A 138,140-nucleotide genomic window follows, 5' to 3' on the forward strand; every position below is an offset into this window, starting at 1 on the left:
AAAAGCTGTGAAAGCTTCCATGTTGTTGCACTTTTGTACTCCCCTTGGGATGCCTTGAACAGCTGCAGTGTGCCTGGAGCCCAGGGCTTCCTAGTTTTAAAAATCCTAGCCCTAGGCCTAAGCCTAACAGTAACCCTGGGAAGGTAAATCAGCCTGGTGTTAGGCTTCTTGCCAAGGAAAAAGCCGTGAAAGCAGCCATGTTGTGGCACTTTTGCACTCCCTTTTGGATGCCTTTCACAGCTCCAGTGTGCCTGGAACTCAGGGCTTCCTGATTTTAAAAATCCTAGCCCTAGGCCGAACCCCAACACTAAGACGAGAAAGGCAAATCAGCCAGGAATTAGGCATGTCCCCAAGGAAAAAGCTGTGGAGGCAGGCATGTTGTGGTACTTTTGCGCTCTTTTTGGGTAGTCCTTCGCAGCTGCTGTGTTCTTGGAACTCAGGGCTTTCTGGTTAATAGAACCCTTACCATAGGCGTAACTCAAACCTTAACCCTAGGAAGGAAAATCAGCCTATGGTTCGGGATGGTCTCATGGAAATATCAGTGGTGGCAGCCAAGTTGCGTCACTTTTGCGCTCCCCTTGGGATGCCTTTCGCAGCTGCAGTGTGCCTGGAGCCCAGGGCTTCCTGGTTTTAAAAGTCCTAGGCCTAAGCCTAACAGTAACCCTAGGAAGGTAAATCAGCCGGGTATTAGGGTTCTTCCTAAGGGAAAAGCCGTGAAAGCAGCCATGTTGTGGCACTTCTGCACTCCCTTTGGGATGCCTTTGGCAGATGAAGTAAGCCTGGAACTCAGGGCTTCCTGGTTAAAGAAATCCAAGCCCTAGGCTGAAGCCTAACCCTAACCCTAGGCAGATAAATCAGCCTAGGTATAGGGATGGTGCCAAGGAAAAAGCTGTGAAAGCTTCCATGTTGTTGCACTTTTGTACTCCCCTTGGGATGACTTGAACAGCTGCAGTGTGCCTGGAGCTAAGGGCTTCCTAGTTTTAAACATCCTAGCCCTAGGCCTAAGCCTAACAGTAACCCTGGGAAGGTAAATCAGCCTGGTGTTAGGCTTCTTGCCAAGGAAAAAGCCATGAAAGCAGCCATGTTGTGGCACTTTTGCACTCCCTTTTGGATGCCTTTCACAGCTGCAGTGTGCCTGGAACTCAGGGCTTCCTGATTTTAAAAATCCTAGCCCTAGGCCGAACCCCAACCCTATGACGAGAAAGGCAAATCAGCCAGGAATTAGGCATGTCCCCAAGGAAAAAGCTGTGGAGGCAGGCATGTTGTGGTACTTTTGCGCTCTTCTTGGCTAGTCCTTCGCAGCTGCTGTCTTCTTGGAACTCAGGGCTTTCTGGTTAATAGAACCCTTACCCTAGGCGTAACTCAAACCTTAACCCTAGGAAGGAAAATCAACCTATGGTTCGGGATGGTCTCATGGAAATATCAGTGGTGGCAGCCAAGTTGCGTCACTTTTGCGCTCCCCTTGGGATGCCTTTCGCAGCTGCAGTGTGCCTGGAGCCCAGGGCTTCCTGGTTTTAAAAGTCCTAGGCCTAAGCCTAACAGTAACCCTAGGAAGGTAAATCAGACGGGTATTAGGGTTCTTCCTAAGGGAAAAGCCGTGAAAGCAGCCATGTTGTGGCACTTCTGCACTCCCTTTGGGATGCCTTTGGCAGATGAAGTAAGCCTGGAACTCAGGGCTTCCTGGTTAAAGAAATCCAAGCCCTAGGCTGAACCCTAACCCTAACCCTAGGCAGATAAATCAGCCTAGGTATAGGGATGGTGCCAAGGAAAAAGCTGTGAAAGCTGCCATGTTGTAGCACTTTTGTACTCCCCTTGGGATGCCTTGAACAGCTGCAGTGTGCCTGGAGCCCAGGGCTTCCTAGTTTTAAAAATCCTAGCCCTAGGCCTAAGCCTAACAGTAACCCTGGGAAGGTAAATCAGCCTGGTGTTAGGCTTCTTGCCAAGGAAAAAGCCGTGAAAGCAGCCATGTTGTGGCACTTTTGCACTCCCTTTTGGATGCCTTTCACAGCTCCACTGTGCCTGGAACTCAGGGCTTCCTGATTTTAAAAATCCTAGCCCTAGGCCGAACCCCAACCCTATGACGAGAAAGGCAAATCAGCCAGGAATTAGGCATGTCCCCAAGGAAAAAGCTGTGGAGGCAGGCATGTTGTGGTACTTTTGCGCTCTTCTTGGCTAGTCCTTCGCAGCTGCTGTGTTCTTGGAACTCAGGGCTTTCTGGTTAATAGAACCCTTACCATAGGCGTAACTCAAACCTTAACCCTAGGAAGGAAAATCAGCCTATGGTTCGGGATGGTCTCATGGAAATATCAGTGGTGGCAGCCAAGTTGCGTCACTTTTGCGCTCCCCTTGGGATGCCTTTCGCAGCTGCAGTGTGCCTGGAGCCCAGGGCTTCCTGGTTTTAAAAGTCCTAGGCCTAAGCCTAACAGTAACCCTAGGAAGGTAAATCAGCCGGGTATTAGGGTTCTTCCTAAGGGAAAAGCCGTGAAAGCAGCCATGTTGTGGCACTTCTGCACTCCCTTTGGGATGCCTTTGGCAGATGAAGTAAGCCTGGAACTCAGGGCTTCCTGGTTAAAGAAATCCAAGCCCTAGGCTGAACCCTAACCCTAACCCTAGGCAGATAAATCAGCCTAGGTATAGGGATGGTGCCAAGGAAAAAGCTGTGAAAGCTTCCATGTTGTTGCACTTTTGTACTCCCCTTGGGATGTCTTGAACAGCTGCAGTGTGCCTGGAGCCCAGGGCTTCCTAGTTTTAAAAATCCTAGCCCTAGGCCTAAGCCTAACAGTAACCCTGGGAAGGTAAATCAGCCTGGTGTTAGGCTTCTTGCCAAGGAAAAAGCCGTGAAAGCAGCCATGTTGTGGCACTTTTGCACTCCCTTTTGGATGCCTTTCACAGCTCCAGTGTGCCTGGAACTCAGGGCTTCCTGATTTTAAAAATCCTAGCCCTAGGCCGAACCCCAACCCTAAGACGAGAAAGGCAAATCAGCCAGGAATTAGGCATGTCCCCAAGGAAAAAGCTGTGGAGGCAGGCATGTTGTGGTACTTTTGCGCTCTTCTTGGCTAGTCCTTCGCAGCTGCTGTGTTCTTGGAACTCAGGGCTTTCTGGTTAATAGAACCCTTACCCTAGGCGTAACTCAAACCTTAACCCTAGGAAGGAAAATCAACCTATGGTTCGGGATGGTCTCATGGAAATATCACTGGTGGCAGCCAAGTTGCGTCACTTTTGCGCTCCCCTTGGGATGCCTTTCGCAGCTGCAGTGTGCCTGGAGCCCAGGGCTTCCTGGTTTTAAAAGTCCTAGGCCTAAGCCTAACAGTAACCCTAGGAAGGTAAATCAGCCCGGTATTTGGGTTCTTCCTAAGGGAAAAGCCGTGAAAGCAGCCATGTTGTGGCACTTCTGCACTCCCTTTGGGATGCCTTTGGCAGATGAAGTAAGCCTGGAACTCAGGGCTTCCTGGTTAAAGAAATCCAAGCCCTAGGCTGAACCCTAACCCTAACCCTAGGCAGATAAATCAGCCTAGGTATAGGGATGGTGCCAAGGAAAAAGCTGTGAAAGCTGCCATGTTGTTGCACTTTTGTACTCCCCTTGGGATGCCTTGAACAGCTGCAGTGTGCCTGGAGCTAAGGGCTTCCTAGTTTTAAAAATCCTAGCCCTAGGCCTAAGCCTAACAGTAACCCTGGGAAGGGAAATCAGCCTGGTGTTAGGCTTCTTGCCAAGGAAAAAGCCGTGAAAGCAGCCATGTTGTGGCACTTTTGCACTCCCTTTTCGATGCCTTTCACAGCTCCAGTGTGCCTGGAACTCAGGGCTTCCTGATTTTAAAAATCCTAGCCCTAGGCCGAACCCCAACCCTAAGACGAGAAAGGCAAATCAGCCAGGAATTAGGCATGTCCCCAAGGAAAAAGCTGTGGAGGCAGGCATGTTGTGGTACTTTTGCGCTCTTCTTGGGTAGTCCTTCGCAGCTGCTGTGTTCTTGGAACTCAGGGCTTTCTGGTTAATAGACCCTTACCCTAGGCGTAACTCAAACCTTAACCCTAGGAAGGAAAATCAGCCTATGGTTCGGGATGGTCTCATGGAAATATCAGTGGTGGCAGCCAAGTTGCGTCACTTTTGCGCTCCCCTTGGGATGCCTTTCGCAGCTGCAGTGTGCCTGGAGCCCAGGGCTTCCTGGTTTTAAAAGTCCTAGGCCTAAGCCTAACAGTAACCCTAGGAAGGTAAATCAGCCGGGTATTAGGGTTCTTCCTAAGGGAAAAGCCGTGAAAGCAGCCATGTTGTGGCGCTTCTGCACTCCCTTTGGGATGCCTTTGGCAGATGCAGTAAGCCTGGAACTCAGGGCTTCCTGGTTAAAGAAATCCAAGCCCTAGGCTGAAGCCTAACCCTAACCCTAGGCAGATAAATCAGCCTAGGTATAGGGATGGTGCCAAGGAAAAAGCTGTGAAAGCTGCCATGTTGTTGCACTTTTGTACTCCCCTTGGGATGCCTTGAACAGCTGCAGTGTGCCTGGAGCCCAGGGCTTCCTAGTTTTAAAAATCCTAGCCCTAGGCCTAAGCCTAACAGTAACCCTGGGAAGGGAAATCAGCCTGGTGTTAGGCTTCTTGCCAAGGAAAAAGCCGTGAAAGCAGCCATGTTGTGGCACTTTTGCACTCCCTTTTGGATGCCTTTCACAGCTCCAGTGTGCCTGGAACTCAGGGCTTCCTGATTTTAAAAATCCTAGCCCTAGGCCGAACCCCAACCCTATGACGAGAAAGGCAAATCAGCCAGGAATTAGGCATGTCCCCAAGGAAAAAGCTGTGGAGGCAGGCATGTTGTGGTACTTTTGCGCTCTTCTTGGCTAGTCCTTCGCAGCTGCTGTGTTCTTGGAACTCAGGGCTTTCTGGTTAATAGAACCCTTACCATAGGCGTAACTCAAACCTTAAGCCTAGGAAGGAAAATCAGCCTATGGTTCGGGATGGTCTCATGGAAATATCAGTGGTGGCAGCCAAGTTGCGTCACTTTTGCGCTCCCCTTGGGATGCCTTTCGCAGCTGCAGTGTGCCTGGAGCCCAGGGCTTCCTGGTTTTAAAAGTCCTAGGCCTAAGCCTAACAGTAACCCTAGGAAGGTAAATCAGCCCGGTATTTGGGTTCTTCCTAAGGGAAAAGCCGTGAAAGCAGCCATGTTGTGGCACTTCTGCACTCCCTTTGGGATGCCTTTGGCAGATGAAGTAAGCCTGGAACTCAGGGCTTCCTGATTAAAAAAATCCAAGCCCTAGGCTGAACCCTAACCCTAACCCTAGGCAGATAAATCAGCCTAGGTATAGGGATGGTGCCAAGGAAAAAGCTGTGAAAGCTGCCATGTTGTAGCACTTTTGTACTCCCCTTGGGATGCCTTGAACAGCTGCAGTGTGCCTGGAGCCCAGGGCTTCCTAGTTTTAAAAATCCTAGCCCTAGGCCTAAGCCTAACAGTAACCCTGGGAAGGTAAATCAGCCTGGTGTTAGGCTTCTTGCCAAGGAAAAAGCCGTGAAAGCAGCCATGTTGTGGCACTTTTGCACTCCCTTTTGGATGCCTTTCACAGCTCCAGTGTGCCTGGAACTCAGGGCTTCCTGATTTTAAAAATCCTAGCCCTTGGCCGAACCTCAACCCTATGACGAGAAAGGCAAATCAGCCAGGAATTAGGCATGTCCCCAAGGAAAAAGCTGTGGAGGCAGGCATGTTGTGGTACTTTTGCGCTCTTCTTGGCTAGTCCTTCGCAGCTGCTGTGTTCTTGGAACTCAGGGCTTTCTGGTTAATAGAACCCTTACCATAGGCGTAACTCAAACCTTAACCCTAGGAAGGAAAATCAGCCTATGGTTCGGGATGGTCTCATGGAAATATCAGTGGTGGCAGCCAAGTTGCGTCACTTTTGCGCTCCCCTTGGGATGCCTTTCGCAGCTGCAGTGTGCCTGGAGCCCAGGGCTTCCTGGTTTTAAAAGTCCTAGGCCTAAGCCTAACAGTAACCCTAGGAAGGTAAATCAGCCGGGTATTAGGGTTCTTCCTAAGGGAAAAGCCGTGAAAGCAGCCATGTTGTGGCACTTCTGCACTCCCTTTGGGATGCCTTTGGCAGATGAAGTAGGCCTGGAACTCAGGGCTTCCTGGTTAAAGAAATCCAAGCCCTAGGCTGAAGCCTAACCCTAACCCTAGGCAGATAAATCAGCCTAGGTATAGGGATGGTGCCAAGGAAAAAGCTGTGAAAGCTGCCATGTTGTTGCACTTTTGTACTCCCCTTGGGATGCCTTGAACAGCTGCAGTGTGCCTGGAGCCCAGGGCTTCCTAGTTTTAAAAATCCTAGCCCTAGGCCTAAGCCTAACAGTAACCCTGGGAAGGTAAATCAGCCTGGTGTTAGGCTTCTTGCCAAGGAAAAAGCCGTGAAAGCAGCCATGTTGTGGCACTTTTGCACTCCCTTTTGGATGCCTTTCACAGCTGCAGTGTGCCTGGAACTCAGGGCTTCCTGATTTTAAAAATCCTTGCCCTAGGCCGAACCCCAACCCTATGACGAGAAAGGCAAATCAGCCAGGAATTAGGCATGTCCCCAAGGAAAAAGCTGTGGAGGCAGGCATGTTGTGGTACTTTTGCGCTCTTCTTGGGTAGTCCTTCGCAGCTGCTGTGTTCTTGGAACTCAGGGCTTTCTGGTTAATAGAACCCTTACCATAGGCGTAACTCAAACCTTAACCCTAGGAAGGAAAATCAGCCTATGGTTCGGGATGGTCTCATGGAAATATCAGTGGTGGCAGCCAAGTTGCGTCACTTTTGCGCTCCCCTTGGGATGCCTTTTGCAGCTGCAGTGTGCCTGGAGCCCAGGGCTTCCTGGTTTTAAAAGTCCTAGGCCTAAGCCTAACAGTAACCCTAGGAAGGTAAATCAGCCGGCTATTAGGGTTCTTCCTAAGGGAAAAGCCGTGAAAGCAGCCATGTTGTGGCACTTCTGCACTCCCTTTGGGATGCCTTTGGCAGATGAAGTAAGCCTGGAACTCAGGGCTTCCTGATTAAAAAAATCCAAGCCCTAGGCTGAACCCTAACCCTAACCCTAGGCAGATAAATCAGCCTAGGTATAGGGATGGTGCCAAGGAAAAAGCTGTGAAAGCTGCCATGTTGTAGCACTTTTATACTCCCCTTGGGATGCCTTGAACAGCTGCAGTGTGCCTGGAGCCCAGGGCTTCCTAGTTTTAAAAATCCTAGCCCTAGGCCTAAGCCTAACAGTAACCTTGGGAAGGGAAATCAGCCTGGTGTTAGGCTTCTTGCCAAGGAAAAAGCCGTGAAAGCAGCCATGTTGTGGCACTTTTGCACTCCCTTTTGGATGCCTTTCACAGCTGCAGTGTGCCTGGAACTCAGGGCTTCCTGATTTTAAAAATCCTAGCCCTAGGCCGAACCCCAACCCTAAGACGAGAAAGGCAAATCAGCCAGGAATTAGGCATGTCCCCAAGGAAAAAGCTGTGGAGGCAGGCATGTTGTGCTACTTTTGCGCTCTTCTTGGGTAGTCCTTCGCAGCTGCTGTGTTCTTGGAACTCAGGGCTTTCTGGTTAATAGACCCTTACCCTAGGCGTAACTCAAACCTTAACCCTAGGAAGGAAAATCAGCCTATGGTTCGGGATGGTCTCATGGAAATATCAGTGGTGGCATCCAAGTTGCGTCACTTTTGCGCTCCCCTTGGGATGCCTTTCGCAGCTGCAGTGTGCCTGGAGCCCAGGGCTTCCTGGTTTTAAAAGTCCTAGGCCTAAGCCTAACAGTAACCCTAGGAAGGTAAATCAGCCGGGTATTAGGGTTCTTCCTAAGGGAAAAGCCGTGAAAGCAGCCATGTTGTGGCACTTCTGCACTCCCTTTGGGATGCCTTTGGCAGATGAAGTAGGCCTGGAACTCAGGGCTTCCTGGTTAAAGAAATCCAAGCCCTAGGCTGAAGCCTAACCCTAACCCTAGGCAGATAAATCAGCCTAGGTATAGGGATGGTGCCAAGGAAAAAGCTGTGAAAGCTGCCATGTTGTTGCACTTTTGTACTCCCCTTGGGATGCCTTGAACAGCTGCAGTGTGCCTGGAGCCCAGGGCTTCCTAGTTTTAAAAATCCTAGCCCTAGGCCTAAGCCTAACAGTAACCCTGGGAAGGTAAATCAGCCTGGTGTTAGGCTTCTTGCCAAGGAAAAAGCCGTGAAAGCAGCCATGTTGTGGCACTTTTGCACTCCCTTTTGGATGCCTTTCACAGCTCCAGTGTGCCTGGAACTCAGGGCTTCCTGATTTTAAAAATCCTTGCCCTAGGCCGAACCCCAACCCTATGACGAGAAAGGCAAATCAGCCAGGAATTAGGCATGTCCCCAAGGAAAAAGCTGTGGAGGCAGGCATGTTGTGGTACTTTTGCGCTCTTCTTGGCTAGTCCTTCGCAGCTGCTGTGTTCTTGGAACTCAGGGCTTTCTGGTTAATAGAACCCTTACCATAGGCGTAACTCAAACCTTAACCCTAGGAAGGAAAATCAGCCTATGGTTCGGGATGGTCTCATGGAAATATCAGTGGTGGCAGCCAAGTTGCGTCACTTTTGCGCTCCCCTTGGGATGCCTTTTGCAGCTGCAGTGTGCCTGGAGCCCAGGGCTTCCTGGTTTTAAAAGTCCTAGGCCTAAGCCTAACAGTAACCCTAGGAAGGTAAATCAGCCGGGTATTAGGGTTCTTCCTAAGGGAAAAGCCGTGAAAGCAGCCATGTTGTGGCACTTCTGCACTCCCTTTGGGATGCCTTTGGCAGATGAAGTAGGCCTGGAACTCAGGGCTTCCTGGTTAAAGAAATCCAAGGCCTAGGCTGAAGCCTAACCCTAACCCTAGGCAGATAAATCAGCCTAGGTATAGGGATGGTGCCAAGGAAAAAGCTGTGAAAGCTGCCATGTTGTTGCACTTTTGTACTCCCCTTGGGATGCCTTGAACAGCTGCAGTGTGCCTGGAGCTAAGGGCTTCCTAGTTTTAAAAATCCTAGCCCTAGGCCTAAGCCTAACAGTAACCCTGGGAAGGTAAATCAGCCTGGTGTTAGGCTTCTTGCCAAGGAAAAAGCCGTGAAAGCAGCCATGTTGTGGCACTTTTGCACTCCCTTTTGGATGCCTTTCACAGCTGCAGTGTGCCTGGAACTCAGGGCTTCCTGATTTTAAAAATCCTTGCCCTAGGCCGAACCCCAACCCTATGACGAGAAAGGCAAATCAGCCAGGAATTAGGCATGTCCCCAAGGAAAAAGCTGTGGAGGCAGGCATGTTGTGGTACTTTTGCGCTCTTCTTGGCTAGTCCTTCGCAGCTGCTGTGTTCTTGGAACTCAGGGCTTTCTGGTTAATAGAGCCCTTACCATAGGCGTAACTCAAACCTTAACCCTAGGAAGGAAAATCAGCCTATGGTTCGGGATGGTCTCATGGAAATATCAGTGGTGGCAGCCAAGTTGCGTCACTTTTGCGCTCCCCTTGGGATGCCTTTCGCAGCTGCAGTGTGCCTGGAGCCCAGGGCTTCCTGGTTTTAAAAGTCCTAGGCCTAAGCCTAACAGTAACCCTAGGAAGGTAAATCAGCCGGGTATTAGGGTTCTTCCTAAGGGAAAAGCCGTGAAAGCAGCCATGTTGTGGCACTTCTGCACTCCCTTTGGGATGCCTTTGGCAGATGCAGTAAGCCTGGAACTCAGGGCTTCCTGGGTAAAGAAATCCAAGCCCTAGGCTGAACCCTAACGCTAACCCTAGGCAGATAAATCAGCCTAGGTATAGGGATGGTGCCAAGGAAAAAGCTGTGAAAGCTGCCATGTTGTAGCACTTTTGTACTCCCCTTGGGATGCCTTGAACAGCTGCAGTGTGCCTGGAGCCCAGGGCTTCCTAGTTTTAAAAATCCTAGCCCTAGGCCTAAGCCTAACAGTAACCCTGGGAAGGGAAATCAGCCTGGTGTTAGGCTTCTTGCCAAGGAAAAAGCCGTGAAAGCAGCCATGTTGTGGCACTTTTGCACTCCCTTTTGGATGCCTTTCACAGCTCCAGTGTGCCTGGAACTCAGGGCTTCCTGATTTTAAAAATCCTAGCCCTAGGCCGAACCCCAACACTAAGACGAGAAAGGCAAATCAGCCAGGAATTAGGCATGTCCCCAAGGAAAAAGCTGTGGAGGCAGGCATGTTGTGGTACTTTTGCGCTCTTCTTGGGTAGTCCTTCGCAGCTGCTGTGTTCTTGGAACTCAGGGCTTTCTGGTTAATAGACCCTTACCCTAGGCGTAACTCAAACCTTAACCCTAGGAAGGAAAATCAGCCTATGGTTCGGGATGGTCTCATGGAAATATCAGTGGTGGCAGCCAAGTTGCGTCACTTTTGCGCTCCCCTTGGGATGCCTTTCGCAGCTGCAGTGTGCCTGGAGCCCAGGGCTTCCTGGTTTTAAAAGTCCTAGGCCTAAGCCTAACAGTAACCCTAGGAAGGTAAATCAGCCGGGTATTAGGGTTCTTCCTAAGGGAAAAGCCGTGAAAGCAGCCATGTTGTGGCACTTCTGCACTCCCTTTGGGATGCCTTTGGCAGATGAAGTAAGCCTGGAACTCAGGGCTTCCTGGTTAAAGAAATCCAAGCCCTAGGCTGAAGCCTAACCCTAACCCTAGGCAGATAAATCAGCCTAGGTATAGGGATGGTGCCAAGGAAAAAGCTGTGAAAGCTGCCATGTTGTTGCACTTTTGTACTCCCCTTGGGATGCCTTGAACAGCTGCAGTGTGCCTGGAGCCCAGGGCTTCCTAGTTTTAAAAATCCTAGCCCTAGGCCTAAGCCTAACAGTAACCCTGGGAAGGTAAATCAGCCTGGTGTTAGGCTTCTTGCCAAGGAAAAAGCCGTGAAAGCAGCCATGTTGTGGCACTTTTGCACTCCCTTTTGGATGCCTTTCACAGCTCCACTGTGCCTGGAACTCAGGGCTTCCTGATTTTAAAAATCCTAGCCCTAGGCCGAACCCCAACCCTAAGACGAGAAAGGCAAATCAGCCAGGAATTAGGCATGTCCCCAAGGAAAAAGCTGTGGAGGCAGGCATGTTGTGATACTTTTGCGCTCTTCTTGGCTAGTCCTTCGCAGCTGCTGTGTTCTTGGAACTCAGGGCTTTCTGGTTAATAGAACCCTTACCATAGGCGTAACTCAAACCTTAACCCTAGGAAGGAAAATCAGCCTATGGTTCGGGATGGTCTCATGGAAATATCAGTGGTGGCAGCCAAGTTGCGTCACTTTTGCGCTCCCCTTGGGATGCCTTTCGCAGCTGCAGTGTGCCTGGAGCCCAGGGCTTCCTGGTTTTAAAAGTCCTAGGCCTAAGCCTAACAGTAACCCTAGGAAGGTAAATCAGCCGGGTATTAGGGTTCTTCCTAAGGGAAAAGCCGTGAAAGCAGCCATGTTGTGGCACTTCTGCACTCCCTTTGGGATGCCTTTGGCAGATGAAGTAAGCCTGGAACTCAGGGCTTCCTGGTTAAAGAAATCCAAGCCCTAGGCTGAAGCCTAACCCTAACCCTAGGCAGATAAATCAGCCTAGGTATAGGGATGGTGCCAAGGAAAAAGCTGTGAAAGCTGCCATGTTGTTGCACTTTTGTACTCCCCTTGGGATGCCTTGAACAGCTGCAGTGTGCCTGGAGCCCAGGGCTTCCTAGTTTTAAAAATCCTAGCCCTAGGCCTAAGCCTAACAGTAACCCTGGGAAGGTAAATCAGCCTGGTGTTAGGCTTCTTGCCAAGGAAAAAGCCGTGAAAGCAGCCATGTTGTGGCACTTTTGCACTCCCTTTTGGATGCCTTTCACAGCTGCAGTGTGCCTGGAACTCAGGGCTTCCTGATTTTAAAAATCCTAGCCCTAGGCCGAACCCCAACCCTATGACGAGAAAGGCAAATCAGCCAGGAATTAGGCATGTCCCCAAGGAAAAAGCTGTGGAGGCAGGCATGTTGTGGTACTTTTGCGCTCTTCTTGGGTAGTCCTTCGCAGCTGCTGTGTTCTTGGAACTCAGGGCTTTCTGGTTAATAGAACCCTTACCCTAGGCGTAACTCAAACCTTAAGCCTAGGAAGGAAAATCAGCCTATGGTTCGGGATGGTCTCATGGAAATATCAGTGGTGGCAGCCAAGTTGCGTCACTTTTGCGCTCCCCTTGGGATGCCTTTTGCAGCTGCAGTGTGCCTGGAGCCCAGGGCTTCCTGGTTTTAAAAGTCCTAGGCCTAAGCCTAACAGTAACCCTAGGAAGGTAAATCAGCCGGGTATTAGGGTTCTTCCTAAGGGAAAAGCCGTGAAAGCAGCCATGTTGTGGCACTTCTGCACTCCGTTTGGGATGCCTTTGGCAGATGAAGTAAGCCTGGAACTCAGGGCTTCCTGGGTAAAGAAATCCAAGCCCTAGGCTGAACCCTAACCCTAACCCTAGGCAGATAAATCAGCCTAGGTATAGGGATGGTGCCAAGGAAAAAGCTGTGAAAGCTGCCATGTTGTTGCACTTTTGTACTCCCCTTGGGATGCCTTGAACAGCTGCAGTGTGCCTGGAGCTAAGGGCTTCCTAGTTTTAAAAATCCTAGCCCTAGGCCTAAGCCTAACAGTAACCCTGGGAAGGTAAATCAGCCTGGTGTTAGGCTTCTTGCCAAGGAAAAAGCCGTGAAAGCAGCCATGTTGTGGCACTTTTGCACTCCCTTTTGGATGCCTTTCACAGCTCCAGTGTGCCTGGAACTCAGGGCTTCCTGATTTTAAAAATCCTAGCCCTAGGCCGAACCTCAACCCTATGACGAGAAAGGCAAATCAGCCAGGAATTAGGCATGTCCCCAAGGAAAAAGCTGTGGAGGCAGGCATGTTGTGGTACTTTTGCGCTCTTCTTGGGTAGTCCTTCGCAGCTGCTGTGTTCTTGGAACTCAGGGCTTTCTGGTTAATAGAACCCTTACCATAGGCGTAACTCAAACCTTAACCCTAGGAAGGAAAATCAGCCTATGGTTCGGGATGGTCTCATGGAAATATCAGTGGTGGCAGCCAAGTTGCGTCACTTTTGCGCTCCCCTTGGGATGCCTTTTGCAGCTGCAGTGTGCCTGGAGCCCAGGGCTTCCTGGTTTTAAAAGTCCTAGGCCTAAGCCTAACAGTAACCCTAGGAAGGTAAATCAGCCGGGTATTAGGGTTCTTCCTAAGGGAAAAGCCGTGAAAGCAGCCATGTTGTGGCACTTCTGCACTCCCTTTGGGATGCCTTTGGCAGATGAAGTAAGCCTGGAACTCAGGGCTTCCTGGGTAAAGAAATCCAAGCCCTAGGCTGAACCCTAACCCTAACCCTAGGCAGATAAATCAGCCTAGGTATAGGGATGGTGCCAAGGAAAAAGCTGTGAAAGCTTCCATGTTGTTGCACTTTTGTACTCCCCTTGGGATGTCTTGAACAGCTGCAGTGTGCCTGGAGCCCAGGGCTTCCTAGTTTTAAAAATCCTAGCCCTAGTCCTAAGCCTAACAGTAACCCTGGGAAGGTAAATCAGCCTGGTGTTAGGCTTCTTGCCAAGGAAAAAGCCGTGAAAGCAGCCATGTTGTGGCACTTTTGCACTCCCTTTTGGATGCCTTTCACAGCTCCAGTGTGCCTGGAACTCAGGGCTTCCTGATTTTAAAAATCCTAGCCCTAGGCCGAACCTCAACCCTATGACGAGAAAGGCAAATCAGCCAGGAATTAGGCATGTCCCCAAGGAAAAAGCTGTGGAGGCAGGCATGTTGTGGTACTTTTGCGCTCTTCTTGGCTAGTCCTTCGCAGCTGCTGTGTTCTTGGAACTCAGGGCTTTCTGGTTAATAGAACCCTTACCATAGGCGTAACTCAAACCTTAACCCTAGGAAGGAAAATCAGCCTATGGTTCGGGATGGTCTCATGGAAATATCAGTGGTGGCAGCCAAGTTGCGTCACTTTTGCGCTCCCCTTGGGATGCCTTTCGCAGCTGCAGTGTGCCTGGAGCCCAGGGCTTCCTGGTTTTAAAAGTCCTAGGCCTAAGCCTAACAGTAACCCTAGGAAGGTAAATCAGCCGGGTATTAGGGTTCTTCCTAAGGGAAAAGCCGTGAAAGCAGGCATGTTGTGGCACTTCTGCACTCCCTTTGGGATGCCTTTGGCAGATGAAGTAGGCCTGGAACTCAGGGCTTCCTGGTTCAAGAAATCCAAGCCCTAGGCTGAAGCCTAACCCTAACCCTAGGCAGATAAATCAGCCTAGGAATAGGGATGGTGCCAAGGAAAAAGCTGTGAAAGCTGCCATGTTGTTGCACTTTTGTACTCCCCTTGGGATGCCTTGAACAGCTGCAGTGTGCCTGGAGCTAAGGGCTTCCTAGTTTTAAAAATCCTAGCCCTAGGCCTAAGCCTAACAGTAACCCTGGGAAGGTAAATCAGCCTGGTGTTAGGCTTCTTGCCAAGGAAAAAGCCGTGAAAGCAGCCATGTTGTGGCACTTTTGCACTCCCTTTTGGATGCCTTTCACAGCTGCAGTGTGCCTGGAACTCAGGGCTTCCTGATTTTAAAAATCCTAGCCCTAGGCCGAACCCCAACCCTATGACGAGAAAGGCAAATCAGCCAGGAATTAGGCATGTCCCCAAGGAAAAAGCTGTGGAGGCAGGCATGTTGTGGTACTTTTGCGCTCTTCTTGGGTAGTCCTTCGCAGCTGCTGTGTTCTTGGAACTCAGGGCTTTCTGGTTAATAGAACCCTTACCATAGGCGTAACTCAAACCTTAACCCTAGGAAGGAAAATCAGCCTATGGTTCGGGATGGTCTCATGGAAATATCAGTGGTGGCAGCCAAGTTGCGTCACTTTTGCGCTCCCCTTGGGATGCCTTTTGCAGCTGCAGTGTGCCTGGAGCCCAGGGCTTCCTGGTTTTAAAAGTCCTAGGCCTAAGCCTAACAGTAACCCTAGGAAGGTAAATCAGCCGGGTATTAGGGTTCTTCCTAAGGGAAAAGCCGTGAAAGCAGCCATGTTGTGGCACTTCTGCACTCCCTTTGGGATGCCTTTGGCAGATGAAGTAAGCCTGGAACTCAGGGCTTCCTGGTTAAAGAAATCCAAGCCCTAGGCTGAAGCCTAACCCTAACCCTAGGCAGATAAATCAGCCTAGGTATAGGGATGGTGCCAAGGAAAAAGCTGTGAAAGCTGCCATGTTGTTGCACTTTTGTACTCCCCTTGGGATGCCTTGAACAGCTGCAGTGTGCCTGGAGCTAAGGGCTTCCTAGTTTTAAAAATCCTAGCCCTAGGCCTAAGCCTAACAGTAACCCTGGGAAGGGAAATCAGCCTGGTGTTAGGCTTCTTGCCAAGGAAAAAGCCGTGAAAGCAGCCATGTTGTGGCACTTTTGCACTCCCTTTTGGATGCCTTTCACAGCTGCAGTGTGCCTGGAACTCAGGGCTTCCTGATTTTAAAAATCCTAGCCCTAGGCCGAACCCAGGCCCTATGACGAGAAAGGCAAATCAGCCAGGAATTAGGCATGTCCCCAAGGAAAAAGCTGTGGAGGCAGGCATGTTGTGGTACTTTTGCGCTCTTCTTGGCTAGTCCTTCGCAGCTGCTGTGTTCTTGGAACTCAGGGCTTTCTGGTTAATAGAACCCTTACCATAGGCGTAACTCAAACCTTAAGCCTAGGAAGGAAAATCAGCCTATGGTTCGGGATGGTCTCATGGAAATATCAGTGGTGGCAGCCAAGTTGCGTCACTTTTGCGCTCCCCTTGGGATGCCTTTCGCAGCTGCAGTGTGCCTGGAGCCCAGGGCTTCCTGGTTTTAAAAGTCCTAGGCCTAAGCCTAACAGTAACCCTAGGAAGGTAAATCAGCCGGGTATTAGGGTTCTTCCTAAGGGAAAAGCCGTGAAAGCAGCCATGTTGTGGCACTTCTGCACTCCCTTTGGGATGCCTTTGGCAGATGAAGTAAGCCTGGAACTCAGGGCTTCCTGGTTAAAGAAATCCAAGCCCTAGGCTGAAGCCTAACCCTAACCCTAGGCAGATAAATCAGCCTAGGTATAGGGATGGTGCCAAGGAAAAAGCTGTGAAAGCTGCCATGTTGTTGCACTTTTGTACTCCCCTTGGGATGCCTTGAACAGCTGCAGTGTGCCTGGAGCCCAGGGCTTCCTAGTTTTAAAAATCCTAGCCCTAGGCCTAAGCCTAACAGTAACCCTGGGAAGGGAAATCAGCCTGGTGTTAGGCTTCTTGCCAAGGAAAAAGCCGTGAAAGCAGCCATGTTGTGGCACTTTTGCACTCCCTTTTGGATGCCTTTCACAGCTGCAGTGTGCCTGGAACTCAGGGCTTCCTGATTTTAAAAATCCTTGCCCTAGGCCGAACCCCAACCCTATGACGAGAAAGGCAAATCAGCCAGGAATTAGGCATGTCCCCAAGGAAAAAGCTGTGGAGGCAGGCATGTTGTGGTACTTTTGCGCTCTTCTTGGCTAGTCCTTCGCAGCTGCTGTGTTCTTGGAACTCAGGGCTTTCTGGTTAATAGAACCCTTACCATAGGCGTAACTCAAACCTTAACCCTAGGAAGGAAAATCAGCCTATGGTTCGGGATGGTCTCATGGAAATATCAGTGGTGGCAGCCAAGTTGCGTCACTTTTGCGCTCCCCTTGGGATGCCTTTTGCAGCTGCAGTGTGCCTGGAGCCCAGGGCTTCCTGGTTTTAAAAGTCCTAGGCCTAAGCCTAACAGTAACCCTAGGAAGGTAAATCAGCCGGGTATTAGGGTTCTTCCTAAGGGAAAAGCCGTGAAAGCAGCCATGTTGTGGCACTTCTGCACTCCCTTTGGGATGCCTTTGGCAGATGAAGTAAGCCTGGAACTCAGGGCTTCCTGATTAAAAAAATCCAAGCCCTAGGCTGAACCCTAACGCTAACCCTAGGCAGATAAATCAGCCTAGGTATAGGGATGGTGCCAAGGAAAAAGCTGTGAAAGCTGCCATGTTGTAGCACTTTTGTACTCCCCTTGGGATGCCTTGAACAGCTGCAGTGTGCCTGGAGCCCAGGGCTTCCTAGTTTTAAAAATCCTAGCCCTAGGCCTAAGCCTAACAGTAACCCTGGGAAGGGAAATCAGCCTGGTGTTAGGCTTCTTGCCAAGGAAAAAGCCGTGAAAGCAGCCATGTTGTGGCACTTTTGCACTCCCTTTTCGATGCCTTTCACAGCTCCAGTGTGCCTGCAACTCAGGGCTTCCTGATTTTAAAAATCCTAGCCCTAGGCCGAACCCCAACACTAAGACGAGAAAGGCAAATCAGCCAGGAATTAGGCATGTCCCCAAGGAAAAAGCTGTGGAGGCAGGCATGTTGTGGTACTTTTGCGCTCTTCTTGGCTAGCCCTTCGCAGCTGCTGTGTTCTTGGAACTCAGGGCTTTCTGGTTAATAGACCCTTACCCTAGGCGTAACTCAAACCTTAACCCTAGGAAGGAAAATCAGCCTATGGTTCGGGATGGTCTCATGGAAATATCAGTGGTGGCAGCCAAGTTGCATCACTTTTGCGCTCCCCTTGGGATGCCTTTCGCAGCTGCAGTGTGCCTGGAGCCCAGGGCTTCCTGGTTTTAAAAGTCCTAGGCCTAAGCCTAACAGTAACCCTAGGAAGGTAAATCAGCCGGGTATTAGGGTTCTTCCTAAGGGAAAAGCCGTGAAAGCAGCCATGTTGTGGCACTTCTGCACTCCCTTTGGGATGCCTTTGGCAGATGAAGTAAGCCTGGAACTCAGGGCTTCCTGGTTAAAGAAATCCAAGCCCTAGGCTGAACCCTAACCCTAACCCTAGGCAGATAAATCAGCCTAGGTATAGGGATGGTGCCAAGGAAAAAGCTGTGAAAGCTGCCATGTTGTTGCACTTTTGTACTCCCCTTGGGATGCCTTGAACAGCTGCAGTGTGCCTGGAGCCCAGGGCTTCCTAGTTTTAAAAATCCTAGCCCTAGGCCTAAGCCTAACAGTAACCCTGGGAAGGTAAATCAGCCTGGTGTTAGGCTTCTTGCCAAGGAAAAAGCCGTGAAAGCAGCCATGTTGTGGCACTTTTGCACTCCCTTTTGGATGCCTTTCACAGCTGCAGTGTGCCTGGAACTCAGGGCTTCCTGATTTTAAAAATCTTAGCCCTAGGCCGAACCCAGGCCCTATGACGAGAAAGGCAAATCAGCCAGGAATTAGGCATGTCCCCAAGGAAAAAGCTGTGGAGGCAGGCATGTTGTGGTACTTTTGCGCTCTTCTTGGCTAGTCCTTCGCAGCTGATGTGTTCTTGGAACTCAGGGCTTTCTGGTTAATAGAACCCTTACCATAGGCGTAACTCAAACCTTAAGCCTAGGAAGGAAAATCAGCCTATGGTTCGGGATGGTCTCATGGAAATATCAGTGGTGGCAGCCAAGTTGCGTCACTTTTGCGCTCCCCTTGGGATGCCTTTCGCAGCTGCAGTGTGCCTGGAGCCCAGGGCTTCCTGGTTTTAAAAGTCCTAGGCCTAAGCCTAACAGTAACCCTAGGAAGGTAAATCAGCCGGGTATTAGGGTTCTTCCTAAGGGAAAAGCCGTGAAAGCAGCCATGTTGTGGCACTTCTGCACTCCCTTTGGGATGCCTTTGGCAGATGAAGTAAGCCTGGAACTCAGGGCTTCCTGGTTAAAGAAATCCAAGCCCTAGGCTGAAGCCTAACCCTAACCCTAGGCAGATAAATCAGCCTAGGTATAGGGATGGTGCCAAGGAAAAAGCTGTGAAAGCTGCCATGTTGTTGCACTTTTGTACTCCCCTTGGGATGCCTTGAACAGCTGCAGTGTGCCTGGAGCCCAGGGCTTCCTAGTTTTAAAAATCCTAGCCCTAGGCCTAAGCCTAACAGTAACCCTGGGAAGGGAAATCAGCCTGGTGTTAGGCTTCTTGCCAAGGAAAAAGCCGTGAAAGCAGCCATGTTGTGGCACTTTTGCACTCCCTTTTGGATGCCTTTCACAGCTGCAGTGTGCCTGGAACTCAGGGCTTCCTGATTTTAAAAATCCTAGCCCTAGGCCGAACCCCAACCCTAAGACGAGAAAGGCAAATCAGCCAGGAATTAGGCATGTCCCCAAGGAAAAAGCTGTGGAGGCAGGCATGTTGTGGTACTTTTGCGCTCTTCTTGGCTAGTCCTTCGCAGCTGCTGTGTTCTTGGAACTCAGGGCTTTCTGGTTAATAGAGCCCTTACCCTAGGCGTAACTCAAACCTTAACCCTAGGAAGGAAAATCAGCCTATGGTTCGGGATGGTCTCATGGAAATATCAGTGGTGGCAGCCAAGTTGCGTCACTTTTGCGCTCCCCTTGGGATGCCTTTCGCAGCTGCAGTGTGCCTGGAGCCCAGGGCTTCCTGGTTTTAAAAGTCCTAGGCCTAAGCCTAACAGTAACCCTAGGAAGGTAAATCAGCCGGGTATTAGGGTTCTTCCTAAGGGAAAAGCCGTGAAAGCAGCCATGTTGTGGCACTTCTGCACTCCCTTTGGGATGCCTTTGGCAGATGAAGTAAGCCTGGAACTCAGGGCTTCCTGGTTAAAGAAATCCAAGCCCTAGGCTGAACCCTAACCCTAACCCTAGGCAGATAAATCAGCCTAGGTATAGGGATGGTGCCAAGGAAAAAGCTGTGAAAGCTGCCATGTTGTTGCACTTTTGTACTCCCCTTGGGATGCCTTGAACAGCTGCAGTGTGCCTGGAGCCCAGGGCTTCCTAGTTTTAAAAATCCTAGCCCTAGGCCTAAGCCTAACAGTAACCCTGGGAAGGGAAATCAGCCTGGTGTTAGGCTTCTTGCCAAGGAAAAAGCCGTGAAAGCAGCCATGTTGTGGCACTTTTGCACTCCCTTTTGGATGCCTTTCACAGCTGCAGTGTGCCTGGAACTCAGGGCTTCCTGATTTTAAAAATCCTAGCCCTAGGCCGAACCCCAACCCTAAGACGAGAAAGGCAAATCAGCCAGGAATTAGGCATGTCCCCAAGGAAAAAGCTGTGGAGGCAGGCATGTTGTGGTACTTTTGCACTCTTCTTGGCTAGTCCTTCGCAGCTGCTGTGTTCTTGGAACTCAGGGCTTTCTGGTTAATAGAACCCGTACCATAGGCGTAACTCAAACCTTAACCCTAAGAAGGAAAATCAGCCTATGGTTCGGGATGGTCTCATGGAAATATCAGTGGTGGCAGCCAAGTTGCGTCACTTTTGCGCTCCCCTTGGGATGCCTTTCGCAGCTGCAGTGTGCCTGGAGCCCAGGGCTTCCTGGTTTTAAAAGTCCTAGGCCTAAGCCTAACAGTAACCCTAGGAAGGTAAATCAGCCCGGTATTAGGGTTCTTCCTAAGGGAAAAGCCGTGAAAGCAGCCATGCTGTGGCACTTCTGCACTCCCTTTGGGATGCCTTTGGCAGATGAAGTAAGCCTGGAACTCAGGGCTTCCTGGGTAAAGAAATCCAAGCCCTAGGCTGAACCCTAACCCTAACCCTAGGCAGATAAATCAGCCTAGGTATAGGGATGGTGCCAAGGAAAAAGCTGTGAAAGCTGCCATGTTGTTGCACTTTTGTACTCCCCTTGGGATGCCTTGAACAGCTGCAGTGTGCGTGGAGCTAAGGGCTTCCTAGTTTTAAAAATCCTAGCCCTAGGCCTAAGCCTAACAGTAACCCTGGGAAGGGAAATCAGCCTGGTGTTAGGCTTCTTGCCAAGGAAAAAGCCGTGAAAGCAGCCATGTTGTGGCACTTTTGCACTCCCTTTTGGATGCCTTTCACAGCTCCAGTGTGCCTGAAACTCAGGGCTTCCTGATTTTAAAAATCCTAGCCCTAGGCCGAACCCCAACCCTAAGACGAGAAAGGCAAATCAGCCAGGAATTAGGCATGTCCCCAAGGAAAAAGCTGTGGAGGCAGGCATGTTGTGGTACTTTTGCGCTCTTCTTGGCTAGTCCTTCGCAGCTGCTGTGTTCTTGGAACTCAGGGCTTTCTGGTTAATAGACCCTTACCCTAGGCGTAACTCAAACCTTAACCCTAGGAAGGAAAATCAGCCTATGGTTCGGGATGGTCTCATGGAAATATCAGTGGTGGCAGCCAAGTTGCGTCACTTTTGCGCTCCCCTTGGGATGCCTTTCGCAGCTGCAGTGTGCCTGGAGCCCAGGGCTTCCTGGTTTTAAAAGTCCTAGGCCTAAGCCTAACAGTAACCCTAGGAAGGTAAATCAGCCGGGTATTAGGGTTCTTCCTAAGGGAAAAGCCGTGAAAGCAGCCATGTTGTGGCACTTCTGCACTCCCTTTGGGATGCCTTTGGCAGATGAAGTAAGCCTGGAACTCAGGGCTTCCTGGTTAAAGAAATCCAAGCCCTAGGCTGAAGCCTAACCCTAACCCTAGGCAGATAAATCAGCCTAGGTATAGGGATGGTGCCAAGGAAAAAGCTGTGAAAGCTGCCATGTTGTAGCACTTTTGTACTCCCCTTGGGATGCCTTGAACAGCTGCAGTGTGCCTGGAGCTAAGGGCTTCCTAGTTTTAAAAATCCTAGCCCTAGGCCTAAGCCTAACAGTAACCCTGGGAAGGCAAATCAGCCTGGTGTTAGGCTTCTTGCCAAGGAAAAAGCCATGAAAGCAGCCATGTTGTGGCACTTTTGCACTCCCTTTTGGATGCCTTGAACAGCTGCAGTGTGCCTGGAACTCAGGGCTTCCTGATTTTAAAAATCCTAGCCCTAGGCCGAACCCCAACCCTAAGACGAGAAAGGCAAATCAGCCAGGAATTAGGCATGTCCCCAAGGAAAAAGCTGTGGAGGCAGGCATGTTGTGGTACTTTTGCGCTCTTCTTGGGTAGTCCTTCGCAGCTGCTGTGTTCTTGGAACTCAGGGCTTTCTGGTTAATAGAGCCCTTACCCTAGGCGTAACTGAAACCTTAACCCTAGGAAGGAAAATCAGCCTATGGTTCGGGATGGTCTCATGGAAATATCAGTGGTGGCAGCCAAGTTGCGTCACTTTTGCGCTCCCCTTGGGATGCCTTTCGCAGCTGCAGTGTGCCTGGAGCCCAGGGCTTCCTGGTTTTAAAAGTCCTAGGCCTAAGCCTAACAGTAACCCTAGGAAGGTAAATCAGCCGGGTATTAGGGTTCTTCCTAAGGGAAAAGCCGTGAAAGCAGCCATGTTGTGGCACTTCTGCACTCCCTTTGGGATGCCTTTGGCAGATGAAGTAAGCCTGGAACTCAGGGCTTCCTGGTTAAAGAAATCCAAGCCCTAGGCTGAAGCCTAACCCTAACCCTAGGCAGATAAATCAGCCTAGGTATAGGGATGGTGCCAAGGAAAAAGCTGTGAAAGCTGCCATGTTGTTGCACTTTTGTACTCCCCTTGGGATGCCTTGAACAGCTGCAGTGTGCCTGGAGCTAAGGGCTTCCTAGTTTTAAAAATCCTAGCCCTAGGCCTAAGCCTAACAGTAACCCTGGGAAGGCAAATCAGCCTGGTGTTAGGCTTCTTGCCAAGGAAAAAGCCGTGAAAGCAGCCATGTTGTGGCACTTTTGCACTCCCTTTTGGATGCCTTGAACAGCTGCAGTGTGCCTGGAACTCAGGGCTTCCTGATTTTAAAAATCCTAGCCCTAGGCCGAACCCCAACCCTAAGACGAGAAAGGCAAATCAGCCAGGAATTAGGCATGTCCCCAAGGAAAAAGCTGTGGAGGCAGGCATGTTGTGGTACTTTTGCGCTCTTCTTGGCTAGTCCTTCGCAGCTGCTGTGTTCTTGGAACTCAGGGCTTTCTGGTTAATAGAGCCCTTACCCTAGGCGTAACTCAAACCTTAACCCTAGGAAGGAAAATCAGCCTATGGTTCGGGATGGTCTCATGGAAATATCAGTGGTGGCAGCCAAGTTGCGTCACTTTTGCGCTCCCCTTGGGATGCCTTTCGCAGCTGCAGTGTGCCTGGAGCCCAGGGCTTCCTGGTTTTAAAAGTCCTAGGCCTAAGCCTAACAGTAACCCTAGGAAGGTAAATCAGCCGGGTATTAGGGTTCTTCCTAAGGGAAAAGCCGTGAAAGCAGCCATGTTGTGGCACTTCTGCACTCCCTTTGGGATGCCTTTGGCAGATGAAGTAAGCCTGGAACTCAGGGCTTCCTGGTTAAAGAAATCCAAGCCCTAGGCTGAAGCCTAACCCTAACCCTAGGCAGATAAATCAGCCTAGGTATAGGGATGGTGCCAAGGAAAAAGCTGTGAAAGCTGCCATGTTGTAGCACTTTTGTACTCCCCTTGGGATGCCTTGAACAGCTGCAGTGTGCCTGGAGCTAAGGGCTTCCTAGTTTTAAAAATCCTAGCCCTAGGCCTAAGCCTAACAGTAACCCTGGGAAGGTAAATCAGCCTGGTGTTAGGCTTCTTGCCAAGGAAAAAGCCGTGAAAGCAGCCATGTTGTGGCACTTTTGCACTCCCTTTTGGATGCCTTTCACAGCTCCAGTGTGCCTGCAACTCAGGGCTTCCTGATTTTAAAAATCCTAGCCCTAGGCCAAACCCCAACCCTAAGACGAGAAAGGCAAATCAGCCAGGAATTAGGCATGTCCCCAAGGAAAAAGCTGTGGAGGCAGGCATGTTGTGGTACTTTTGCGCTCTTCTTGGCTAGTCCTTCGCAGCTGCTGTGTTCTTGGAACTCAGGGCTTTCTGGTTAATAGACCCTTACCCTAGGCGTAACTCAAACCTTAACCCTAGGAAGGAAAATCAACCTATGGTTCGGGATGGTCTCATGGAAATATCAGTGGTGGCAGCCAAGTTGCGTCACTTTTGCGCTCCCCTTGGGATGCCTTTCGCAGCTGCAGTGTGCCTGGAGCCCAGGGCTTCCTGGTTTTAAAAGTCCTAGGCCTAAGCCTAACAGTAACCCTAGGAAGGTAAATCAGCCGGGTATTAGGGTTCTTCCTAAGGGAAAAGCCGTGAAAGCAGGCATGTTGTGGCACTTCTGCACTCCCTTTGGGATGCCTTTGGCAGATGAAGTAAGCCTGGAACTCAGGGCTTCCTGGTTAAAGAAATCCAAGCCCTAGGCTGAACCCTAACCCTAACCCTAGGCAGATAAATCAGCCTAGGTATAGGGATGGTGCCAAGGAAAAAGCTGTGAAAGCTGCCATGTTGTTGCACTTTTGTACTCCCCTTGGGATGCCTTGAACAGCTGCAGTGTGCCTGGAGCCCAGGGCTTCCTAGTTTTAAAAATCCTAGCCCTAGGCCTAAGCCTAACAGTAACCTTGGGAAGGTAAATCAGCCTGGTGTTAGGCTTCTTGCCAAGGAAAAAGCCGTGAAAGCAGCCATGTTGTGGCACTTTTGCACTCCCTTTTGGATGCCTTTCACAGCTGCAGTGTGCCTGCAACTCAGGGCTTCCTGATTTTAAAAATCCTAGCCCTAGGCCGAACCCCAACCCTAAGACGAGAAAGGCAAATCAGCCAGGAATTAGGCATGTCCCCAAGGAAAAAGCTGTGGAGGCAGGCATGTTGTGCTACTTTTGCGCTCTTCTTGGGTAGTCCTTCGCAGCTGCTGTGTTCTTGGAACTCAGGGCTTTCTGGTTAATAGAGCCCTTACCCTAGGCGTAACTCAAACCTTAACCCTAGGAAGGAAAATCAACCTATGGTTCGGGATGGTCTCATGGAAATATCAGTGGTGGCAGCCAAGTTGCGTCACTTTTGCGCTCCCCTTGGGATGCCTTTCGCAGCTGCAGTGTGCCTGGAGCCCAGGGCTTCCTGGTTTTAAAAGTCCTAGGCCTAAGCCTAACAGTAACCCTAGGAAGGTAAATCAGCCGGGTATTTGGGTTCTTCCTAAGGGAAAAGCCGTGAAAGCAGCCATGTTGTGGCACTTCTGCACTCCCTTTGGGATGCCTTTGGCAGATGAAGTAAGCCTGGAACTCAGGGCTTCCTGGTTAAAGAAATCCAAGCCCTAGGCTGAACCCTAACCCTAACCCTAGGCAGATAAATCAGCCTAGGTATAGGGATGGTGCCAAGGAAAAAGCTGGGAAAGCTGCCATGTTGTTGCACTTTTGTACTCCCCTTGGGATGCCTTGAACAGCTGCAGTGTGCCTGGAGCCAAGGGCTTCCTAGTTTTAAAAATCCTAGCCCTAGGCCTAAGCCTAACAGTAACCCTGGGAAGGGAAATCAGCCTGGTGTTAGGCTTCTTGCCAAGGAAAAAGCTGTGAAAGCAGCCATGTTGTGGCACTTTTGCACTCCCTTTTGGATGCTTTTCACAGCTCCAGTGTGCCTGGAACTCAGGGCTTCCTGATTTTAAAAATCCTAGCCCTAGGCCGAACCCCAACCCTATGACGAGAAAGGCAAATCAGCCAGGAATTAGGCATGTCCCCAGGGAAAAAGCTGTGGAGGCAGGCATGTTGTGGTACTTTTGCGCTCTTCTTGGCTAGTCCTTCGCAGCTGCTGTGTTCTTGGAACTCAGGGCTTTCTGGTTAATAGACCCTTACCCTAGGCGTAACTCAAAACTTAACCCTAGGAAGGAAAATCAGCCTATGGTTCGTGATGCTCTCATGGAAATATCAGTGGTAGCAGCCAAGTTGCGTCACTTTTGCGCTCCCCTTGGGATGCCTTTCGCAGCTGCAGTGTGCCTGGAGCCCAGGGCTTCCTGGTTTTAAAAGTCCTAGGCCTAAGCCTAACAGTAACCCTAGGAAGGTAAATCAGCCCGGTATTAGGGTTCTTCCTAAGGGAAAAGCCGTGAAAGCAGCCATGTTGTGGCACTTCTGCACTCCCTTAGGGATGCCTTTGGCAGATGAAGTAAGCCTGGAACTCAGGGCTTCCTGGTCAAAGAAATCCAAGCCCTAGGCTGAAGCCTAACCCTAACCCTAGGCAGATAAATCAGCCTAGTTATAGGGATGGTGCCAAGGAAAAAGCTGTGAAAGCTGCCATGTTGTTGCACTTTTGTACTCCCCTTGGGATGCCTTGAACAGCTGCAGTGTGCCTGGAGCCCAGGGCTTCCTAGTTTTAAAAATCCTAGCCCTAGGCCTAAGCCTAACAGTAACCCTGGGAAGGTAAATCAGCCTGGTATTAGGTTTCTTGCCAAGGAAAAAGCCGTGAAAGCAGCCATGTTGTGGCACTTTTGCACTCCCTTTTCGATGCCTTTCACAGCTCCAGTGTGCCTGGAACTCAGGGCTTCCTGATTTTAAAAATCCTAGCCCTAGGCCGAACCCCAACCCTAAGACGAGAAAGGCAAATCAGCCAGGAATTAGGCATGTCCCCAAGGAAAAAGCTGTGGAGGCAGGCATGTTGTGGTACTTTTGCGCTCTTCTTGGGTAGTCCTTCGCAGCTGCTGTGTTCTTGGAACTCAGGGCTTTCTGGTTAATAGACCCTTACCCTAGGCGTAACTCAAACCTTAACCCTAGGAAGGAAAATCAGCCTATGGTTCGGGATGGTCTCATGGAAATATCAGTGGTGGCAGCCAAGTTGCGTCACTTTTGCGCTCCCCTTGGGATGCCTTTCGCAGCTGCAGTGTGCCTGGAGCCCAGGGCTTCCTGGTTTTAAAAGTCCTAGGCCTAAGCCTAACAGTAACCCTAGGAAGGTAAATCAGCCGGGTATTAGGGTTCTTCCTAAGGGAAAAGCCGTGAAAGCAGCCATGTTGTGGCACTTCTGCACTCCCTTTGGGATGCCTTTGGCAGATGAAGTAAGCCTGGAACTCAGGGCTTCCTGGTTAAAGAAATCCAAGCCCTAGGCTGAACCCTAACCCTAACCCTAGGCAGATAAATCAGCCTAGGTATAGGGATGGTGCCAAGGAAAAAGCTGTGAAAGCTGCCATGTTGTTGCACTTTTGTACTCCCCTTGGGATGCCTTGAACAGCTGCAGTGTGCCTGGAGCCCAGGGCTTCCTAGTTTTAAAAATCCTAGCCCTAGGCCTAAGCCTAACAGTAACCCTGGGAAGGTAAATCAGCCTGGTGTTAGGCTTCTTGCCAAGGAAAAAGCCGTGAAAGCAGCCATGTTGTGGCACTTTTGCACTCCCTTTTGGATGCCTTTCACAGCTCCAGTGTGCCTGAAACTCAGGGCTTCCTGATTTTAAAAATCCTAGCCCTAGGCCGAACCCCAACCCTAAGACGAGAAAGGCAAATCAGCCAGGAATTAGGCATGTCCCCAAGGAAAAAGCTGTGGAGGCAGGCATGTTGTGGTACTTTTGCGCTCTTCTTGGGTAGTCCTTCGCAGCTGCTGTGTTCTTGGAACTCAGGGCTTTCTGGTTAATAGAACCCTTACCATAGGCGTAACTCAAACCTTAACCCGAGGAAGGAAAATCAGCCTCTGGTTCGGGATGGTCTCATGGAAATATCAGTGGTGGCAGCCAAGTTGCGTCACTTTTGCGCTCCCCTTGGGATGCCTTTCGCAGCTGCAGTGTGCCTGGAGCCCAGGGCTTCCTGGTTTTAAAAGTCCCAGGCCTAAGCCTAACAGTAACCCTAGGAAGGTAAATCAGCCGGGTATTAGGGTTCTTCCTAAGGGAAAAGCCGTGAAAGCAGCCATGTTGTGGCACTTCTGCACTCCCTTTGGGATGCCTTTGGCAGATGAAGTAAGCCTGGAACTCAGGGCTTCCTGGTTAAAGAAATCCAAGCCCTAGGCTGAAGCCTAACCCTAACCCTAGGCAGATAAATCAGCCTAGGTATAGGGATGGTGCCAAGGAAAAAGCTGTGAAAGCTGCCATGTTGTTGCACTTTTGTACTCCCCTTGGGATGCCTTGAACAGCTGCAGTGTGCGTGGAGCCCAGGGCTTCCTAGTTTTAAAAATCCTAGCCCTAGGCCTAAGCCTAACAGTAACCCTGGGAAGGTAAATCAGCCTGGTGTTAGGCTTCTTGCCAAGGAAAAAGCCGTGAAAGCAGCCATGTTGTGGCACTTTTGCACTCCCTTTTGGATGCCTTTCACAGCTCCAGTGTGCCTGCAACTCAGGGCTTCCTGATTTTAAAAATCCTAGCCCTAGGCCGAACCCCAACACTAAGACGAGAAAGGCAAATCAGCCAGGAATTAGGCATGTCCCCAAGGAAAAAGCTGTGGAGGCAGGCATGTTGTGGTACTTTTGCGCTCTTCTTGGCTAGTCCTTCACAGCTGCTGTGTTCTTGGAACTCAGGGCTTTCTGGTTAATAGAACCCTTACCATAGGCGTAACTCAAACCTTAACCCTAGGAAGGAAAATCAACCTATGGTTCGGGATGGTCTCATGGAAATATCAGTGGTGGCAGCCAAGTTGCGTCACTTTTGCGCTCCCCTTGGGATGCCTTTCGCAGCTGCAGTGTGCCTGGAGCCCAGGGCTTCCTGGTTTTAAAAGTCCTAGGCCTAAGCCTAACAGTAACCCTAGGAAGGTAAATCAGCCGGGTATTAGGGTTCTTCCTAAGGGAAAAGCCGTGAAAGCAGCCATGTTGTGGCACTTCTGCACTCCCTTTGGGATGCCTTTGGCAGATGAAGTAAGCCTGGAACTCAGGGCTTCCTGGTTAAAGAAATCCAAGCCCTAGGCTGAAGCCTAACCCTAACCCTAGGCAGATAAATCAGCCTAGGTATAGGGATGGTGCCAAGGAAAAAGCTGTGAAAGCTGCCATGTTGTTGCACTTTTGTACTCCCCTTGGGATGCCTTGAACAGCTGCAGTGTGCGTGGAGCCCAGGGCTTCCTAGTTTTAAAAATCCTAGCCCTAGGCCTAAGCCTAACAGTAACCCTGGGAAGGTAAATCAGCCTGGTGTTAGGCTTCTTGCCAAGGAAAAAGCCGTGAAAGCAGCCATGTTGTGGCACTTTTGCACTCCCTTTTGGATGCCTTTCACAGCTCCAGTGTGCCTGGAACTCAGGGCTTCCTGATTTTAAAAATCCTAGCCCTAGGCCGAACCCCAACACTAAGACGAGAAAGGCAAATCAGCCAGGAATTAGGCATGTCCCCAAGGAAAAAGCTGTGGAGGCAGGCATGTTGTGGTACTTTTGCGCTCTTCTTGGCTAGTCCTTCGCAGCTGCTGTGTTCTTGGAACTCAGGGCTTTCTGGTTAATAGAACCCTTACCATAGGCGTAACTCAAACCTTAACCCGAGGAAGGAAAATCAGCCTCTGGTTCGGGATGGTCTCATGGAAATATCAGTGGTGGCAGCCAAGTTGCGTCACTTTTGCGCTCCCCTTGGGATGCCTTTCGCAGCTGCAGTGTGCCTGGAGCCCAGGGCTTCCTGGTTTTAAAAGTCCTAGGCCTAAGCCTAACAGTAACCCTAGGAAGGTAAATCAGCCGGGTATTAGGGTTCTTCCTAAGGGAAAAGCCGTGAAAGCAGCCATGTTGTGGCACTTCTGCACTCCCTTTGGGATGCCTTTGGCAGATGAAGTAAGCCTGGAACTCAGGGCTTCCTGGTTAAAGAAATCCAAGCCCTAGGCTGAACCCTAACCCTAACCCTAGGCAGATAAATCAGCCTAGGTATAGGGATGGTGCCAAGGAAAAAGCTGTGAAAGCTGCCATGTTGTTGCACTTTTGTACTCCCCTTGGGATGTCTTGAACAGCTGCAGTGTGCCTGGAGCCCAGGGCTTCCTAGTTTTAAAAATCCTAGCCCTAGGCCTAAGCCTAACAGTAACCCTGGGAAGGTAAATCAGCCTGGTGTTAGGCTTCTTGCCAAGGAAAAAGCCGTGAAAGCAGCCATGTTGTGGCACTTTTGCACTCCCTTTTGGATGCCTTTCACAGCTCCAGTGTGCCTGGAACTCAGGGCTTCCTGATTTTAAAAATCCTAGCCCTAGGCCGAACCCCAACCCTATGACGAGAAAGGCAAATCAGCCAGGAATTAGGCATGTCCCCAAGGAAAAAGCTGTGGAGGCAGGCATGTTGTGGTACTTTTGCGCTCTTCTTGGGTAGTCCTTCGCAGCTGCTGTGTTCTTGGAACTCAGGGCTTTCTGGTTAATAGAGCCCTTACCCTAGGCGTAACTCAAACCTTAAGCCTAGGAAGGAAAATCAGCCTATGGTTCGGGATGGTCTCATGGAAATATCAGTGGTGGCAGCCAAGTTGCGTCACTTTTGCGCTCCCCTTGGGATGCCTTTCGCAGCTGCAGTGTGCCTGGAGCCCAGGGCTTCCTGGTTTTAAAAGTCCTAGGCCTAAGCCTAACAGTAACCCTAGGAAGGTAAATCAGCCGGGTATTAGGGTTCTTCCTAAGGGAAAAGCCGTGAAAGCAGCCATGTTGTGGCACTTCTGCACTCCCTTTGGGATGCCTTTGGCAGATGAAGTAAGCCTGGAACTCAGGGCTTCCTGGTTAAAGAAATCCAAGCCCTAGGCTGAAGCCTAACCCTAACCCTAGGCAGATAAATCAGCCTAGGTATAGGGATGGTGCCAAGGAAAAAGCTGTGAAAGCTGCCATGTTGTTGCACTTTTGTACTCCCCTTGGGATGCCTTGAACAGCTGCAGTGTGCGTGGAGCCCAGGGCTTCCTAGTTTTAAAAATCCTAGCCCTAGGCCTAAGCCTAACAGTAACCCTGGGAAGGCAAATCAGCCTGGTGTTAGGCTTCTTGCCAAGGAAAAAGCCGTGAAAGCAGCCATGTTGTGGCACTTTTGCACTCCCTTTTGGATGCCTTTCACAGCTCCAGTGTGCCTGGAACTCAGGGCTTCCTGATTTTAAAAATCCTAGCCCTAGGCCGAACCCCAACCCTATGACGAGAAAGGCAAATCAGCCAGGAATTAGGCATGTCCCCAAGGAAAAAGCTGTGGAGGCAGGCATGTTGTGGTACTTTTGCGCTCTTCTTGGGTAGTCCTTCGCAGCTGCTGTGTTCTTGGAACTCAGGGCTTTCTGGTTAATAGAACCCTTACCATAGGCGTAACTCAAACCTTAACCCTAGGAAGGAAAATCAACCTATGGTTCGGGATGGTCTCATGGAAATATCAGTGGTGGCAGCCAAGTTGCGTCACTTTTGCGCTCCCCTTGGGATGCCTTTCGCAGCTGCAGTGTGCCTGGAGCCCAGGGCTTCCTGGTTTTAAAAGTCCTAGGCCTAAGCCTAACAGTAACCCTAGGAAGGTAAATCAGCCGGCTATTAGGGTTCTTCCTAAGGGAAAAGCCGTGAAAGCAGCCATGTTGTGGCACTTCTGCACTCCCTTTGGGATGCCTTTGGCAGATGAAGTAAGCCTGGAACTCAGGGCTTCCTGGTTAAAGAAATCCAAGCCCTAGGCTGAACCCTAACCCTAACCCTAGGCAGATAAATCAGCCTAGGTATAGGGATGGTGCCAAGGAAAAAGCTGTGAAAGCTGCCATGTTGTTGCACTTTTGTACTCCCCTTGGGATGCCTTGAACAGCTGCAGTGTGCCTGGAGCCCAGGGCTTCCTAGTTTTAAAAATCCTAGCCCTAGGCCTAAGCCTAACAGTAACCCTGGGAAGGTAAATCAGCCTGGTGTTAGGCTTCTTGCCAAGGAAAAAGCCGTGAAAGCAGCCATGTTGTGGCACTTTTGCACTCCCTTTTGGATGCCTTTCACAGCTCCAGTGTGCCTGCAACTCAGGGCTTCCTGATTTTAAAAATCCTAGCCCTAGGCCGAACCCCAACCCTATGACGAGAAAGGCAAATCAGCCAGGAATTAGGCATGTCCCCAAGGAAAAAGCTGTGGAGGCAGGCATGTTGTGGTACTTTTGCGCTCTTCTTGGGTAGTCCTTCGCAGCTGCTGTGTTCTTGGAACTCAGGGCTTTCTGGTTAATAGAGCCCTTACCCTAGGCGTAACTCAAACCTTAAGCCTAGGAAGGAAAATCAGCCTATGGTTCGGGATGGTCTCATGGAAATATCAGTGGTGGCAGCCAAGTTGCGTCACTTTTGCGCTCCCCTTGGGATGCCTTTCGCAGCTGCAGTGTGCCTGGAGCCCAGGGCTTCCTGGTTTTAAAAGTCCTAGGCCTAAGCCTAACAGTAACCCTAGGAAGGTAAATCAGCCGGGTATTAGGGTTCTTCCTAAGGGAAAAGCCGTGAAAGCAGCCATGTTGTGGCACTTCTGCACTCCCTTTGGGATGCCTTTGGCAGATGAAGTAAGCCTGGAACTCAGGGCTTCCTGGTTAAAGAAATCCAAGCCCTAGGCTGAACCCTAACCCTAACCCTAGGCAGATAAATCAGCCTAGGTATAGGGATGGTGCCAAGGAAAAAGCTGTGAAAGCTGCCATGTTGTTGCACTTTTGTACTCCCCTTGGGATGCCTTGAACAGCTGCAGTGTGCCTGGAGCTAAGGGCTTCCTAGTTTTAAAAATCCTAGCCCTAGGCCTAAGCCTAACAGTAACCCTGGGAAGGCAAATCAGCCTGGTGTTAGGCTTCTTGCCAAGGAAAAAGCCGTGAAAGCAGCCATTTTGTGGCACTTTTGCACTCCCTTTTGGATGCCTTTCACAGCTCCAGTGTGCCTGGAACTCAGGGCTTCCTGATTTTAAAAATCCTAGCCCTAGGCCGAACCCCAACCCTATGACGAGAAAGGCAAATCAGCCAGGAATTAGGCATGTCCCCAAGGAAAAAGCTGTGGAGGCAGGCATGTTGTGGTACTTTTGCGCTCTTCTTGGGTAGTCCTTCGCAGCTGCTGTGTTCTTGGAACTCAGGGCTTTCTGGTTAATAGAACCCTTACCATAGGCGTAACTCAAACCTTAAGCCTAGGAAGGAAAATCAGCCTATGGTTCGGGATGGTCTCATGGAAATATCAGTGGTGGCAGCCAAGTTGCGTCACTTTTGCGCTCCCCTTGGGATGCCTTTTGCAGCTGCAGTGTGCCTGGAGCCCAGGGCTTCCTGGTTTTAAAAGTCCTAGGCCTAAGCCTAACAGTAACCCTAGGAAGGTAAATCAGCCGGGTATTAGGGTTCTTCCTAAGGGAAAAGCCGTGAAAGCAGCCATGTTGTGGCACTTCTGCACTCCCTTTGGGATGCCTTTGGCAGATGAAGTAAGCCTGGAACTCAGGGCTTCCTGGTTAAAGAAATCCAAGCCCTAGGCTGAAGCCTAACCCTAACCCTAGGCAGATAAATCAGCCTAGGTATAGGGATGGTGCCAAGGAAAAAGCTGTGAAAGCTGCCATGTTGTTGCACTTTTGTACTCCCCTTGGGATGCCTTGAACAGCTGCAGTGTGCCTGGAGCTAAGGGCTTCCTAGTTTTAAAAATCCTAGCCCTAGGCCTAAGCCTAACAGTAACCCTGGGAAGGTAAATCAGCCTGGTGTTAGGCTTCTTGCCAAGGAAAAAGCCGTGAAAGCAGCCATGTTGTGGCACTTTTGCACTCCCTTTTGGATGCCTTTCACAGCTCCAGTGTGCCTGGAACTCAGGGCTTCCTGATTTTAAAAATCCTAGCCCTAGGCCGAACCCCAACCCTAAGACGAGAAAGGCAAATCAGCCAGGAATTAGGCATGTCCCCAAGGAAAAAGCTGTGGATGCAGGCATGTTGTGGTACTTTTGCGCTCTTCTTGGGTAGTCCTTCGCAGCTGCTGTGTTCTTGGAACTCAGGGATTTCTGGTTAATAGAGCCCTTACCCTAGGCGTAACTCAAACCTTAAGCCTAGGAAGGAAAATCAGCCTATGGTTCGGGATGGTCTCATGGAAATATCAGTGGTGGCAGCCAAGTTGCGTCACTTTTGCGCTCCCCTTGGGATGCCTTTCGCAGCTGCAGTGTGCCTGGAGCCCAGGGCTTCCTGGTTTTAAAAGTCCTAGGCCTAAGCCTAACAGTAACCCTAGGAAGGTAAATCAGCCGGCTATTAGGGTTCTTCCTAAGGGAAAAGCCGTGAAAGCAGCCATGTTGTGGCACTTCTGCACTCCCTTTGGGATGCCTTTGGCAGATGAAGTAAGCCTGGAACTCAGGGCTTCCTGGTTAAAGAAATCCAAGCCCTAGGCTGAAGCCTAACCCTAACCCTAGGCAGATAAATCAGCCTAGGTATAGGGATGGTGCCAAGGAAAAAGCTGTGAAAGCTGCCATGTTGTTGCACTTTTGTACTCACCTTGGGATGCCTTGAACAGCTGCAGTGTGCCTGGAGCCAAGGGCTTCCTAGTTTTAAAAATCCTAGCCCTAGGCCTAAGTCTAAGAGTAACCCTGGGAAGGTAAATCAGCCTGGTGTTAGGCTTCTTGCCAAGGAAAAAGCCGTGAAAGCAGCCATGTTGTGGCACTTTTGCACTCCCTTTTGGATGCCTTTCACAGCTGCAGTGTGCCTGGAACTCAGGGCTTCCTGATTTTAAAAATCCTAGCCCTAGGCCGAACCCCAACCCTATGACGAGAAAGGCAAATCAGCCAGGAATTAGGCATGTCCCCAAGGAAAAAGCTGTGGAGGCAGGCATGTTGTGGTACTTTTGCGCTCTTCTTGGCTAGTCCTTCGCAGCTGCTGTGTTCTTGGAACTCAGGGCTTTCTGGTTAATAGAACTCTTACCATAGGCGTAACTCAAACCTTAAGCCTAGGAAGGAAAATCAGCCTATGGTTCGGGATGGTCTCATGGAAATATCAGTGGTGGCAGCCAAGTTGCGTCACTTTTGCGCTCCCCTTGGGATGCCTTTCGCAGCTGCAGTGTGCCTGGAGCCCAGGGCTTCCTGGTTTTAAAAGTCCTAGGCCTAAGCCTAACAGTAACCCTAGGAAGGTAAATCAGCCGGGTATTAGGGTTCTTCCTAAGGGAAAAGCCGTGAAAGCAGCCATGTTGTGGCACTTCTGCACTCCCTTTGGGATGCCTTTGGCAGATGAAGTAAGCCTGGAACTCAGGGCTTCCTGGTTAAAGAAATCCAAGCCCTAGGCTGAAGCCTAACCCTAACCCTAGGCAGATAAATCAGCCTAGGTATAGGGATGGTGCCAAGGAAAAAGCTGTGAAAGCTGCCATGTTGTTGCACTTTTGTACTCCCCTTGGGATGCCTTGAACAGCTGCAGTGTGTCTGGAGCCCAGGGCTTCCTAGTTTTAAAAATCCTAGCCCTAGGCCTAAGCCTAACAGTAACCCTGGGAAGGGAAATCAGCCTGGTGTTAGGCTTCTTGCCAAGGAAAAAGCCGTGAAAGCAGCCATTTTGTGGCACTTTTGCACTCCCTTTTGGATGCCTTTCACAGCTCCAGTGTGCCTGGAACTCAGGGCTTCCTGATTTTAAAAATCCTAGCCCTAGGCCGAACCCCAACCCTAAGACGAGAAAGGCAAATCAGCCAGGAATTAGGCATGTCCCCAAGGAAAAAGCTGTGGATGCAGGCATGTTGTGGTACTTTTGCGCTCTTCTTGGCTAGTCCTTCGCAGCTGCTGTGTTCTTGGAACTCAGGGCTTTCTGGTTAATAGACCCTTACCCTAGGCGTAACTCAAACCTTAAGCCTAGGAAGGAAAATCAGCCTATGGTTCGGGATGGTCTCATGGAAATATCAGTGGTGGCAGCCAAGTTGTGTCACTTTTGCGCTTCCCTTGGGATGCCTTTCGCAGCTGCAGTGTGCCTGGAGCCCAGGGCTTCCTGGTTTTAAAAGTCCTAGGCCTAAGCCTAACAGTAACCCTAGGAAGGTAAATCAGCCGGGTATTAGGGTTCTTCCTAAGGGAAAAGCCGTGAAAGCAGCCATGTTGTGGCACTTCTGCACTCCCTTTGGGATGCCTTTGGCAGATGAAGTAAGCCTGGAACTCAGGGCTTCCTGGTTAAAGAAATCCAAGCCCTAGGCTGAACCCTAACCCTAACCCTAGGCAGATAAATCAGCCTAGGTATAGGGATGGTGCCAAGGAAAAAGCTGTGAAAGCTTCCATGTTGTTGCACTTTTGTACTCCCCTTGGGATGCCTTGAACAGCTGCAGTGTGCGTGGAGCCCAGGGCTTCCTAGTTTTAAAAATCCTAGCCCTAGGCCTAAGCCTAACAGTAACCCTGGGAAGGCAAATCAGCCTGGTGTTAGGCTTCTTGCCAAGGAAAAAGCCGTGAAAGCAGCCATGTTGTGGCACTTTTGCACTCCCTTTTGGATGCCTTTCACAGCTGCAGTGTGCCTGGAACTCAGGGCTTCCTGATTTTAAAAATCCTAGCCCTAGGCCCAACCCCAACCCTAAGACGAGAAAGGCAAATCAGCCAGGAATTAGGCATGTCCCCAAGGAAAAAGCTGTGGAGGCAGGCATGTTGTGGTACTTTTGCGCTCTTCTTGGGTAGTCCTTCGCAGCTGCTGTGTTCTTGGAACTCAGGGCTTTCTGGTTAATAGAACCCTTACCATAGGCGTAACTCAAACCTTAAGCCTAGGAAGGAAAATCAGCCTATGGTTCGGGATGGTCTCATGGAAATATCAGTGGTGGCAGCCAAGTTGCGTCACTTTTGCGCTCCCCTTGGGATGCCTTTCGCAGCTGCAGTGTGCCTGGAGCCCAGGGCTTCCTGGTTTTAAAAGTCCTAGGCCTAAGCCTAACAGTAACCCTAGGAAGGTAAATCAGCCGGGTATTAGGGTTCTTCCTAAGGGAAAAGCCGTGAAAGCAGCCATGTTGTGGCACTTCTGCACTCCCTTTGGGATGCCTTTGGCAGATGAAGTAAGCCTGGAACTCAGGGCTTCCTGGTTAAAGAAATCCAAGCCCTAGGCTGAAGCCTAACCCTAACCCTAGGCAGATAAATCAGCCTAGGTATAGGGATGGTGCCAAGGAAAAAGCTGTGAAAGCTGCCATGTTGTTGCACTTTTGTACTCCCCTTGGGATGCCTTGAACAGCTGCAGTGTGCCTGGAGCTAAGGGCTTCCTAGTTTTAAAAATCCTAGCCCTAGGCCTAAGCCTAACAGTAACCCTGGGAAGGTAAATCAGCCTGGTGTTAGGCTTCTTGCCAAGGAAAAAGCCGTGAAAGCAGCCATGTTGTGGCACTTTTGCACTCCCTTTTGGATGCCTTTCACAGCTCCAGTGTGCCTGGAACTCAGGGCTTCCTGATTTTAAAAATCCTAGCCCTAGGCCGAACCCCAACCCTAAGACGAGAAAGGCAAATCAGCCAGGAATTAGGCATGTCCCCAAGGAAAAAGCTGTGGATGCAGGCATGTTGTGGTACTTTTGCGCTCTTCTTGGGTAGTCCTTCGCAGCTGCTGTGTTCTTGGAACTCAGGGATTTCTGGTTAATAGAGCCCTTACCCTAGGCGTAACTCAAACCTTAAGCCTAGGAAGGAAAATCAGCCTATGGTTCGGGATGGTCTCATGGAAATATCAGTGGTGGCAGCCAAGTTGCGTCACTTTTGCGCTCCCCTTGGGATGCCTTTCGCAGCTGCAGTGTGCCTGGAGCCCAGGGCTTCCTGGTTTTAAAAGTCCTAGGCCTAAGCCTAACAGTAACCCTAGGAAGGTAAATCAGCCGGCTATTAGGGTTCTTCCTAAGGGAAAAGCCGTGAAAGCAGCCATGTTGTGGCACTTCTGCACTCCCTTTGGGATGCCTTTGGCAGATGAAGTAAGCCTGGAACTCAGGGCTTCCTGGTTAAAGAAATCCAAGCCCTAGGCTGAACCCTAACCCTAACCCTAGGCAGATAAATCAGCCTAGGTATAGGGATGGTGCCAAGGAAAAAGCTGTGAAAGCTGCCATGTTGTTGCACTTTTGTACTCACCTTGGGATGCCTTGAACAGCTGCAGTGTGCCTGGAGCCAAGGGCTTCCTAGTTTTAAAAATCCTAGCCCTAGGCCTAAGTCTAAGAGTAACCCTGGGAAGGTAAATCAGCCTGGTGTTAGGCTTCTTGCCAAGGAAAAAGCCGTGAAAGCAGCCATGTTGTGGCACTTTTGCACTCCCTTTTGGATGCCTTTCACAGCTGCAGTGTGCCTGGAACTCAGGGCTTCCTGATTTTAAAAATCCTAGCCCTAGGCCGAACCCCAACCCTATGACGAGAAAGGCAAATCAGCCAGGAATTAGGCATGTCCCCAAGGAAAAAGCTGTGGAGGCAGGCATGTTGTGGTACTTTTGCGCTCTTCTTGGCTAGTCCTTCGCAGCTGCTGTGTTCTTGGAACTCAGGGCTTTCTGGTTAATAGAACTCTTACCATAGGCGTAACTCAAACCTTAAGCCTAGGAAGGAAAATCAGCCTATGGTTCGGGATGGTCTCATGGAAATATCAGTGGTGGCAGCCAAGTTGCGTCACTTTTGCGCTCCCCTTGGGATGCCTTTCGCAGCTGCAGTGTGCCTGGAGCCCAGGGCTTCCTGGTTTTAAAAGTCCTAGGCCTAAGCCTAACAGTAACCCTAGGAAGGTAAATCAGCCGGGTATTAGGGTTCTTCCTAAGGGAAAAGCCGTGAAAGCAGCCATGTTGTGGCACTTCTGCACTCCCTTTGGGATGCCTTTGGCAGATGAAGTAAGCCTGGAACTCAGGGCTTCCTGGTTAAAGAAATCCAAGCCCTAGGCTGAAGCCTAACCCTAACCCTAGGCAGATAAATCAGCCTAGGTATAGGGATGGTGCCAAGGAAAAAGCTGTGAAAGCTGCCATGTTGTTGCACTTTTGTACTCCCCTTGGGATGCCTTGAACAGCTGCAGTGTGTCTGGAGCCCAGGGCTTCCTAGTTTTAAAAATCCTAGCCCTAGGCCTAAGCCTAACAGTAACCCTGGGAAGGCAAATCAGCCTGGTGTTAGGCTTCTTGCCAAGGAAAAAGCCGTGAAAGCAGCCATTTTGTGGCACTTTTGCACTCCCTTTTGGATGCCTTTCACAGCTCCAGTGTGCCTGGAACTCAGGGCTTCCTGATTTTAAAAATCCTAGCCCTAGGCCGAACCCCAACCCTAAGACGAGAAAGGCAAATCAGCCAGGAATTAGGCATGTCCCCAAGGAAAAAGCTGTGGATGCAGGCATGTTGTGGTACTTTTGCGCTCTTCTTGGCTAGTCCTTCGCAGCTGCTGTGTTCTTGGAACTCAGGGCTTTCTGGTTAATAGACCCTTACCCTAGGCGTAACTCAAACCTTAAGCCTAGGAAGGAAAATCAGCCTATGGTTCGGGATGGTCTCATGGAAATATCAGTGGTGGCAGCCAAGTTGTGTCACTTTTGCGCTTCCCTTGGGATGCCTTTCGCAGCTGCAGTGTGCCTGGAGCCCAGGGCTTCCTGGTTTTAAAAGTCCTAGGCCTAAGCCTAACAGTAACCCTAGGAAGGTAAATCAGCCGGGTATTAGGGTTCTTCCTAAGGGAAAAGCCGTGAAAGCAGCCATGTTGTGGCACTTCTGCACTCCCTTTGGGATGCCTTTGGCAGATGAAGTAAGCCTGGAACTCAGGGCTTCCTGGTTAAAGAAATCCAAGCCCTAGGCTGAACCCTAACCCTAACCCTAGGCAGATAAATCAGCCTAGGTATAGGGATGGTGCCAAGGAAAAAGCTGTGAAAGCTTCCATGTTGTTGCACTTTTGTACTCCCCTTGGGATGCCTTGAACAGCTGCAGTGTGCGTGGAGCCCAGGGCTTCCTAGTTTTAAAAATCCTAGCCCTAGGCCTAAGCCTAACAGTAACCCTGGGAAGGCAAATCAGCCTGGTGTTAGGCTTCTTGCCAAGGAAAAAGCCGTGAAAGCAGCCATGTTGTGGCACTTTTGCACTCCCTTTTGGATGCCTTTCACAGCTGCAGTGTGCCTGGAACTCAGGGCTTCCTGATTTTAAAAATCCTAGCCCTAGGCCCAACCCCAACCCTAAGACGAGAAAGGCAAATCAGCCAGGAATTAGGCATGTCCCCAAGGAAAAAGCTGTGGAGGCAGGCATGTTGTGGTACTTTTGCGCTCTTCTTGGGTAGTCCTTCGCAGCTGCTGTGTTCTTGGAACTCAGGGCTTTCTGGTTAATAGAACCCTTACCATAGGCGTAACTCAAACCTTAACCCTAGGAAGGAAAATCAGCCTATGGTTCGGGATGGTCTCATGGAAATATCAGTGGTGGCAGCCAAGTTGCGTCACTTTTGCGCTCCCCTTGGGATGCCTTTCGCAGCTGCAGTGTGCCTGGAGCCCAGGGCTTCCTGGTTTTAAAAGTCCTAGGCCTAAGCCTAACAGTAACCCTAGGAAGGTAAATCAGCCGGGTATTAGGGTTCTTCCTAAGGGAAAAGCCGTGAAAGCAGCCATGTTGTGGCACTTCTGCACTCCCTTTGGGATGCCTTTGGCAGATGAAGTAAGCCTGGAACTCAGGGCTTCCTGGTTAAAAAACTCCAAGCCCTAGGCTGAACCCTAACCCTAACCCTAGGCAGATAAATCAGCCTAGGTATAGGGATGGTGCCAAGGAAAAAGCTGTGAAAGCTGCCATGTTGTTGCACTTTTGTACTCCCCTTGGGATGCCTTGAACAGCTGCAGTGTGCCTGGAGCTAAGGGCTTCCTAGTTTTAAAAATCCTAGCCCTAGGCCTAAGCCTAACAGTAACCCTGGGAAGGTAAATCAGCCTGGTGTTAGGCTTCTTGCCAAGGAAAAAGCCGTGAAAGCAGCCATGTTGTGGCACTTTTGCACTCCCTTTTGGATGCCTTTCACAGCTCCAGTGTGCCTGGAACTCAGGGCTTCCTGATTTTAAAAATCCTAGCCCTAGGCCGAACCCCAACCCTAAGACGAGAAAGGCAAATCAGCCAGGAATTAGGCATGTCCCCAAGGAAAAAGCTGTGGATGCAGGCATGTTGTGGTACTTTTGCGCTCTTCTTGGGTAGTCCTTCGCAGCTGCTGTGTTCTTGGAACTCAGGGCTTTCTGGTTAATAGAGCCCTTACCATAGGCGTAACTCAAACCTTAAGCCTAGGAAGGAAAATCAACCTATGGTTCGGGATGGTCTCATGGAAATATCAGTGGTGGCAGCCAAGTTGCGTCACTTTTGCGCTCCCCTTGGGATGCCTTTCGCAGCTGCAGTGTGCCTGGAGCCCAGGGCTTCCTGGTTTTAAAAGTCCTAGGCCTAAGCCTAACAGTAACCCTAGGAAGGTAAATCAGCCGGGTATTAGGGTTCTTCCTAAGGGAAAAGCCGTGAAAGCAGCCATGTTGTGGCACTTCTGCACTCCCTTTGGGATGCCTTTGGCAGATGAAGTAAGCCTGGAACTCAGGGCTTCCTGGTTAAAGAAATCCAAGCCCTAGGCTGAAGCCTAACCCTAACCCTAGGCAGATAAATCAGCCTAGGTATAGGGATGGTGCCAAGGAAAAAGCTGTGAAAGCTGCCATGTTGTTGCACTTTTGTACTCCTCTTGGGATGCCTTGAACAGCTGCAGTGTGTCTGGAGCCCAGGGCTTCCTAGTTTTAAAAATCCTAGCCCTAGGCCTAAGCCTAACAGTAACCCTGGGAAGGTAAATCAGCCTGGTGTTAGGCTTCTTGCCAAGGAAAAAGCCGTGAAAGCAGCCATGTTGTGGCACTTTTGCACTCCCTTTTGGATGCCTTTCACAGCTCCAGTGTGCCTGGAACTCAGGGCTTCCTGATTTTAAAAATCCTAGCCCTAGGCCGAACCCCAACCCTATGACGAGAAAGGCAAATCAGCCAGGAATTAGGCATGTCCCCAAGGAAAAAGCTGTGGAGGCAGGCATGTTGTGGTACTTTTGCGCTCTTCTTGGCTAGTCCTTCGCAGCTGCTGTGTTCTTGGAACTCAGGGCTTTCTGGCTAATAGAACCATTACCATAGGCGTAACTCAAACCTTAAGCCTAGGAAGGAAAATCAGCCTCTGGTTCGGGATGGTCTCATGGAAATATCAGTGGTGGCAGCCAAGTTGCGTCACTTTTGCGCTCCCCTTGGGATGCCTTTCGCAGCTGCAGTGTGCCTGGAGCCCAGGGCTTCCTGGTTTTAAAAGTCCTAGGCCTAAGCCTAACAGTAACCCTAGGAAGGTAAATCAGCCGGGTATTAGGGTTCTTCCTAAGGGAAAAGCCGTGAAAGCAGCCATGTTGTGGCACTTCTGCACTCCCTTTGGGATGCCTTTGGCAGATGAAGTAAGCCTGGAACTCAGGGCTTCCTGGTTAAAGAAATCCAAGCCCTAGGCTGAACCCTAACCTTAACCCTAGGCAGATAAATCAGCCTAGGTATAGGGATGGTGCCAAGGAAAAAGCTGTGAAAGCTGCCATGTTGTTGCACTTTTGTACTCCCCTTGGGATGCCTTGAACAGCTGCAGTGTGCCTGGAGCCCAGGGCTTCCTAGTTTTAAAAATCCTAGCCCTAGGCCTAAGCCTAACAGTAACCCTGGGAAGGTAAATCAGCCTGGTGTTAGGCTTCTTGCCAAGGAAAAAGCCGTGAAAGCAGCCATGTTGTGGCACTTTTGCACTCCCTTTTGGATGCCTTTCACAGCTCCAGTGTGCCTGGAACTCAGGGCTTCCTGATTTTAAAAATCCTAGCCCTAGGCCGAACCCCAACCCTAAGACGAGAAAGGCAAATCAGCCAGGAATTAGGCATGTCCCCAAGGAAAAAGCTGTGGAGGCAGGCATGTTGTGGTACTTTTGCGCTCTTCTTGGCTAGTCCTTCGCAGCTGCTGTGTTCTTGGAACTCAGGGCTTTCTGGTTAATAGAACCATTACCATAGGCGTAACTCAAACCTTAAGCCTAGGAAGGAAAATCAGCCTATGGTTCGGGATGGTCTCATGGAAATATCAGTGGTGGCAGCCAAGTTGCGTCACTTTTGCGCTCCCCTTGGGATGCCTTTCGCAGCTGCAGTGTGCCTGGAGCCCAGGGCTTCCTGGTTTTAAAAGTCCTAGGCCTAAGCCTAACAGTAACCCTAGGAAGGTAAATCAGCCGGGTATTAGGGTTCTTCCTAAGGGAAAAGCCGTGAAAGCAGCCATGTTGTGGCACTTCTGCACTCCCTTTGGGATGCCTTTGGCAGATGAAGTAAGCCTGGAACTCAGGGCTTCCTGGTTAAAGAAATCCAAGCCCTAGGCTGAACCCTAACCCTAACCCTAGGCAGATAAATCAGCCTAGGTATAGGGATGGTGCCAAGGAAAAAGCTGTGAAAGCTGCCATGTTGTTGCACTTTTGTACTCCCCTTGGGATGCCTTGAACAGCTGCAGTGTGTCTGGAGCCCAGGGCTTCCTAGTTTTAAAAATCCTAGCCCTAGGCCTAAGCCTAACAGTAACCCTGGGAAGGGAAATCAGCCTGGTGTTAGGCTTCTTGCCAAGGAAAAAGCCGTGAAAGCAGCCATGTTGTGGCACTTTTGCACTCCCTTTTGGATGCCTTTCACAGCTCCAGTGTGCCTGGAACTCAGGGCTTCCTGATTTTAAAAATCCTAGCCCTAGGCCGAACCCCAACCCTAAGACGAGAAAGGCAAATCAGCCAGGAATTAGGCATGTCCCCAAGGAAAAAGCTGTGGATGCAGGCATGTTGTGGTACTTTTGCGCTCTTCTTGGCTAGTCCTTCGCAGCTGCTGTGTTCTTGGAACTCAGGGCTTTCTGGTTAATAGAGCCCTTACCCTAGGCGTAACTCAAACCTTAACCCTAGGAAGGAAAATCAGCCTATGGTTCGGGATGGTCTCATGGAAATATCAGTGGTGGCAGCCAAGTTGCGTCACTTTTGCGCTCCCCTTGGGATGCCTTTCGCAGCTGCAGTGTGCCTGGAGCCCAGGGCTTCCTGGTTTTAAAAGTCCTAGGCCTAAGCCTAACAGTAACCCTAGGAAGGTAAATCAGCCGGGTATTAGGGTTCTTCCTAAGGGAAAAGCCGTGAAAGCAGCCATGTTGTGGCACTTCTGCACTCCCTTTGGGATGCCTTTGGCAGATGAAGTAAGCCTGGAACTCAGGGCTTCCTGGTTAAAGAAATCCAAGCCCTAGGCTGAACCCTAACCCTAACCCTAGGCAGATAAATCAGCCTAGGTATAGGGATGGTGCCAAGGAAAAAGCTGTGAAAGCTTCCATGTTGTTGCACTTTTGTACTCCCCTTGGGATGTCTTGAACAGCTGCAGTGTGCGTGGAGCCCAGGGCTTCCTAGTTTTAAAAATCCTAGCCCTAGGCCTAAGCCTAACAGTAACCCTGGGAAGGGAAATCAGCCTGGTGTTAGGCTTCTTGCCAAGGAAAAAGCCGTGAAAGCAGCCATGTTGTGGCACTTTTGCACTCCCTTTTGGATGCCTTTCACAGCTGCAGTGTGCCTGGAACTCAGGGCTTCCTGATTTTAAAAATCCTAGCCCTAGGCCGAACCCCAACCCTAAGACGAGAAAGGCAAATCAGCCAGGAATTAGGCATGTCCCCAAGGAAAAAGCTGTGGAGGCAGGCATGTTGTGCTACTTTTGCGCTCTTCTTGGCTAGTCCTTCGCAGCTGCTGTGTTCTTGGAACTCAGGGCTTTCTGGTTAATAGAACCCTTACCATAGGCGTAACTCAAACCTTAACCCTAGGAAGGAAAATCAGCCTATCGTTTGGGATGGTCTCATGGAAATATCAGTGGTGGCAGCCAAGTTGCGTCACTTTTGCGATCCCCTTGGGATGCCTTTTGCAGCTGCAGTGTGCCTGGAGCCCAGGGCTTCCTGGTTTTAAAAGTCCTAGGCCTAAGCCTAACAGTAACCCTAGGAAGGTAAATCAGCCGGCTATTCGGGTTCTTCCTAAGGGAAAAGCCGTGAAAGCAGCCATGTTGTGGCACTTCTGCACTCCCTTTGGGATGCCTTTGGCAGATGAAGTAAGCCTGGAACTCAGGGCTTCCTGGTTAAAGAAATCCAAGCCCTAGGCTGAAGCCTAACCCTAACCCTAGGCAGATAAATCAGCCTAGGTATAGGGATGGTGCCAAGGAAAAAGCTGTGAAAGCTGCCATGTTGTTGCACTTTTGTACTCCCCTTGGGATGCCTTGAACAGCTGCAGTGTGCCTGGAGCCCAGGGCTTCCTAGTTTTAAAAATCCTAGCCCTAGGCCTAAGCCTAACAGTAACCCTGGGAAGGTAAATCAGCCTGGTGTTAGGCTTCTTGCCAAGGAAAAAGCCGTGAAAGCAGCCATGTTGTGGCACTTTTGCACTCCCTTTTGGATGCCTTTCACAGCTGCAGTGTGCCTGGAACTCAGGGCTTCCTGATTTTAAAAATCCTAGCCCTAGGCCGAACCCCAACCCTAAGACGAGAAAGGCAAATCAGCCAGGAATTAGGCATGTCCCCAAGGAAAAAGCTGTGGAGGCAGGCATGTTGTGGTACTTTTGCGCTCTTCTTGGCTAGTCCTTCGCAGCTGCTGTGTTCTTGGAACTCAGGGCTTTCTGGTTAATAGAACCGTTACCATAGGCGTAACTCAAACCTTAACCCTAGGAAGGAAAATCAACCTATGGTTCGGGATGGTCTCATGGAAATATCAGTGGTGGCAGCCAAGTTGCGTCATTTTTGCGCTCCCCTTGGGATGCCTTTCGCAGCTGCAGTGTGCCTGGAGCCCAGGGCTTCCTGGTTTTAAAAGTCCTAGGCCTAAGCCTAACAGTAACCCTAGGAAGGTAAATCAGCCGGGTATTAGGGTTCTTCCTAAGGGAAAAGCCGTGAAAGCAGCCATGTTGTGGCACTTCTGCACTCCCTTTGGGATGCCTTTGGCAGATGAAGTAAGCCTGGAACTCAGGGCTTCCTGGTTAAAGAAATCCAAGCCCTAGGCTGAACCCTAACCCTAACCCTAGGCAGATAAATCAGCCTAGGTATAGGGATGGTGCCAAGGAAAAAGCTGTGAAAGCTGCCATGTTGTAGCACTTTTGTACTCCCCTTGGGATGCCTTGAACAGCTGCAGTGTGCCTGGAGCCCAGGGCTTCCTAGTTTTAAAAATCCTAGCCCTAGGCCTAAGCCTAACAGTAACCCTGGGAAGGTAAATCAGCCTGGTGTTAGGCTTCTTGCCAAGGAAAAAGCCGTGAAAGCAGCCATGTTGTGGCACTTTTGCACTCCCTTTTGGATGCCTTTCACAGCTCCAGTGTGCCTGGAACTCAGGGCTTCCTGATTTTAAAAATCCTAGCCCTAGGCCGAACCCCAACCCTATGACGAGAAAGGCAAATCAGCCAGGAATTAAGCATGTCCCCAAGGAAAAAGCTGTGGAGGCAGGCATGTTGTGGTACTTTTGCGCTCTTCTTGGCTAGTCCTTCGCAGCTGCTGTGTTCTTGGAACTCAGGGCTTTCTGGTTAATAGAACCCTTACCATAGGCGTAACTCAAACCTTAACCCTAGGAAGGAAAATCAACCTATGGTTCGGGATGGTCTCATGGAAATATCAGTGGTGGCAGCCAAGTTGCGTCACTTTTGCGCTCCCCTTGGGATGCCTTTCGCAGCTGCAGTGTGCCTGGAGCCCAGGGCTTCCTGGTTTTAAAAGTCCTAGGCCTAAGCCTAACAGTAACCCTAGGAAGGTAAATCAGCCGGGTATTAGGGTTCTTCCTAAGGGAAAAGCCGTGAAAGCAGCCATGTTGTGGCACTTCTGCACTCCCTTTGGGATGCCTTTGGCAGATGAAGTAAGCCTGGAACTCAGGGCTTCCTGGTTAAAGAAATCCAAGCCCTAGGCTGAAGCCTAACCCTAACCCTAGGCAGATAAATCAGCCTAGGTATAGGGATGGTGCCAAGGAAAAAGCTGTGAAAGCTGCCATGTTGTTGCACTTTTGTACTCCCCTTGGGATGCCTTGAACAGCTGCAGTGTGCCTGGAGCCCAGGGCTTCCTAGTTTTAAAAATCCTAGCCCTAGGCCTAAGCCTAACAGTAACCCTGGGAAGGTAAATCAGCCTGGTGTTAGGCTTCTTGCCAAGGAAAAAGCCGTGAAAGCAGCCATGTTGTGGCACTTTTGCACTCCCTTTTGGATGCCTTTCACAGCTCCAGTGTGCCTGGAACTCAGGGCTTCCTGATTTTAAAAATCCTAGCCCTAGGCCGAACCCCAACCCTAAGACGAGAAAGGCAAATCAGCCAGGAATTAGGCATGTCCCCAAGGAAAAAGCTGTGGATGCAGGCATGTTGTGGTACTTTTGCGCTCTTCTTGGGTAGTCCTTCGCAGCTGCTGTGTTCTTGGAACTCAGGGCTTTCTGGTTAATAGAGCCCTTACCCTAGGCGTAACTCAAACCTTAACCCTAGGAAGGAAAATCAACCTATGGTTCGGGATGGTCTCATGGAAATATCAGTGGTGGCAGCCAAGTTGCGTCACTTTTGCGCTCCCCTTGGGATGCCTTTCGCAGCTGCAGTGTGCCTGGAGCCCAGGGCTTCCTGGTTTTAAAAGTCCTAGGCCTAAGCCTAACAGTAACCCTAGGAAGGTAAATCAGCCGGGTATTAGGGTTCTTCCTAAGGGAAAAGCCGTGAAAGCAGCCATGTTGTGGCACTTCTGCACTCCCTTTGGGATGCCTTTGGCAGATGAAGTAAGCCTGGAACTCAGGGCTTCCTGGTTAAAGAAATCCAAGCCCTAGGCTGAAGCCTAACCCTAACCCTAGGCAGATAAATCAGCCTAGGTATAGGGATGGTGCCAAGGAAAAAGCTGTGAAAGCTGCCATGTTGTTGCACTTTTGTACTCCCCTTGGGATGCCTTGAACAGCTGCAGTGTGCCTGGAGCCCAGGGCTTCCTAGTTTTAAAAATCCTAGCCCTAGGCCTAAGCCTAACAGTAACCCTGGGAAGGTAAATCAGCCTGGTGTTAGGCTTCTTGCCAAGGAAAAAGCCGTGAAAGCAGCCATGTTGTGGCACTTTTGCACTCCCTTTTGGATGCCTTTCACAGCTCCAGTGTGCCTGCAACTCAGGGCTTCCTGATTTTAAAAATCCTAGCCCTAGGCCGAACCCCAACCCTAAGACGAGAAAGGCAAATCAGCCAGGAATTAGGCATGTCCCCAAGGAAAAAGCTGTGGATGCAGGCATGTTGTGGTACTTTTGCGCTCTTCTTGGGTAGTCCTTCGCAGCTGCTGTGTTCTTGGAACTCAGGGCTTTCTGGTTAATAGACCCTTACCCTAGGCGTAACTCAAACCTTAACCCTAGGAAGGAAAATCAACCTATGGTTCGGGATGGTCTCATGGAAATATCAGTGGTGGCAGCCAAGTTGCGTCACTTTTGCGCTCCCCTTGGGATGCCTTTCGCAGCTGCAGTGTGCCTGGAGCCCAGGGCTTCCTGGTTTTAAAAGTCCTAGGCCTAAGCCTAACAGTAACCCTAGGAAGGTAAATCAGCCGGGTATTAGGGTTCTTCCTAAGGGAAAAGCCGTGAAAGCAGCCATGTTGTGGCACTTCTGCACTCCCTTTGGGATGCCTTTGGCAGATGAAGTAAGCCTGGAACTCAGGGCTTCCTGGTTAAAGAAATCCAAGCCCTAGGCTGAACCCTAACCCTAACCCTAGGCAGATAAATCAGCCTAGGTATAGGGATGGTGCCAAGGAAAAAGCTGTGAAAGCTGCCATGTTGTTGCACTTTTGTACTCCCCTTGGGATGCCTTGAACAGCTGCAGTGTGCCTGGAGCCCAGGGCTTCCTAGTTTTAAAAATCCTAGCCCTAGGCCTAAGCCTAACAGTAACCCTGGGAAGGTAAATCAGCCTGGTGTTAGGCTTCTTGCCAAGGAAAAAGCCGTGAAAGCAGCCATGTTGTGGCACTTTTGCACTCCCTTTTGGATGCCTTTCACAGCTCCAGTGTGCCTGGAACTCAGGGCTTCCTGATTTTAAAAATCCTAGCCCTAGGCCGAACCCCAACCCTAAGACGAGAAAGGCAAATCAGCCAGGAATTAGGCATGTCCCCAAGGAAAAAGCTGTGGAGGCAGGCATGTTGTGGTACTTTTGCGCTCTTCTTGGCTAGTCCTTCGCAGCTGCTGTGTTCTTGGAACTCAGGGCTTTCTGGTTAATAGAACCGTTACCATAGGCGTAACTCAAACCTTAACCCTAGGAAGGAAAATCAACCTATGGTTCGGGATGGTCTCATGGAAATATCAGTGGTGGCAGCCAAGTTGCGTCATTTTTGCGCTCCCCTTGGGATGCCTTTCGCAGCTGCAGTGTGCCTGGAGCCCAGGGCTTCCTGGTTTTAAAAGTCCTAGGCCTAAGCCTAACAGTAACCCTAGGAAGGTAAATCAGCCGGGTATTAGGGTTCTTCCTAAGGGAAAAGCCGTGAAAGCAGCCATGTTGTGGCACTTCTGCACTCCCTTTGGGATGCCTTTGGCAGATGAAGTAAGCCTGGAACTCAGGGCTTCCTGGTTAAAGAAATCCAAGCCCTAGGCTGAACCCTAACCCTAACCCTAGGCAGATAAATCAGCCTAGGTATAGGGATGGTGCCAAGGAAAAAGCTGTGAAAGCTGCCATGTTGTAGCACTTTTGTACTCCCCTTGGGATGCCTTGAACAGCTGCAGTGTGCCTGGAGCCCAGGGCTTCCTAGTTTTAAAAATCCTAGCCCTAGGCCTAAGCCTAACAGTAACCCTGGGAAGGTAAATCAGCCTGGTGTTAGGCTTCTTGCCAAGGAAAAAGCCGTGAAAGCAGCCATGTTGTGGCACTTTTGCACTCCCTTTTGGATGCCTTTCACAGCTCCAGTGTGCCTGGAACTCAGGGCTTCCTGATTTTAAAAATCCTAGCCCTAGGCCGAACCCCAACCCTAAGACGAGAAAGGCAAATCAGCCAGGAATTAGGCATGTCCCCAAGGAAAAAGCTGTGGAGGCAGGCATGTTGTGGTACTTTTGCGCTCTTCTTGGCTAGTCCTTCGCAGCTGCTGTGTTCTTGGAACTCAGGGCTTTCTAGTTAATAGAACCCTTACCATAGGCGTAACTCAAACCTTAACCCTAGGAAGGAAAATCAACCTATGGTTCGGGATGGTCTCATGGAAATATCAGTGGTGGCAGCCAAGTTGTGTCACTTTTGCGCTCCCCTTGGGATGCCTTTCGCAGCTGCAGTGTGCCTGGAGCCCAGGGCTTCCTGGTTTTAAAAGTCCTAGGCCTAAGCCTAACAGTAACCCTAGGAAGGTAAATCAGCCGGGTATTAGGGTTCTTCCTAAGGGAAAAGCCGTGAAAGCAGCCATGTTGTGGCACTTCTGCACTCCCTTTGGGATGCCTTTGGCAGATGAATTAGGCCTGGAACTCAGGGCTTCCTGGTTAACGAAATCCAAGCCCTAGGCTGAACCCTAACCCTAACCCTAGGCAGATAAACCAGCCTAGGTATAGGAATGGTGCCAAGGAAAAAGCTGTGAAAGCTGCCATGTTGTTGCACTTTTGTACTCCCCTTGGGATGCCTTGAACAGCTGCAGTGTGCCTGGAGCTAAGGGCTTCCTAGTTTTAAAAATCCTAGCCCTAGGCCTAAGCCTAACAGTAACCCTGGGAAGGCAAATCAGCCTGGTGTTAGGCTTCTTGCCAAGGAAAAAGCCGTGAAAGCAGCCATGTTGTGGCACTTTTGCACTCCATTTTGGATGCCTTTCACAGCTGCAGTGTGCCTGGAACTCAGGGCTTCCTGATTTTAAAAATCCTAGCCCTAGGCCGAACCCCAACCCTAAGACGAGAAAGGCAAATCAGCCAGGAATTAGGCATGTCCCCAAGGAAAAAGCTGTGGAGGAGCGCATGTTGTGGTACTTTTGCGCTCTTCTTGGGTAGTCCTTCGCAGCTGCTGTGTTCTTGGAACTCAGGGCTTTCTGGTTAATAGAACCCTTACCCTAGGCGTAACTCAAACCTTAAGCCTAGGAAGGAAAATCAGCCTATGGTTCGGGATGGTCTCATGGAAATATCAGTGGTGGCAGCCAAGTTGCGTCACTTTTGCGCTCCCCTTGGGATGCCTTTCGCAGCTGCAGTGTGCCTGGAGCCCAGGGCTTCCTGGTTTTAAAAGTCCTAGGCCTAAGCCTAACAGTAACCCTAGGAAGGTAAATCAGCCGGGTATTAGGGTTCTTCCTAAGGGAAAAGCCGTGAAAGCAGCCATGTTGTGGCACTTCTGCACTCCCTTTGGGATGCCTTTGGCAGATGAAGTAGGCCTGGAACTCAGGGCTTCCTGGTTAAAGAAATCCAAGCCCTAGGCTGAACCCTAACCCTAACCCTAGGCAGATAAACCAGCCTAGGTATAGGAATGGTGCCAAGGAAAAAGCTGTGAAAGCTGCCATGTTGTTGCACTTTTGTACTCCCCTTGGGATGCCTTGAACAGCTGCAGTGTGCCTGGAGCTAAGGGCTTCCTAGTTTTAAAAATCCTAGCCCTAGGCCTAAGCCTAACAGTAACCCTGGGAAGGGAAATCAGCCTGGTGTTAGGCTTCTTGCCAAGGAAAAAGCCGTGAAAGCAGCCATGTTGTGGCACTTTTGCACTCCATTTTGGATGCCTTTCACAGCTCCAGTGTGCCTGGAACTCAGGGCTTCCTGATTTTAAAAATCCTAGCCCTAGGCCGAACCCCAACCCTAAGACGAGAAAGGCAAATCAGCCAGGAATTAGGCATGTCCCCAAGGAAAAAGCTGTGGAGGCAGGCATGTTGTGGTACTTTTGCGCTCTTCTTGGCTAGTCCTTCGCAGCTGCTGTGTTCTTGGAACTCAGGGCTTTCTGGTTAATAGAGCCCTTACCCTAGGCGTAACTCAAACCTTAACCCTAGGAAGGAAAATCAGCCTATGGTTCGGGATGGTCTCATGGAAATATCAGTGGTGGCAGCCAAGTTGCGTCACTTTTGCGCTCCCCTTGGGATGCCTTTCGCAGCTGCAGTGTGCCTGGAGCCCAGGGCTTCCTGGTTTTAAAAGTCCTAGGCCTAAGCCTAACAGTAACCCTAGGAAGGTAAATCAGCCGGGTATTAGGGTTCTTCCTAAGGGAAAAGCCGTGAAAGCAGCCATGTTGTGGCACTTTTGCACTCCCTTTTGGATGCCATGAACAACTGCAGTGTGCCTGGAACTCAGGGCTTCCTTATTTTAAAAATCTTAGCTCTAGGCCGAACCCCAGCCCTAAGACGAGAAAGGCAAATCAGCCAGGAATTAGGCATGTCCCCAAGGAAAAAGCTGTGGAGGCAGGCATGTTGTGGTACTTTTGCGCTCTTCTTGGCTAGTCCTTCGCAGCTGCTGTGTTCTTGGAACTCAGGGCTTTCTGGTTAATAGAACCCTTACCCTAGGCGTAACTCAAACCTTAACCCTAGGAAGGAAAATCAGCCTATGGTTCGGGATGGTCTCATGGAAATATCAGTGGTGGCAGCCAAGTTGCGTCACTTTTGCGCTCCCCTTGGGATGCCTTTCGCAGCTGCAGTGTGCCTGGAGCCCAGGGCTTCCTGGTTTTAAAAGTCCTAGGCCTAAGCCTAACAGTAACCCTAGGAAGGTAAATCAGCCGGGTATTAGGGTTCTTCCTAAGGGAAAAGCCGTGAAAGCAGCCATGTTGTGGCACTTCTGCACTCCCTTTGGGATGCCTTTGGCAGATGAAGTAGGCCTGGAACTCAGGGCTTCCTGGTTAAAGAAATCCAAGCCCTAGGCTGAACCCTAACCCTAACCCTAGGCAGATAAACCAGCCTAGGTATAGGAATGGTGCCAAGGAAAAAGCTGTGAAAGCTGCCATGTTGTTGCACTTTTGTACTCCCCTTGGGATGCCTTGAACAGCTGCAGTGTGCCTGGAGCTAAGGGCTTCCTAGTTTTAAAAATCCTAGCCCTAGGCCTAAGCCTAACAGTAACCCTGGGAAGGGAAATCAGCCTGGTGTTAGGCTTCTTGCCAAGGAAAAAGCCGTGAAAGCAGCCATGTTGTGGCACTTTTGCACTCCATTTTGGATGCCTTTCACAGCTCCAGTGTGCCTGGAACTCAGGGCTTCCTGATTTTAAAAATCCTAGCCCTAGGCCGAACCCCAACCCTAAGACGAGAAAGGCAAATCAGCCAGGAATTAGGCATGTCCCCAAGGAAAAAGCTGTGGAGGCAGGCATGTTGTGGTACTTTTGCGCTCTTCTTGGCTAGTCCTTCGCAGCTGCTGTGTTCTTGGAACTCAGGGCTTTCTGGTTAATAGAGCCCTTACCCTAGGCGTAACTCAAACCTTACCCCTAGGAAGGAAAATCAGCCTATGGTTCGGGATGGTCTCATGGAAATATCAGTGGTGGCAGCCAAGTTGCGTCACTTTTGCGCTCCCCTTGGGATGCCTTTCGCAGCTGCAGTGTGCCTGGAGCCCAGGGTTTCCTGGTTTTAAAAGTCCTAGGCCTAAGCCTAACAGTAACCCTAGGAAGGTAAATCAGCCGGGTATTAGGGTTCTTCCTAAGGGAAAAGCCGTGAAAGCAGCCATGTTGTGGCACTTCTGCACTCCCTTTGGGATGCCTTTGGCAGATGAAGTAAGCCTGGAACTCAGGGCTTCCTGGTTAAAGAAATCCAAGCCCTAGGCTGAAGCCTAACCCTAACCCTAGGCAGATAAATCAGCCTAGGTATAGGGATGGTGCCAAGGAAAAAGCTGTGAAAGCTGCCATGTTGTTGCACTTTTGTACTCCCCTTGGGATGCCTTGAACAGCTGCAGTGTGCCTGGAGCTAAGGCCTTCCTAGTTTTAAAAATCCTAGCCCTAGGCCTAAGCCTAACAGTAACCCTGGGAAGGGAAATCAGCCTGGTGTTAGGCTTCTTGCCAAGGAAAAAGCCGTGAAAGCAGCCATGTTGTGGCACTTTTGCACTCCCTTTTGGATGCCTTTCACAGCTGCAGTGTGCCTGGAACTCAGGGCTTCCTGATTTTAAAAATCCTAGCCCTAGGCCAAACCCCAACCCTAAGACGAGAAAGGCAAATCAGCCAGGAATTAGGCATGTCCCCAAGGAAAAAGCTGTGGAGGCAGGCATGTTGTGGTACTTTTGCGCTCTTCTTGGCTAGTCCTTCGCAGCTGCTGTGTTCTTGGAACTCAGGGCTTTCTGGTTAATAGAGCCCTTACCCTAGGCGTAACTCAAACCTTAACCCTAAGAAGGAAAATCAGCCTATGGTTCGGGATGGTCTCATGGAAATATCAGTGGTGGCAGCCAAGTTGCGTCACTTTTGCGCTCCCCTTGGGATGCCTTTTGCAGCTGCAGTGTGCCTGGAGCCCAGGGCTTCCTGGTTTTAAAAGTCCTAGGCCTAAGCCTAACAGTAACCCTAGGAAGGTAAATCAGCCGGGTATTAGGGTTCTTCCTAAGGGAAAAGCCGTGAAAGCAGCCATGTTGTGGCACTTCTGCACTCCCTTTGGGATGCCTTTGGCAGATGAAGTAAGCCTGGAACTCAGGGCTTCCTGGTTAAAGAAATCCAAGCCCTAGGCTGAACCCTAACCCTAACCCTCGGCAGATAAATCAGCCTAGGTATAGGGATGGTGCCAAGGAAAAAGCTGTGAAAGCTGCCATGTTGTTGCACTTTTGTACTCCCCTTGGGATGCCTTGAACAGCTGCAGTGTGCCTGGAGCTAAGGGCTTCCTAGTTTCAAAAATCCTAGCCCTAGGCCTAAGCCTAACAGTAACCCTGGGAAGGTAAATCAGCCTGGTGTTAGGCTTCTTGCCAAGGAAAAAGCCGTGAAAGCAGCCATGTTGTGGCACTTTTGCACTCCCTTTTGGATGCCTTTCACAGCTGCAGTGTGCCTGGAACTCAGGGCTTCCTGATTTTAAAAATCCTAGCCCTAGGCCGAACCCCAACCCTAAGACGAGAAAGGCAAATCAGCCAGGAATTAGGCATGTCCCCAAGGAAAAAGCTGTGGAGGCAGGCATGTTGTGGTACTTTTGCGCTCTTCTTGGCTAGTCCTTCGCAGCTGCTGTGTTCTTGGAACTCAGGGCTTTCTGGTTAATAGAGCCCTTACCCTAGGCGTAACTCAAACCTTAACCCTAGGAAGGAAAATCAACCTATGGTTCGGGATGGTCTCATGGAAATATCAGTGGTGGCAGCCAAGTTGCGTCACTTTTGCGCTCCCCTTGGGATGCCTTTCGCAGCTGCAGTGTGCCTGGAGCCCAGGGCTTCCTGGTTTTAAAAGTCCTAGGCCTAAGCCTAACAGTAACACTAGGAAGGTAAATCAGCCGGGTATTAGGGTTCTTCCTAAGGGAAAAGCCGTGAAAGCAGCCATGTTGTGGCACTTCTGCACTCCCTTTGGGATGCCTTTGGCAGATGAAGTAAGCCTGGAACTCAGGGCTTCCTGGTTAAAGAAATCCAAGCCCTAGGCTGAACCCTAACCCTAACCCTAGGCAGATAAATCAGCCTAGGTATAGGGATGGTGCCAAGGAAAAAGCTGTGAAAGCTGCCATGTTGTTGCACTTTTGTACTCCCCTTGGGATGCCTTGAACAGCTGCAGTGTGCCTGGAGCCCAGGGCTTCCTGATTTCAAAAATCCTAGCCCTAGGCCTAAGCCTAACAGTAACCCTGGGAGAGTAAATCAGCCTGGTGTTAGGCTTCTTGCCAAGGAAAAAGCCGTGAAAGCAGCCATGTTGTGGCACTTTTGCACTCCCTTTTGGATGCCTTTCACAGCTGCAGTGTGCCTGGAACTCAGGGCTTCCTGATTTTAAAAATCCTAGCCCTAGGCCGAACCCCAACCCTAAGACGAGAAAGGCAAATCAGCCAGGAATTAGGCATGTCCCCAAGGAAAAAGCTGTGGAGGCAGGCATGTTGTGGTACTTTTGCGCTCTTCTTGGCTAGTCCTTCGCAGCTGCTGTGTTCTTGGAACTCAGGGCTTTCTGGTTAATAGAGCCCTTACCCTAGGCGTAACTCAAACCTTACCCCTAGGAAGGAAAATCAGCCTATGGTTCGGGATGGTCTCATGGAAATATCAGTGGTGGCAGCCAAGTTGCGTCACTTTTGCGCTCCCCTTGGGATGCCTTTCGCAGCTGCAGTGTGCCTGGAGCACAGGGTTTCCTGGTTTTAAAAGTCCTAGGCCTAAGCCTAACAGTAACCCTAGGAAGGTAAATCAGCCGGGTATTAGGGTTCTTCCTAAGGGAAAAGCCGTGAAAGCAGCCATGTTGTGGCACTTTTGCACTCCCTTTTGGATGCCATGAACAACTGCAGTGTGCCTGGAACTCAGGGCTTCCTGATTTTAAAAATCCTAGCCCTAGGCCGAACCCCAACCCTAAGACGAGAAAGGCAAATCAGCCAGGAATTAGGCATGTCCCCAAGGAAAAAGCTGTGGAGGCAGGCATGTTGTGCTACTTTTGCGCTCTTCTTGGCTAGTCCTTCGCAGCTGCTGTGTTCCTTGAACTCAGGGCTTTCTGGTTAATAGAACCCTTACCCTAGGCGTAACTCAAACCTTAACCCTAGGAAGGAAAATCAGCCTATGGTTCGGGATGGTCTCATGGAAATATCAGTGGTGGCAGCCAAGTTGCGTCACTTTTGCGCTCCCCTTGGGATGCCTTTCGCAGCTGCAGTGTGCCTGGAGCCCAGGGCTTCCTGGTTTTAAAAGTCCTAGGCCTAAGCCTAACAGTAACCCTAGGAAGGTAAATCAGCCGGGTATTAGGGTTCTTCCTAAGGGAAAAGCCATGAAAGCAGCCATGTTGTGGCACTTCTGCACTCCCTTTGGGATGCCTTTGGCAGATGAATTAGGCCTGGAACTCAGGGCTTCCTGGTTAAAGAAATCCAAGCCCTAGGCTGAACCCTAACCCTAACCCTAGGCAGATAAATCAGCCTAGGTATAGGAATGGTGCCAAGGAAAAAGCTGTGAAAGCTGCCATGTTGTTGCACTTTTGTACTCCCCTTGGGATGCCTTGAACAGCTGCAGTGTGCCTGGAGCTAAGGGCTTCCTAGTTTTAAAAATCCTAGCCCTAGGCCTAAGCCTAACAGTAACCCTGGGAAGGGAAATCAGCCTGGTGTTAGGCTTCTTGCCAAGGAAAAAGCCGTGAAAGCAGCCATGTTGTGGCACTTTTGCACTCCATTTTGGATGCCTTTCACAGCTCCAGTGTGCCTGGAACTCAGGGCTTCCTGATTTTAAAAATCCTAGCCCTAGGCCGAACCCCAACCCTAAGACGAGAAAGGCAAATCAGCCAGGAATTAGGCATGTCCCCAAGGAAAAAGCTGTGGAGGCAGGCATGTTGTGGTACTTTTGCGCTCTTCTTGGCTAGTCCTTCGCAGCTGCTGTGTTCTTGGAACTCAGGGCTTTCTGGTTAATAGAACCCTTACCCTAGGCGTAACTCAAACCTTACCCCTAGGAAGGAAAATCAGCCTATGGTTCGGGATGGTCTCATGGAAATATCAGTGGTGGCAGCCAAGTTGCGTCACTTTTGCGCTCCCCTTGGGATGCCTTTCACAGCTGCAGTGTGCCTGGAGCACAGGGTTTCCTGGTTTTAAAAGTCCTAGGCCTAAGCCTAACAGTAACCCTAGGAAGGTAAATCAGCCGGGTATTAGGGTTCTTCCTAAGGGAAAAGCCGTGAAAGCAGCCATGTTGTGGCACTTCTGCACTCCCTTTGGGATGCCTTTGGCAGATGAAGTAAGCCTGGAACTCAGGGCTTCCTGGTTAAAGAAATCCAAGCCCTAGGCTGAACCCTAACCCTAACCCTAGGCAGATAAATCAGCCTAGGTATAGGGATGGTGCCAAGGAAAAAGCTGTGAAAGCTGCCATGTTGTTGCACTTTTGTACTCCCCTTGGGATGCCTTGAACAGCTGCAGTGTGCCTGGAGCCCAGGGCTTCCTAGTTTCAAAAATCCTAGCCCTAGGCCTAAGCCTAACAGTAACCCTGGGAAGGTAAATCAGCCTGGTGTTAGGCTTCTTGCCAAGGAAAAAGCCGTGAAAGCAGCCATGTTGTGGCACTTTTGCACTCCCTTTTGGATGCCTTTCACAGCTCCAGTGTGCCTGGAACTCAGGGCTTCCTGATTTTAAAAATCCTAGCCCTAGGCCGAACCCCAACCCTAAGACGAGAAAGGCAAATCAGCCAGGAATTAGGCATGTCCCCAAGGAAAATGCTTAGGAGGCAGGCATGTTGTGGTACTTTTGCGCTCTTCTTGGCTAGTCCTTCGCAGCTGCTGTGTTCTTGGAACTCAGGGCTTTCTGGTTAATAGACCCTTACCCTAGGCGTAACTCAAACCTTAACCCTAGGAAGGAAAATCAACCTATGGTTCGGGATGGTCTCATGGAAATATCAGTGGTGGCAGCCAAGTTGCGTCACTTTTGCGCTCCCCTTGGGATGCCTTTCGCAGCTGCAGTGTGCCTGGAGCCCAGGGCTTCCTGGTTTTAAAAGTCCTAGGCCTAAGCCTAACAGTAACCCTAGGAAGGTAAATCAGCCGGGTATTAGGGTTCTTCCTAAGGGAAAAGCCGTGAAAGCAGCCATGTTGTGGCACTTCTGCACTCCCTTTGGGATGCCTTTGGCAGATGAAGTAAGCCTGGAACTCAGGGCTTCCTGGTTAAAGAAATCCAAGCCCTAGGCTGAAGCCTAACCCTAACCCTAGGCAGATAAATCAGCCTAGGTATAGGGATGGTGCCAAGGAAAAAGCTGTGAAAGCTGCCATGTTGTTGCACTTTTGTACTCCCCTTGGGATGCCTTGAACTGCTGCAGTGTGCCTGGAGCCCAGGGCTTCCTAGTTTCAAAAATCCTAGCCCTAGGCCTAAGCCTAACAGTAACCCTGGGAAGGTAAATCAGCCTGGTGTTAGGCTTCTTGCCAAGGAAAAAGCCGTGAAAGCAGCCATGTTGTGGCACTTTTGCACTCCCTTTTGGATGCCTTTCACAGCTCCAGTGTGCCTGGAACTCAGGGCTTCCTGATTTTAAAAATCCTAGCCCTAGGCCGAACCCCAACCCTAAGACGAGAAAGGCAAATCAGCCAGGAATTAGGCATGTCCCCAAGGAAAAAGCTGTGGAGGCAGGCATGTTGTGGTACTTTTGCGCTCTTCTTGGCTAGTCCTTCGCAGCTGCTGTGTTCTTGGAACTCAGGGCTTTCTGGTTAATAGAGCCCTTACCCTAGGCGTAACTCAAACCTTAACCCTAGGAAGGAAAATCAGCCTATGGTTCGGGATGGTCTCATGGAAATATCAGTGGTGGCAGCCAAGTTGCGTCACTTTTGCGCTCCCCTTGGGATGCCTTTCGCAGCTGCAGTGTGCCTGGAGCCCAGGGCTTCCTGGTTTTAAAAGTCCTAGGCCTAAGCCTAACAGTAACCCTAGGAAGGTAAATCAGCCGGCTATTAGGGTTCTTCCTAAGGGAAAAGCCGTGAAAGCAGCCATGTTGTGGCACTTCTGCACTCCCTTTGGGATGCCTTTGGCAGATGAAGTAAGCCTGGAACTCAGGGCTTCCTGGTTAAAGAAATCCAAGCCCTAGGCTGAACCCTAACCCTAACCCTAGGCAGATAAATCAGCCTAGGTATAGGGATGGTGCCAAGGAAAAAGCTGTGAAAGCTGCCATGTTGTTGCACTTTTGTACTCCCCTTGGGATGCCTTGAACAGCTGCAGTGTGCCTGGAGCTAAGGGCTTCCTAGTTTTAAAAATCCTAGCCCTAGGCCTAAGCCTAACAGTAACCCTGGGAAGGGAAATCAGCCTGGTGTTAGGCTTCTTGCCAAGGAAAAAGCCGTGAAAGCAGCCATGTTGTGGCACTTTTGCACTCCCTTTTGGATGCCTTTCACAGCTCCAGTGTGCCTGCAACTCAGGGCTTCCTGATTTTAAAAATCCTAGCCCTAGGCCGAACCCCAACCCTAAGACGAGAAAGGCAAATCAGCCAGGAATTAGGCATGTCCCCAAGGAAAAAGCTGTGGAGGCAGGCATGTTGTGGTACTTTTGCGCTCTTCTTGGCTAGTCCTACGCAGCTGCTGTGTTCTTGGAACTCAGGGCTTTCTGGTTAATAGAGCCCTTACCCTAGGCGTAACTCAAACCTTAACCCTAAGAAGGAAAATCAGCCTATGGTTCGGGATGGTCTCATGGAAATATCAGTGGTGGCAGCCAAGTTGCGTCACTTTTGCGCTCCCCTTGGGATGCCTTTCGCAGCTGCAGTGTGCCTGGAGCCCAGGGCTTCCTGGTTTTAAAAGTCCTAGGCCTAAGCCTAACAGTAACCCTAGGAAGGTAAATCAGCCGGGTATTAGGGTTCTTCCTAAGGGAAAAGCCGTGAAAGCAGCCATGTTGTGGCACTTCTGCACTCCCTTTGGGATGCCTTTGGCAGATGAAGTAAGCCTGGAACTCAGGGCTTCCTGGTTAAAGAAATCCAAGCCCTAGGCTGAACCCTAACCCTAACCCTAGGCAGATAAATCAGCCTAGGTATAGGGATGGTGCCAAGGAAAAAGCTGTGAAAGCTGCCATGTTGTTGCACTTTTGTACTCCCCTTGGGATGCCTTGAACAGCTGCAGTGTGCCTGGAGCCCAGGGCTTCCTAGTTTCAAAAATCCTAGCCCTAGGCCTAAGCCTAACAGTAACCCTGGGAAGGTAAATCAGCCTGGTGTTAGGCTTCTTGCCAAGGAAAAAGCCGTGAAAGCAGCCATGTTGTGGCACTTTTGCACTCCCTTTTGGATGCCTTTCACAGCTCCAGTGTGCCTGCAACTCAGGGCTTCCTGATTTTAAAAATCCTAGCCCTAGGCCGAACCGCAACCCTAAGACGAGAAAGGCAAATCAGCCAGGAATTAGGCATGTCCCCAAGGAAAAAGCTGTGGAGGCAGGCATGTTGTGGTACTTTTGCGCTCTTCTTGGCTAGTCCTTCGCAGCTGCTGTGTTCTTGGAACTCAGGGCTTTCTGGTTAATAGACCCTTACCGTAGGCGTAACTCAAACCTTAACCCTAGGAAGGAAAATCAACCTATGGTTCGGGATGGTCTCATGGAAATATCAGTGGTGGCAGCCAAGTTGCGTCACTTTTGCGCTCCCCTTGGGATGCCTTTCGCAGCTGCAGTGTGCCTGGAGCCCAGGGCTTCCTGGTTTTAAAAGTCCTAGGCCTAAGCCTAACAGTAACCCTAGGAAGGTAAATCAGCCGGGTATTAGGGTTCTTCCTAAGGGAAAAGCCATGAAAGCAGCCATGTTGTGGCACTTCTGCACTCCCTTTGGGATGCCTTTGGCAGATGAAGTAAGCCTGGAACTCAGGGCTTCCTGGTTAAAGAAATCCAAGCCCTAGGCTGAACCCTAACCCTAACCCTAGGCAGATAAATCAGCCTAGGTATAGGGATGGTGCCAAGGAAAAAGCTGTGAAAGCTGCCATGTTGTTGCACTTTTGTACTCCCCTTGGAATGCCTTGAACAGCTGCAGTGTGCGTGGAGCCCAGGGCTTCCTAGTTTTAAAAATCCTAGCCCTAGGCCTAAGCCTAACAGTAACCCTGGGAAGGGAAATCAGCCTGGTGTTAGGCTTCTTGCCAAGGAAAAAGCCGTGAAAGCAGCCATGTTGTGGCACTTTTGCACTCCCTTTTGGATGCCTTTCACAGCTGCAGTGTGCCTGGAACTCAGGGCTTCCTGATTTTAAAAATCCTAGCCCTAGGCCGAACCCCAACCCTAAGACGAGAAAGGCAAATCAGCCAGGAATTAGGCATGTCCCCAAGGAAAAAGCTGTGGAGGCAGGCATGTTGTGGTACTTTTGCGCTCTTCTTGGCTAGTCCTACGCAGCTGCTGTGTTCTTGGAACTCAGGGCTTTCTGGTTAATAGAGCCCTTACCCTAGGCGTAACTCAAACCTTAACCCTAAGAAGGAAAATCAGCCTATGGTTCGGGATGGTCTCATGGAAATATCAGTGGTGGCAGCCAAGTTGCGTCACTTTTGCGCTCCCCTTGGGATGCCTTTTGCAGCTGCAGTGTGCCTGGAGCCCAGGGCTTCCTGGTTTTAAAAGTCCTAGGCCTAAGCCTAACAGTAACCCTAGGAAGGTAAATCAGCCGTGTATTAGGGTTCTTCCTAAGGGAAAAGCCGTGAAAGCAGCCATGTTGTGGCACTTCTGCACTCCCTTTGGGATGCCTTTGGCAGATGAAGTAAGCCTGGAACTCAGGGCTTCCTGGTTAAAGAAATCCAAGCCCTAGGCTGAAGCCTAACCCTAACCCTAGGCAGATAAATCAGCCTAGGTATAGGGATGGTGCCAAGGAAAAAGCTGTGAAAGCTGCCATGTTGTTGCACTTTTGTACTCCCCTTGGGATGCCTTGAACAGCTGCAGTGTGCCTGGAGCTAAGGGCTTCCTAGTTTTAAAAATCCTAGCCCTAGGCCTAAGCCTAACAGTAACCCTGGGAAGGGAAATCAGCCTAGTGTTAGGCTTCTTGCCAAGGAAAAAGCCGTGAAAGCAGCCATGTTGTGGCACTTTTGCACTCCCTTTTGGATGCCTTTCACAGCTCCAGTGTGCCTGGAACTCAGGGCTTCCTGATTTTAAAAATCCTAGCTCTAGGCCGAACCCCAACCCTATGACGAGAAAGGCAAATCAGCCAGGAATTAGGCATGTCCCCAAGGAAAAAGCTGTGGAGGCAGGCATGTTGTGCTACTTTTGCGCTCTTCTTGGGTAGTCCTTCGCAGCTGCTGTGTTCTTGGAACTCAGGGCTTTCTGGTTAATAGAGCCCTTACCCTAGGCGTAACTCAAACCTTAACCCTAAGAAGGAAAATCAGCCTATGTTTCGGGATGCTCTCATGGAAATATCAGTGGTGGCAGCCAAGTTGCGTCACTTTTGCGCTCCCCTTGGGATGCCTTTCGCAGCTGCAGTGTGCCTGGAGCCCAGGGCTTCCTGGTTTTAAAAGTCCTAGGCCTAAGCCTAACAGTAACCCTAGGAAGGTAAATCAGCCGGGTATTAGGGTTCTTCCTAAGGGAAAAGCCGTGAAAGCAGCCATGTTGTGGCACTTCTGCACTCCCTTTGGGATGCCTTTGGCAGATGAAGTAAGCCGGGAACTCAGGGCTTCCTGGTTAAAGAAATCCAAGCCCTAGGCTGAACCCTAACCCTAACCCTAGGCAGATAAATCAGCCTAGGTATAGGGATGGTGCCAAGGAAAAAGCTGTGAAAGCTGCCATGTTGTTGCACTTTTGTACTCCCCTTGGGATGCCTTGAACAGCTGCAGTGTGCCTGGAGCTGAGGGCTTCCTAGTTTCAAAAATCCTAGCCCTAGGCCTAAGCCTAACAGTAACCCTGGGAAGGCAAATCAGCCTGGTGTTAGGCTTCTTGCCAAGGAAAAAGCCGTGAAAGCAGCCATGTTGTGGCACTTTTGCACTCCCTTTTGGATGCCTTTCACAGCTCCAGTGTGCCTGGAACTCAGGGCTTCCTGATTTTAAAAATCCTAGCCCTAGGCCGAACCCCAACCCTAAGACGAGAAAGGCAAATCAGCCAGGAATTAGGCATGTCCCCAAGGAAAATGCTTAGGAGGCAGGCATGTTGTGGTACTTTTGCGCTCTTCTTGGCTAGTCCTTCGCAGCTGCTGTGTTCTTGGAACTCAGGGCTTTCTGGTTAATAGAGCCCTTACCCTAGGCGTAACTCAAACCTTAACCCTAAGAAGGAAAATCAGCCTATGGTTCGGGATGGTCTCATGGAAATATCAGTGGTGGCAGCCAAGTTGCGTCACTTTTGCGCTCCCCTTGGGATGCCTTTCGCAGCTGCAGTGTGCCTGGAGCCCAGGGCTTCCTGTTTTTAAAAGTCCTAGGCCTAAGCCTAACAGTAACCCTAGGAAGGTAAATCAGCCGGGTATTAGGGTTCTTCCTAAGGGAAAAGCCGTGAAAGCAGCCATGTTGTGGCACTTCTGCACTCCCTTTGGGATGCCTTTGGCAGATGAAGTAAGCCGGGAACTCAGGGCTTCCTGGTTAAAGAAATCCAAGCCCTAGGCTGAACCCTAACCCTAACCCTAGGCAGATAAATCAGCCTAGGTATAGGGATGGTGCCAAGGAAAAAGCTGTGAAAGCTGCCATGTTGTTGCACTTTTGTACTCCCCTTGGGATGCCTTGAACAGCTGCAGTGTGCCTGGAGCTAAGGGCTTCCTAGTTTCAAAAATCCTAGCCCTAGGCCTAAGCCTAACAGTAACCCTGGGAAGGGAAATCAGCCTGGTGTTAGGCTTCTTGCCAAGGAAAAAGCCGTGAAAGCAGCCATGTTGTGGCACATTTGCACTCCCTTTTGGATGCCTTTCACAGCTCCAGTGTGCCTGGAACTCAGGGCTTCCTGATTTTAAAATCCTAGCCCTAGGCCGAACCCCAACCCTAAGACGAGAAAGGCAAATCAGCCAGGAATTAGGCATGTCCCCAAGGAAAAAGCTGTGGAGGCAGGCATGTTGTGCTACTTTTGCGCTCTTCTTGGCTAGTCCTTCGCAGCTGCTGTGTTCTTGGAACTCAGGGCTTTCTGGTTAATAGAACCCTTACCCTAGGCATAACTCAAACCTTAACCCTAAGAAGGAAAATCAGCCTATGGTTCGGGATGGTCTCATGGAAATATCAGTGGTGGCAGCCAAGTTGCGTCACTTTTGCGCTCCCCTTGGGATGCCTTTCGCAGCTGCAGTGTGCCTGGAGCCCAGGGCTTCCTGGTTTTAAAAGTCCTAGGCCTAAGCCTAACAGTAACCCTAGGAAGATAAATCAGCCGGGTATTAGGGTTCTTCCTAAGGGAAAAGCCGTGAAAGCAGCCATGTTGTGGCACTTCTGCACTCCCTTTGGGATGCCTTTGGCAGATGAAGTAAGCCTGGAACTCAGGGCTTCCTGGTTAAAGAAATCCAAGCCCTAGGCTGAACCCTAACCCTAACCCTAGGCAGATAAATCAGCCTAGGTATAGGGATGGTGCGAAGGAAAAAGCTGTGAAAGCTGCCATGTTGTTGCACTTTTGTACTCCCCTTGGGATGCCTCGAACAGCTGCAGTGTGCCTGGAGCTAAGGGCTTCCTAGTTTTAAAAATCCTAGCCCTAGGCCTAAGCCTAACAGTAACCCTGGGAAGGTAAATCAGCCTGGTGTTAGGCTTCTTGCGAAGGAAAAAGCTGTGAAAGCTGCCATGTTTTGAACTTTTATACTCCCCTTGGGTTGCCTTGAACAGCTGCAGTGTGCCTGGAGCCCAGGGCTTCCTAGTTTCAAAAATCCTAGCCCTAGGCCTAAGCCTAACAGTAACCCTGAGAAAGTAAATCAGCCTGGTGTTAGGCTTCTTGCCAAGGAAAAAGCCGTGAAAGCAGCCATGTTGTGGCACTTTTGCACTCCCTTTTGGATGCCTTTCACAGCTCCAGTATGCCTGGAACTCAGGGCTTCCTGATTTTAAAAATCCTAGCCCTAGGCCGAACCGCAACCCTAAGACGAGAAAGGCAAATCAGCCAGGAATTAGGCATGTCCCCAAGGAAAAAGCTGTGGAGGCAGGCATGTTGTGGTACTTTTGCGCTCTTCTTGGGTAGTCCTTCGCAGCTGCTGTGTTCTTGGAACTCAGGGCTTTCTGGTTAATAGAACCCTTACCCTAGGCGTAACTCAAACCTTAACCCTAAGAAGGAAAATCAGCCTATGGTTCGGGATGGTCTCATGGAAATATCAGTGGTGGCAGCCAAGTTGCGTCACTTTTGCGCTCCCCTTGGGATGCCTTTCGCAGCTGCAGTGTGCCTGGAGCCCAGGGCTTCCTGGTTTTAAAAGTCCTAGGCCTAAGCCTAACAGTAACCCTAGGAAGGTAAATCAGCCGGGTATTAGGGTTCTTCCTAAGGGAAAAGCCGTGAAAGCAGCCATGTTGTGGCACTTCTGCACTCCCTTTGGGATGCCTTTGGCAGATGAAGTAAGCCGGGAACTCAGGGCTTCCTGGTTAAAGAAATCCAAGCCCTAGGCTGAACCCTAACCCTAACCCTAGGCAGATAAATCAGCCTAGGTATAGGGATGGTGCCAAGGAAAAAGCTGTGAAAGCTGCCATGTTGTTGCACTTTTGTACTCCCCTTGGGATGCCTTGAACAGCTGCAGTGTGCCTGGAGCTAAGGGCTTCCTAGTTTCAAAAATCCTAGCCCTAGGCCTAAGCCTAACAGTAACCCTGGGAAGGGAAATCAGCCTGGTGTTAGGCTTCTTGCCAAGGAAAAAGCCGTGAAAGCAGCCATGTTGTGGCACTTTTGCACTCCCTTTTGGATGCCTTTCACAGCTCCAGTGTGCCTGGAACTCAGGGCTTCCTGATTTTAAAAATCCTAGCCCTAGGCCGAACCCCAACCCTATGACGAGAAAGGCAAATCAGCCAGGAATTAGGCATGTCCCCAAGGAAAAAGCTGTGGAGGCAGGCATGATGTGCTACTTTTGCGCTCTTCTTGGCTAGTCCTTCGCAGCTGCTGTGTTCTTGGAACTCAGGGCTTTCTGGTTAATAGAACCCTTACCCTAGGCGTAACTCAAACCTTAACCCTAAGAAGGAAAATCAGCCTATGGTTCGGGATGCTCTCATGAAAATATCAGTGGTGGCAGCCAAGTTGCGTCACTTTTGCGCTCCCCTTGGGATGCCTTTCGCAGCTGCAGTGTGCCTGGAGCCCAGGGCTTCCTGGTTTTAAAAGTCCTAGGCCTAAGCCTAACAGTAACCCTAGGAAGGTAAATCAGCCGGGTATTAGGGTTCTTCCTAAGGGAAAAGCCGTGAAAGCAGCCATGTTGTGGCACTTCTGCACTCCCTTTGGGATGCCTTTGGCAGATGAAGTAAGCCGGGAACTCAGCGCTTCCTGGTTAAAGAAATCCAAGCCCTAGGCTGAACCCTAACCCTAACCCTAGGCAGATAAATCAGCCTAGGTATAGGGATGGTGCCAAGGAAAAAGCTGTGAAAGCTGCCATGTTGTTGCACTTTTGTACTCCCCTTGGGATGCCTTGAACAGCTGCAGTGTGCCTGGAGCTAAGGGCTTCCTAGTTTCAAAAATCCTAGCCCTAGGCCTAAGCCTAACAGTAACCCTGGGAAGGCAAATCAGCCTGGTGTTAGGCTTCTTGCCAAGGAAAAAGCCGTGAAAGCAGCCATGTTGTGGCACTTTTGCACTCCCTTTTGGATGCCTTTCACAGCTCCAGTGTGCCTGGAACTCAGGGCTTCCTGATTTTAAAAATCCTAGCCCTAGGCCGAACCCCAACCCTAAGACGAGAAAGGCAAATCAGCCAGGAATTAGGCATGTCCCCAAGGAAAAAGCTGTGGAGGCAGGCATGTTGTGCTACTTTTGCGCTCTTCTTGGCTAGTCCTTCGCAGCTGCTGTGTTCTTGGAACTCAGGGCTTTCTGGTTAATAGAACCCTTACCCTAGGTGTAACTCAAACCTTAACCCTAAGAAGGAAAATCAGCCTATGGTTCGGGATGGTCTCATGGAAATATCAGTGGTGGCAGCCAAGTTGCGTCACTTTTGCGCTCCCCTTGGGATGCCTTTCGCAGCTGCAGTGTGCCTGGAGCCCAGGGCTTCCTGGTTTTAAAAGTCCTAGGCCTAAGCCTAACAGTAACCCTAGGAAGGTAAATCAGCCGGGTATTAGGGTTCTTCCTAAGGGAAAAGCCGTGAAAGCAGCCATGTTGTGGCACTTCTGCACTCCCTTTGGGATGCCTTTGGCAGATGAAGTAAGCCTGGAACTCAGGGCTTCCTGGTCAAAGAAATCCAGGCCCTAGGCTGAACCCTAACCCTAACCCTAGGCAGATAAATCAGCCTAGGTATAGGGATGGTGCCAAGGAAAAAGCTGTGAAAGCTGCCATGTTGTTGCACTTTTGTACTCCCCTTGGGATGCCTTGAACAGCTGCAGTGTGCCTGGAGCTAAGGGCTTCCTAGTTTTAAAAATCCTAGCCCTAGGCCTAAGCCTAACAGTAACCCTGGGAAGGTAAATCAGCCTGGTGTTAGGCTTCTTGCCAAGGAAAAAGCTGTGAAAACTGCCATGTTGTTGCACTTTTGTACTCCCCTTGGGATGCCTTTCACAGCTGCAGTGTGCCTGGAGCCCAGGGCTTCCTAGTTTCAAAAATCCTAGCCCTAGGCCTAACCCCAACCCTAAGACGAGAAAGGCAAATCAGCCAGGAATTAGGCATGTCCCCAAGGAAAAAGCTGTGGAGGCAGGCATGTTGTGGTACTTTTGCGCTCTTCTTGGGTAGTCCTTCGCAGCTGCTGTGTTCTTGGAACTCAGGGCTTTCTGGTTAATAGAACCCTTACCCTAGGCGTAACTCAAACCTTAACCCTAAGAAGGAAAATCAGCCTATGGTTCGGGATGGTCTCATGGAAATATCAGTGGTGGCAGCCAAGTTGCGTCACTTTTGCGCTCCCCTTGGGATGCCTTTCGCAGCTGCAGTGTGCCTGGAGCCCAGGGCTTCCTGGTTTTAAAAGTCCTAGGCCTAAGCCTAACAGTAACCCTAGGAAGGTAAATCAGCCGGGTATTAGGGTTCTTCCTAAGGGAAAAGCCGTGAAAGCAGCCATGTTGTGGCACTTCTGCACTCCCTTTGGGATGCCTTTGGCAGATGAAGTAAGCCTGGAACTCAGGGCTTCCTGGTTAAAGAAATCCAAGCCCTAGGCTGAACCCTAACCCTAACCCTAGGCAGATAAATCAGCCTAGGTATAGGGATGGTGCCAAGGAAAAAGCTGTGAAAGCTGCCATGTTGTTGCACTTTTGTACTCCCCTTGGGATGCCTTGAACAGCTGCAGTGTGCCTGGAGCTAAGGGCTTCCTAGTTTCAAAAATCCTAGCCCTAGGCCTAAGCCTAACAGTAACCCTGGGAAGGCAAATCAGCCTGGTGTTAGGCTTCTTGCCAAGGAAAAAGCCGTGAAAGCAGCCATGTTGTGGCACTTTTGCACTCCCTTTTGGATGCCTTTCACAGCTCCAGTGTGCCTGGAACTCAGGGCTTCCTGATTTTAAAAATCCTAGCCCTAGGCCGAACCCCAACCCTAGGACGAGAAAGGCAAATCAGCCAGGAATTAGGCATGTCCCCAAGGAAAAAGCTGTGGAGGCAGGCATGTTGTGGTACTTTTGCGCTCTTCTTGGCTAGTCCTTCGCAGCTGCTGTGTTCTTGGAACTCAGGGCTTTCTGGTTAATAGAGCCCTTACCCTAGGCGTAACTCAAACCTTAAGCCTAAGAAGGAAAATCAGCCTATGGTTCGGGATGCTCTCATGGAAATATCAGTGGTGGCAGCCAAGTTGCGTCACTTTTGCGCTCCCCTTGGGATGCCTTTCGCAGCTGCAGTGTGCCTGGAGCCCAGGGCTTCCTGGTTTTAAAAGTCCTAGGCCTAAGCCTAACAGTAACCCTAGGAAGGTAAATCAGCCGGGTATTAGGGTTCTTCCTAAGGGAAAAGCCGTGAAAGCAGCCATGTTGTGGCACTTCTGCACTCCCTTTGGGATGCCTTTGGCAGATGAAGTAAGCCGGGAACTCAGGGCTTCCTGGTTAAAGAAATCCAAGCCCTAGGCTGAACCCTAACCCTAACCCTAGGCAGATAAATCAGCCTAGGTATAGGGATGGTGCCAAGGAAAAAGCTGTGAAAGCTGCCATGTTGTTGCACTTTTGTACTCCCCTTGGGATGCCTTGAACAGCTGCAGTGTGCCTGGAGCTAAGGGCTTCCTAGTTTCAAAAATCCTAGCCCTAGGCCTAAGCCTAACAGTAACCCTGGGAAGGCAAATCAGCCTGGTGTTAGGCTTCTTGCCAAGGAAAAAGCCGTGAAAGCAGCCATGTTGTGGCACTTTTGCACTCCCTTTTGGATGCCTTTCACAGCTGCAGTGTGCCTGGAAATCAGGGCTTCCTGATTTTAAAAATCCTAGCCCTAGGCCGAACCCCAACCCTAAGACGAGAAAGGCAAATCAGCCAGGAATTAGGCATGTCCCCAAGGAAAAAGCTGTGGAGGCAGGCATGTTGTGCTACTTTTGCGCTCTTCTTGGCTAGTCCTTCGCAGCTGCTGTGTTCTTGGAACTCAGGGCTTTCTGGTTAATAGAACCCTTACCCTAGGCGTAACTCAAACCTTAACCCTAAGAAGGAAAATCAGCCTATGGTTCGGGATGGTCTCATGGAAATATCAGTGGTGGCAGCCAAGTTGCGTCACTTTTGCGCTCCCCTTGGGATGCCTTTCGCAGCTGCAGTGTGCCTGGAGCCCAGGGCTTCCTGGTTTTAAAAGTCCTAGGCCTAAGCCTAACAGTAACCCTAGGAAGGTAAATCAGCCGGGTATTAGGGTTCTTCCTAAGGGAAAAGCCGTGAAAGCAGCCATGTTGTGGCACTTCTGCACTCCCTTTGGGATGCCTTTGGCAGATGAAGTAAGCCTGGAACTCAGGGCTTCCTGGTCAAAGAAATCCAGGCCCTAGGCTGAACCCTAACCCTAACCCTAGGCAGATAAATCAGCCTAGGTATAGGGATGGTGCCAAGGAAAAAGCTGTGAAAGCTGCCATGTTGTTGCACTTTTGTACTCCCCTTGGGATGCCTTGAACAGCTGCAGTGTGCCTGGAGCTAAGGGCTTCCTAGTTTTAAAAATCCTAGCCCTAGGCCTAAGCCTAACAGTAACCCTGGGAAGGTAAATCAGCCTGGTGTTAGGCTTCTTGCCAAGGAAAAAGCTGTGAAAGCTGCCATGTTGTTGCACTTTTGTACTCCCCTTGGGATGCCTTTCACAGCTGCAGTGTGCCTGGAGCCCAGGGCTTCCTAGTTTCAAAAATCCTAGCCCTAGGCCTAACCCCAACCCTAAGACGAGAAAGGCAAATCAGCCAGGAATTAGGCATGTCCCCAAGGAAAAAGCTGTGGAGGCAGGCATGTTGTGGTACTTTTGCGCTCTTCTTGGCTAGTCCTTCGCAGCTGCTGTGTTCTTGGAACTCAGGGCTTTCTGGTTAATAGAACCCTTACCCTAGGCGTAACTCAAACCTTAACCCTAAGAAGGAAAATCAGCCTATGGTTCGGGATGGTCTCATGGAAATATCAGTGGTGGCAGCCAAGTTGCATCACTTTTGCGCTCCCCTTGGGATGCCTTTCGCAGCTGCAGTGTGCCTGGAGCCCAGGGCTTCCTGGTTTTAAAAGTCCTAGGCCTAAGCCTAACAGTAACCCTAGGAAGGTAAATCAGCCGGGTATTAGGGTTCTTCCTAAGGGAAAAGCCGTGAAAGCAGCCATGTTGTGGCACTTCTGCACTCCCTTTGGGATGCCTTTGGCAGATGAAGTAAGCCTGGAACTCAGGGCTTCCTGGTTAAAGAAATCCAAGCCCTAGGCTGAACCCTAACCCTAACCCTAGGCAGATAAATCAGCCTAGGTATAGGGATGGTGCCAAGGAAAAAGCTGTGAAAGCTGCCATGTTGTTGCACTTTTGTACTCCCCTTGGGATGCCTTGAACAGCTGCAGTGTGCCTGGAGCCCAGGGCTTCCTAGTTTCAAAAATCCTAGCCCTAGGCCTAAGCCTAACAGTAACCCTGGGAAGGTAAATCAGCCTGGTGTTAGGCTTCTTGCCAAGGAAAAAGCCGTGAAAGCAGCCATGTTGTGGCACTTTTGCACTCCCTTTTGGATGCCTTTCACAGCTCCAGTGTGCCTGGAACTCAGGGCTTCCTGATTTTAAAAATCCTAGCCCTAGGCCGAACCCCAACCCTAAGACGAGAAAGGCAAATCAGCCAGGAATTAGGCATGTCCCCAAGGAAAAAGCTGTGGAGGCAGGCATGTTGTGCTACTTTTGCGCTCTTCTTGGCTAGTCCTTCGCAGCTGCTGTGTTCTTGGAACTCAGGGCTTTCTGGTTAATAGAACCCTTACCCTAGGCGTAACTCAAACCTTAACCCTAAGAAGGAAAATCAGCCTATGGTTCGGGATGGTCTCATGGAAATATCAGTGGTGGCAGCCAAGTTGCGTCACTTTTGCGCTCCCCTTGGGATGCCTTTCGCAGCTGCAGTGTGCCTGGAGCCCAGGGCTTCCTGGTTTTAAAAGTCCTAGGCCTAAGCCTAACAGTAACCCTAGGAAGGTAAATCAGCCGGGTATTAGGGTTCTTCCTAAGGGAAAAGCCGTGAAAGCAGCCATGTTGTGGCACTTCTGCACTCCCTTTGGGATGCCTTTGGCAGATGAAGTAAGCCTGGAACTCAGGGCTTCCTGGTTAAAGAAATCCAAGCCCTAGGCTGAAGCCTAACCCTAACCCTAGGCAGATAAATCAGCCTAGGTATAGGGATGGTGCCAAGGAAAAAGCTGTGAAAGCTGCCATGTTGTTGCACTTTTGTACTCCCCTTGGGATGCCTTGAACAGCTGCAGTGTGCCTGGAGCCCAGGGCTTCCTAGTTTCAAAAATCCTAGCCCTAGGCCTAAGCCTAACAGTAACCCTGGGAAGGTAAATCAGCCTGGTGTTAGGCTTCTTGCCAAGGAAAAAGCCGTGAAAGCAGCCATGTTGTGGCACTTTTGCACTCCCTTTTGGATGCCTTTCACAGCTCCAGTGTGCCTGGAACTCAGGGCTTCCTGATTTTAAAAATCCTAGCCCTAGGCCGAACCCCAACCCTAAGATGAGAAAGGCAAATCAGCCAGGAATTAGGCATGTCCCCAAGGAAAAAGCTGTGGAGGCAGGCATGTTATGGTACTTTTGCGCTCTTCTTGGCTAGTCCTTCGCAGCTGCTGTGTTCTTGGAACTCAGGGCTTTCTGGTTAATAGAACCCTTACCCTAGGCGTAACTCAAACCTTAAGCCTAGGAAGGAAAATCAGCCTATGGTTCGGGATGGTCTCATGGAAATATCAGTGGTGGCAGCCAAGTTGCGTCACTTTTGCGCTCCCCTTGGGATGCCTTTCGCAGCTGCAGTGTGCCTGGAGCCCAGGGCTTCCTGGTTTTAAAAGTCCTAGGCCTAAGCCTAACAGTAACCCTAGGAAGGTAAATCAGCCGGGTATTAGGGTTCTTCCTAAGGGAAAAGCCGTGAAAGCAGCCATGTTGTGGCACTTCTGCACTCCCTTTGGGATGCCTTTGGCAGATGAAGTAAGCCTGGAACTCAGGGCTTCCTGGTTAAAGAAATCCAAGCCCTAGGCTGAAGCCTAACCCTAACCCTAGGCAGATAAATCAGCCTAGGTATAGGGATGGTGCCAAGGAAAAAGCTGTGAAAGCTGCCATGTTGTTGCACTTTTGTACTCCCCTTGGGATGCCTTGAACAGCTGCAGTGTGCCTGGAGCTAAGGGCTTCCTAGTTTTAAAAATCCTAGCCCTAGGCCTAAGCCTAACAGTAACCCTGGGAAGGTAAATCAGCCTGGTGTTAGGCTTCTTGCCAAGGAAAAAGCCGTGAAAGCAGCCATGTTGTGGCACTTTTGCACTCCCTTTTGGATGCCTTTCACAGCTCCAGTGTGCCTGGAACTCAGGGCTTCCTGATTTTAAAAATCCTAGCCCTAGGCCGAACCCCAACCCTATGACGAGAAAGGCAAATCAGCCAGGAATTAGGCATGTCCCCAAGGAAAAAGCTGTGGAGGCAGGCATGTTGTGCTACTTTTGCGCTCTTCTTGGCTAGTCCTTCGCAGCTGCTGTGTTCTTGGAACTCAGGGCTTTCTGGTTAATAGAGCCCTTACCATAGGCGTAACTCAAACCTTAAGCCTAGGAAGGAAAATCAGCCTATGGTTCGGGATGGTCTCATGGAAATATCAGTGGTGGCAGCCAAGTTGCGTCACTTTTGCGCTCCCCTTGGGATGCCTTTCGCAGCTGCAGTGTGCCTGGAGCCCAGGGCTTCCTGGTTTTAAAAGTCCTAGGCCTAAGCCTAACAGTAACCCTAGGAAGGTAAATCAGCCGGGTATTAGGGTTCTTCCTAAGGGAAAAGCCGTGAAAGCAGCCATGTTGTGGCACTTCTGCACTCCCTTTGGGATGCCTTTGGCAGATGAAGTAAGCCTGGAACTCAGGGCTTCCTGGTTAAAGAAATCCAAGCCCTAGGCTGAAGCCTAACCCTAACCCTAGGCAGATAAATCAGCCTAGGTATAGGGATGGTGCCAAGGAAAAAGCTGTGAAAGCTGCCATGTTGTTGCACTTTTGTACTCCCCTTGGGATGCCTTGAACAGCTGCAGTGTGCCTGGAGCTAAGGGCTTCCTAGTTTCAAAAATCCTAGCCCTAGGCCTAAGCCTAACAGTAACCCTGGGAAGGCAAATCAGCCTGGTGTTAGGCTTCTTGCCAAGGAAAAAGCCGTGAAAGCAGCCATGTTGTGGCACTTTTGCACTCCCTTTTGGATGCCTTTCACAGCTCCAGTGTGCCTGGAACTCAGGGCTTCCTGATTTTAAAAATCCTAGCCCTAGGCCGAACCCCAACACTAAGACGAGAAAGGCAAATCAGCCAGGAATTAGGCATGTCCCCAAGGAAAAAGCTGTGGAGGCAGGCATGTTGTGCTACTTTTGCGCTCTTCTTGGCTAGTCCTTCGCAGCTGCTGTGTTCTTGGAACTCAGGGCTTTCTGGTTAATAGAACCCTTACCCTAGGCGTAACTCAAACCTTAACCCTAGGAAGGAAAATCAGCCTATGGTTCGGGATGGTCTCATGGAAATATCAGTGGTGGCAGCCAAGTTGCGTCACTTTTGCGCTCCCCTTGGGATGCCTTTCGCAGCTGCAGTGTGCCTGGAGCCCAGGGCTTCCTGGTTTTAAAAGTCCTAGGCCTAAGCCTAACAGTAACCCTAGGAAGGTAAATCAGCCGGGTATTAGGGTTCTTCCTAAGGGAAAAGCCGTGAAAGCAGCCATGTTGTGGCACTTCTGCACTCCCTTTGGGATGCCTTTGGCAGATGAAGTAAGCCTGGAACTTAGGGCTTCCTGGTTAAAGAAATCCAAGCCCTAGGCTGAAGCCTAACCCTAACCCTAGGCAGATAAATCAGCCTAGGTATAGGGATGGTGCCAAGGAAAAAGCTGTGAAAGCTGCCATGTTGTTGCACTTTTGTACTCCCCTTGGGATGCCTTGAACAGCTGCAGTGTGCCTGGAGCCCAGGGCTTCCTAGTTTCAAAAATCCTAGCCCTAGGCCTAAGCCTAACAGTAACCCTGGGAAGGTAAATCAGCCTGGTGTTAGGCTTCTTGCCAAGGAAAAAGCCGTGAAAGCAGCCATGTTGTGGCACTTTTGCACTCCCTTTTGGATGCCTTGAACAGCTGCAGTGTGCCTGGAACTCAGGGCTTCCTGATTTTAAAAATCCTAGCCCTAGGCCGAACCCCAGCCCTAAGACGAGAAAGGCAAATCAGCCAGGAATTAGGCATGTCCCCAAGGAAAAAGCTGTGGAGGCAGGCATGTTGTGGTACTTTTGCGCTCTTCTTGGCTAGTCCTTCGCAGCTGCTGTGTTCTTGGAACTCAGGGCTTTCTGGTTAATAGAGCCCTTACCCTAGGCGTAACTCAAACCTTAACCCTAGGAAGGAAAATCAACCTATGGTTCGGGATGGTCTCATGGAAATATCAGTGGTGGCAGCCAAGTTGCGTCACTTTTGCGCTCCCCTTGGGATGCCTTTCGCAGCTGCAGTGTGCCTGGAGCCCAGGGCTTCCTGGTTTTAAAAGTCCTAGGCCTAAGCCTAACAGTAACCCTAGGAAGGTAAATCAGCCGGGTATTAGGGTTCTTCCTAAGGGAAAAGCCGTGAAAGCAGCCATGTTGTGGCACTTCTGCACTCCCTTTGGGATGCCTTTGGCAGATGAAGTAAGCCTGGAACTCAGGGCTTCCTGGTTAAAGAAATCCAAGCCCTAGGCTGAAGCCTAACCCTAACCCTAGGCAGATAAATCAGCCTAGGTATAGGGATGGTGCCAAGGAAAAAGCTGTGAAAGCTGCCATGTTGTTGCACTTTTGTACTCCCCTTGGGATGCCTTGAACAGCTGCAGTGTGCCTGGAGCCCAGGGCTTCCTAGTTTCAAAAATCCTAGCCCTAGGCCTAAGCCTAACAGTAACCCTGGGAAAGTAAATCAGCCGGGTGTTAGGCTTCTTGCCAAGGAAAAAGCCATGAAAGCAGCCATGTTGTGGCACTTTTGCACTCCCTTTTCGATGCCTTTCACAGCTCCAGTGTGCCTGGAACTCAGGGCTTCCTGATTTTAAAAATCCTAGCCCTAGGCCGAACCCCAACCCTAAGACGAGAAAGGCAAATCAGCCAGGAATTAGGCATGTCCCCAAGGAAAAAGCTGTGGAGGCAGGCATGTTGTGGTACTTTTGCGCTCTTCTTGGCTAGTCCTTCGCAGCTGCTGTGTTCTTGGAACTCAGGGCTTTCTGGTTAATAGAGCCCTTACCCTAGGCGTAACTCAAACCTTAACCCTAGGAAGGAAAATCAGCCTATGGTTCGGGATGGTCTCATGGAAATATCAGTGGTGGCAGCCAAGTTGCGTCACTTTTGCGCTCCCCTTGGGATGCCTTTCGCAGCTGCAGTGTGCCTGGAGCCCAGGGCTTCCTGGTTTTAAAAGTCCTAGGCCTAAGCCTAACAGTAACCCTAGGAAGGTAAATCAGCCGGGTATTAGGGTTCTTCCTAAGGGAAAAGCCGTGAAAGCAGCCATGTTGTGGCACTTCTGCACTCCCTTTGGGATGCCTTTGGCAGATGAAGTAAGCCTGGAACTCAGGGCTTCCTGGTTAAAGAAATCCAAGCCCTAGGCTGAAGCCTAACCCTAACCCTAGGCAGATAAATCAGCCTAGGTGTAGGGATGGTGCCAAGGAAAAAGCTGTGAAAGCTGCCATGTTGTAGCACTTTTGTACTCCCCTTGGGATGCCTTGAACAGCTGCAGTGTGCCTGGAGCTAAGGGCTTCCTAGTTTCAAAAATCCTAGCCCTAGGCCTAAGCCTAACAGTAACCCTGGGAAGGCAAATCAGCCTGGTGTTAGGCTTCTTGCCAAGGAAAAAGCCGTGAAAGCAGCCATGTTGTGGCACTTTTGCACTCCCTTTTGGATGCCTTTCACAGCTCCAGTGTGCCTGGAACTCAGGGCTTCCTGATTTTAAAAATCCTAGCCCTAGGCCGAACCCCAACCCTAAGACGAGAAAGGCAAATCAGCCAGGAATTAGGCATGTCCCCAAGGAAAAAGCTGTGGAGGCAGGCATGTTGTGGTACTTTTGCGCTCTTCTTGGGTAGTCCTTCGCAGCTGCTGTGTTCTTGGAACTCAGGGCTTTCTGGTTAATAGAACCCTTACCCTAGGCGTAACTCAAACCTTAACCCTAAGAAGGAAAATCAGCCTATGGTTCGGGATGGTCTCATGGAAATATCAGTGGTGGCAGCCAAGTTGCGTCACTTTTGCGCTCCCCTTGGGATGCCTTTCGCAGCTGCAGTGTGCCTGGAGCCCAGGGCTTCCTGGTTTTAAAAGTCCTAGGCCTAAGCCTAACAGTAACCCTAGGAAGGTAAATCAGCCTGGTATTAGGGTTCTTCCTAAGGGAAAAGCCGTGAAAGCAGCCATGTTGTGGCACTTCTGCACTCCCTTTGGGATGCCTTTGGCAGATGAAGTACGCCTGGAACTCAGGGCTTCCTGGTTAAAGAAATCTAAGCCCTAGGCTGAAGCCTAACCCTAAGCCTAGGCAGATAAATCAGCCTAGGTATAGGGATGGTGCCAAGGAAAAAGCTGTGAAAGCTGCCATGTTGTTGCACTTTTGTACTCCCCTTGGGATGCCTTGAACAGCTGCAGTGTGCCTGGAGCTAAGGGCTTCCTAGTTTCAAAAATCCTAGCCCTAGGCCTAAGCCTAACAGTAACCCTGGGAAGGTAAATCAGCCTGGTGTTAGGCTTCTTGCCAAGGAAAAAGCCGTGAAAGCAGCCATGTTGTGGCACTTTTGCACTCCCTTTTGGATGCCTTTCACAGCTCCAGTGTGCCTGGAACTCAGGGCTTCCTGATTTTAAAAATCCTAGCCCTAGGCCGAACCCCAACCCTAAGACGAGAAAGGCAAATCAGCCAGGAATTAGGCATGTCCCCAAGGAAAAAGCTGTGGAGGCAGGCATGTTGTGCTACTTTTGCGCTCTTCTTGGGTAGTCCTTCGCAGCTGCTGTGTTCTTGGAACTCAGGGCTTTCTGGTTAATAGAGCCCTTACCCTAGGCGTAACTCAAACCTTAACCCTAGGAAGGAAAATCAGCCTATGGTTCGGGATGGTCTCATGGAAATATCAGTGGTGGCAGCCAAGTTGCGTCACTTTTGCGCTCCCCTTGGGATGCCTTTCGCAGCTGCAGTGTGCCTGGAGCCCAGGGCTTCCTGGTTTTAAAAGTCCTAGGCCTAAGCCTAACAGTAACCCTAGGAAGGTAAATCAGCCGGGTATTAGGGTTCTTCCTAAGGGAAAAGCCGTGAAAGCAGCCATGTTGTGGCACTTCTGCACTCCCTTTGGGATGCCTTTGGCAGATGAAGTAAGCCTGGAACTCAGGGCTTCCTGGTTAAAGAAATCCAAGCCCTAGGCTGAAGCCTAACCCTAACCCTAGGCAGATAAATCAGCCTAGGTATAGGGATGGTGCCAAGGAAAAAGCTGTGAAAGCTGCCATGTTGTTGCACTTTTGTACTCCCCTTGGGATGCCTTGAACAGCTGCAGTGTGCCTGGAGCCCAGGGCTTCCTAGTTTCAAAAATCCTAGCCCTAGGCCTAAGCCTAACAGTAACCCTGGGAAGGCAAATCAGCCTGGTGTTAGGCTTCTTGCCAAGGAAAAAGCCGTGAAAGCAGCCATGTTGTGGCACTTTTGCACTCCCTTTTGGATGCCTTTCACAGCTCCAGTGTGCCTGGAACTCAGGGCTTCCTGATTTTAAAAATCCTAGCCCTAGGCCGAACCCCAACCCTAAGACGAGAAAGGCAAATCAGCCAGGAATTAGGCATGTCCCCAAGGAAAAAGCTGTGGAGGCAGGCATGTTGTGCTACTTTTGCGCTCTTCTTGGGTAGTCCTTCGCAGCTGCTGTGTTCTTGGAACTCAGGGCTTTCTGGTTAATAGAGCCCTTACCCTAGGCGTAACTCAAACCTTAACCCTAGGAAGGAAAATCAACCTATGGTTCGGGATGGTCTCATGGAAATATCAGTGGTGGCAGCCAAGTTGCGTCACTTTTGCGCTCCCCTTGGGATGCCTTTCGCAGCTGCAGTGTGCCTGGAGCCCAGGGCTTCCTGGTTTTAAAAGTCCTAGGCCTAAGCCTAACAGTAACCCTAGGAAGGTAAATCAGCCGGGTATTAGGGTTCTTCCTAAGGGAAAAGCCGTGAAAGCAGCCATGTTGTGGCACTTCTGCACTCCCTTTGGGATGCCTTTGGCAGATGAAGTAAGCCTGGAACTCAGGGCTTCCTGGTTAAAGAAATCCAAGCCCTAGGCTGAAGCCTAACCCTAACCCTAGGCAGATAAATCAGCCTAGGTATAGGGATGGTGCCAAGGAAAAAGCTGTGAAAGCTGCCATGTTGTTGCACTTTTGTACTCCCCTTGGGATGCCTTGAACAGCTGCAGTGTGCCTGGAGCTAAGGGCTTCCTAGTTTCAAAAATCCTAGCCCTAGGCCTAAGCCTAACAGTAACCCTGGGAAGGCAAATCAGCCTGGTGTTAGGCTTCTTGCCAAGGAAAAAGCCGTGAAAGCAGCCATGTTGTGGCACTTTTGCACTCCCTTTTGGATGCCTTTCACAGCTCCAGTGTGCCTGGAACTCAGGGCTTCCTGATTTTAAAAATCCTAGCCCTAGGCCGAACCCCAACCCTAAGACGAGAAAGGCAAATCAGCCAGGAATTAGGCATGTCCCCAAGGAAAAAGCTGTGGAGGCAGGCATGTTGTGCTACTTTTGCGCTCTTCTTGGCTAGTCCTTCGCAGCTGCTGTGTTCTTGGAACTCAGGGCTTTCTGGTTAATAGAACCCTTACCCTAGGCGTAACTCAAACCTTAACCCTAAGAAGGAAAATCAGCCTATGGTTCGGGATGGTCTCATGGAAATATCAGTGGTGGCAGCCAAGTTGCGTCACTTTTGCGCTCCCCTTGGGATGCCTTTCGCAGCTGCAGTGTGCCTGGAGCCCAGGGCTTCCTGGTTTTAAAAGTCCTAGGCCTAAGCCTAACAGTAACCCTAGGAAGGTAAATCAGCCGGGTATTAGGGTTCTTCCTAAGGGAAAAGCCGTGAAAGCAGCCATGTTGTGGCACTTCTGCACTCCCTTTGGGATGCCTTTGGCAGATGAAGTAAGCCTGGAACTCAGGGCTTCCTGGTTAAAGAAATCCAAGCCCTAGGCTGAAGCCTAACCCTAACCCTAGGCAGATAAATCAGCCTAGGTATAGGGATGGTGCCAAGGAAAAAGCTGTGAAAGCTGCCATGTTGTTGCACTTTTGTACTCCCCTTGGGATGCCTTGAACAGCTGCAGTGTGCCTGGAGCCCAGGGCTTCCTAGTTTCAAAAATCCTAGCCCTAGGCCTAAGCCTAACAGTAACCCTGGGAAAGTAAATCAGCCTGGTGTTAGGCTTCTTGCCAAGGAAAAAGCCGTGAAAGCAGCCATGTTGTGGCACTTTTGCACTCCCTTTTGGATGCCTTGAACAGCTGCAGTGTGCCTGGAACTCAGGGCTTCCTGATTTTAAAAATCCTAGCCCTAGGCCGAACCCCAACCCTATGACGAGAAAGGCAAATCAGCCAGGAATTAGGCATGTCCCCAAGGAAAAAGCTGTGGAGGCAGGCATGTTGTGGTACTTTTGCGCTCTTCTTGGCTAGTCCTTCGCAGCTGCTGTGTTCTTGGAACTCAGGGCTTTCTGGTTAATAGAGCCCTTACCCTAGGCGTAACTCAAACCTTAACCCTAGGAAGGAAAATCAACCTATGGTTCGGGATGGTCTCATGGAAATATCAGTGGTGGCATCCAAGTTGCGTCACTTTTGCGCTCCCCTTGGGATGCCTTTCGCAGCTGCAGTGTGCCTGGAGCCCAGGGCTTCCTGGTTTTAAAAGTCCTAGGCCTAAGCCTAACAGTAACCCTAGGAAGGTAAATCAGCCGGGTATTAGGGTTCTTCCTAAGGGAAAAGCCGTGAAAGCAGCCATGTTGTGGCACTTCTGCACTCCCTTTGGGATGCCTTTGGCAGATGAAGTAAGCCTGGAACTCAGGGCTTCCTGGTTAAAGAAATCCAAGCCCTAGGCTGAAGCCTAACCCTAACCCTAGGCAGATAAATCAGCCTAGGTATAGGGATGGTGCCAAGGAAAAAGCTGTGAAAGCTGCCATGTTGTTGCACTTTTGTACTCCCCTTGGGATGCCTTGAACAGCTGCAGTGTGCCTGGAGCTAAGGGCTTCCTAGTTTCAAAAATCCTAGCCCTAGGCCTAAGCCTAACAGTAACCCTGGGAAAGTAAATCAGCCGGGTGTTAGGCTTCTTGCCAAGGAAAAAGCCATGAAAGCAGCCATGTTGTGGCACTTTTGCACTCCCTTTTCGATGCCTTTCACAGCTCCAGTGTGCCTGGAACTCAGGGCTTCCTGATTTTAAAAATCCTAGCCCTAGGCCGAACCCCAACCCTAAGACGAGAAAGGCAAATCAGCCAGGAATTAGGCATGTCCCCAAGGAAAAAGCTGTGGAGGCAGGCATGTTGTGGTACTTTTGCGCTCTTCTTGGCTAGTCCTTCGCAGCTGCTGTGTTCTTGGAACTCAGGGCTTTCTGGTTAATAGAGCCCTTACCCTAGGCGTAACTCAAACCTTAACCCTAGGAAGGAAAATCAGCCTATGGTTCGGGATGGTCTCATGGAAATATCAGTGGTGGCAGCCAAGTTGCGTCACTTTTGCGCTCCCCTTGGGATGCCTTTCGCAGCTGCAGTGTGCCTGGAGCCCAGGGCTTCCTGGTTTTAAAAGTCCTAGGCCTAAGCCTAACAGTAACCCTAGGAAGGTAAATCAGCCGGGTATTAGGGTTCTTCCTAAGGGAAAAGCCGTGAAAGCAGCCATGTTGTGGCACTTCTGCACTCCCTTTGGGATGCCTTTGGCAGATGAAGTAAGCCTGGAACTCAGGGCTTCCTGGTTAAAGAAATCCAAGCCCTAGGCTGAACCCTAACCCTAACCCTAGGCAGATAAATCAGCCTAGGTGTAGGGATGGTGCCAAGGAAAAAGCTGTGAAAGCTGCCATGTTGTTGCACTTTTGTACTCCCCTTGGGATGCCTTGAACAGCTGCAGTGTGCCTGGAGCTAAGGGCTTCCTAGTTTCAAAAATCCTAGCCCTAGGCCTAAGCCTAACAGTAACCCTGGGAAGGCAAATCAGCCTGGTGTTAGGCTTCTTGCCAAGGAAAAAGCCGTGAAAGCAGCCATGTTGTGGCACTTTTGCACTCCCTTTTGGATGCCTTTCACAGCTCCAGTGTGCCTGGAACTCAGGGCTTCCTGATTTTAAAAATCCTAGCCCTAGGCCGAACCCCAACCCTAAGACGAGAAAGGCAAATCAGCCAGGAATTAGGCATGTCCCCAAGGAAAAAGCTGTGGAGGCAGGCATGTTGTGGTACTTTTGCGCTCTTCTTGGGTAGTCCTTCGCAGCTGCTGTGTTCTTGGAACTCAGGGCTTTCTGGTTAATAGAACCCTTACCCTAGGCGTAACTCAAACCTTAACCCTAAGAAGGAAAATCAGCCTATGGTTCGGGATGGTCTCATGGAAATATCAGTGGTGGCAGCCAAGTTGCGTCACTTTTGCGCTCCCCTTGGGATGCCTTTCGCAGCTGCAGTGTGCCTGGAGCCCAGGGCTTCCTGGTTTTAAAAGTCCTAGGCCTAAGCCTAACAGTAACCCTAGGAAGGTAAATCAGCCTGGTATTAGGGTTCTTCCTAAGGGAAAAGCCGTGAAAGCAGCCATGTTGTGGCACTTCTGCACTCCCTTTGGGATGCCTTTGGCAGATGAAGTACGCCTGGAACTCAGGGCTTCCTGGTTAAAGAAATCTAAGCCCTAGGCTGAAGCCTAACCCTAAGCCTAGGCAGATAAATCAGCCTAGGTATAGGGATGGTGCCAAGGAAAAAGCTGTGAAAGCTGCCATGTTGTTGCACTTTTGTACTCCCCTTGGGATGCCTTGAACAGCTGCAGTGTGCCTGGAGCTAAGGGCTTCCTAGTTTCAAAAATCCTAGCCCTAGGCCTAAGCCTAACAGTAACCCTGGGAAGGTAAATCAGCCTGGTGTTAGGCTTCTTGCCAAGGAAAAAGCCGTGAAAGCAGCCATGTTGTGGCACTTTTGCACTCCCTTTTGGATGCCTTTCACAGCTCCAGTGTGCCTGGAACTCAGGGCTTCCTGATTTTAAAAATCCTAGCCCTAGGCCGAACCCCAACCCTAAGACGAGAAAGGCAAATCAGCCAGGAATTAGGCATGTCCCCAAGGAAAAAGCTGTGGAGGCAGGCATGTTGTGCTACTTTTGCGCTCTTCTTGGGTAGTCCTTCGCAGCTGCTGTGTTCTTGGAACTCAGGGCTTTCTGGTTAATAGAGCCCTTACCCTAGGCGTAACTCAAACCTTAAGCCTAGGAAGGAAAATCAGCCTATGGTTCGGGATGGTCTCATGGAAATATCAGTGGTGGCAGCCAAGTTGCGTCACTTTTGCGCTCCCCTTGGGATGCCTTTCGCAGCTGCAGTGTGCCTGGAGCCCAGGGCTTCCTGGTTTTAAAAGTCCTAGGCCTAAGCCTAACAGTAACCCTAGGAAGGTAAATCAGCCGGGTATTAGGGTTCTTCCTAAGGGAAAAGCCGTGAAAGCAGCCATGTTGTGGCACTTCTGCACTCCCTTTGGGATGCCTTTGGCAGATGAAGTAAGCCTGGAACTCAGGGCTTCCTGGTTAAAGAAATACAAGCCCTAGGCTGAACCCTAACCCTAACCCTAGGCAGATAAATCAGCCTAGGTATAGGGATGGTGCCAAGGAAAAAGCTGTGAAAGCTGCCATGTTGTTGCACTTTTGTACTCCCCTTGGGATGCCTTGAACAGCTGCAGTGTGCCTGGAGCCCAGGGCTTCCTAGTTTCAAAAATCCTAGCCCTAGGCCTAAGCCTAACAGTAACCCTGGGAAGGCAAATCAGCCTGGTGTTAGGCTTCTTGCCAAGGAAAAAGCCGTGAAAGCAGCCATGTTGTGGCACTTTTGCACTCCCTTTTGGATGCCTTTCACAGCTCCAGTGTGCCTGGAACTCAGGGCTTCCTGATTTTAAAAATCCTAGCCCTAGGCCGAACCCCAACCCTAAGACGAGAAAGGCAAATCAGCCAGGAATTAGGCATGTCCCCAAGGAAAAAGCTGTGGAGGCAGGCATGTTGTGCTACTTTTGCGCTCTTCTTGGCTAGTCCTTCGCAGCTGCTGTGTTCTTGGAACTCAGGGCTTTCTGGTTAATAGAACCCTTACCCTAGGCGTAACTCAAACCTTAACCCTAAGAAGGAAAATCAGCCTATGGTTCGGGATGGTCTCATGGAAATATCAGTGGTGGCAGCCAAGTTGCGTCACTTTTGCGCTCCCCTTGGGATGCCTTTCGCAGCTGCAGTGTGCCTGGAGCCCAGGGCTTCCTGGTTTTAAAAGTCCTAGGCCTAAGCCTAACAGTAACCCTAGGAAGGTAAATCAGCCGGGTATTAGGGTTCTTCCTAAGGGAAAAGCCGTGAAAGCAGCCATGTTGTGGCACTTCTGCACTCCCTTTGGGATGCCTTTGGCAGATGAAGTAAGCCTGGAACTCAGGGCTTCCTGGTTAAAGAAATCCAAGCCCTAGGCTGAACCCTAACCCTAACCCTAGGCAGATAAATCAGCCTAGGTATAGGGATGGTGCCAAGGAAAAAGCTGTGAAAGCTGCCATGTTGTTGCACTTTTGTACTCCCCTTGGGATGCCTTGAACAGCTGCAGTGTGCCTGGAGCTAAGGGCTTCCTAGTTTTAAAAATCCTAGCCCTAGGCCTAAGCCTAACAGTAACCCTGGGAAGGTAAATCAGCCTGGTGTTAGGCTTCTTGCCAAGGAAAAAGCCGTGAAAGCAGCCATGTTGTGGCACTTTTGCACTCCCTTTTGGATGCCTTTCACAGCTCCAGTGTGCCTGCAACTCAGGGCTTCCTGATTTTAAAAATCCTAGCCCTAGGCCGAACCCCAACCCTAAGACGAGAAAGGCAAATCAGCCAGGAATTAGGCATGTCCCCAAGGAAAAAGCTGTGGAGGCAGGCATGTTTTGCTACTTTTGCGCTCTTCTTGGCTAGTCCTTCGCAGCTGCTGTGTTCTTGGAACTCAGGGCTTTCTGGTTAATAGAGCCCTTACCCTAGGCGTAACTCAAACCTTAACCCTAGGAAGGAAAATCAGCCTATGGTTCGGGATGGTCTCATGGAAATATCAGTGGTGGCAGCCAAGTTGCGTCACTTTTGCGCTCCCCTTGGGATGCCTTTCGCAGCTGCAGTGTGCATGGAGCCCAGGGCTTCCTGGTTTTAAAAGTCCTAGGCCTAAGCCTAACAGTAACCCTAGGAAGGTAAATCAGCCGTGTATTAGGGTTCTTCCTAAGGGAAAAGCCGTGAAAGCAGCCATGTTGTGGCACTTCTGCACTCCCTTTGGGATGCCTTTGGCAGATGAAGTAAGCCTGGAACTCAGGGCTTCCTGGTTAAAGAAATCCAAGCCCTAGGCTGAACCCTAACCCTAACCCTAGGCAGATAAATCAGCCTAGGTATAGGGATGGTGCCAAGGAAAAAGCTGTGAAAGCTGCCATGTTGTTGCACTTTTGTACTCCCCTTGGGATGCCTTGAACAGCTGCAGTGTGCCTGGAGCCCAGGGCTTCCTAGTTTCAAAAATCCTAGCTCTAGGCCTAAGCCTAACAGTAACCCTGGGAAGGTAAATCAGCCTGGTGTTAGGCTTCTTGCCAAGGAAAAAGCCGTGAAAGCAGCCATGTTGTGGCACTTTTGCACTCCCTTTTGGATGCCTTTCACAGCTCCAGTGTGCCTGGAACTCAGGGCTTCCTGATTTTAAAAATCCTAGCCCTAGGCCGAACCCCAACCCTAAGACGAGAAAGGCAAATCAGCCAGGAATTAGGCATGTCCCCAAGGAAAAAGCTGTGGAGGCAGGCATGTTGTGCTACTTTTGCGCTCTTCTTGGCTAGTCCTTCGCAGCTGCTGTGTTCTTGGAACTCAGGGCTTTCTGGTTAATAGAGCCCTTACCCTAGGCGTAACTCAAACCTTAAGCCTAGGAAGGAAAATCAGCCTATGGTTCGGGATGGTCTCATGGAAATATCAGTGGTGGCAGCCAAGTTGCGTCACTTTTGCGCTCCCCTTGGGATGCCTTTCGCAGCTGCAGTGTGCCTGGAGCCCAGGGCTTCCTGGTTTTAAAAGTCCTAGGCCTAAGCCTAACAGTAACCCTAGGAAGGTAAATCAGCCGGGTATTAGGGTTCTTCCTAAGGGAAAAGCCGTGAAAGCAGCCATGTTGTGGCACTTCTGCACTCCCTTTGGGATGCCTTTGGCAGATGAAGTAAGCCTGGAACTCAGGGCTTCCTGGTTAAAGAAATCCAAGCCCTAGGCTGAACCCTAACCCTAACCCTAGGCAGATAAATCAGCCTAGGTATAGGGATGGTGCCAAGGAAAAAGCTGTGAAAGCTGCCATGTTGTTGCACTTTTGTACTCCCCTTGGGATGCCTTGAACAGCTGCAGTGTGCCTGGAGCCCAGGGCTTCCTAGTTTCAAAAATCCTAGCCCTAGGCCTAAGCCTAACAGTAACCCTGGGAAGGCAAATCAGCCTGGTGTTAGGCTTCTTGCCAAGGAAAAAGCCGTGAAAGCAGCCATGTTGTGGCACTTTTGCACTCCCTTTTGGATGCCTTTCACAGCTCCAGTGTGCCTGGAACTCAGGGCTTCCTGATTTTAAAAATCCTAGCCCTAGGCCGAACCCCAACCCTAAGACGAGAAAGGCAAATCAGCCAGGAATTAGGCATGTCCCCAAGGAAAAAGCTGTGGAGGCAGGCATGTTGTGCTACTTTTGCGCTCTTCTTGGCTAGTCCTTCGCAGCTGCTGTGTTCTTGGAACTCAGGGCTTTCTGGTTAATAGAACCCTTACCCTAGGCGTAACTCAAACCTTAAGCCTAAGAAGGAAAATCAGCCTATGGTTCGGGATGGTCTCATGGAAATATCAGTGGTGGCAGCCAAGTTGCGTCACTTTTGCGCTCCCCTTGGGATGCCTTTCGCAGCTGCAGTGTGCCTGGAGCCCAGGGCTTCCTGGTTTTAAAAGTCCTAGGCCTAAGCCTAACAGTAACCCTAGGAAGGTAAATCAGCCGGGTATTAGGGTTCTTCCTAAGGGAAAAGCCGTGAAAGCAGCCATGTTGTGGCACTTCTGCACTCCCTTTGGGATGCCTTTGGCAGATGAAGTAAGCCTGGAACTCAGGGCTTCCTGGTTAAAGAAATCCAAGCCCTAGGCTGAAGCCTAACCCTAACCCTAGGCAGATAAATCAGCCTAGGTATAGGGATGGTGCCAAGGAAAAAGCTGTGAAAGCTGCCATGTTGTTGCACTTTTGTACTCCCCTTGGGATGCCTTGAACAGCTGCAGTGTGCCTGGAGCTAAGGGCTTCCTAGTTTTAAAAATCCAAGCCCTAGGCCTAAGCCTAACAGTAACCCTGGGAAGGTAAATCAGCCTGGTGTTAGGCTTCTTGCCAAGGAAAAAGCCGTGAAAGCAGCCATGTTGTGGCACTTTTGCACTCCCTTTTGGATGCCTTTCACAGCTCCAGTGTGCCTGCAACTCAGGGCTTCCTGATTTTAAAAATCCTAGCCCTAGGCCGAACCCCAACCCTAAGACGAGAAAGGCAAATCAGCCAGGAATTAGGCATGTCCCCAAGGAAAAAGCTGTGGAGGCAGGCATGTTGTGCTACTTTTGCGCTCTTCTTGGCTAGTCCTTCGCAGCTGCTGTGTTCTTGGAACTCAGGGCTTTCTGGTTAATAGAGCCCTTACCCTAGGCGTAACTCAAACCTTAACCCTAGGAAGGAAAATCAGCCTATGGTTCGGGATGGTCTCATGGAAATATCAGTGGTGGCAGCCAAGTTGCGTCACTTTTGCGCTCCCCTTGGGATGCCTTTCGCAGCTGCAGTGTGCATGGAGCCCAGGGCTTCCTGGTTTTAAAAGTCCTAGGCCTAAGCCTAACAGTAACCCTAGGAAGGTAAATCAGCCGGGTATTAGGGTTCTTCCTAAGGGAAAAGCCGTGAAAGCAGCCATGTTGTGGCACTTCTGCACTCCCTTTGGGATGCCTTTGGCAGATGAAGTAAGCCTGGAACTCAGGGCTTCCTGGTTAAAGAAATCCAAGCCCTAGGCTGAAGCCTAACCCTAACCCTAGGCAGATAAATCAGCCTAGGTATAGGGATGGTGCCAAGGAAAAAGCTGTGAAAGCTGCCATGTTGTTGCACTTCTGTACTCCCCTTGGGATGCCTTGAACAGCTGCAGTGTGCCTGGAGCCCAGGGCTTCCTAGTTTCAAAAATCCTAGCTCTAGGCCTAAGCCTAACAGTAACCCTGGGAAGGCAAATCAGCCTGGTGTTAGGCTTCTTGCCAAGGAAAAAGCCGTGAAAGCAGCCATGTTGTGGCACTTTTGCACTCCCTTTTGGATGCCTTTCACAGCTCCAGTGTGCCTGGAACTCAGGGCTTCCTGATTTTAAAAATCCTAGCCCTAGGCCGAACCCCAACCCTAAGACGAGAAAGGCAAATCAGCCAGGAATTAGGCATGTCCCCAAGGAAAAAGCTGTGGAGGCAGGCATGTTGTGCTACTTTTGCGCTCTTCTTGGCTAGTCCTTCGCAGCTGCTGTGTTCTTGGAACTCAGGGCTTTCTGGTTAATAGAGCCCTTACCCTAGGCGTAACTCAAACCTTAAGCCTAAGAAGGAAAATCAGCCTATGGTTCGGGATGGTCTCATGGAAATATCAGTGGTGGCAGCCAAGTTGCGTCACTTTTGCGCTCCCCTTGGGATGCCTTTCGCAGCTGCAGTGTGCCTGGAGCCCAGGGCTTCCTGGTTTTAAAAGTCCTAGGCCTAAGCCTAACAGTAACCCTAGGAAGGTAAATCAGCCGGGTATTAGGGTTCTTCCTAAGGGAAAAGCCGTGAAAGCAGCCATGTTGTGGCACTTCTGCACTCCCTTTGGGATGCCTTTGGCAGATGAAGTAAGCCTGGAACTCAGGGCTTCCTGGTTAAAGAAATCCAAGCCCTAGGCTGAAGCCTAACCCTAACCCTAGGCAGATAAATCAGCCTAGGTATAGGGATGGTGCCAAGGAAAAAGCTGTGAAAGCTGCCATGTTGTTGCACTTTTGTACTCCCCTTGGGATGCCTTGAACAGCTGCAGTGTGCCTGGAGCCCAGGGCTTCCTAGTTTCAAAAATCCTAGCCCTAGGCCTAAGCCTAACAGTAACCCTGGGAAAGTAAATCAGCCGGGTGTTAGGCTTCTTGCCAAGGAAAAAGCCATGAAAGCAGCCATGTTGTGGCACTTTTGCACTCCCTTTTGGATGCCTTTCACAGCTGCAGTGTGCCTGGAACTCAGGGCTTCCTGATTTTAAAAATCCTAGCCCTAGGCCGAACCCCAACCCTAAGACGAGAAAGGCAAATCAGCCAGGAATTAGGCATGTCCCCAAGGAAAAAGCTGTGGAGGCAGGCATGTTGTGCTACTTTTGCGCTCTTCTTGGCTAGTCCTTCGCAGCTGCTGTGTTCTTGGAACTCAGGGCTTTCTGGTTAATAGAGCCCTTACCATAGGCGTAACTCAAACCTTAACCCTAGGAAGGAAAATCAGCCTATGGTTCGGGATGGTCTCATGGAAATATCAGTGGTGGCAGCCAAGTTGCGTCACTTTTGCCCTCCCCTTGGGATGCCTTTCACAGCTGCAGTGTGCCTGGAGCCCAGGGCTTCCTGGTTTTAAAAGTCCTAGGCCTAAGCCTAACAGTAACACTAGGAAGGTAAATCAGCCGGGTATTAGGGTTCTTCCTAAGGGAAAAGCCGTGAAAGCAGCCATGTTGTGGCACTTCTGCACTCCCTTTGGGATGCCTTTGGCAGATGAAGTAAGCCTGGAACTCAGGGCTTCCTGGTTAAAGAAATCCAAGCCCTAGGCTGAAGCCTAACCCTAACCCTAGGCAGATAAATCAGCCTAGGTATAGGGATGGTGCCAAGGAAAAAGCTGTGAAAGCTGCCATGTTGTTGCACTTTTGTACTCCCCTTGGGATGCCTTGAACAGCTGCAGTGTGCCTGGAGCTAAGGGCTTCCTAGTTTTAAAAATCCTAGCCCTAGGCCTAAGCCTAACAGTAACCCTGGGAAGGCAAATCATCCTGGTGTTAGGCTTCTTGCCAAGGAAAAAGCCGTGAAAGCAGCCATGTTGTGGCACTTTTGCACTCCCTTTTGGATGCCTTTCACAGCTCCAGTGTGCCTGCAACTCAGGGCTTCCTGATTTTAAAAATCCTAGCCCTAGGCCGAACCCCAGCCCTAAGACGAGAAAGGCAAATCAGCCAGGAATTAGGCATGTCCCCAAGGAAAAAGCTGTGGAGGCAGGCATGTTGTGGTACTTTTGCGCTCTTCTTGGCTAGTCCTTCGCAGCTGCTGTGTTCTTGGAACTCAGGGCTTTCTGGTTAATAGAGCCCTTACCCTAGGCGTAACTCAAACCTTAAGCCTCGGAAGGAAAATCAGCCTATGGTTCGGGATGGTCTCATGGAAATATCAGTGGTGGCAGCCAAGTTGCGTCACTTTTGCGCTCCCCTTGGGATGCCTTTTGCAGCTGCAGTGTGCCTGGAGCCCAGGGCTTCCTGGTTTTAAAAGTCCTAGGCCTAAGCCTAACAGTAACCCTAGGAAGGTAAATCAGCCGGGTATTAGGGTTCTTCCTAAGGGAAAAGCCGTGAAAGCAGCCATGTTGTGGCACTTCTGCACTCCCTTTGGGATGCCTTTGGCAGATGAAGTAAGCCTGGAACTCAGGGCTTCCTGGTTAAAGAAATCCAAGCCCTAGGCTGAAGCCTAACCCTAACCCTAGGCAGATAAATCAGCCTAGGTATAGGGATGGTGCCAAGGAAAAAGCTGTGAAAGCTGCCATGTTGTTGCACTTTTGTACTCCCCTTGGGATGCCTTGAACAGCTGCAGTGTGCCTGGAGCCCAGGGCTTCCTAGTTTCAAAAATCCTAGCCCTAGGCCTAAGCCTAACAGTAACCCTGGGAAAGTAAATCAGCCGTGTGTTAGGCTTCTTGCCAAGGAAAAAGCCGTGAAAGCAGCCATGTTGTGGCACTTTTGCACTCCCTTTTGGATGCCTTTCACAGCTCCAGTGTGCCTGGAACTCAGGGCTTCCTGATTTTAAAAATCCTAGCCCTAGGCCGAACCCCAACCCTATGACGAGAAAGGCAAATCAGCCAGGAATTAGGCATGTCCCCAAGGAAAAAGCTGTGGAGGCAGGCATGTTGTGGTACTTTTGCGCTCTTCTTGGCTAGTCCTTCGCAGCTGCTGTGTTCTTGGAACTCAGGGCTTTCTGGTTAGTAGAACCCTTACCATAGGCGTAACTCAAACCTTAACCCTAGGAAGGAAAATCAGCCTATGATTCGGGATGGTCTCATGGAAATATCAGTGGTGGCAGCCAAGTTGCGTCACTTTTGCGCTCCCCTTGGGATGCCTTTTGCAGCTGCAGTGTGCCTGGAGCCCAGGGCTTCCTGGTTTTAAAAGTCCTAGGCCTAAGCCTAACAGTAACCCTAGGAAGGTAAATCAGCCGGGTATTAGGGTTCTTCCTAAGGGAAAAGCCGCGAAAGCAGCCATGTTGTGGCACTTCTGCACTCCCTTTGGGATGCCTTTGGCAGATGAAGTAAGCCTGGAACTCAGGGCTTCCTGGTTCAAGAAATCCAAGCCCTAGGCTGAACCCTAACCCTAACCCTAGGCAGATAAATCAGCCTAGGTATAGGGATGGTGCCAAGGAAAAAGCTGTGAAAGCTGCCATGTTGTTGCACTTTTGTACTCCCCTTGGGATGCCTTGAACAGCTGCAGTGTGCCTGGAGCTAAGGGCTTCCTAGTTTCAAAAATCCTAGCCCTAGGCCAAAGCCTAACAGTAACCCTGGGAAGGCAAATCAGCCTGGTGTTAGGCTTCTTGCCAAGGAAAAAGCCGTGAAAGCAGCCATGTTGTGGCACTTTTGCACTCCCTTTTGGATGCCTTTCACAGCTCCAGTGTGCCTGCAACTCAGGGCTTCCTGATTTTAAAAATCCTAGCCCTAGGCCGAACCCCAACCCTAAGACGAGAAAGGCAAATCAGCCAGGAATTAGGCATGTCCCCAAGGAAAAAGCTGTGGAGGCAGGCATGTTGTGCTACTTTTGCGCTCTTCTTGGGTAGTCCCTCGCAGCTGCTGTGTTCTTGGAACTCAGGGCTTTCTGGTTAATAGAACCCTTACCCTAGGCGTAACTCAAACCTTAACCCTAAGAAGGAAAATCAGCCTATGGTTCGGGATGGTCTCATGGAAATATCAGTGGTGGCAGCCAAGTTGCGTCACTTTTGCGCTCCCCTTGGGATGCCTTTCGCAGCTGCAGTGTGCCTGGAGCCCAGGGCTTCCTGGTTTTAAAAGTCCTAGGCCTAAGCCTAACAGTAACCCTAGGAAGGTAAATCAGCCGGGTATTAGGGTTCTTCCTAAGGGAAAAGCCGTGAAAGCAGCCATGTTGTGGCACTTCTGCACTCCCTTTGGGATGCCTTTGGCAGATGAAGTAAGCCTGGAACTCAGGGCTTCCTGGTTAAAGAAATCCAAGCCCTAGGCTGAACCCTAACCCTAACCCTAGGCAGATAAATCAGCCTAGGTATAGGGATGGTGCCAAGGAAAAAGCTGTGAAAGCTGCCATGTTGTTGCACTTTTGTACTCCCCTTGGGATGCCTTGAACAGCTGCAGTGTGCCTGGAGCCCAGGGCTTCCTAGTTTTAAAAATCCTAGCCCTAGGCCTAAGCCTAACAGTAACCCTGGGAAGGTAAATCAGCCTGGTGTTAGGCTTCTTGCCAAGGAAAAAGCCGTGAAAGCAGCCATGTTGTGGCACTTTTGCACTCCCTTTTGGATGCCTTTCACAGCTCCAGTGTGCCTGGAACTCAGGGCTTCCTGATTTTAAAAATCCTAGCCCTAGGCCGAACCCCAACCCTATGACGAGAAAGGCAAATCAGCCAGGAATTAGGCATGTCCCCAAGGAAAAAGCTGTGGAGGCAGGCATGTTGTGGTACTTTTGCGCTCTTCTTGGCTAGTCCTTCGCAGCTGCTGTGTTCTTGGAACTCAGGGCTTTCTGGTTAATAGAGCCCTTACCCTAGGCGTAACTCAAACCTTAACCCTAGGAAGGAAAATCAACCTATGGTTCGGGATGGTCTCATGGAAATATCAGTGGTGGCAGCCAAGTTGCGTCACTTTTGCGCTCCCCTTGGGATGCCTTTCGCAGCTGCAGTGTGCCCGGAGCCTAGGGCTTCCTGGTTTTAAAAGTCCTAGGCCTAAGCCTAACAGTAACCCTAGGAAGGTAAATCAGCCGGGTATTAGGGTTCTTCCTAAGGGAAAAGCCAAGAAAGCAGCCATGTTGTGGCACTTCTGCACTCCCTTTGGGATGCCTTTGGCAGATGAAGTAAGCCTGGAACTCAGGGCTTCCTGGTTCAAGAAATCCAAGCCCTAGGCTGAACCCTAACCCTAACCCTAGGCAGATAAATCAGCCTAGGTATAGGGATGGTGCCAAGGAAAAAGCTGTGAAAGCTGCCATGTTGTTGCACTTTTGTACTCCCCTTGGGATGCCTTGAACAGCTGCAGTGTGCCTGGAGCTAAGGGCTTCCTAGTTTCAAAAATCCTAGCCCTAGTCCTAAGCCTAACAGTAACCCTGGGAAGGCAAATCAGCCTGGTGTTAGGCTTCTTGCCAAGGAAAAAGCCGTGAAAGCAGCCATGTTGTGGCACTTTTGCACTCCCTTTTGGATGCCTTTCACAGCTCCAGTGTGCCTGGAACTCAGGGCTTCCTGATTTTAAAAATCCTAGCCCTAGGCCGAACCCCAACCCTAAGACGAGAAAGGCAAATCAGCCAGGAATTAGGCATGTCCCGAAGGAAAAAGCTGTGGAGGCAGGCATGTTGTGCTACTTTTGCGCTCTTCTTGGCTAGTCCTTCGCAGCTGCTGTGTTCTTGGAACTCAGGGCTTTCTGGTTAATAGAACCCTTACCATAGGCGTAACTCAAACCTTAACCCTAAGAAGAAAATCAGCCAATGGTTCGGGATGGTCTCATGGAAATATCAGTGGTGGCAGCCAAATTGCGTCACTTTTGCGCTCCCCTTGGGATGCCTTTCGCAGCTGCAGTGTGCCTGGAGCCCAGGGCTTCCTGGTTTTAAAAGTCCTAGGCCTAAGCCTAACAGTAACCCTAGGAAGGTAAATCAGCCGGGTATTAGGGTTCTTCCTAAGGGAAAAGCCGTGAAAGCAGCCATGTTGTGGCACTTCTGCACTCCCTTTGGGATGCCTTTGGCAGATGAAGTAAGCCTGGAACTCAGGGCTTCCTGGTTAAAGAAATCCAAGCCCTAGGCTGAACCCTAACCCTAACCCTAGGCAGATAAATCAGACTAAGTATAGGGATGGTGCCAAGGAAAAAGCTGTGAAAGCTGCCATGTTGTTGCACTTTTGTACTCCCCTTGGGATGCCTTGAACAGCTGCAGTGTGCCTGGAGCTAAGGGCTTCCTAGTTTCAAAAATCCTAGCCCTAGGCCAAAGCCTAACAGTAACCCTGGGAAGGCAAATCAGCCTGGTGTTAGGCTTCTTGCCAAGGAAAAAGCCGTGAAAGCAGCCATGTTGTGGCACTTTTGCACTCCCTTTTGGATGCCTTTCACAGCTCCAGTGTGCCTGCAACTCAGGGCTTCCTGATTTTAAAAATCCTAGCCCTAGGCCGAACCCCAACCCTAAGACGAGAAAGGCAAATCAGCCAGGAATTAGGCATGTCCCCAAGGAAAAAGCTGTGGAGGCAGGCATGTTGTGCTACTTTTGCGCTCTTCTTGGGTAGTCCCTCGCAGCTGCTGTGTTCTTGGAACTCAGGGCTTTCTGGTTAATAGAACCCTTACCCTAGGCGTAACTCAAACCTTAACCCTAAGAAGGAAAATCAGCCTATGGTTCGGGATGGTCTCATGGAAATATCAGTGGTGGCAGCCAAGTTGCGTCACTTTTGCGCTCCCCTTGGGATGCCTTTCGCAGCTGCAGTGTGCCTGGAGCCCAGGGCTTCCTGGTTTTAAAAGTCCTAGGCCTAAGCCTAACAGTAACCCTAGGAAGGTAAATCAGCCGGGTATTAGGGTTCTTCCTAAGGGAAAAGCCGTGAAAGCAGCCATGTTGTGGCACTTCTGCACTCCCTTTGGGATGCCTTTGGCAGATGAAGTAAGCCTGGAACTCAGGGCTTCCTGGTTAAAGAAATCCAAGCCCTAGGCTGAACCCTAACCCTAACCCTAGGCAGATAAATCAGCCTAGGTATAGGGATGGTGCCAAGGAAAAAGCTGTGAAAGCTGCCATGTTGTTGCACTTTTGTACTCCCCTTGGGATGCCTTGAACAGCTGCAGTGTGCCTGGAGCCCAGGGCTTCCTAGTTTTAAAAATCCTAGCCCTAGGCCTAAGCCTAACAGTAACCCTGGGAAGGTAAATCAGCCTGGTGTTAGGCTTCTTGCCAAGGAAAAAGCCGTGAAAGCAGCCATGTTGTGGCACTTTTGCACTCCCTTTTGGATGCCTTTCACAGCTCCAGTGTGCCTGGAACTCAGGGCTTCCTGATTTTAAAAATCCTAGCCCTAGGCCGAACCCCAACCCTATGACGAGAAAGGCAAATCAGCCAGGAATTAGGCATGTCCCCAAGGAAAAAGCTGTGGAGGCAGGCATGTTGTGGTACTTTTGCGCTCTTCTTGGCTAGTCCTTCGCAGCTGCTGTGTTCTTGGAACTCAGGGCTTTCTGGTTAATAGAGCCCTTACCCTAGGCGTAACTCAAACCTTAACCCTAGGAAGGAAAATCAACCTATGGTTCGGGATGGTCTCATGGAAATATCAGTGGTGGCAGCCAAGTTGCGTCACTTTTGCGCTCCCCTTGGGATGCCTTTCGCAGCTGCAGTGTGCCCGGAGCCTAGGGCTTCCTGGTTTTAAAAGTCCTAGGCCTAAGCCTAACAGTAACCCTAGGAAGGTAAATCAGCCGGGTATTAGGGTTCTTCCTAAGGGAAAAGCCAAGAAAGCAGCCATGTTGTGGCACTTCTGCACTCCCTTTGGGATGCCTTTGGCAGATGAAGTAAGCCTGGAACTCAGGGCTTCCTGGTTCAAGAAATCCAAGCCCTAGGCTGAACCCTAACCCTAACCCTAGGCAGATAAATCAGCCTAGGTATAGGGATGGTGCCAAGGAAAAAGCTGTGAAAGCTGCCATGTTGTTGCACTTTTGTACTCCCCTTGGGATGCCTTGAACAGCTGCAGTGTGCCTGGAGCTAAGGGCTTCCTAGTTTCAAAAATCCTAGCCCTAGTCCTAAGCCTAACAGTAACCCTGGGAAGGCAAATCAGCCTGGTGTTAGGCTTCTTGCCAAGGAAAAAGCCGTGAAAGCAGCCATGTTGTGGCACTTTTGCACTCCCTTTTGGATGCCTTTCACAGCTCCAGTGTGCCTGGAACTCAGGGCTTCCTGATTTTAAAAATCCTAGCCCTAGGCCGAACCCCAACCCTAAGACGAGAAAGGCAAATCAGCCAGGAATTAGGCATGTCCCGAAGGAAAAAGCTGTGGAGGCAGGCATGTTGTGCTACTTTTGCGCTCTTCTTGGCTAGTCCTTCGCAGCTGCTGTGTTCTTGGAACTCAGGGCTTTCTGGTTAATAGAACCCTTACCATAGGCGTAACTCAAACCTTAACCCTAAGAAGAAAATCAGCCAATGGTTCGGGATGGTCTCATGGAAATATCAGTGGTGGCAGCCAAATTGCGTCACTTTTGCGCTCCCCTTGGGATGCCTTTCGCAGCTGCAGTGTGCCTGGAGCCCAGGGCTTCCTGGTTTTAAAAGTCCTAGGCCTAAGCCTAACAGTAACCCTAGGAAGGTAAATCAGCCGGGTATTAGGGTTCTTCCTAAGGGAAAAGCCGTGAAAGCAGCCATGTTGTGGCACTTCTGCACTCCCTTTGGGATGCCTTTGGCAGATGAAGTAAGCCTGGAACTCAGGGCTTCCTGGTTAAAGAAATCCAAGCCCTAGGCTGAACCCTAACCCTAACCCTAGGCAGATAAATCAGACTAAGTATAGGGATGGTGCCAAGGAAAAAGCTGTGAAAGCTGCCATGTTGTTGCACTTTTGTACTCCCCTTGGGATGCCTTGAACAGCTGCAGTGTGCCTGGAGCTAAGGGCTTCCTAGTTTTAAAAATCCTAGCCCTAGGCCTAAGCCTAACAGTAACCTTGGGAAGGTAAATCAGCCTGGTGTTAGGCTTCTTGCCAAGGAAAAAGCCGTGAAAGCAGCCATGTTGTGGCACTTTTGCACTCCCTTTTGGATGCCTTTCACAGCTCCAGTGTGCCTGCAACTCAGGGCTTCCTGATTTTAAAAATCCTAGCCCTAGGCCGAACCCCAACCCTAAGACGAGAAAGGCAAATCAGCCAGGAATTAGGCATGTCCCCAAGGAAAAAGCTGTGGAGGCAGGCATGTTGTGGTACTTTTGCGCTCTTCTTGGCTAGTCCTTCGCAGCTGCTGTGTTCTTGGAACTCAGGGCTTTCTGGTTAATAGAGCCCTTACCATAGGCGGAACTCAAACCTTAACCCTAGGAAGGAAAATCAACCTATGGTTCGGGATGGTCTCATGGAAATATCAGTGGTGGCAGCCAAGTTGCGTCACTTTTGCGCTCCCCTTGGGATGCCTTTCGCAGCTGCAGTGTGCCTGGAGCCCAGGGCTTCCTGGTTTTAAAAGTCCTAGGCCTAAGCCTAACAGTAACCCTAGGAAGGTAAATCAGCCGGGTATTAGGGTTCTTCCTAAGGGAAAAGCCGTGAAAGCAGCCATGTTGTGGCACTTCTGCACTCCCTTTGGGATGCCTTTGGCAGATGAAGTAAGCCTGGAACTCAGGGCTTCCTGGTTCAAGAAATCCAAGCCCTAGGCTGAAGCCTAACCCTAACCCTAGGCAGATAAATCAGCCTAGGTATAGGGATGGTGCCAAGGAAAAAGCTGTGAAAGCTGCCATGTTGTTGCACTTTTGTACTCCCCTTGGGATGCCTTGAACAGCTGCAGTGTGCCTGGAGCCCAGGGCTTCCTAGTTTTAAAAATCCTAGCCCTAGGCCTAAGCCTAACAGTAACCCTGGGAAGGTAAATCAGCCTGGTGTTAGGCTTCTTGCCAAGGAAAAAGCCGTGAAAGCAGCCATGTTGTGGCACTTTTGCACTCCCTTTTGGATGCCTTTCACAGCTCCAGTGTGCCTGGAACTCAGGGCTTCCTGATTTTAAAAATCCTAGCCCTAGGCCGAACCCCAACCCTATGACGAGAAAGGCAAATCAGCCAGGAATTAGGCATGTCCCCAAGGAAAAAGCTGTGGAGGCAGGCATGTTGTGCTACTTTTGCGCTCTTCTTGGCTAGTCCTTCGCAGCTGCTGTGTTCTTGGAACTCAGGGCTTTCTGGTTAATAGAGCCCTTACCATAGGCGTAACTCAAACCTTAAGCCTAGGAAGGAAAATCAGCCTATGGTTCGGGATGGTCTCATGGAAATATCAGTGGTGGCAGCCAAGTTGCGTCACTTTTGCGCTCCCCTTGGGATGCCTTTCGCAGCTGCAGTGTGCCTGGAGCCCAGGGCTTCCTGGTTTTAAAAGTCCTAGGCCTAAGCCTAACAGTAACCCTAGGAAGGTAAATCAGCCGGGTATTAGGGTTCTTCCTAAGGGAAAAGCCGTGAAAGCAGCCATGTTGTGGCACTTCTGCACTCCCTTTGGGATGCCTTTGGCAGATGAAGTAAGCCTGGAACTCAGGGCTTCCTGGTTAAAGAAATCCAAGCCCTAGGCTGAAGCCTAACCCTAACCCTAGGCAGATAAATCAGCCTAAGTATAGGGATGGTGCCAAGGAAAAAGCTGTGAAAGCTGCCATGTTGTTGCACTTTTGTACTCCCCTTGGGATGCCTTGAACAGCTGCAGTGTGCCTGGAGCTAAGGGCTTCCTAGTTTTAAAAATCCTAGCCCTAGGCCTAAGCCTAACAGTAACCCTGGGAATGTAAATCAGCCTGGTGTTAGGCTTCTTGCCAAGGAAAAAGCCGTGAAAGCAGCCATGTTGTGGCACTTTTGCACTCCCTTTTGGATGCCTTTCACAGCTGCAGTGTGCCTGCAACTCAGGGCTTCCTGATTTTAAAAATCCTAGCCCTAGGCCGAACCCCAACCCTAAGACGAGAAAGGCAAATCAGCCAGGAATTAGGCATGTCCCCAAGGAAAAAGCTGTGGAGGCAGGCATGTTGTGGTACTTTTGCGCTCTTCTTGGCTAGTCCTTCGCAGCTGCTGTGTTCTTGGAACTCAGGGCTTTCTGGTTAGTAGAACCCTTACCCTAGGCGTAACTCAAACCTTAACCCTAGGAAGGAAAATCAACCTATGGTTCGGGATGGTCTCATGGAAATATCAGTGGTGGCAGCCAAGTTGCGTCACTTTTGCGCTCCCCTTGGGATGCCTTTCGCAGCTGCAGTGTGCCTGGAGCCCAGGGCTTCCTGGTTTTAAAAGTCCTAGGCCTAAGCCTAACAGTAACCCTAGGAAGGTAAATCAGCCGGGTATTAGGGTTCTTCCTAAGGGAAAAGCCGTGAAAGCAGCCATGTTGTGGCACTTCTGCACTCCCTTTGGGATGCCTTTGGCAGATGAAGTAAGCCTGGAACTCAGGGCTTCCTGGTTAAAGAAATCCAAGCCCTAGGCTGAACCCTAACCCTAACCCTAGGCAGATAAATCAGCCTAGGTATAGGGATGGTGCCAAGGAAAAAGCTGTGAAAGCTGCCATGTTGTAGCACTTTTGTACTCCCCTTGGGATGCCTTGAACAGCTGCAGTGTGCCTGGAGCCCAGGGCTTCCTAGTTTTAAAAATCCTAGCCCTAGGCCTAAGCCTAACAGTAACCCTGGGAAGGTAAATCAGCCTGGTGTTAGGCTTCTTGCCAAGGAAAAAGCCGTGAAAGCAGCCATGTTGTGGCACTTTTGCACTCCCTTTTGGATGCCTTTCACAGCTCCAGTGTGCCTGGAGCCCAGGGCTTCCTGATTTTAAAAATCCTAGCCCTAGGCCGAACCCCAGCCCTAAGACGAGAAAGGCAAATCAGCCAGGAATTAGGCATGTCCCCAAGGAAAAAGCTGTGGAGGCAGGCATGTTGTGGTACTTTTGCGCTCTTCTTGGCTAGTCCTTCGCAGCTGCTGTGTTCTTGGAACTCAGGGCTTTCTGGTTAATAGAGCCCTTACCCTAGGCGTAACTCAAACCTTAAGCCTCGGAAGGAAAATCAGCCTATGGTTCGGGATGGTCTCATGGAAATATCAGTGGTGGCAGCCAAGTTGCGTCACTTTTGCGCTCCCCTTGGGATGCCTTTTGCAGCTGCAGTGTTCCTGGAGCCCAGGGCTTCCTGGTTTTAAAAGTCCTAGGCCTAAGCCTAACAGTAACCCTAGGAAGGTAAATCAGCCGGGTATTAGGGTTCTTCCTAAGGGAAAAGCCGTGAAAGCAGCCATGTTGTGGCACTTCTGCACTCCCTTTGGGATGCCTTTGGCAGATGAAGTAAGCCTGGAACTCAGGGCTTCCTGGTTAAAGAAATCCAAGCCCTAGGCTGAAGCCTAACCCTAACCCTAGGCAGATAAATCAGCCTAGGTATAGGGATGGTGCCAAGGAAAAAGCTGTGAAAGCTGCCATGTTGTTGCACTTTTGTACTCCCCTTGGGATGCCTTGAACAGCTGCAGTGTGCCTGGAGCCCAGGGCTTCCTAGTTTCAAAAATCCTAGCCCTAGGCCTAAGCCTAACAGTAACCCTGGGAAAGTAAATCAGCCGTGTGTTAGGCTTCTTGCCAAGGAAAAAGCCGTGAAAGCAGCCATGTTGTGGCACTTTTGCACTCCCTTTTGGATGCCTTTCACAGCTCCAGTGTGCCTGGAACTCAGGGCTTCCTGATTTTAAAAATCCTAGCCCTAGGCCGAACCCCAACCCTATGACGAGAAAGGCAAATCAGCCAGGAATTAGGCATGTCCCCAAGGAAAAAGCTGTGGAGGCAGGCATGTTGTGGTACTTTTGCGCTCTTCTTGGCTAGTCCTTCGCAGCTGCTGTGTTCTTGGAACTCAGGGCTTTCTGGTTAGTAGAACCCTTACCATAGGCGTAACTCAAACCTTAACCCTAGGAAGGAAAATCAGCCTATGATTCGGGATGGTCTCATGGAAATATCAGTGGTGGCAGCCAAGTTGCGTCACTTTTGCGCTCCCCTTGGGATGCCTTTTGCAGCTGCAGTGTGCCTGGAGCCCAGGGCTTCCTGGTTTTAAAAGTCCTAGGCCTAAGCCTAACAGTAACCCTAGGAAGGTAAATCAGCCGGGTATTAGGGTTCTTCCTAAGGGAAAAGCCGTGAAAGCAGCCATGTTGTGGCACTTCTGCACTCCCTTTGGGATGCCTTTGGCAGATGAAGTAAGCCTGGAACTCAGGGCTTCCTGGTTAAAGAAATCCAAGCCCTAGGCTGAAGCCTAACCCTAACCCTAGGCAGATAAATCAGCCTAAGTATAGGGATGGTGCCAAGGAAAAAGCTGTGAAAGCTGCCATGTTGTTGCACTTTTGTACTCCCCTTGGGATGCCTTGAACAGCTGCAGTGTGCCTGGAGCTAAGGGCTTCCTAGTTTTAAAAATCCTAGCCCTAGGCCTAAGCCTAACAGTAACCCTGGGAATGTAAATCAGCCTGGTGTTAGGCTTCTTGCCAAGGAAAAAGCCGTGAAAGCAGCCATGTTGTGGCACTTTTGCACTCCCTTTTGGATGCCTTTCACAGCTCCAGTGTGCCTGCAACTCAGGGCTTCCTGATTTTAAAAATCCTAGCCCTAGGCCGAACCCCAACCCTAAGACGAGAAAGGCAAATCAGCCAGGAATTAGGCATGTCCCCAAGGAAAAAGCTGTGGAGGCAGGCATGTTGTGGTACTTTTGCGCTCTTCTTGGCTAGTCCTTCGCAGCTGCTGTGTTCTTGGAACTCAGGGCTTTCTGGTTAGTAGAACCCTTACCCTAGGCGTAACTCAAACCTTAACCCTAGGAAGGAAAATCAACCTATGGTTCGGGATGGTCTCATGGAAATATCAGTGGTGGCAGCCAAGTTGCGTCACTTTTGCGCTCCCCTTGGGATGCCTTTCGCAGCTGCAGTGTGCCTGGAGCCCAGGGCTTCCTGGTTTTAAAAGTCCTAGGCCTAAGCCTAACAGTAACCCTAGGAAGGTAAATCAGCCGGGTATTAGGGTTCTTCCTAAGGGAAAAGCCGTGAAAGCAGCCATGTTGTGGCACTTCTGCACTCCCTTTGGGATGCCTTTGGCAGATGAAGTAAGCCTGGAACTCAGGGCTTCCTGGTTAAAGAAATCCAAGCCCTAGGCTGAACCCTAACCCTAACCCTAGGCAGATAAATCAGCCTAGGTATAGGGATGGTGCCAAGGAAAAAGCTGTGAAAGCTGCCATGTTGTGGCACTTTTGCACTCCCCTTGGGATGCCTTGAACAGCTGCAGTGTGCCTGGAGCCCAGGGCTTCCTAGTTTCAAAAATCCTAGCCCTAGGCCTAAGCCTAACAGTAACCCTGGGAAAGTAAATCAGCCGTGTGTTAGGCTTCTTGCCAAGGAAAAAGCCGTGAAAGCAGCCATGTTGTGGCACTTTTGCACTCCCTTTTGGATGCCTTTCACAGCTCCAGTGTGCCTGGAACTCAGGGCTTCCTGATTTTAAAAATCCTAGCCCTAGGCCGAACCCCAACCCTATGACGAGAAAGGCAAATCAGCCAGGAATTAGGCATGTCCCCAAGGAAAAAGCTGTGGAGGCAGGCATGTTGTGGTACTTTTGCGCTCTTCTTGGCTAGTCCTTCGCAGCTGCTGTGTTCTTGGAACTCAGGGCTTTCTGGTTAGTAGAACCCTTACCCTAGGCGTAACTCAAACCTTAACCCTAGGAAGGAAAATCAGCCTATGATTCGGGATGGTCTCATGGAAATATCAGTGGTGGCAGCCAAGTTGCGTCACTTTTGCGCTCCCCTTGGGATGCCTTTTGCAGCTGCAGTGTGCCTGGAGCCCAGGGCTTCCTGGTTTTAAAAGTCCTAGGCCTAAGCCTAACAGTAACCCTAGGAAGGTAAATCAGCCGGGTATTAGGGTTCTTCCTAAGGGAAAAGCCGCGAAAGCAGCCATGTTGTGGCACTTCTGCACTCCCTTTGGGATGCCTTTGGCAGATGAAGTAAGCCTGGAACTCAGGGCTTCCTGGTTAAAGAAATCCAAGCCCTAGGCTGAAGCCTAACCCTAACCCTAGGCAGATAAATCAGCCTAGGTATAGGGATGGTGCCAAGGAAAAAGCTGTGAAATCTGCCATGTTGTTGCACTTTTGTACTCCCCTTGGGATGCCTTGAACAGCTGCAGTGTGCCTGGAGCTAAGGGCTTCCTAGTTTCAAAAATCCTAGCCCTAGGCCTAAGCCTAACAGTAACCCTGGGAAGGCAAATCAGCCTGGTGTTAGGCTTCTTGCCAAGGAAAAAGCCGTGAAAGCAGCCATGTTGTGGCACTTTTGCACTCCCTTTTGGATGCCTATCACAGCTCCAGTGTGCCTGGAACTCAGGGCTTCCTGATTTTAAAAATCCTAGCCCTAGGCCGAACCCCAACCCTAAGACGAGAAAGGCAAATCAGCCAGGAATTAGGCATGTCCCCAAGGAAAAAGCTGTGGAGGCAGGCATGTTGTGCTACTTTTGCGCTCTTCTTGGCTAGTCCTTCGCAGCTGCTGTGTTCTTGGAACTCAGGGCTTTCTGGTTAATAGAACCCTTACCCTAGGCGTAACTCAAACCTTAACCCTAAGAAGGAAAATCAGCCTATGGTTCGGGATGGTCTCATGGAAATATCAGTGGTGGCAGCCAAGTTGCGTCACTTTTGCGCTCCCCTTGGGATGCCTTTCGCAGCTGCAGTGTGCCTGGAGCCCAGGGCTTCCTGGTTTTAAAAGTCCTAGGCCTAAGCCTAACAGTAACCCTAGGAAGGTAAATCAGCCGGGTATTAGGGTTCTTCCTAAGGGAAAAGCCGTGAAAGCAGCCATGTTGTGGCACTTCTGCACTCCCTTTGGGATGCCTTTGGCAGATGAAGTAAGCCTGGAACTCAGGGCTTCCTGGTTAAAGAAATCCAAGCCCTAGGCTGAACCCTAACCCTAACCCTAGGCAGATAAATCAGCCTAGGTATAGGGATGGTGCCAAGGAAAAAGCTGTGAAAGCTGCCATGTTGTTGCACTTTTGTACTCCCCTTGGGATGCCTTGAACAGCTGCAGTGTGCCTGGAGCCCAGGGCTTCCTAGTTTTAAAAATCCTAGCCCTAGGCCTAAGCCTAACAGTAACCCTGGGAAGGTAAATCAGCCTGGTGTTAGGCTTCTTGCCAAGGAAAAAGCCGTGAAAGCAGCCATGTTGTGGCACTTTTGCACTCCCTTTTGGATGCCTTGAACAGCTGCAGTGTGCCTGGAACTCAGGGCTTCCTGATTTTAAAAATCCTAGCCCTAGGCCGAACCCCAGCCCTAAGACGAGAAAGGCAAATCAGCCAGGAATTAGGCATGTCCCCAAGGAAAAAGCTGTGGAGGCAGGCATGTTGTGGTACTTTTGCGCTCTTCTTGGCTAGTCCTTCGCAGCTGCTGTGTTCTTGGAACTCAGGGCTTTCTGGTTAATAGAGCCCTTACCCTAGGCGTAACTCAAACCTTAACCCTAGGAAGGAAAATCAACCTATGGTTCGGGATGGTCTCATGGAAATATCAGTGGTGGCAGCCAAGTTGCGTCACTTTTGCCCTCCCCTTGGGATGCCTTTCGCAGCTGCAGTGTGCCCGGAGCCTAGGGCTTCCTGGTTTTAAAAGTCCTAGGCCTAAGCCTAACAGTAACCCTAGGAAGGTAAATCAGCCGGGTATTAGGCTTCTTGCCAAGGAAAAAGCCGTGAAAGCAGCCATGTTGTGGCACTTTTGCACTCCCTTTTGGATGCCTTTCACAGCTCCAGTGTGCCTGCAACTCAGGGCTTCCTGATTTTAAAAATCCTAGCCCTAGGCCGAACCCCAACCCTAAGACGAGAAAGGCAAATCAGCCAGGAATTAGGCATGTCCCCAAGGAAAAAGCTGTGGAGGCAGGCATGTTGTGGTACTTTTGCGCTCTTCTTGGCTAGTCCTTCGCAGCTGCTGTGTTCTTGGAACTCAGGGCTTTCTGGTTAATAGAGCCCTTACCCTAGGCGTAACTCAAACCTTAACCCTAGGAAGGAAAATCAACCTATGGTTCGGGATGGTCTCATGGAAATATCAGTGGTGGCAGCCAAGTTGCGTCACTTTTGCGCTCCCCTTGGGATGCCTTTCGCAGCTGCAGTGTGCCTGGAGCCCAGGGCTTCCTGGTTTTAAAAGTCCTAGGCCTAAGCCTAACAGTAACCCTAGGAAGGTAAATCAGCCGGGTATTAGGGTTCTTCCTAAGGGAAAAGCCGTGAAAGCAGCCATGTTGTGGCACTTCTGCACTCCCTTTGGGATGCCTTTGGCAGATGAAGTAAGCCTGGAACTCAGGGCTTCCTGGTTCAAGAAATCCAAGCCCTAGGCTGAAGCCTAACCCTAACCCTAGGCAGATAAATCAGCCTAGGTATAGGGATGGTGCCAAGGAAAAAGCTGTGAAAGCTGCCATGTTGTTGCACTTTTGTACTCCCCTTGGGATGCCTTGAACAGCTGCAGTGTGCCTGGAGCCCAGGGCTTCCTAGTTTTAAAAATCCTAGCCCTAGGCCTAAGCCTAACAGTAACCCTGGGAAGGTAAATCAGCCTGGTGTTAGGCTTCTTGCCAAGGAAAAAGCCGTGAAAGCAGCCATGTTGTGGCACTTTTGCACTCCCTTTTGGATGCCTTTCACAGCTCCAGTGTGCCTGGAACTCAGGGCTTCCTGATTTTAAAAATCCTAGCCCTAGGCCGAACCCCAACCCTAAGACGAGAAAGGCAAATCAGCCAGGAATTAGGCATGTCCCCAAGGAAAAAGCTGTGGAGGCAGGCATGTTGTGCTACTTTTGCGCTCTTCTTGGCTAGTCCTTCGCAGCTGCTGTGTTCTTGGAACTCAGGGCTTTCTGGTTAATAGAGCCCTTACCCTAGGCGTAACTCAAACCTTAACCCTAGGAAGGAAAATCAGCCTATGGTTCGGGATGGTCTCATGGAAATATCAGTGGTGGCAGCCAAGTTGCGTCACTTTTGCGCTCCCCTTGGGATGCCTTTCGCAGCTGCAGTGTGCCTGGAGCCCAGGGCTTCCTGGTTTTAAAAGTCCTAGGCCTAAGCCTAACAGTAACCCTAGGAAGGTAAATCAGCCGGGTATTAGGGTTCTTCCTAAGGGAAAAGCCGTGAAAGCAGCCATGTTGTGGCACTTCTGCACTCCCTTTGGGATGCCTTTGGCAGATGAAGTAAGCCTGGAACTCAGGGCTTCCTGGTTAAAGAAATCCAAGCCCTAGGCTGAAGCCTAACCCTAACCCTAGGCAGATAAATCAGCCTAAGTATAGGGATGGTGCCAAGGAAAAAGCTGTGAAAGCTGCCATGTTGTTGCACTTTTGTACTCCCCTTGGGATGCCTTGAACAGCTGCAGTGTGCCTGGAGCTAAGGGCTTCCTAGTTTTAAAAATCCTAGCCCTAGGCCTAAGCCTAACAGTAACCCTGGGAATGTAAATAGGCCTGGTGTTAGGCTTCTTGCCAAGGAAAAAGCCGTGAAAGCAGCCATGTTGTGGCACTTTTGCACTCCCTTTTGGATGCCTTTCACAGCTCCAGTGTGCCTGGAACTCAGGGCTTCCTGATTTTAAAAATCCTAGCCCTAGGCCGAACCCCAACCCTAAGACGAGAAAGGCAAATCAGCCAGGAATTAGGCATGTCCCCAAGGAAAAAGCTGTGGAGGCAGGCATGTTGTGGTACTTTTGCGCTCTTCTTGGCTAGTCCTTCGCAGCTGCTGTGTTCTTGGAACTCAGGGCTTTCTGGTTAATAGAGCCCTTACCCTAGGCGTAACTCAAACCTTAACCCTAGGAAGGAAAATCAACCTATGGTTCGGGATGGTCTCATGGAAATATCAGTGGTGGCAGCCAAGTTGCGTCACTTTTGCGCTCCCCTTGGGATGCCTTTCGCAGCTGCAGTGTGCCTGGAGCCCAGGGCTTCCTGGTTTTAAAAGTCCTAGGCCTAAGCCTAACAGTAACCCTAGGAAGGTAAATCAGCCGGGTATTAGGGTTCTTCCTAAGGGAAAAGCCGTGAAAGCAGCCATGTTGTGGCACTTCTGCACTCCCTTTGGGATGCCTTTGGCAGATGAAGTAAGCCTGGAACTCAGGGCTTCCTGGTTAAAGAAATCCAAGCCCTAGGCTGAACCCTAACCCTAACCCTAGGCAGATAAATCAGCCTAGGTATAGGGATGGTGCCAAGGAAAAAGCTGTGAAAGCTGCCATGTTGTAGCACTTTTGTACTCCCCTTGGGATGCCTTGAACAGCTGCAGTGTGCCTGGAGCCCAGGGCTTCCTAGTTTTAAAAATCCTAGCCCTAGGCCTAAGCCTAACAGTAACCCTGGGAAGGTAAATCAGCCTGGTGTTAGGCTTCTTGCCAAGGAAAAAGCCGTGAAAGCAGCCATGTTGTGGCACTTTTGCACTCCCTTTTGGATGCCTTTCACAGCTCCAGTGTGCCTGGAACTCAGGGCTTCCTGATTTTAAAAATCCTAGCCCTAGGCCGAACCCCAACCCTAAGACGAGAAAGGCAAATCAGCCAGGAATTAGGCATGTCCCCAAGGAAAAAGCTGTGGAGGCAGGCATGTTGTGGTACTTTTGCGCTCTTCTTGGCTAGTCCTTCGCAGCTGCTGTGTTCTTGGAACTCAGGGCTTTCTGGTTAATAGAGCCCTTACCCTAGGCGTAACTCAAACCTTAAGCCTAGGAAGGAAAATCAGCCTATGGTTCGGGATGGTGTCATGGAAATATCAGTGGTGGCAGCCAAGTTGCGTCACTTTTGCGCTCCCCTTGGGATGCCTTTCGCAGCTGCAGTGTGCCTGGAGCCCAGGGCTTCCTGGTTTTAAAAATCCTAGGCCTAAGCCTAACAGTAACCCTAGGAAGGTAAATCAGCCGGGTATTAGGGTTCTTCCTAAGGGAAAAGCCATGAAAGCAGCCATGTTGTGGCACTTCTGCACTCCCTTTGGGATGCCTTTGGCAGATGAAGTAAGCCTGGAACTCAGGGCTTCCTGGTTAAAGAAATCCAAGCCCTAGGCTGAAGCCTAACCCTAACCCTAGGCAGATAAATCAGCCTAGGTATAGGGATGGTGCCAAGGAAAAAGCTGTGAAAGCTGCCATGTTGTTGCACTTTTGTACTCCCCTTGGGATGCCTTGAACAGCTGCAGTGTGCCTGGAGCCCAGGGCTTCCTAGTTTCAAAAATCCTAGCCCTAGGCCTAAGCCTAACAGTAACCCTGGGAAGGTAAATCAGCCTGGTGTTAGGCTTCTTGCCAAGGAAAAAGCCGTGAAAGCAGCCATGTTGTGGCACTTTTGCACTCCCTTTTGGATGCCTTTCACAGCTGCAGTGTGCCTGGAACTCAGGGCTTCCTGATTTTAAAAATCCTAGCCCTAGGCCGAACCCCAACCCTAAGACGAGAAAGGCAAATCAGCCAGGAATTAGGCATGTCCCCAAGGAAAAAGCTGTGGAGGCAGGCATGTTGTGCTACTTTTGCGCTCTTCTTGGCTAGTCCTTCGCAGCTGCTGTGTTCTTGGAACTCAGGGCTTTCTGGTTAATAGAGCCCTTACCCTAGGCGTAACTCAAACCTTAACCCTAGGAAGGAAAATCAACCTATGGTTCGGGATGGTCTCATGGAAATATCAGTGGTGGCAGCCAAGTTGCGTCACTTTTGCGCTCCCCTTGGGATGCCTTTCGCAGCTGCAGTGTGCCTGGAGCCCAGGGCTTCCTGGTTTTAAAAGTCCTAGGCCTAAGCCTAACAGTAACCCTAGGAAGGTAAATCAGCCGGGTATTAGGGTTCTTCCTAAGGGAAAAGCCGTGAAAGCAGCCATGTTGTGGCACTTCTGCACTCCCTTTGGGATGCCTTTGGCAGATGAAGTAAGCCTGGAACTCAGGGCTTCCTGGTTCAAGAAATCCAAGCCCTAGGCTGAAGCCTAACCCTAACCCTAGGCAGATAAATCAGCCTAGGTATAGGGATGGTGCCAAGGAAAAAGCTGTGAAAGCTGCCATGTTGTTGCACTTTTGTACTCCCCTTGGGATGCCTTGAACAGCTGCAGTGTGCCTGGAGCCCAGGGCTTCCTAGTTTTAAAAATCCTAGCCCTAGGCCTAAGCCTAACAGTAACCCTGGGAAGGTAAATCAGCCTGGTGTTAGGCTTCTTGCCAAGGAAAAAGCCGTGAAAGCAGCCATGTTGTGGCACTTTTGCACTCCCTTTTGGATGCCTTTCACAGCTCCAGTGTGCCTGGAACTCAGGGCTTCCTGATTTTAAAAATCCTAGCCCTAGGCCGAACCCCAACCATAAGACGAGAAAGGCAAATCAGCCAGGAATTAGGCATGTCCCCAAGGAAAAAGCTGTGGAGGCAGGCATGTTGTGCTACTTTTGCGCTCTTCTTGGCTAGTCCTTCGCAGCTGCTGTGTTCTTGGAACTCAGGGCTTTCTGGTTAATAGAGCCCTTACCATAGGCGTAACTCAAACCTTAAGCCTAGGAAGGAAAATCAGCCTATGGTTCGGGATGGTCTCATGGAAATATCAGTGGTGGCAGCCAAGTTGCGTCACTTTTGCGCTCCCCTTGGGATGCCTTTCGCAGCTGCAGTGTGCCTGGAGCCCAGGGCTTCCTGGTTTTAAAAGTCCTAGGCCTAAGCCTAACAGTAACCCTAGGAAGGTAAATCAGCCGGGTATTAGGGTTCTTCCTAAGGGAAAAGCCGTGAAAGCAGCCATGTTGTGGCACTTCTGCACTCCCTTTGGGATGCCTTTGGCAGATGAAGTAAGCCTGGAACTCAGGGCTTCCTGGTTAAAGAAATCCAAGCCCTAGGCTGAAGCCTAACCCTAACCCTAGGCAGATAAATCAGCCTAAGTATAGGGATGGTGCCAAGGAAAAAGCTGTGAAAGCTGCCATGTTGTTGCACTTTTGTACTCCCCTTGGGATGCCTTGAACAGCTGCAGTGTGCCTGGAGCTAAGGGCTTCCTAGTTTTAAAAATCCTAGCCCTAGGCCTAAGCCTAACAGTAACCCTGGGAATGTAAATCAGCCTGGTGTTAGGCTTCTTGCCAAGGAAAAAGCCGTGAAAGCAGCCATGTTGTGGCACTTTTGCACTCCCTTTTGGATGCCTTTCACAGCTCCAGTGTGCCTGGAACTCAGGGCTTCCTGATTTTAAAAATCCTAGCCCTAGGCCGAACCCCAACCCTAAGACGAGAAAGGCAAATCAGCCAGGAATTAGGCATGTCCCCAAGGAAAAAGCTGTGGAGGCAGGCATGTTGTGGTACTTTTGCGCTCTTCTTGGCTAGTCCTTCGCAGCTGCTGTGTTCTTGGAACTCAGGGCTTTCTGGTTAATAGAGCCCTTACCCTAGGCGTAACTCAAACCTTAACCCTAGGAAGGAAAATCAACCTATGGTTCGGGATGGTCTCATGGAAATATCAGTGGTGGCAGCCAAGTTGCGTCACTTTTGCGCTCCCCTTGGGATGCCTTTCGCAGCTGCAGTGTGCCTGGAGCCCAGGGCTTCCTGGTTTTAAAAGTCCTAGGCCTAAGCCTAACAGTAACCCTAGGAAGGTAAATCAGCCGGGTATTAGGGTTCTTCCTAAGGGAAAAGCCGTGAAAGCAGCCATGTTGTGGCACTTCTGCACTCCCTTTGGGATGCCTTTGGCAGATGAAGTAAGCCTGGAACTCAGGGCTTCCTGGTTAAAGAAATCCAAGCCCTAGGCTGAACCCTAACCCTAACCCTAGGCAGATAAATCAGCCTAGGTATAGGGATGGTGCCAAGGAAAAAGCTGTGAAAGCTGCCATGTTGTAGCACTTTTGTACTCCCCTTGGGATGCCTTGAACAGCTGCAGTGTGCCTGGAGCCCAGGGCTTCCTAGTTTTAAAAATCCTAGCCCTAGGCCTAAGCCTAACAGTAACCCTGGGAAGGTAAATCAGCCTGGTGTTAGGCTTCTTGCCAAGGAAAAAGCCGTGAAAGCAGCCATGTTGTGGCACTTTTGCACTCCCTTTTGGATGCCTTTCACAGCTGCAGTGTGCCTGGAACTCAGGGCTTCCTGATTTTAAAAATCCTAGCCCTAGGCCGAACCCCAACCCTAAGACGAGAAAGGCAAATCAGCCAGGAATTAGGCATGTCCCCAAGGAAAAAGCTGTGGAGGCAGGCATGTTGTGGTACTTTTGCGCTCTTCTTGGCTAGTCCTTCGCAGCTGCTGTGTTCTTGGAACTCAGGGCTTTCTGGTTAATAGAGCCCTTACCCTAGGCGTAACTCAAACCTTAACCCTAGGAAGGAAAATCAACCTATGGTTCGGGATGGTCTCATGGAAATATCAGTGGTGGCAGCCAAGTTGCGTCACTTTTGCGCTCCCCTTGGGATGCCTTTCGCAGCTGCAGTGTGCCTGGAGCCCAGGGCTTCCTGGTTTTAAAAGTCCTAGGCCTAAGCCTAACAGTAACCCTAGGAAGGTAAATCAGCCGGGTATTAGGGTTCTTCCTAAGGGAAAAGCCGTGAAAGCAGCCATGTTGTGGCACTTCTGCACTCCCTTTGGGATGCCTTTGGCAGATGAAGTAAGCCTGGAACTCAGGGCTTCCTGGTTAAAGAAATCCAAGCCCTAGGCTGAACCCTAACCCTAACCCTAGGCAGATAAATCAGCCTAGGTATAGGGATGGTGCCAAGGAAAAAGCTGTGAAAGCTGCCATGTTGTTGCACTTTTGTACTCCCCTTGGGATGCCTTGAACAGCTGCAGTGTGCCTGGAGCTAAGGGCTTCCTAGTTTCAAAAATCCTAGCCCTAGGCCTAAGCCTAACAGTAACCCTGGGAAGGTAAATCAGCCTGGTGTTAGGCTTCTTGCCAAGGAAAAAGCCGTGAAAGCAGCCATGTTGTGGCACTTTTGCACTCCCTTTTGGATGCCTTTCACAGCTCCAGTGTGCCTGCAACTCAGGGCTTCCTGATTTTAAAAATCCTAGCCCTAGGCCGAACCCCAACCCTAAGACGAGAAAGGCAAATCAGCCAGGAATTAGGCATGTCCCCAAGGAAAAAGCTGTGGAGGCAGGCATGTTGTGGTACTTTTGCGCTCTTCTTGGCTAGTCCTTCGCAGCTGCTGTGTTCTTGGAACTCAGGGCTTTCTGGTTAATAGAGCCCTTACCCTAGGCGTAACTCAAACCTTAAGCCTAGGAAGGAAAATCAGCCTATGGTTCGGGATGGTCTCATGGAAATATCAGTGGTGGCAGCCAAGTTGCGTCACTTTTGCGCTCCCCTTGGGATGCCTTTCGCAGCTGCAGTGTGCCTGGAGCCCAGGGCTTCCTGGTTTTAAAAGTCCTAGGCCTAAGCCTAACAGTAACCCTAGGAAGGTAAATCAGCCGGGTATTAGGGTTCTTCCTAAGGGAAAAGCCGTGAAAGCAGCCATGTTGTGGCACTTCTGCACTCCCTTTGGGATGCCTTTGGCAGATGAAGTAAGCCTGGAACTCAGGGCTTCCTGGTTAAAGAAATCCAAGCCCTAGGCTGAACGCTAACCCTAACCCTAGGCAGATAAATCAGCCTAGGTATAGGGATGGTGCCAAGGAAAAAGCTGTGAAAGCTGCCATGTTGTTGCACTTTTGTACTCCCCTTGGGATGCCTTGAACAGCTGCAGTGTGCCTGGAGCCCAGGGCTTCCTAGTTTTAAAAATCCTAGCCCTAGGCCTAAGCCTAACAGTAACCCTGGGAAGGTAAATCAGCCTGGTGTTAGGCTTCTTGCCAAGGAAAAAGCCGTGAAAGCAGCCATGTTGTGGCACTTTTGCACTCCCTTTTGGATGCCTTTCACAGCTCCAGTGTGCCTGGAACTCAGGGCTTCCTGATTTTAAAAATCCTAGCCCTAGGCCGAACCCCAGCCCTAAGACGAGAAAGGCAAATCAGCCAGGAATTAGGCATGTCCCCAAGGAAAAAGCTGTGGAGGCAGGCATGTTGTGGTACTTTTGCGCTCTTCTTGGCTAGTCCTTCGCAGCTGCTGTGTTCTTGGAACTCAGGGCTTTCTGGTTAATAGAGCCCTTACCCTAGGCGTAACTCAAACCTTAAGCCTAGGAAGGAAAATCAGCCTATGGTTCGGGATGGTGTCATGGAAATATCAGTGGTGGCAGCCAAGTTGCGTCACTTTTGCGCTCCCCTTGGGATGTCTTTCGCAGCTGCAGTGTGCCTGGAGCCCAGGGCTTCCTGGTTTTAAAAGTCCTAGGCCTAAGCCTAACAGTAACCCTAGGAAGGTAAATCAGCCGGGTATTAGGGTTCTTCCTAAGGGAAAAGCCATGAAAGCAGCCATGTTGTGGCACTTCTGCACTCCCTTTGGGATGCCTTTGGCAGATGAAGTAAGCCTGGAACTCAGGGCTTCCTGGTTAAAGAAATCCAAGCCCTAGGCTGAAGCCTAACCCTAACCCTAGGCAGATAAATCAGCCTAGGTATAGAGATGGTGCCAAGGAAAAAGCTGTGAAAGCTGCCATGTTGTTGCACTTTTGTACTCCCCTTGGGATGCCTTGAACAGCTGCAGTGTGCCTGGAGCCCAGGGCTTCCTAGTTTCAAAAATCCTAGCCCTAGGCCTAAGCCTAACAGTAACCCTGGGAAGGTAAATCAGCCTGGTGTTAGGCTTCTTGCCAAGGAAAAAGCCGTGAAAGCAGCCATGTTGTGGCACTTTTGCACTCCCTTTTGGATGCCTTTCACAGCTGCAGTGTGCCTGGAACTCAGGGCTTCCTGATTTTAAAAATCCTAGCCCTAGGCCGAACCCCAACCCTAAGACGAGAAAGGCAAATCAGCCAGGAATTAGGCATGTCCCCAAGGAAAAAGCTGTGGAGGCAGGCATGTTGTGCTACTTTTGCGCTCTTCTTGGCTAGTCCTTCGCAGCTGCTGTGTTCTTGGAACTCAGGGCTTTCTGGTTAATAGAGCCCTTACCCTAGGCGTAACTCAAACCTTAAGCCTAGGAAGGAAAATCAGCCTATGGTTCGGGATGGTCTCATGGAAATATCAGTGGTGGCAGCCAAGTTGCGTCACTTTTGCGCTCCCCTTGGGATGCCTTTCGCAGCTGCAGTGTGCCTGGAGCCCAGGGCTTCCTGGTTTTAAAAGTCCTAGGCCTAAGCCTAACAGTAACCCTAGGAAGGTAAATCAGCCGGGTATTAGGGTTCTTCCTAAGGGAAAAGCCGTGAAAGCAGCCATGTTGTGGCACTTCTGCACTCCCTTTGGGATGCCTTTGGCAGATGAAGTAAGCCTGGAACTCAGGGCTTCCTGGTTAAAGAAATCCAAGCCCTAGGCTGAACGCTAACCCTAACCCAAGGCAGATAAATCAGCCTAGGTATAGGGATGGTGCCAAGGAAAAAGCTGTGAAAGCTGCCATGTTGTTGCACTTTTGTACTCCCCTTGGGATGCCTTGAACAGCTGCAGTGTGCCTGGAGCCCAGGGCTTCCTAGTTTTAAAAATCCTAGCCCTAGGCCTAAGCCTAACAGTAACCCTGGGAAGGTAAATCAGCCTGGTGTTAGGCTTCTTGCCAAGGAAAAAGCCGTGAAAGCAGCCATGTTGTGGCACTTTTGCACTCCCTTTTGGATGCCTTTCACAGCTCCAGTGTGCCTGGAACTCAGGGCTTCCTGATTTTAAAAATCCTAGCCCTAGGCCGAACCCCAACCCTATGACGAGAAAGGCAAATCAGCCAGGAATTAGGCATGTCCCCAAGGAAAAAGCTGTGGAGGCAGGCATGTTGTGCTACTTTTGCGCTCTTCTTGGCTAGTCCTTCGCAGCTGCTGTGTTCTTGGAACTCAGGGCTTTCTGGTTAATAGAGCCCTTACCCTAGGCGTAACTCAAACCTTAAGCCTAGGAAGGAAAATCAGCCTATGGTTCGGGATGGTCTCATGGAAATATCAGTGGTGGCAGCCAAGTTGCGTCACTTTTGCGCTCCCCTTGGGATGCCTTTCGCAGCTGCAGTGTGCCTGGAGCCCAGGGCTTCCTGGTTTTAAAAGTCCTAGGCCTAAGCCTAACAGTAACCCTAGGAAGGTAAATCAGCCGGGTATTAGGGTTCTTCCTAAGGGAAAAGCCGTGAAAGCAGCCATGTTGTGGCACTTCTGCACTCCCTTTGGGATGCCTTTGGCAGATGAAGTAAGCCTGGAACTCAGGGCTTCCTGGTTAAAGAAATCCAAGCCCTAGGCTGAACCCTAACCCTAACCCTAGGCAGATAAATCAGCCTAGGTATAGGGATGGTGCCAAGGAAAAAGCTGTGAAAGCTGCCATGTTGTTGCACTTTTGTACTCCCCTTGGGATGCCTTGAACAGCTGCAGTGTGCCTGGAGCCCAGGGCTTCCTAGTTTCAAAAATCCTAGCCCTAGGCCTAAGCCTAACAGTAACCCTGGGAAGGTAAATCAGCCTGGTGTTAGGCTTCTTGCCAAGGAAAAAGCCGTGAAAGCAGCCATGTTGTGGCACTTTTGCACTCCCTTTTGGATGCCTTTCACAGCTGCAGTGTGCCTGGAACTCAGGGCTTCCTGATTTTAAAAATCCTAGCCCTAGGCCGAACCCCAACCCTAAGACGAGAAAGGCAAATCAGCCAGGAATTAGGCATGTCCCCAAGGAAAAAGCTGTGGAGGCAGGCATGTTGTGCTACTTTTGCGCTCTTCTTGGCTAGTCCTTCGCAGCTGCTGTGTTCTTGGAACTCAGGGCTTTCTGGTTAATAGAGCCCCTACCCTAGGCGTAACTCAAACCTTAAGCCTAGGAAGGAAAATCAGCCTATGGTTCGGGATGGTCTCATGGAAATATCAGTGGTGGCAGCCAAGTTGCGTCACTTTTGCGCTCCCCTTGGGATGCCTTTCGCAGCTGCAGTGTGCCTGGAGCCCAGGGCTTCCTGGTTTTAAAAGTCCTAGGCCTAAGCCTAACAGTAACCCTAGGAAGGTAAATCAGCCGGGTATTAGGGTTCTTCCTAAGGGAAAAGCCGTGAAAGCAGCCATGTTGTGGCACTTCTGCACTCCCTTTGGGATGCCTTTGGCAGATGAAGTAAGCCTGGAACTCAGGGCTTCCTGGTTAAAGAAATCCAAGCCCTAGGCTGAACCCTAACCCTAACCCTAGGCAGATAAATCAGCCTAGGTATAGGGATGGTGCCAAGGAAAAAGCTGTGAAAGCTGCCATGTTGTTGCACTTTTGTACTCCCCTTGGGATGCCTTGAACAGCTGCAGTGTGCCTGGAGCTAAGGGCTTCCTAGTTTCAAAAATCCTAGCCCTAGGCCTAAGCCTAACAGTAACCCTGGGAAGGTAAATCAGCCTGGTGTTAGGCTTCTTGCCAAGGAAAAAGCCGTGAAAGCAGCCATGTTGTGGCACTTTTGCACTCCCTTTTGGATGCCTTTCACAGCTCCAGTGTGCCTGGAACTCAGGGCTTCCTGATTTTAAAAATCCTAGCCCTAGGCCGAACCCCAACCCTAAGACGAGAAAGGCAAATCAGCCAGGAATTAGGCATGTCCCCAAGGAAAAAGCTGTGGAGGCAGGCATGTTGTGGTACTTTTGCGCTCTTCTTGGCTAGTCCTTCGCAGCTGCTGTGTTCTTGGAACTCAGGGCTTTCTGGTTAATAGAGCCCTTACCCTAGGCGTAACTCAAACCTTAACCCTAGGAAGGAAAATCAGCCTATGGTTCGGGATGGTCTCATGGAAATATCAGTGGTGGCAGCCAAGTTGCGTCACTTTTGCGCTCCCCTTGGGATGCCTTTCGCAGCTGCAGTGTGCCTGGAGCCCAGGGCTTCCTGGTTTTAAAAGTCCTAGGCCTAAGCCTAACAGTAACCCTAGGAAGGTAAATCAGCCGGGTATTAGGGTTCTTCCTAAGGGAAAAGCCGTGAAAGCAGCCATGTTGTGGCACTTCTGCACTCCCTTTGGGATGCCTTTGGCAGATGAAGTAAGCCTGGAACTCAGGGCTTCCTGGTTAAAGAAATCCAAGCCCTAGGCTGAACGCTAACCCTAACCCAAGGCAGATAAATCAGCCTAGGTATAGGGATGGTGCCAAGGAAAAAGCTGTGAAAGCTGCCATGTTGTTGCACTTTTGTACTCCCCTTGGGATGCCTTGAACAGCTGCAGTGTGCCTGGAGCCCAGGGCTTCCTAGTTTTAAAAATCCTAGCCCTAGGCCTAAGCCTAACAGTAACCCTGGGAAGGTAAATCAGCCTGGTGTTAGGCTTCTTGCCAAGGAAAAAGCCGTGAAAGCAGCCATGTTGTGGCACTTTTGCACTCCCTTTTGGATGCCTTTCACAGCTCCAGTGTGCCTGGAACTCAGGGCTTCCTGATTTTAAAAATCCTAGCCCTAGGCCGAACCCCAACCCTAAGACGAGAAAGGCAAATCAGCCAGGAATTAGGCATGTCCCCAAGGAAAAAGCTGTGGAGGCAGGCATGTTGTGGTACTTTTGCGCTCTTCTTGGCTAGTCCTTCGCAGCTGCTGTGTTCTTGGAACTCAGGGCTTTCTGGTTAATAGAGCCCTTACCCTAGGCGTAACTCAAACCTTAAGCCTAGGAAGGAAAATCAGCCTATGGTTCGGGATGGTGTCATGGAAATATCAGTGGTGGCAGCCAAGTTGCGTCACTTTTGCGCTCCCCTTGGGATGCCTTTCGCAGCTGCAGTGTGCCTGGAGCCCAGGGCTTCCTGGTTTTAAAAGTCCTAGGCCTAAGCCTAACAGTAACCCTAGGAAGGTAAATCAGCCGGGTATTAGGGTTCTTCCTAAGGGAAAAGCCATGAAAGCAGCCATGTTGTGGCACTTCTGCACTCCCTTTGGGTTGCCTTTGGCAGATGAAGTAAGCCTGGAACTCAGGGCTTCCTGGTTAAAGAAATCCAAGCCCTAGGCTGAAGCCTAACCCTAACCCTAGGCAGATAAATCAGCCTAGGTATAGGGATGGTGCCAAGGAAAAAGCTGTGAAAGCTGCCATGTTGTTGCACTTTTGTACTCCCCTTGGGATGCCTTGAACAGCTGCAGTGTGCCTGGAGCTAAGGGCTTCCTAGTTTCAAAAATCCTAGCCCTAGGCCTAAGCCTAACAGTAACCCTGGGAAGGTAAATCAGCCTGGTGTTAGGCTTCTTGCCAAGGAAAAAGCCATGAAAGCAGCCATGTTGTGGCACTTTTGCACTCCCTTTTGGATGCCTTTCACAGCTGCAGTGTGCCTGGAACTCAGGGCTTCCTGATTTTAAAAATCCTAGCCCTAGGCCGAACCCCAACCCTAAGACGAGAAAGGCAAATCAGCCAGGAATTAGGCATGTCCCCAAGGAAAAAGCTGTGGAGGCAGGCATGTTGTGCTACTTTTGCGCTCTTCTTGGCTAGTCCTTCGCAGCTGCTGTGTTCTTGGAACTCAGGGCTTTCTGGTTAATAGAGCCCTTACCCTAGGCGTAACTCAAACCTTAAGCCTAGGAAGGAAAATCAGCCTATGGTTCGGGATGGTCTCATGGAAATATCAGTGGTGGCAGCCAAGTTGCGTCACTTTTGCGCTCCCCTTGGGATGCCTTTCGCAGCTGCAGTGTGCCTGGAGCCCAGGGCTTCCTGGTTTTAAAAGTCCTAGGCCTAAGCCTAACAGTAACCCTAGGAAGGTAAATCAGCCGGGTATTAGGGTTCTTCCTGAGGGAAAAGCCGTGAAAGCAGCCATGTTGTGGCACTTCTGCACTCCCTTTGGGATGCCTTTGGCAGATGAAGTAAGCCTGGAACTCAGGGCTTCCTGGTTAAAGAAATCCAAGCCCTAGGCTGAACGCTAACCCTAACCCTAGGCAGATAAATCAGCCTAGGTATAGGGATGGTGCCAAGGAAAAAGCTGTGAAAGCTGCCATGTTGTTGCACTTTTGTACTCCCCTTGGGATGCCTTGAACAGCTGCAGTGTGCCTGGAGCCCAGGGCTTCCTAGTTTCAAAAATCCTAGCCCTAGGCCTAAGCCTAACAGTAACCCTGGGAAGGTAAATCAGCCTGGTGTTAGGCTTCTTGCCAAGGAAAAAGCCGTGAAAGCAGCCATGTTGTGGCACTTTTGCACTCCCTTTTGGATGCCTTTCACAGCTCCAGTGTGCCTGGAACTCAGGGCTTCCTGATTTTAAAAATCCTAGCCCTAGGCCGAACCCCAACCCTAAGACGAGAAAGGCAAATCAGCCAGGAATTAGGCATGTCCCCAAGGAAAAAGCTGTGGAGGCAGGCATGTTGTGCTACTTTTGCGCTCTTCTTGGCTAGTCCTTCGCAGCTGCTGTGTTCTTGGAACTCAGGGCTTTCTGGTTAATAGAGCCCTTACCCTAGGCGTAACTCAAACCTTAAGCCTAGGAAGGAAAATCAGCCTATGGTTCGGGATGGTCTCATGGAAATATCAGTGGTGGCAGCCAAGTTGCGTCACTTTTGCGCTCCCCTTGGGATGCCTTTCGCAGCTGCAGTGTGCCTGGAGCCCAGGGCTTCCTGGTTTTAAAAGTCCTAGGCCTAAGCCTAACAGTAACCCTAGGAAGGTAAATCAGCCGGGTATTAGGGTTCTTCCTAAGGGAAAAGCCGTGAAAGCAGCCATGTTGTGGCACTTCTGCACTCCCTTTGGGATGCCTTTGGCAGATGAAGTAAGCCTGGAACTCAGGGCTTCCTGGTTAAAGAAATCCAAGCCCTAGGCTGAACGCTAACCCTAACCCAAGGCAGATAAATCAGCCTAGGTATAGGGATGGTGCCAAGGAAAAAGCTGTGAAAGCTGCCATGTTGTTGCACTTTTGTACTCCCCTTGGGATGCCTTGAACAGCTGCAGTGTGCCTGGAGCCCAGGGCTTCCTAGTTTTAAAAATCCTAGCCCTAGGCCTAAGCCTAACAGTAACCCTGGGAAGGTAAATCAGCCTGGTGTTAGGCTTCTTGCCAAGGAAAAAGCCGTGAAAGCAGCCATGTTGTGGCACTTTTGCACTCCCTTTTGGATGCCTTTCACAGCTCCAGTGTGCCTGGAACTCAGGGCTTCCTGATTTTAAAAATCCTAGCCCTAGGCCGAACCCCAACCCTAAGACGAGAAAGGCAAATCAGCCAGGAATTAGGCATGTCCCCAAGGAAAAAGCTGTGGAGGCAGGCATGTTGTGGTACTTTTGCGCTCTTCTTGGCTAGTCCTTCGCAGCTGCTGTGTTCTTGGAACTCAGGGCTTTCTGGTTAATAGAGCCCTTACCCTAGGCGTAACTCAAACCTTAAGCCTAGGAAGGAAAATCAGCCTATGGTTCGGGATGGTCTCATGGAAATATCAGTGGTGGCAGCCAAGTTGCGTCACTTTTGCGCTCCCCTTGGGATGCCTTTCGCAGCTGCAGTGTGCCTGGAGCCCAGGGCTTCCTGGTTTTAAAAGTCCTAGGCCTAAGCCTAACAGTAACCCTAGGAAGGTAAATCAGCCGGGTATTAGGGTTCTTCCTAAGGGAAAAGCCATGAAAGCAGCCATGTTGTGGCACTTCTGCACTCCCTTTGGGATGCCTTTGGCAGATGAAGTAAGCCTGGAACTCAGGGCTTCCTGGTTAAAGAAATCCAAGCCCTAGGCTGAAGCCTAACCCTAACCCTAGGCAGATAAATCAGCCTAGGTATAGGGATGGTGCCAAGGAAAAAGCTGTGAAAGCTGCCATGTTGTTGCACTTTTGTACTCCCCTTGGGATGCCTTGAACAGCTGCAGTGTGCCTGGAGCCCAGGGCTTCCTAGTTTCAAAAATCCTAGCCCTAGGCCTAAGCCTAACAGTAACCCTGGGAAGGTAAATCAGCCTGGTGTTAGGCTTCTTGCCAAGGAAAAAGCCGTGAAAGCAGCCATGTTGTGGCACTTTTGCACTCCCTTTTGGATGCCTTTCACAGCTGCAGTGTGCCTGGAACTCAGGGCTTCCTGATTTTAAAAATCCTAGCCCTAGGCCGAACCCCAACCCTAAGACGAGAAAGGCAAATCAGCCAGGAATTAGGCATGTCCCCAAGGAAAAAGCTGTGGAGGCAGGCATGTTGTGCTACTTTTGCGCTCTTCTTGGCTAGTCCTTCGCAGCTGCTGTGTTCTTGGAACTCAGGGCTTTCTGGTTAATAGAGCCCTTACCCTAGGCGTAACTCAAACCTTAAGCCTAGGAAGGAAAATCAGCCTATGGTTCGGGATGGTCTCATGGAAATATCAGTGGTGGCAGCCAAGTTGCGTCACTTTTGCGCTCCCCTTGGGATGCCTTTCGCAGCTGCAGTGTGCCTGGAGCCCAGGGCTTCCTGGTTTTAAAAGTCCTAGGCCTAAGCCTAACAGTAACCCTAGGAAGGTAAATCAGCCGGGTATTAGGGTTCTTCCTAAGGGAAAAGCCGTGAAAGCAGCCATGTTGTGGCACTTCTGCACTCCCTTTGGGATGCCTTTGGCAGATGAAGTAAGCCTGGAACTCAGGGCTTCCTGGTTAAAGAAATCCAAGCCCTAGGCTGAAGCCTAACCCTAACCCTAGGCAGATAAATCAGCCTAGGTATAGGGATGGTGCCAAGGAAAAAGCTGTGAAAGCTGCCATGTTGTTGCACTTTTGTACTCCCCTTGGGATGCCTTGAACAGCTGCAGTGTGCCTGGAGCTAAGGGCTTCCTAGTTTCAAAAATCCTAGCCCTAGGCCTAAGCCTAACAGTAACCCTGGGAAGGTAAATCAGCCTGGTGTTAGGCTTCTTGCCAAGGAAAAAGCCGTGAAAGCAGCCATGTTGTGGCACTTTTGCACTCCCTTTTGGATGCCTTTCACAGCTCCAGTGTGCCTGGAACTCAGGGCTTCCTGATTTTAAAAATCCTAGCCCTAGGCCGAACCCCAACCCTAAGACGAGAAAGGCAAATCAGCCAGGAATTAGGCATGTCCCCAAGGAAAAAGCTGTGGAGGCAGGCATGTTGTGCTACTTTTGCGCTCTTCTTGGCTAGTCCTTCGCAGCTGCTGTGTTCTTGGAACTCAGGGCTTTCTGGTTAATAGAGCCCTTACCCTAGGCGTAACTCAAACCTTAACCCTAGGAAGGAAAATCAGCCTATGGTTCGGGATGGTCTCATGGAAATATCAGTGGTGGCAGCCAAGTTGCGTCACTTTTGCGCTCCCCTTGGGATGCCTTTCGCAGCTGCAGTGTGCCTGGAGCCCAGGGCTTCCTGGTTTTAAAAGTCCTAGGCCTAAGCCTAACAGTAACCCTAGGAAGGTAAATCAGCCGGGTATTAGGGTTCTTCCTAAGGGAAAAGCCGTGAAAGCAGCCATGTTGTGGCACTTCTGCACTCCCTTTGGGATGCCTTTGGCAGATGAAGTAAGCCTGGAACTCAGGGCTTCCTGGTTAAAGAAATCCAAGCCCTAGGCTGAACGCTAACCCTAACCCAAGGCAGATAAATCAGCCTAGGTATAGGGATGGTGCCAAGGAAAAAGCTGTGAAAGCTGCCATGTTGTTGCACTTTTGTACTCCCCTTGGGATGCCTTGAACAGCTGCAGTGTGCCTGGAGCCCAGGGCTTCCTAGTTTTAAAAATCCTAGCCCTAGGCCTAAGCCTAACAGTAACCCTGGGAAGGTAAATCAGCCTGGTGTTAGGCTTCTTGCCAAGGAAAAAGCCGTGAAAGCAGCCATGTTGTGGCACTTTTGCACTCCCTTTTGGATGCCTTTCACAGCTGCAGTGTGCCTGGAACTCAGGGCTTCCTGATTTTAAAAATCCTAGCCCTAGGCCGAACCCCAACCCTAAGACGAGAAAGGCAAATCAGCCAGGAATTAGGCATGTCCCCAAGGAAAAAGCTGTGGAGGCAGGCATGTTGTGGTACTTTTGCGCTCTTCTTGGCTAGTCCTTCGCAGCTGCTGTGTTCTTGGAACTCAGGGCTTTCTGGTTAATAGAGCCCTTACCCTAGGCGTAACTCAAACCTTAAGCCTAGGAAGGAAAATCAGCCTATGGTTCGGGATGGTGTCATGGAAATATCAGTGGTGGCAGCCAAGTTGCGTCACTTTTGCGCTCCCCTTGGGATGCCTTTCGCAGCTGCAGTGTGCCTGGAGCCCAGGGCTTCCTGGTTTTAAAAGTCCTAGGCCTAAGCCTAACAGTAACCCTAGGAAGGTAAATCAGCCGGGTATTAGGGTTCTTCCTAAGGGAAAAGCCATGAAAGCAGCCATGTTGTGGCACTTCTGCACTCCCTTTGGGTTGCCTTTGGCAGATGAAGTAAGCCTGGAACTCAGGGCTTCCTGGTTAAAGAAATCCAAGCCCTAGGCTGAAGCCTAACCCTAACCCTAGGCAGATAAATCAGCCTAGGTATAGGGATGGTGCCAAGGAAAAAGCTGTGAAAGCTGCCATGTTGTTGCACTTTTGTACTCCCCTTGGGATGCCTTGAACAGCTGCAGTGTGCCTGGAGCCCAGGGCTTCCTAGTTTCAAAAATCCTAGCCCTAGGCCTAAGCCTAACAGTAACCCTGGGAAGGTAAATCAGCCTGGTGTTAGGCTTCTTGCCAAGGAAAAAGCCGTGAAAGCAGCCATGTTGTGGCACTTTTGCACTCCCTTTTGGATGCCTTTCACAGCTGCAGTGTGCCTGGAACTCAGGGCTTCCTGATTTTAAAAACCCTAGCCCTAGGCCGAACCCCAACCCTAAGACGAGAAAGGCAAATCAGCCAGGAATTAGGCATGTCCCCAAGGAAAAAGCTGTGGAGGCAGGCATGTTGTGCTACTTTTGCGCTCTTCTTGGCTAGTCCTTCGCAGCTGCTGTGTTCTTGGAACTCAGGGCTTTCTGGTTAATAGAGCCCTTACCCTAGGCGTAACTCAAACCTTAAGCCTAGGAAGGAAAATCAGCCTATGGTTCGGGATGGTCTCATGGAAATATCAGTGGTGGCAGCCAAGTTGCGTCACTTTTGCGCTCCCCTTGGGATGCCTTTCGCAGCTGCAGTGTGCCTGGAGCCCAGGGCTTCCTGGTTTTAAAAGTCCTAGGCCTAAGCCTAACAGTAACCCTAGGAAGGTAAATCAGCCGGGTATTAGGGTTCTTCCTGAGGGAAAAGCCGTGAAAGCAGCCATGTTGTGGCACTTCTGCACTCCCTTTGGGATGCCTTTGGCAGATGAAGTAAGCCTGGAACTCAGGGCTTCCTGGTTAAAGAAATCCAAGCCCTAGGCTGAACGCTAACCCTAACCCTAGGCAGATAAATCAGCCTAGGTATAGGGATGGTGCCAAGGAAAAAGCTGTGAAAGCTGCCATGTTGTTGCACTTTTGTACTCCCCTTGGGATGCCTTGAACAGCTGCAGTGTGCCTGGAGCCCAGGGCTTCCTAGTTTCAAAAATCCTAGCCCTAGGCCTAAGCCTAACAGTAACCCTGGGAAGGTAAATCAGCCTGGTGTTAGGCTTCTTGCCAAGGAAAAAGCCGTGAAAGCAGCCATGTTGTGGCACTTTTGCACTCCCTTTTGGATGCCTTTCACAGCTCCAGTGTGCCTGGAACTCAGGGCTTCCTGATTTTAAAAATCCTAGCCCTAGGCCGAACCCCAACCCTAAGACGAGAAAGGCAAATCAGCCAGGAATTAGGCATGTCCCCAAGGAAAAAGCTGTGGAGGCAGGCATGTTGTGCTACTTTTGCGCTCTTCTTGGCTAGTCCTTCGCAGCTGCTGTGTTCTTGGAACTCAGGGCTTTCTGGTTAATAGAGCCCTTACCCTAGGCGTAACTCAAACCTTAAGCCTAGGAAGGAAAATCAGCCTATGGTTCGGGATGGTCTCATGGAAATATCAGTGGTGGCAGCCAAGTTGCGTCACTTTTGTGCTCCCCTTGGGATGCCTTTCGCAGCTGCAGTGTGCCTGGAGCCCAGGGCTTCCTGGTTTTAAAAGTCCTAGGCCTAAGCCTAACAGTAACCCTAGGAAGGTAAATCAGCCGGGTATTAGGGTTCTACCTAAGGGAAAAGCCGTGAAAGCAGCCATGTTGTGGCACTTCTGCACTCCCTTTGGGATGCCTTTGGCAGATGAAGTAAGCCTGGAACTCAGGGCTTCCTGGTTAAAGAAATCCAAGCCCTAGGCTGAACCCTAACCCTAACCCTAGGCAGATAAATCAGCCTAGGTATAGGGATGGTGCCAAGGAAAAAGCTGTGAAAGCTGCCATGTTGTTGCACTTTTGTACTCCCCTTGGGATGCCTTGAACAGCTGCAGTGTGCCTGGAGCCCAGGGCTTCCTAGTTTCAAAAATCCTAGCCCTAGGCCTAAGCCTAACAGTAACCCTGGGAAGGTAAATCAGCCTGGTGTTAGGCTTCTTGCCAAGGAAAAAGCCGTGAAAGCAGCCATGTTGTGGCACTTTTGCACTCCCTTTTGGATGCCTTTCACAGCTCCAGTGTGCCTGCAACTCAGGGCTTCCTGATTTTAAAAATCCTAGCCCTAGGCCGAACCCCAACCCTAAGACGAGAAAGGCAAATCAGCCAGGAATTAGGCATGTCCCCAAGGAAAAAGCTGTGGAGGCAGGCATGTTGTGCTACTTTTGCGCTCTTCTTGGCTAGTCCTTCGCAGCTGCTGTGTTCTTGGAACTCAGGGCTTTCTGGTTAATAGAACCCTTACCCTAGGCGTAACTCAAACCTTAAGCCTAGGAAGGAAAATCAGCCTATGGTTCGGGATGGTCTCATGGAAATATCAGTGGTGGCAGCCAAGTTGCGTCACTTTTGCGCTCCCCTTGGGATGCCTTTCGCAGCTGCAGTGTGCCTGGAGCCCAGGGCTTCCTGGTTTTAAAAGTCCTAGGCCTAAGCCTAACAGTAACCCTAGGAAGGTAAATCAGCCGGGTATTAGGGTTCTTCCTAAGGGAAAAGCCGTGAAAGCAGCCATGTTGTGGCACTTCTGCACTCCCTTTGGGATGCCATTGGCAGATGAAGTAAGCCTGGAACTCAGGGCTTCCTGGTTAAAGAAATCCAAGCCCTAGGCTGAACGCTAACCCTAACCCTAGGCAGATAAATCAGCCTAGGTATAGGGATGGTGCCAAGGAAAAAGCTGTGAAAGCTGCCATGTTGTTGCACTTTTGTACTCCCCTTGGGATGCCTTGAACAGCTGCAGTGTGCCTGGAGCTAAGGGCTTCCTAGTTTTAAAAATCCTAGCCCTAGGCCTAAGCCTAACAGTAACCCTGGGAAGGGAAATCAGCCTGGTGTTAGGCTTCTTGCCAAGGAAAAAGCCGTGAAAGCAGCCATGTTGTGGCACTTTTGCACTCCCTTTTGGATGCCTTTCACAGCTCCAGTGTGCCTGGAACTCAGGGCTTCCTGATTTTAAAAATCCTAGCCCTAGGCCGAACCCCAATCCTAAGACGAGAAATGCAAATCAGCCAGGAATTAGGCATGTCCCCAAGGAAAAAGCTGTGGAGGCAGACATGTTGTGGTACTTTTGCGCTCTTCTTGGCTAGTCCTTCGCAGCTGCTGTGTTCTTGGAACTCAGGGCTTTCTGGTTAATAGAGCCCTTACCCTAGGCGTAACTCAAACCTTAACCCTAGGAAGGAAAATCAGCCTATGGTTCGGGATGGTCTCATGGAAATATCAGTGGTGGCAGCCAAGTTGCGTCACTTTTGCGCTCCCCTTGGGATGCCTTTCGCAGCTGCAGTATGCCTGGAGCCCAGGCCTTCCTGGTTTTAAAAGTCCTAGGCCTAAGCCTAACAGTAACCCTAGGAAGGTAAATCAGCCGGGTATTAGGGTTCTTCCTAAGGGAAAAGCCGTGAAAGCAGCCATGTTGTGGCACTTCTGCACTCCCTTTGGGATGCCTTTGGCAGATGAAGTAAGCCTGGAACTCAGGGCTTCCTGGTTAAAGAAATCCAAGCCCTAGGCTGAACCCTAACCCTAACCCTAGGCAGATAAATCAGCCTAGGTATAGGGATGGTGCCAAGGAAAAAGCTGTGAAAGCTGCCATGTTGTAGCACTTTTGTACTCCCCTTGGGATGCCTTGAACAGCTGCAGTGTGCCTGGAGCTAAGGGCTTCCTAGTTTCAAAAATCCTAGCCCTAGGCCTAAGCCTAACAGTAACCCTGGGAAGGTAAATCAGCCTGGTGTTAGGCTTCTTGCCAAGGAAAAAGCCGTGAAAGCAGCCATGTTGTGGCACTTTTGCACTCCCTTTTGGATGCCTTTCACAGCTCCAGTGTGCCTGGAACTCAGGGCTTCCTGATTTTAAAAATCCTAGCCCTAGGCCGAACCCCAACCCTAAGACGAGAAAGGCAAATCAGCCAGGAATTAGGCATGTCCCCAAGGAAAAAGCTGTGGAGGCAGGCATGTTGTGGTACTTTTGCGCTCTTCTTGGCTAGTCCTTCGCAGCTGCTGTGTTCTTGGAACTCAGGGCTTTCTGGTTAATAGAACCCTTACCATAGGCGTAACTCAAACCTTAACCCTAGGAAGGAAAATCAGCCTATGGTTCGGGATGGTCTCATGGAAATATCAGTGGTGGCAGCCAAGTTGCGTCACTTTTGCGCTCCCCTTGGGATGCCTTTCGCAGCTGCAGTGTGCCTGGAGCCCAGGGCTTCCTGGTTTTAAAAGTCCTAGGCCTAAGCCTAACAGTAACCCTAGGAAGGTAAATCAGCCAGGTATTAGGGTTCTTCCTAAGGGAAAAGCCGTGAAAGCAGCCATGTTGTGGCACTTCTGCACTCCCTTTGGGATGCCTTTGGCAGATGAAGTAAGCCTGGAACTCAGGGCTTCCTGGTTAAAGAAATCCAAGCCCTAGGCTGAAGCCTAACCCTAACCCTAGGCAGATAAATCAGCCTAGGTATAGGGATGGTGCCAAGGAAAAAGCTGTGAAAGCTGCCATGTTGTTGCACTTTTGTACTCCCCTTGGGATGCCTTGAACAGCTGCAGTGTGCCTGAAGCCCAGGGCTTCCTAGTTTTAAAAATCCTAGCCCTAGGCCTAAGCCTAAGAGTAACCCTGGGAAGGGAAATCAGCCTGGTGTTAGGCTTCTTGCCAAGGAAAAAGCCGTGAAAGCAGCCATGTTGTGGCACTTTTGCACTCCCTTTTGGAGGCCTTTCACAGCTGCAGTGTGCCTGGAACTCAGGGCTTCCTGATTTTAAAAATCCTAGCCCTAGGCCGAACCCCAACCCTAAGACGAGAAAGGCAAATCAGCCAGGAATTAGGCATGTCCCGAAGGAAAAAGCTGTGGAGGCAGGCATGTTGTGCTACTTTTGCGCTCTTCTTGGCTAGTCCTTCGCAGCTGCTGTGTTCTTGGAACTCAGGGCTTTCTGGTTAATAGAACCCTTACCCTAGGCGTAACTCAAACCTTAACCCTAGGAAGGAAAATCAGCCTATGGTTCGGGATGGTCTCATGGAAATATCAGTGGTGGCAGCCAAGTTGCGTCACTTTTGCGCTCCCCTTGGGATGCCTTTCGCAGCTGCAGTGTGCCTGGAGCCCAGGGCTTCCTGGTTTTAAAAGTCCTAGGCCTAAGCCTAACAGTAACCCTAGGAAGGTAAATCAGCCGGGTATTAGGGTTCTTCCTAAGGGAAAAGCCGTGAAAGCAGCCATGTTGTGGCACTTCTGCACTCCCTTTGGGATGCCTTTGGCAGATGAAGTAAGCCTGGAACTCAGGGCTTCCTGGTTAAAGAAATCCAAGCCCTAGGCTGAAGCCTAACCCTAACCCTAGGCAGATAAATCAGCCTAGGTATAGGGATGGTGCCAAGGAAAAAGCTGTGAAAGCTGCCATGTTGTTGCACTTTTGTACTCCCCTTGGGATGCCTTGAACAGCTGCAGTGTGCCTGGAGCTAAGGGCTTCCTAGTTTCAAAAATCCTAGCCCTAGGCCTAAGCCTAACAGTAACCCTGGGAAGGTAAATCAGCCTGGTGTTAGGCTTCTTGCCAAGGAAAAAGCCGTGAAAGCAGCCATGTTGTGGCACTTTTGCACTCCCTTTTGGATGCCTTTCACAGCTCCAGTGTGCCTGCAACTCAGGGCTTCCTGATTTTAAAAATCCTAGCCCTAGGCCGAACCCCAACCCTAAGACGAGAAAGGCAAATCAGCCAGGAATTAGGCATGTCCCCAAGGAAAAAGCTGTGGAGGCAGGCATGTTGTGCTACTTTTGCGCTCTTCTTGGCTAGTCCTTCGCAGCTGCTGTGTTCTTGGAACTCAGGGCTTTCTGGTTAATACAACCCTTACCATAGGCGTAACTCAAACCTTAACCCTAGGAAGGAAAATCAGCCTATGGTTCGGGATGGTCTCATGGAAATATCAGTGGTGGCAGCCAAGTTGCGTCACTTTTGCGCTCCCCTTGGGATGCCTTTCGCAGCTGCAGTGTGCCTGGAGCCCAGGGCTTCCTGGTTTTAAAAGTCCTAGGCCTAAGCCTAACAGTAACCCTAGGAAGGTAAATCAGCCGGGTATTAGGGTTCTTCCTAAGGGAAAAGCCGTGAAAGCAGCCATGTTGTGGCACTTCTGCACTCCCTTTGGGATGCCTTTGGCAGATGAAGTAAGCCTGGAACTCAGGGCTTCCTGGTTAAAGAAATCCAAGCCCTAGGCTGAACCCTAACCCTAACCCTAGGCAGATAAATCAGCCTAGGTATAGGGATGGTGCCAAGGAAAAAGCTGTGAAAGCTGCCATGTTGTTGCACTTTTGTACTCCCCTTGGGATGCCTTGAACAGCTGCAGTGTGCCTGGAGCCCAGGGCTTCCTAGTTTCAAAAATCCTAGCCCTAGTCCTAAGCCTAACAGTAACCCTGGGAAGGTAAATCATCCTGGTGTTAGGCTTCTTGCCAAGGAAAAAGCCGTGAAAGCAGCCATGTTGTGGCACTTTTTCACTCCCTTTTGGATGCCTTTCACAGCTCCAGTGTGCCTGCAACTCAGGGCTTCCTGATTTTAAAAATCCTAGCCCTAGGCCGAACCCCAACCCTAAGACGAGAAAGGCAAATCAGCCAGGAATTAGGCATGTCCCCAAGGAAAAAGCTGTGGAGGCAGGCATGTTGTGGTACTTTTGCGCTCTTCTTGGCTAGTCCTTCGCAGCTGCTGTGTTCTTGGAACTCAGGGCTTTCTGGTTAATAGAGCCCTTACCCTAGGCGTAACTCAAACCTTAACCCTAGGAAGGAAAATCAGCCTATGGTTCGGGATGGTCTCATGGAAATATCAGTGGTGGCAGCCAAGTTGCGTCACTTTTGCGCTCCCCTTGGGATGCCTTTCGCAGCTGCAGTATGCCTGGAGCCCAGGGCTTCCTGGTTTTAAAAGTCCTAGGCCTAAGCCTAACAGTAACCCTAGGAAGGTAAATCAGCCGGGTATTAGGGTTCTTCCTAAGGGAAAAGCCGTGAAAGCAGCCATGTTGTGGCACTTCTGCACTCCCTTTGGGATGCCTTTGGCAGATGAAGTAAGCCTGGAACTCAGGGCTTCCTGGTTAAAGAAATCCAAGCCCTAGGCTGAAGCCTAACCCTAACCCTAGGCAGATAAATCAGCCTAGGTATAGGGATGGTGCCAAGGAAAAAGCTGTGAAAGCTGCCATGTTGTAGCACTTTTGTACTCCCCTTGGGATGCCTTGAACAGCTGCAGTGTGCCTGGAGCTAAGGGCTTCCTAGTTTCAAAAATCCTAGCCCTAGGCCTAAGCCTAACAGTAACCCTGGGAAGGTAAATCAGCCTGGTGTTAGGCTTCTTGCCAAGGAAAAAGCCGTGAAAGCAGCCATGTTGTGGCACTTTTGCACTCCCTTTTGGATGCCTTTCACAGCTCCAGTGTGCCTGCAACTCAGGGCTTCCTGATTTTAAAAATCCTAGCCCTAGGCCGAACCCCAACCCTAAGACGAGAAAGGCAAATCAGCCAGGAATTAGGCATGTCCCCAAGGAAAAAGCTGTGGAGGCAGGCATGTTGTGGTACTTTTGCGCTCTTCTTGGCTAGTCCTTCGCAGCTGCTGTGTTCTTGGAACTCAGGGCTTTCTGGTTAATAGAACCCTTACCATAGGCGTAACTCAAACCTTAACCCTAGGAAGGAAAATCAGCCTATGGTTCGGGATGGTCTCATGGAAATATCAGTGGTGGCAGCCAAGTTGCGTCACTTTTGCGCTCCCCTTGGGATGCCTTTCGCAGCTGCAGTGTGCCTGGAGCCCAGGGCTTCCTGGTTTTAAAAGTCCTAGGCCTAAGCCTAACAGTAACCCTAGGAAGGTAAATCAGCCGGGTATTAGGGTTCTTCCTAAGGGAAAAGCCGTGAAAGCAGCCATGTTGTGGCACTTCTGCACTCCCTTTGGGATGCCTTTGGCAGATGAAGTAAGCCTGGAACTCAGGGCTTCCTGGTTAAAGAAATCCAAGCCCTAGGCTGAACCCTAACCCTAACCCTAGGCAGATAAATCAGCCTAGGTATAGGGATGGTGCCAAGGAAAAAGCTGTGAAAGCTGCCATGTTGTTGCACTTTTGTACTCCCCTTGGGATGCCTTGAACAGCTGCAGTGTGCCTGAAGCCCAGGGCTTCCTAGTTTTAAAAATCCTAGCCCTAGGCCTAAGCCTAAGAGTAACCCTGGGAAGGGAAATCAGCCTGGTGTTAGGCTTCTTGCCAAGGAAAAAGCCGTGAAAGCAGCCATGTTGTGGCACTTTTGCACTCCCTTTTGGAGGCCTTTCACAGCTGCAGTGTGCCTGGAACTCAGGGCTTCCTGATTTTAAAAATCCTAGCCCTAGGCCGAACCCCAACCCTAAGACGAGAAAGGCAAATCAGCCAGGAATTAGGCATGTCCCGAAGGAAAAAGCTGTGGAGGCAGGCATGTTGTGCTACTTTTGCGCTCTTCTTGGCTAGTCCTTCGCAGCTGCTGTGTTCTTGGAACTCAGGGCTTTCTGGTTAATAGAACCCTTACCCTAGGCGTAACTCAAACCTTAACCCTAGGAAGGAAAATCAGCCTATGGTTCGGGATGGTCTCATGGAAATATCAGTGGTGGCAGCCAAGTTGCGTCACTTTTGCGCTCCCCTTGGGATGCCTTTCGCAGCTGCAGTATGCCTGGAGCCCAGGGCTTCCTGGTTTTAAAAGTCCTAGGCCTAAGCCTAACAGTAACCCTAGGAAGGTAAATCAGCCGGGTATTAGGGTTCTTCCTAAGGGAAAAGCCGTGAAAGCAGCCATGTTGTGGCACTTCTGCACTCCCTTTGGGATGCCTTTGGCAGATGAAGTAAGCCTGGAACTCAGGGCTTCCTGGTTCAAGAAATCCAAGCCCTAGGCTGAACCCTAACCCTAACCCTAGGCAGATAAATCAGCCTAGGTATAGGGATGGTGCCAAGGAAAAAGCTGTGAAAGCTGCCATGTTGTTGCACTTTTGTACTCCCCTTGGGATGCCTTGAACAGCTGCAGTGTGCCTGGAGCCCAGGGCTTCCTAGTTTTAAAAATCCTAGCCCTAGGCCTAAGCCTAACAGTAACCCTGGGAAGGTAAATCAGCCTGGTGTTAGGCTTCTTGCCAAGGAAAAAGCCGTGAAAGCAGCCATGTTGTGGCACTTTTGCACTCCCTTTTGGATGCCTTTCACAGCTCCAGTGTGCCTGCAACTCAGGGCTTCCTGATTTTAAAAATCCTAGCCCTAGGCCGAACCCCAACCCTAAGACGAGAAAGGCAAATCAGCCAGGAATTAGGCATGTCCCCAAGGAAAAAGCTGTGGAGGCAGGCATGTTGTGGTACTTTTGCGCTCTTCTTGGCTAGTCCTTCGCAGCTGCTGTGTTCTTGGAACTCAGGGCTTTCTGGTTAATAGAACCCTTACCATAGGCGTAACTCAAACCTTAAGCCTAGGAAGGAAAATCAGCCTATGGTTCGGGATGGTCTCATGGAAATATCAGTGGTGGCAGCCAAGTTGCGTCACTTTTGCGCTCCCCTTGGGATGCCTTTCGCAGCTGCAGTGTGCCTGGAGCCCAGGGCTTCCTGGTTTTAAAAGTCCTAGGCCTAAGCCTAACAGTAACCCTAGGAAGGTAAATCAGCCGGGTATTAGGGTTCTTCCTAAGGGAAAAGCCGTGAAAGCAGCCATGTTGTGGCACTTCTGCACTCCCTTTGGGATGCCTTTGGCAGATGAAGTAAGCCTGGAACTCAGGGCTTCCTGGTTAAAGAAATCCAAGCCCTAGGCTGAAGCCTAACCCTAACCCTAGGCAGATAAATCAGCCTAGGTATAGGGATGGTGCCAAGGAAAAAGCTGTGAAAGCTGCCATGTTGTTGCACTTTTGTACTCCCCTTGGGATGCCTTGAACAGCTGCAGTGTGCCTGGAGCTAAGGGCTTCCTAGTTTCAAAAATCCTAGCCCTAGGCCTAAGCCTAACAGTAACCCTGGGAAGGTAAATCAGCCTGGTGTTAGGCTTCTTGCCAAGGAAAAAGCCGTGAAAGCAGCCATGTTGTGGCACTTTTGCACTCCCTTTTGGATGCCTTTCACAGCTCCAGTGTGCCTGGAACTCAGGGCTTCCTGATTTTAAAAATCCTAGCCCTAGGCCGAACCCCAACCCTAAGACGAGAAAGGCAAATCAGCCAGGAATTAGGCATGTCCCCAAGGAAAAAGCTGTGGAGGCAGGCATGTTGTGCTACTTTTGCGCTCTTCTTGGCTAGTCCTTCGCAGCTGCTGTGTTCTTGGAACTCAGGGCTTTCTGGTTAATAGAACCCTTACCATAGGCGTAACTCAAACCTTAACCCTAGGAAGGAAAATCAGCCTATGGTTCGGGATGGTCTCATGGAAATATCAGTGGTGGCAGCCAAGTTGCGTCACTTTTGCGCTCCCCTTGGGATGCCTTTCGCAGCTGCAGTGTGCCTGGAGCCCAGGGCTTCCTGGTTTTAAAAGTCCTAGGCCTAAGCCTAACAGTAACCCTAGGAAGGTAAATCAGCCGGGTATTAGGGTTCTTCCTAAGGGAAAAGCCGTGAAAGCAGCCATGTTGTGGCACTTCTGCACTCCCTTTGGGATGCCTTTGGCAGATGAAGTAAGCCTGGAACTCAGGGCTTCCTGGTTAAAGAAATCCAAGCCCTAGGCTGAACCCTAACCCTAACCCTAGGCAGATAAATCAGCCTAGGTATAGGGATGGTGCCAAGGAAAAAGCTGTGAAAGCTGCCATGTTGTTGCACTTTTGTACTCCCCTTGGGATGCCTTGAACAGCTGCAGTGTGCCTGGAGCCCAGGGCTTCCTAGTTTCAAAAATCCTAGCCCTAGGCCTAAGCCTAACAGTAACCCTGGGAAGGTAAATCATCCTGGTGTTAGGCTTCTTGCCAAGGAAAAAGCCGTGAAAGCAGCCATGTTGTGGCACTTTTTCACTCCCTTTTGGATGCCTTTCACAGCTCCAGTGTGCCTGCAACTCAGGGCTTCCTGATTTTAAAAATCCTAGCCCTAGGCCGAACCCCAACCCTAAGACGAGAAAGGCAAATCAGCCAGGAATTAGGCATGTCCCCAAGGAAAAAGCTGTGGAGGCAGGCATGTTGTGGTACTTTTGCGCTCTTCTTGGCTAGTCCTTCGCAGCTGCTGTGTTCTTGGAACTCAGGGCTTTCTGGTTAATAGAACCCTTACCATAGGCGTAACTCAAACCTTAACCCTAGGAAGGAAAATCAGCCTATGGTTCGGGATGGTCTCATGGAAATATCAGTGGTGGCAGCCAAGTTGCGACACTTTTGCGCTCCCCTTGGGATGCCTTTCGCAGCTGCAGTGTGCCTGGAGCCCAGGGCTTCCTGGTTTTAAAAGTCCTAGGCCTAAGCCTAACAGTAACCCTAGGAAGGTAAATCAGCCGGGTATTAGGGTTCTTCCTAAGGGAAAAGCCGTGAAAGCAGCCATGTTGTGGCACTTCTGCACTCCCTTTGGGATGCCTTTGGCAGATGAAGTAAGCCTGGAACTCAGGGCTTCCTGGTTAAAGAAATCCAAGCCCTAGGCTGAAGCCTAACCCTAACCCTAGGCAGATAAATCAGCCTAGGTATAGGGATGGTGCCAAGGAAAAAGCTGTGAAAGCTGCCATGTTGTAGCACTTTTGTACTCCCCTTGGGATGCCTTGAACAGCTGCAGTGTGCCTGGAGCTAAGGGCTTCCTAGTTTCAAAAATCCTAGCCCTAGGCCTAAGCCTAACAGTAACCCTGGGAAGGTAAATCAGCCTGGTGTTAGGCTTCTTGCCAAGGAAAAAGCCGTGAAAGCAGCCATGTTGTGGCACTTTTGCACTCCCTTTTGGATGCCTTTCACAGCTGCAGTGTGCCTGGAACTCAGGGCTTCCTGATTTTAAAAATCCTAGCCCTAGGCCGAACCCCAACCCTAAGACGAGAAAGGCAAATCAGCCAGGAATTAGGCATGTCCCCAAGGAAAAAGCTGTGGAGGCAGGCATGTTGTGGTACTTTTGCGCTCTTCTTGGCTAGTCCTTCGCAGCTGCTGTGTTCTTGGAACTCAGGGCTTTCTGGTTAATAGAACCCTTACCATAGGCGTAACTCAAACCTTAACCCTAGGAAGGAAAATCAGCCTATGGTTCGGGATGGTCTCATGGAAATATCAGTGGTGGCAGCCAAGTTGCGTCACTTTTGCGCTCCCCTTGGGATGCCTTTCGCAGCTGCAGTGTGCCTGGAGCCCAGGGCTTCCTGGTTTTAAAAGTCCTAGGCCTAAGCCTAACAGTAACCCTAGGAAGGTAAATCAGCCGGGTATTAGGGTTCTTCCTAAGGGAAAAGCCGTGAAAGCAGCCATGTTGTGGCACTTCTGCACTCCCTTTGGGATGCCTTTGGCAGATGAAGTAAGCCTGGAACTCAGGGCTTCCTGGTTAAAGAAATCCAAGCCCTAGGCTGAACCCTAACCCTAACCCTAGGCAGATAAATCAGCCTAGGTATAGGGATGGTGCCAAGGAAAAAGCTGTGAAAGCTGCCATGTTGTTGCACTTTTGTACTCCCCTTGGGATGCCTTGAACAGCTGCAGTGTGCCTGAAGCCCAGGGCTTCCTAGTTTTAAAAATCCTAGCCCTAGGCCTAAGCCTAAGAGTAACCCTGGGAAGGGAAATCAGCCTGGTGTTAGGCTTCTTGCCAAGGAAAAAGCCGTGAAAGCAGCCATGTTGTGGCACTTTTGCACTCCCTTTTGGAGGCCTTTCACAGCTGCAGTGTGCCTGGAACTCAGGGCTTCCTGATTTTAAAAATCCTAGCCCTAGGCCGAACCCCAACCCTAAGACGAGAAAGGCAAATCAGCCAGGAATTAGGCATGTCCCGAAGGAAAAAGCTGTGGAGGCAGGCATGTTGTGCTACTTTTGCGCTCTTCTTGGCTAGTCCTTCGCAGCTGCTGTGTTCTTGGAACTCAGGGCTTTCTGGTTAATAGAACCCTTACCCTAGGCGTAACTCAAACCTTAACCCTAGGAAGGAAAATCAGCCTATGGTTCGGGATGGTCTCATGGAAATATCAGTGGTGGCAGCCAAGTTGCGTCACTTTTGCGCTCCCCTTGGGATGCCTTTCGCAGCTGCAGTATGCCTGGAGCCCAGGGCTTCCTGGTTTTAAAAGTCCTAGGCCTAAGCCTAACAGTAACCCTAGGAAGGTAAATCAGCCGGGTATTAGGGTTCTTCCTAAGGGAAAAGCCGTGAAAGCAGCCATGTTGTGGCACTTCTGCACTCCCTTTGGGATGCCTTTGGCAGATGAAGTAAGCCTGGAACTCAGGGCTTCCTGGTTAAAGAAATCCAAGCCCTAGGCTGAACCCTAACCCTAACCCTAGGCAGATAAATCAGCCTAGGTATAGGGATGGTGCCAAGGAAAAAGCTGTGAAAGCTGCCATGTTGTTGCACTTTTGTACTCCCCTTGGGATGCCTTGAACAGCTGCAGTGTGCCTGGAGCCCAGGGCTTCCTAGTTTTAAAAATCCTAGCCCTAGGCCTAAGCCTAACAGTAACCCTGGGAAGGTAAATCAGCCTGGTGTTAGGCTTCTTGCCAAGGAAAAAGCCGTGAAAGCAGCCATGTTGTGGCACTTTTGCACTCCCTTTTGGATGCCTTTCACAGCTCCAGTGTGCCTGCAACTCAGGGCTTCCTGATTTTAAAAATCCTAGCCCTAGGCCGAACCCCAACCCTAAGACGAGAAAGGCAAATCAGCCAGGAATTAGGCATGTCCCCAAGGAAAAAGCTGTGGAGGCAGGCATGTTGTGGTACTTTTGCGCTCTTCTTGGCTAGTCCTTCGCAGCTGCTGTGTTCTTGGAACTCAGGGCTTTCTGGTTAATAGAACCCTTACCATAGGCGTAACTCAAACCTTAAGCCTAGGAAGGAAAATCAGCCTATGGTTCGGGATGGTCTCATGGAAATATCAGTGGTGGCAGCCAAGTTGCGTCACTTTTGCGCTCCCCTTGGGATGCCTTTCGCAGCTGCAGTGTGCCTGGAGCCCAGGGCTTCCTGGTTTTAAAAGTCCTAGGCCTAAGCCTAACAGTAACCCTAGGAAGGTAAATCAGCCGGGTATTAGGGTTCTTCCTAAGGGAAAAGCCGTGAAAGCAGCCATGTTGTGGCACTTCTGCACTCCCTTTGGGATGCCTTTGGCAGATGAAGTAAGCCTGGAACTCAGGGCTTCCTGGTTAAAGAAATCCAAGCCCTAGGCTGAAGCCTAACCCTAACCCTAGGCAGATAAATCAGCCTAGGTATAGGGATGGTGCCAAGGAAAAAGCTGTGAAAGCTGCCATGTTGTTGCACTTTTGTACTCCCCTTGGGATGCCTTGAACAGCTGCAGTGTGCCTGGAGCTAAGGGCTTCCTAGTTTCAAAAATCCTAGCCCTAGGCCTAAGCCTAACAGTAACCCTGGGAAGGTAAATCAGCCTGGTGTTAGGCTTCTTGCCAAGGAAAAAGCCGTGAAAGCAGCCATGTTGTGGCACTTTTGCACTCCCTTTTGGATGCCTTTCACAGCTGCAGTGTGCCTGGAACTCAGGGCTTCCTGATTTTAAAAATCCTAGCCCTAGGCCGAACCCCAACCCTAAGACGAGAAAGGCAAATCAGCCAGGAATTAGGCATGTCCCCAAGGAAAAAGCTGTGGAGGCAGGCATGTTGTGGTACTTTTGCGCTCTTCTTGGCTAGTCCTTCGCAGCTGCTGTGTTCTTGGAACTCAGGGCTTTCTGGTTAATAGAACCCTTACCATAGGCGTAACTCAAACCTTAACCCTAGGAAGGAAAATCAGCCTATGGTTCGGGATGGTCTCATGGAAATATCAGTGGTGGCAGCCAAGTTGCGTCACTTTTGCGCTCCCCTTGGGATGCCTTTCGCAGCTGCAGTGTGCCTGGAGCCCAGGGCTTCCTGGTTTTAAAAGTCCTAGGCCTAAGCCTAACAGTAACCCTAGGAAGGTAAATCAGCCGGGTATTAGGGTTCTTCCTAAGGGAAAAGCCGTGAAAGCAGCCATGTTGTGGCACTTCTGCACTCCCTTTGGGATGCCTTTGGCAGATGAAGTAAGCCTGGAACTCAGGGCTTCCTGGTTAAAGAAATCCAAGCCCTAGGCTGAACCCTAACCCTAACCCTAGGCAGATAAATCAGCCTAGGTATAGGGATGGTGCCAAGGAAAAAGCTGTGAAAGCTGCCATGTTGTTGCACTTTTGTACTCCCCTTGGGATGCCTTGAACAGCTGCAGTGTGCCTGGAGCCCAGGGCTTCCTAGTTTCAAAAATCCTAGCCCTAGGCCTAAGCCTAACAGTAACCCTGGGAAGGTAAATCATCCTGGTGTTAGGCTTCTTGCCAAGGAAAAAGCCGTGAAAGCAGCCATGTTGTGGCACTTTTTCACTCCCTTTTGGATGCCTTTCACAGCTCCAGTGTGCCTGCAACTCAGGGCTTCCTGATTTTAAAAATCCTAGCCCTAGGCCGAACCCCAACCCTAAGACGAGAAAGGCAAATCAGCCAGGAATTAGGCATGTCCCCAAGGAAAAAGCTGTGGAGGCAGGCATGTTGTGGTACTTTTGCGCTCTTCTTGGCTAGTCCTTCGCAGCTGCTGTGTTCTTGGAACTCAGGGCTTTCTGGTTAATAGAACCCTTACCATAGGCGTAACTCAAACCTTAACCCTAGGAAGGAAAATCAGCCTATGGTTCGGGATGGTCTCATGGAAATATCAGTGGTGGCAGCCAAGTTGCGACACTTTTGCGCTCCCCTTGGGATGCCTTTCGCAGCTGCAGTGTGCCTGGAGCCCAGGGCTTCCTGGTTTTAAAAGTCCTAGGCCTAAGCCTAACAGTAACCCTAGGAAGGTAAATCAGCCGGGTATTAGGGTTCTTCCTAAGGGAAAAGCCGTGAAAGCAGCCATGTTGTGGCACTTCTGCACTCCCTTTGGGATGCCTTTGGCAGATGAAGTAAGCCTGGAACTCAGGGCTTCCTGGTTAAAGAAATCCAAGCCCTAGGCTGAAGCCTAACCCTAACCCTAGGCAGATAAATCAGCCTAGGTATAGGGATGGTGCCAAGGAAAAAGCTGTGAAAGCTGCCATGTTGTTGCACTTTTGTACTCCCCTTGGGATGCCTTGAACAGCTGCAGTGTGCCTGGAGCCCAGGGCTTCCTAGTTTCAAAAATCCTAGCCCTAGGCCTAAGCCTAACAGTAACCCTGGGAAGGTAAATCAGCCTGGTGTTAGGCTTCTTGCCAAGGAAAAAGCCGTGAAAGCAGCCATGTTGTGGCACTTTTGCACTCCCTTTTGGATGCCTTTCACAGCTGCAGTGTGCCTGGAACT

The sequence above is a fragment of the Ammospiza caudacuta genome, chromosome 20 (assembly GCF_027887145.1).
Source record: "Ammospiza caudacuta isolate bAmmCau1 chromosome 20, bAmmCau1.pri, whole genome shotgun sequence".
Lineage (NCBI taxonomy): Eukaryota > Metazoa > Chordata > Aves > Passeriformes > Passerellidae > Ammospiza > Ammospiza caudacuta.